The sequence below is a fragment of the Sus scrofa genome, chromosome 10 (assembly GCF_000003025.6).
Source record: "Sus scrofa isolate TJ Tabasco breed Duroc chromosome 10, Sscrofa11.1, whole genome shotgun sequence".
NCBI classification, from domain to species: Eukaryota; Metazoa; Chordata; class Mammalia; order Artiodactyla; family Suidae; genus Sus; species Sus scrofa.
This window is the reverse complement of record NC_010452.4, coordinates 65,160,480-65,271,816: the sequence shown is the minus strand read 5'-3', so window position 1 is coordinate 65,271,816 and position 111,337 is coordinate 65,160,480. Positions and strand designations below refer to the sequence as shown.

Sequence of the window (111,337 nt, the reverse complement as noted above, 5' to 3'; positions counted from 1 at the left end):
TTCATTTTCGCTGAGACAGGATGGAACTCTTGTACGCTTGTATGTAGGTATAGTCATGTTAACATTATGTGTATTGTGTTTATTTGTATTTTATATACTTACATTTACCTGTGTGTCACTTTTTTACTCTGCTTTCAAGTCACAGCCCTATCAAGGGGAAATGGAAAATGGATTTGGTCAGATTAACCACTGTTCTGATGAAAAGGCACATCCGGTCAGAGGATGCATTTCACAAGCATTATAAAAACGAGAGCTGGAGTTTCTGTCGTGGTGCAGTGGTTAACGAATCCGACTAGGAACCATGAGGTTGTGGGTTCGATCCCTGGCCTTGCTCAGTGGGTTAAGGATCTGGTGTTGCCGTGAGCTGTGGTGTAGGTTGCAGATGCGGCTCAGATCCCGCGTTGCTGTGGCTCTGGCGTAGGCTGGCAGCTACAGCTCCGATTCGACCCCTGGCCTGGGAACCTCCATATGCCACAGGAGCGGCCCAAGAAATGGCAAAAAGACAAAAAAAAAAAAAAAACCACAAGCGCTCAAGAACAAAAATTCCATCCTTGCAAACAATTTGAGAATCTGCCTCCTAGATATCAACTTGGGAAGAAAAAAAAAAAAGGTAGGGGCAGGAGGAGGGAAGATATTTTTTCTTGGAAGTTTCTATAGTTCTGAAGAAAAATAAAATCATTCTTTTTAGTACAAAAGGTAAAACAAGTACAATTAATAAGTCATTTTTAATTTCTTGGGATGACAGTTTAGTAGTTTCATAGTGTAACTGTTGTCGGATAGATTAAGTTCATCTTTTAAAATCAGTCCCCTGGAGTTCCCACTGTGCCTCGGCAGAAACAAATCTGACTAGTATCCATGAAGATGCAGGTTCAATCCCTGTCCTGGCTCAGTGGGTTAATGATCCAGTGTTGCCATGAGCTGTGGTGTAGGTTGCAGAGGCAGCCTGGATTCTGCGTTGCTCTGGCTGTGGAGTAGGCTGGCAACTGCAGCTCCGATTGGACCCCTAGCCTGGGAACCTCCATATGCCAGGGGAGCAGCCCTAAAAAATAAATAAATAAATAAATAAATAAATAAATAAATAAAGTTAGAATCTTTTATTAAAAACCCCTATCAAGTTGAGGAAGATCCCCTCTGTTGCTAGTTTGTTGAGTGGTTTTTTTTTTTTTTCCAATCAGGGTATTGGATTTTGTGAAATGCTTTTTATGTATCTATTGAAAGAATGATGTGACTTTTGGTTTTTGTTCTACTGATATGATTTATTATACTAATTGATTTTTAAATATTACTTCAACCTTGTATTTCTGGGATAAATCTCACTCATCCATGCTGTATAATTTTTTTTTTTTTTTTTTGGCTATGCCATCACTATGGCATTCAGAAGTTCCTTGGCCAGGGAACTTGACCTGAGCCACAGCAGTGACAACACCAGATCCTTAACTGCCAGGCCACCAGGGAACTAATTCTTTTTATGTATTGCTGCATCTAGTTTGGTAGTATTTTGTTGAGAATTTTTGCATACATGTTCTTAAGAGATATTGGTCTACAGTTTCCCTTTCTTGTGATAGTTTTCTCTCTTTTTTTGTAACAGTATAACATTGGCCTCATAAAATGAATAGCGAAGTGTTCCCCCACCCCCCCGCTTCTGTTTTTTAGATCTGGCATTGCCTCACCTGTGGCATAGGTCACAGATGTGGCTTGGATTCAATCCCTGGCCTGGGAACTTCCATATGCCTCAGTATGGCCAAAAAAAAAAAAAAAACTTAAAAAATCTGCATAAGATTTATACACTGAAAAATATAGATGTTGCTTAGAGAAAATCTGAAAGAACTAAATAGAGAGCTCACGTTCATGAATTCAAAACTGGAATATTAAGATATTAATACTCTCCAAACTGATCCATGTAATTAAACACAATCTCAAGCAAAATTCTAGCAGCGTGGGGGGGTTGTTCTTTAGATAGAAAAGAATCTGATTCTATTATTTATGCAGAAATACAAATAACTTAGAATAGCCAAAACTATTCAAATATTGGAAAAAGAACAAAGTTGGAGGCAAAGCAAATTCAAACCATAACACACCCTTCAGAGTAGCTAAAGTTACAAAATGTTGGCCAAGATGTAAAGCTATAATTCTCACACACTTCTTGTGGAAATGTAACTTTGTAAAAGCTATTTGCAAAAAGTTTGACTTTATCTATTAAAATTGAATATATGCCTTCTTTATTGCCACAGAAATGCTGTACCATAAACCACTCCAAACTCAGTGGCTTAGGACAACAGCATTAATTCTCATGCTCACCAGTCTTCAGTATGTCTAAGCTGCTGCTGATCTACCACGGGTTTGGCCTGAAGGTTGGATTCCCATCTACTCCATATATGTTTGTTCTGAGGGACCAGATTGATGGGGCAACAGCTACATGAGACCATGTTCTCCTCATGGGCATCTCTGCACTCAAGAGCCAAATCAAACTACACAAGCACACTTAAAACTCTGCATATATCATGTTTGCTAGTATTCTATCAGCCAAAAGAACTCATATGACCAAGAACAATATCCATGGGGTAGAAAAGTAAATTTGGCCAACAGCGGAAGACCAAAGGGAGTAAATATTTGCTGAAGCAAAAATCCAAATTATCATGTCTAGTATGTCACACACCCAACATACCTGACGCCCACGTAAACCAGGAGACATGAATAAGAACATTCAAGCAGTGTTATTCCCAGTAGGCAAGAACTGGAAACAACGCAAATGTCTATCAAGAGTAAAATGGATTTTTGAAAATGTGCTACATCCACAGCTACACACATAGCAATGAAAATGAAAGAATAATGCACACAAAAACATGAGTCTCACAATGTTACTCCAAAGAAACCAGGCGTAAAATTATTCCATTTATATAAAGTTCAAGCCACAAGCAAAAGGAAATGGCAAATTTGAGGATGTGTATTTAGGCAGCAAACCTGTTAGGAAAGGAAGAAATTATCCTGCAAGTTAGAATAGTGGTTAAACTTTCGGCCACACCCAAGATATGTGGAAGTTCCCAAACCAGGAATCCTACCTGCGCCACAGCAGCGGCAATGCGGGATCCTTAACCCACTGCACCACAAGGGAACTCCTGGTGAGTGGTTAAGGTTGATGGTAGGGAAGGGCAGTGGGTATCTACCCAGAGGCGGCACAAGAAGCAGCTTCTGGGGTTTTGGTAGTGTTCTCTTTCTTGCCATGGCAGTGATTTCATGAATATTTGCTTTGTGATAAACCAGGGAGTTGTGCTTACTGGTTTTGTGTACTTTGCAAAATATTTACGATACCTCAGTCTCTGCTTTAACAGCCAACCTTCCAGTTTGTGAACACAACTTTACTTCTAGGGGCTTTCCACTTGCTTTGTCTTCTGCTTGGAAAGCTCTTCCACCACAACTTTGAGAACTGGTTTGGTCCGTTTTTATCGTGGAGACTTGACCTCAAACGTCCCTTGTTCAGGGAGACCTTGTAGCTGCACCTCCTTTGCCCTGGCCTCCAGCCTCCAGCATTTCTGGCTTGTTTTCACAGCATTATTAAGTTAAATTCCGCTGTCGTTAAGTTGGTGGGGGTGGTTTACTTGTTACTGATTATCATCCACCTCTGGAATAATCCCCACGTGTGCAGGGTCCTTGTCTGGCTTACTCCTGACTTGCCTTCCTGCCGAATTCAGCATCCGGCCCCAGTGAAGAGTTAAAGGTGCTACTGAAGGAATAAACCATTCTGCTCATTATGCGGCCCAGTGCCTGGCTCGCAGTTAAGTCCGTGGCTCCTAAGAGCTCTCATTGCTAGAGTCACCACGGTTCGTGGTCCCTTAACTCTGCCCTGGAGGTCACACCTCTAGACGTGTTTTCCTAGGGAACCATCACGTAAACGACGTACGCGGATCAACGCTTTTGACACTGCAATAAGGGCGTGACTTTGTAAACATCGTCTTTGGGCAAGACTAAAGCGTTGCTGCATTACCTATCCCAGGAGAATCAATGAAGTAAAGACACGTGCAGCCAACGAGCCCCAAAGCAGGTGCAGGCCCATTATGGCGGCGCCGCCGCGTCTCCCCTTGCGCGCCTTCCGCATCCGGCGACGCGTCGGCACCAGAGACTCCCCGCCCCGCCCAGCTGCCGCGCCCGCCAGAGTCCGCCGTCCAATCCCAGGGAGCGCTGTGGCATCGCGCATGCGCAGCGGGGAGAGGCGAGCGCCGCGTGGACGCCGGCCCAGTCCGCGCCTGCGCGTCTCCTTCTCCTCAGCGATTGGCTCCTGCGTCTTCGGGGGACGCCACAGTTCAGTTTTCACTTTCTTTCCCCCCACCCATCTCCCCTTCCTGTGGGCTTGGGGTTTTGCTTCCGGGTTCCAGCGCCCGTCACCGATAAAGTCGACCTGTTCCCTCAGGCCGCGGGGCGTCTCGGCGTCCGCGCCTTCCTATGAGCGTCTGGGGCAGGGGCGACGCTGGGCTGACAAGCGCAGCGGGGCCTGCGGCCTTCGAGCCTGGACATCAGGCCCGTGTCCCTCCCGCCGGCGCTTCGGGGCAGCCCCGCGTCACCCTGGCGGCGCTCCCCGCACAAGGGCGGAGAGGAAGGACGGGCTGCGACGTGGAGGGTCCCGCGCGCGGCTGACGAGTCCGTGCGAACGCGGGCGAGGCGCCCCGTGGGAGCCGGGAGGAGGGGAGTCCCGGGAAGGGGCGGCTCGCTCGCAGGGTCCCGCGGGCGTGGGACCGAGGGCAGGACGCGCGTGCGGAGCGGCGGACGGCACCCCGGAGCATGGGGAGGACCCTGAGCGCCCCTCGCAGGTCCGCGAGGGCGGCGGCGGCGCGGACAGGTGAGCCTCCCCTCGGGGACGCCCCTCGGTCCCCCGGGGCGGAGCGCGCGGCGGGGCTGCTGGCGCGGCGGCGGCTGTCGGGGCGCTCGCTGGTGCGGGGCTTGGGCAGGCATTGACTTTGTCTGCTTGCGCTGCTCCGGGCCGGCGGTTTTCAGAGTCTTCGCCGCTGCCTTGCTGCGGTTCTCAGTCGCTACCCCACGGTCTTCCCCGGCTCGGAGTCGGGCAGCGCCTCCCAGGTGCGTGCGGGGCGGGGCCGCGGGGGTCCCCGGCTCCGCGTCTCCCTTGGTTGCCGGTCCGAGGACCGCTGCATCCTCGCGGCCGCTGCACCCACGGCCGGGCCGGAGCTTTGCCCCTGTGGTTTGCGCGGGCTGGGAAGGCATTTTCTCCGCGTTGGTGCCGTCCGCACCCCAGTTTTCTTTCCGTAGAGGCCCCACGGCCGCTGAGGACCGTTCGCTTTGAAAAGGAGGCGTGAAAAGAAGAGGTCTTTCCCGGGAGGGTGGGTGGTTCAGCAGAAACCGAGGCAGCGCGGGAGGACTGTCCTCCTGGGCTGGTCCGTGCCACCCGGGGCGTCTCCCGGCGGCACCTCGCAGCGTTTGTGGCAGAACGTGGCAGGTCCGTCTCAAACGCGGAGCGAGATTCTTGGGAAATCCGCACGTTTCCCTTAATCCCCGAAAACTTAGTTCCACCTCTGTCACCCTTCACTTCGCGGTGAGGCAGAGGTGGGATGGCGAGAGGCTTGAGGACGCGGGCTAGACCTAAGTGTCGGGCACGCACATGGTGTTACTGCGGAGGCATCGGCGACCCGGGGCCGCGGCTTTGCCCTGAAGAAGCGTGAGAAGGGCGGGGTGGTTATGGGGTTTCGTCCGGAGCCTCTGCGAGGGGAGGCCTGCGGCAAAGCAGTGTAAGAGTGCTTCCCTCTAGAACTGGGTGGTTCTGCACAGTGTGTTCCGTGTGCAGCAGTAAGTAACCCGGTCCAGAGAAGAAGTAAAAGTGACACAGTGTTTGTTCACCCTTATGTGAAGGAAGACAGCAGTGTCTGAAATGTTGTGTTTTCAGGACGTTTATCCAAAGGTAACAGTTCTTTTTTAGAAAAAGCTGTATCACAAGCATCTCCTGTAATCCAGACATCGTTGCTGAAATGAATTAAAATCCAAAAAGGGTCTAAAAACTTGCTTGAAACATAACGTTTGTTAAATGAATGCAGTAGGATGTGCTGTATCTGTTTAGGATAATTAAATAGGTATGGCACCTATTTATCAAATGAGTCTTTCATGCCTCTATTGATGTTGAAGTTATTTTTAAGTTTTCCCCTATAATTAAAATGCTGCAGTGATTATCTTTTTTGCCATTATAAACAGTGCTTCGTGTGTTCACCATAGTATTTCTGTGCATCATTGCTTCCTTATGAGAATGATGGATAATAATATTGTTAAATTACCTTCAAATGATTGTACCCTCTTATATTCACTCTCTCAAAAGGTGTGTTTGTGTTCCCCCATTAGCCAGCACTGGATGATAATTTTACTAATTTTCTGATATTTGAAAATAACATCTCATTGAAATGTTTGTCTTCCTTGGATAATCAGAAAGTTAAACATTTTTGGCCAGGTCATATCCTTTGCTGTTTTATTTTGGTTTTTTTAAATTGGGTTCTGAACTTTGACCCATTTCTATTACCACACTGTTTTCATTATTGTAGCTTTACAGTATATTTTGGCACTTTCTTTTGAAAAAAGCTTTGGGCTCTTCTTTTGCATTTTTTTGCAGATGAAATTTAGAACCATCTTTTCAAGTTCTATAGAAAATCTTGTTGGGATATTGTTTCTGATTGCATTGAACTTATAGATTAAATTGAGAAGAGACATTTTTTTGAGTTTTTCCCTCAAGGAAAATAGGTATGTTTCCTTGTTTCTTCTGTTCAGATTTTTGTTGTAAAATATACCATCTGTGTGTACTGTTTTAAAAATAAAGTTTATCTGTGTACCCTGCTTGATCACAAGGACCCTTAGCACTTAGAAGCCTTTGTTCTCCCCAGAAGCAAGAATTCCCTGCCCCATCCCACCACAGGCATCCTGAATTTTGTGTTAATTATTCCCTTGATTTTCTTTGTAGTTTTATCAACCATGTGTGTATCCTTAACCAACATATTGTTTACTTTGACCTGCTTTTGGACTTTAAGTAGAATTTGCTGAATATTCTGTGATTTATTTTTGTTAAACGTTATGTCTCTGAGATTGTTCTCTATTAAAGCATGTACCTGTAGTTCAGAAAGTCTGAAATTTCAGGACTCCTTCACAGTTCTAGAAACTATCCAGGACCCCAAAATTATCTTTTGCTTCTGTGGATTATATCATATTAGATGGGAAAACCAAGCCCGTTTTTAAATATGGATATTGGTATATTTATATATAAGCATATGGCATATTTATTGATAGTAAACCTGTTACATTTTAAACAACATTTTTGATGAAATATAGCTTCCAGAACCGAAAATAAGTTGGTGCAAGAATGGCATTCTTCTATATTTTCTCAAATATCTTTACTGATTAGACTCTCTTATTTGCTTCTGCATTCAATCTGTTGCAATATATTGTTTTGCTTGCAGTATGTGAAGAAAATCTGGCCTCACTGAGCTGTATATTTAGAAGAGGAAGGAGTGTTTTAATCATCTTTTAACTATTATGTTTTTCTTTAATACTCATCAAAATCTAATAGTTTCTTAAAGGTTAACTGCATTGTAGAATTTGTACAAATTTCATTTTATATGAATATGTTATATGTACAAATTTCATTTGAAGCCACTGAACTCAAAGGCATCAGTAGTAAAACCTGAGCTGTCTTTCTTTTAAAAGGGATCTTTCACCCACACATTGGTCATGTGAAAGATATTATTAGTTCACTGAATGATGTAGATTTCCCAAATGATGGCACATTTCAATTGATAATATCAAAAAAGTGACATATCTTATTATCATCACCATTTTGGGAACCACTCCTTGATTCACTCATTTTTGTTAATAAGCTACTATAAGAATATATTAAGTGTTTATCCGTTTTATTCTTTAAGAACGTATTGGTTATCTGGGCCATTAGTGGTGCCCATTAGTATTAGGTTGTCTCCACGTGCATATACACAGTACTTTCACTTGGGCATGTTGGTAGTGGAATTGCTGGATCTGTTGGGAGGATATGTGGATGTTCAATTTCATTAGATAATATCTAACTTCTCGAATAGTGATTCTGATTTATACTCCACCAGTTGTAAGTGGAACCTCCCTTTGATCTCCCTTCTCTCCATTCTATATGACATTGGCCGCCTTTTTAATTTTTGCTAAAAGTAAAATTATACAGTACTGTGGTTTTAAACTGCTTACTTAAAAGAAATTGAGGGTCTCTCTTCTCTGTAATATGTCTTGTTTTCCCCAGTTTTTCTACTGAGTGCTTGTTTTCTCTTATTAATACCTAAGAATTAAAATAAAATGTTACATATACAAGTTAATGAACTCTTGCTAAAAAAAAAAAAAAAGGTTACTGGAATAATGTATTTAAACAACTAAAAAATATAAAGGCATACATTTAAAAAAGTCTTTCTTCCTTGTACCTGACCATCTCATTCCCCAATTTTTTAAATAATATTCCTCCTTCTTACTCTGATTTCTGCTATGTTCCATTATTTCCTTCCACTTATCAGTATATCCTGGAAATCTTCAAAATCAGAATATAGGAAGCATATGCATTCTGCAGAGTAGGAAAAACAGTTTTCTGTCTTGTGGCTGTACCAGTTTATTTCACCTAGTTAATAAATAGGTATTTGATTTCTTTTTTTTCCTCAAATCTTTTGCTATTTAAAAAAAAAGACAGCAACTGGAGTTCCCGTCATGGCGCAGTGGTTAACGAATCCGACTAGGAACCATGAGGTTGCAGGTTCAGTCCCTGGCCTTGCTCAGCGGGTTAAGGATCCGGTGTTGCCATGAGCTGTGGTGTAGGTTGCAGACGCGGCTCAGATCCTGCGTTGCTGTGGCTGTGGTGTAGGCCGGTGGCTACGGCTCCGATTGGACCCCTAGCCTGGGAACCTCCATCTGACTCGGGAAGTGGCCCTAGAAAAGGCCAAAAAAAAAGAGAGAGAGAAATGTTCTTACCAGACAGGAGACCTGTTTAGAATTATTGTTGTGCTTTACAGTCAGTGCTTGTTTCCCACATTTTTACTGCTTTATTATTTGTCGACTCGTGTTTCCCGTAGACTATCCATCTAGGACTGTATTCCTTCTGTTCAAAGTGTATCTGTTGGTGTGAGTTTCACTGAAGGTCCGTTGATGATGAGCTCTCTCAGTTGGTTTGCCTGAAAAATGTCTGTCTCCCTGTCATTTGAGGATGGTGTTTTGCTAAGTGCAGCAGTTAGGTCGGCAGGTGGTTTCTTTCGCACTTTGAAGATCTCATTCCTGTCTTGTGATTTCCATCATTGCTATTGAAACAGCATCACCTGTCTCTCAATTCCTTTTTTCTGGCTGCTTTGATAATTTTCTCTTGGTTTTTAGCTTTGTACTGTTTCACTGTTTCTTTATTTGGAGTTATTTGGCTTCTTAAGTCTGCAAATTGGAGGTGTTTTTAAATGTGTTTATTGGCTGTTTATAATTCCTGAACAGTGACTTTCCATTTTTATATTCTGTTGATCTGTTTATCTTAATGTATAAATAAATCTTTTGTAACTTTATAGTAAATAATTTCTCTTGGTCTTTTGCTTCTTTCCCCCCTATGTTTCCCACAGTTTCTGCAACAGACTACATTGCCAAATTTGTGGATTTTTGATAATTTGATAAGTGAAAAATGAACTTTGACAATAAAATTCTGAAACTGGCCTTTTGGGAGAAGGAGTAGGACTGCAACCACTCTTGCGGGTTTTTCATCATAACCGGTTATTCAGATGTTTCTTCCATTAGACCAATGTTAGTAAATTATGTTTTTATAGTTTTCAAATGTGTTGGTGTAAGTTGTGTGTGATAATTTATAATTTTAGAAATGTTTTCCATATACTTGTAGTTATAGCCTCCTTTTGGTACTTAATTTTTTCTTTTTTATTGGTTATATTTGTTAAAGGTTATCCCAAAAAAACGGAATTTGTTTTTATTGATGAACTCAATTGGCCTTTTGTTTTTAAATTTGGCTTCTCTTTTTTAATTATGAATTTTATAAGAAATATCTGGGGCATACCTTGTTTCCTCTGAATAAGATTTTAGTAATACTTAATTGGATAACTAAGTCCCTTGGTAATACACTGTATTAAAGATTCACTGCCCTCCTTGGCATGGTGAAATAAACCCTGTTTAGAGCCATTGGGTGCACCTGCTCCCTCATTAAGAGAAAGACTATTCAAGACCCTGACCCCTGAGGCCTGTTTTGACTAGTTGAGGCACCTGCCTCACCCAGTTGTTATCCCCTACTTCCCAGTGAGCCACCTTTAGTGAACAGGCCCATTCTTTGCCCAGGGTATTTGTGATGGCGTGTATGTAGGGGTGGTGGTGATTAAAAAAATCATTGTTATGGCATGGATTAGGTGTCACTTTCTCTTTTGTTATATATAGTCATCAAAATAATCCAAAGCAGCCCTTAAAATGTAATTGAACCTGAGAGAAATTTGTTAGGATTTTCTTGTAAGGAGGACAGAACTACTTAACAGTATCCTTGTAGTATATTAATGAATTTAATGAAGCCATTTCATTGCAGGCTGACATTTTAATGCTAAAGCACGATTGATTGATATTTTTAAGGGCCATACCTGTGGCATATGGACGTTCCTAGGCTAGGGGTTGAATCCGAGCTACAGCTGCTGGTGCATGCCACTGCCACAGCAACGCTAACCCTGGATCAGGATCAGTGGGTCACATCCTTGACTTGCTGAACGGGGCCGGGGATGGAACCCACATCCTCATGGATACTAGTCGGTTTCATTACCATTGAGCCACAATAGGAACTCCCTAAAGCACGACTTAGTAAAACCTTGTTTGATGAAGACCTAGAGCAAAGGTCAGTTCCTTTATACAGATGTGTGAAAATGGCACCTTATAAACATTGAAGTGATTCTAATAAAAGGTGCATAATATTGAATATGGAAAGTATGGTCTCCCAAAAATTGTTGACTTTTTATACAGCAGAGTAAGAAAGAACAAAATTTGATAGATAAACGGTTATAAGCACATGTCTGATATACAGAAATCTTTATAGTAGGATTGGGTTTTGAGAATGTTAAAAGTCTTCAAAAATTGAATATTAACCTTAAAAGTAAGCCACAGTTGAATGAAAAAGTCATAGTACAGAGGTACATTTTTTGCTAGGTAATTTTAACTTTTTTTTTAAAGGCAGGCAGTTTCTCTCCCATTGCATATACTAAAACCCAAAGTGAATTTGCAATTTTAAATGGTCATTAATCTACATGATTCTTTATGAATTTAAGAAATTGGTGAGTTTTTTCCTGTATGTTTTCTATTTGTATGATTCCATGGAACAGCGATTTTTTTTTTTTTTTTTTTTTTTTTTTTTTGTCTTTTGTTGTTGTTGTTATTGTTGTTGCTATTTCTTGGGCCGCTCCCTCGGCATTATTGTTGTTGTTGTTGCTATTTCTTGGGCCGCTCCCGCCGCATATGGAGGTTCCCAGGCTAGGGGTCCAATCGGAGCTGTAGCCACCGGCCTACGCCAGAGCCACAGCAACGTGGGATCCGAGCCGCATCTGCAACCTACACCACAGCTCATGGCAACGCCGGATCGTTAACCCACTGAGCAAGGGCAGGGACCGAACCCGCAACCTCATGGTTCCTAGTCGGATTCGTTAACCACTGCGCCACGACGGGAACTCCGGAACAGCGATTGTTTTAAAGGAACTCCTGATTAGTTTCCTCTAGCAAATGCAGGTATGGTCCAGGAAATGTTTTGCTTGATTAAAACATGAGCCAAAAGTAAAGATGTTCTTGTATCAGGCCACACACTTCGCCACAGCCGCCTTCAGTCTCTATTTGGTGGGTGTGTTAGGGCTGCATGGCTTCGTGGGAAGAACAAGCACCCCCATCTGGACCCCAGGTGCTGGTATCAGCATCTCCTAGGAACACACAGTATTCAGAACTGTATTCAGGAGACCTTTTATTTTTGTAAAGTACACAGCAAAGCCCCATGAAGCCGTAATCGGTGCTTTTACATAGACAAGAAGGGAGAGCTTTATAGCGGCCTTGAGTTAGAATAACTTGGGGTCACTGTAGTGAAAAGACGTGGGTTTCGGGTTAAGTCTGCGGTTTGCAATCCCGAATGGCAAGACCGTCGAGGAAAGTTTGGAGCCGTCCGTCGTTGTGAAATAACAATAAACCTGCCCGCCTGGGAGTCCTGGGAGACAGAAGCAGGGCGGAGGGCACTCTGCCTGCTTGTCTAGCCCTCTGCCCGGGCCGCGGCTCCCCGACCGCTCCCCCCGGCCGCCGTGTGCGGGCCTCGCGGGCCGCTGCCCTCGTTGACTTTTAAAAGGCGCGCTCGCGCCGCCCGGGCCGCACTGGCTTGGCCGGCGGGCGGGCGGGGGCCGAGGGGCCGCCGGCCCGGGCACAGCCGCCACCTCCACCCCCACGCACCATGAGGTGAGGAGCGGGCCGGCGCCCACCCCCGCTGGGGCTCCCTGGCCGTGAGCTGCCGGCCCAGCGGAGCTGAGCGCGGGGTGCGGAGGAGACGCGAGAAGGGCCGGACTGGGTGTCCCGCCTGCAGGGCCTTTGCGGCGTCAAGCTTGGGGGGGGCCGCCCAGGTGGGTGGGGGGCGGGCGGTTCCCTGGTGCCTGAGGCTTTTCCAGCCTTTGCTCCCGGCTGCGCCTCGGACGCTGGGACTGGGGTCGCGGGAAAGCCGCCGGAGCGCTGGCTTCCCGTCTTCGAGCCCCTCGCCTGCCCTACAGACGAAGGATATTTTAGGTCGTGTTTTGAATTGTAAAGCAGTGACTCCAGATGGACTGCACTTCAGATAATAAGGGGTACCTTGGTTTTTATTCTTTCTGTCCATGATTCTCTTAGAAGAAATTTAAACTTTTGTACATGGCAGGCTTTTTAACATATTTTACAGTTTTTGTGGCAATCATACGTGTCTCTTCTATAGTCTTAGTTTTTTTTTAATAGAGAAGCTTGCTTTTATGGGTCTTTTATTGTTTCAGCTTATGGGAAATGGTGTTTCCATTTGTTTTCTCTACCCTGTCTTCATTTTAAAAAAACTAATTTGCTACTACTTAAGGCAATGGGAGATCATGTTGCTTTGAGTGCCTTAAAGACAATACCTCCTTTAGGTGGGGTGATCAGAGAAGGTTTATCTGGGAGAACACTTCTAGATTTCCCTCAAAGAAGAGAGGGAGCTAAGCCATGGGTAAAATGGGAGCGAGCACTCCAGTCAGAAGTACAGCAAGTGCAGAGGCTTGAGAGGAGCAAAGAGCCTGAATGGAAAGACCAAGGCAGCTGGAGCGAAGTAGCCAGGGGCGGGCGCATCACCGTGGGGGGTAGAAATGAGCTGTAGCCGGATTTCTCTTGGCCACAACCGGGAGTGTGCGGAGTGTTCTCAGGGCACCAAGAAGCCGCTGCAGAGTTTAAGGAAAGAAGGGATCTGGAATAAGTTGATTCATTCGTTATATAAATGTTTCTTGAAGCCTTACTGTGTACCAGGCACTGTGCTGGGTACTGGGGATACCAGGTGGAAAAGAAAGAAATTCCCTCCATTCATGAAGCACATAATCTAGTGGTGGGAGGACAGTCAAATAAGAAAAATATCAGGTATTGATAAGCATTGATAAACAGAAGATGAGCACTGTTTAAAACAGGGTGTATGGGGAGTTCCTGTCGTGGCTCAGTGGTTAATGAATCCGACTAGGAACCATGAGGTTGTGGGTTCGATCCCTGGCCTTGCTCAGTGGGTTGAGGATCCAGCATTGCCATGAGCTGTGGTGTATCTTTCAGACATGGCTTGGATCTGGCGTTGCTGTGGCTCTGTCGTAGGCTGGCAGCTGTAGCTCCTATTCGATCCCTAGCCTGGAAACCTCCATATGATGTGGGTGCATCCCTAAAAAAGCAAAAACTAAAAAAAGTAAATCAGGGTGTATGTTCTTAAGACTTTATAGATATATGTATACTGCTCTTTTGTAATCTGCTTTTCTTTCCCCCAAACAATTTATGGCAGGACATTTTTCCTGTGTTGCTAAATGAACAGCTTTTATTTGGCAGCATCAATTTGTTTTTTAGATTAAGCATGGCCAGAATACTACTACATAAATGAAAAAACACTGTACAGCAACAAAAACTTACATGTCATCTGTTGGGAAAGGATTATGAGGTAACTTCCTTTGGACAGTCTGACGTGTGGCTCTCCTACCTCATCCCACACTCAGCAGCTCCTCATGATAACTTTGACTTATTAATGTGGTTAGTCCATTTATGGACTAACCAGTTCTTAGAATGTATTCCTAGAATGTATCCTAATGATCTGTTATTATTTTAATGTCCTGATATCCCTCTTTGCCAGTACATATGTTTTAGGATTCAAGTGTCAATATTCGTAAGAGATCTGTAGTTTCCTTTCTTATGTATTTTCTTTTCTTTTTTTTTTTTTTTTTTTTTGGCTTTTAGGGCTGCACCTGCAGCTTGTGGAAGTTCCCAGGCTAGGAGTCAAATTGGAGCTGTAGCTGCCGGCCTACACCACACAGCCACAGCAATGCCGGATCCAAGCCACATCTGCAACCTACACCGCGGCTCATGGCAGTGCTGGATCCTTAACCAACTGAGCAAAGCCAGGGATTGAACCTGCATCCTCATGGATACTAGTTGGGTTTGTTACTGCTGAGCCACGATGGGAACCCCCTCTTGTGTATTTTCTTTGTCAAACTTTGTTTTTAACATTTGACTGCTTTATAAAAAAATTGGGAAGATTTGTTTTTCTGAGTTTTGGAACAGATTAAATTGCATAAGTATTCTTTCATTCAGTTATCAAATACATATGTGTGCCAGTCATTGGACTGATGCTGGGTAATCAGAGGTAAACAAAACAGACGTGCTTCCTGTCCTCATAGGGCTTGGTTTTTTAGGAAGTGGATATTACTGAGGTAATTATAAATATGTTATTATAAACCAAGGTCAATACTGCAAGAGAAAAGAACAGAGTGCTTTGAGAGACTATCATTGAAGATCTACTTTGACTGTACTTTTTATTATTTATTTGGGTAAATAATCAAATATTGATTTGGATGTGTAATTAGGTCTTTGGCAAGTACATACGTAAATAAAATGAAGTCTTCCTGATTACAGAAGCAAAAATGAAAAATAATGGTAATAGTTGCCACCATGTTAGATGGTACGTTCTGCATTTTTGATCGAAGAAATCAAGGCTTAAGTTAGGTAGACACTTGCAGTTGCGTTTGTGACATGCCCTTTCTACACCTTCTGGAAATGCCATCAAGATGTTAGTGAAAGAGCAGAGATACAAATCCACAAAGATCCAGAACGCGAGAGAGGCGAAACCCGCATTTGGGAAACTAGGAGAAGGTGGTCAGGAGCTAACGGCTTCTCCAGATCAGAGAGTGCGGAAGGCCGTGCGCCCCCAAGAGAAGCGAGCCGGCCCCACAGCACCTGGAAGAGGCTCAGGATTTGGCGGTGCCGAGTACTTCTCAAGGCAGGACCGCAGATGGAGTAGAACAGCGGGTCAGCTGATGGCTTGTATCACTTTGATAACCTGTATCCCTCTCACTCCGTGCACCTGTACCCTGGCAGAAGGCCCAAGGTCTACACTTCGGAGACGTGAGCTAGGCGGGCTCTTGCCAGCTGCGCTAGGGGTGAAGCGCTGAATGCCAGCCAGTACGGGCTCAGCGAACGCCGGCACACTCCACAGTGAAAGCAGAGCTGTCCTCCTCTGCGTGGCTCCCCAAACCAGTAGTCAAGCTTACGAGGCTCCCCCAAACAAGATATGAAAGGACTCTCTCCTGGGGAAACTTCCAACCCGTGACAAACTATTTAGCAGATAAGGACTTCTCAAGGGGAATTATTCGGAAAGCAGGAACAGGCTAGATAATAAAGCTGAAGAACTCTCCTAAAAAATAGAATAGCCATACAAAAAAAAGAATAGCCACAATAATTAGAAAATAAGAGTGAGAGGGTAAGAAACAAAGGACCAGTCAAGAAGGTTCTTCATCTAATCCTGTGGTAGGACGTTATCTGTGTCCCAGAACTGAAGGAGGAGAGTATCTGGGTCGAAAGTCTAGTTGGAGCCCTGAACATGAAAAGGGGAGCACAGAACAACCGGCAGCCGGAGTGTGCAGTTCCAACAGGAACAAGACTAGATTCGTTCTTAATCTTTCTACTTTTAAAAGGAAGAGCTGGGAGTTCCCGTCGTGGCTCAGTGGAAACAAATCTGACTGGTATCCATGAGGACTCAGGTTCGATCCCTGGCCTCAGTCAGTAGGTTAAGGATGCAGTATTGCTGTGAGCTGTGGTGGAAGTCACAGACATGGCTTGGATCCTGCATTGCTATGACTGTGGTGTAGACTGGCAGCTACAGTTTTGATTTGACCTCTATTCTGGGAACTTCTAGAAGCCACAGGTGCGGCCCTAAAAACCAAATAAAGAAGAATTGGGGGGAGAGTGAAGCTTTCAAACTACATTTTGGAAAATTTTAGGAGAAAAGACCCCTTATCTCCTGTAGGTGCTATTGGGAAGCCGTGATGGGAAGTTCCAGCAGTTATGAGAGAAAGGCAGAGCTGTGTGGAAGAGGCGCAGCTCAGAAATCTCCAGCAGCTGGTCTGTCCCCGAAACTGAGAGCCCCGCCGTAGGTGAGCTTGCAGTACAGGGCTGAGATGGAACTGCTTTGCAGTACCCATTAAGAAAAGCAGAACGGGGTTGGAAGGTGCCTGGGCAGGCCAGAGATCTAGCAAGTGCTCATAAAATACTCCTAGAAGTGAGTGTGTGGCCTTTGGAAAGGAAGGATTGTGTCTCCTTGGTGGCAGGATTCTACAGGAGGAAACCAGAGCTGAAAGTAAAGACCCTCCTGAACCTGATTACACTTGCAGGTTAGAAGAGGAGTGGCAGGAAGTCCCTGTTGTGGCTCAGCGGTTATGAGCCCAACTAGTATCCCCAAGGATGCAGGTTCGGTCCCCGGCCTCGCTCAGTGGGTTAAGGATCTGGCGTTTCTGTGAGCTGTGGTGTAGCCATTTTGAGTTTATTGTGGTGCGTGGTGTGAGGGTGTGTTCTAGTTTCATTGATTTGCTTGCAGCTGTCCAAGTTTCCCAGCAATACTTGCTGAAAAGACTTTTTCCCATTTTATGTTCTTCCCTTGTCAAAGATTAATTGACCATAGGTGTCTGGGTTTATTTCTGGGGTTCTCTATTCTGTTCCATTGGTCTGTCTGTTTGGTACCAGTACCACACTGTCTTGATGACTGTGGCTTTGTCATATTGTCTGAGGTCTGGGAGAGTGATGCCTCCTGCTTGGTTTTTGTTCCTCAGGATTGCTTTGGCAATTCTGGGTCTTTTGTGATTCCATATAAATTTTTGGATTGTTTGTTCTAGCTCTGTGAAAAATGTCATGGGTCATTTGATAGAGATTGCATTGAATCTGTAGATTGCTTTGGGTAGTATGGTCATTTTTACAATATTAATTTTTCCAACCCAGGAGCATGGAATATCTTTCCATTTCTTTACATCCTCTTTAATTTCCTTGATTAATGTTTTATAGTTCTCAGCATGTGAAGTCTTTCACCTCCTTGGTCAGGTGTATTCCCAGGTATTTGGTTTTTTGGGGGACCATCTTATTTTTAAAAGCCATCCTTGGATGCAGGAGCAGAGAAGGGAACCCTTAAGCCTGAAAACTGCTCTGTGGTATCCCTACACTGGGCTTAAACACATCTTTAGCCCCTAAGGCTCAATAAGATGAAGGCAGGTAAGCTTCTGGTGTGGCATGGCAAGATCAGTGGTGGAACAGTTTCAGGGTGCTGGGGCACAGGTTCGATGCCTAGCCTGGCACAAGCGTTGCCACAGCTGTGGCATAGGTCGAAACTGCAACTGAGATCTGACCCCTAGCCTGGGAAAGCCATATGCCGCTGGGCTGCCAAAAAAAAAAAAAAAGATGTGAAGACAAAAGAGTGCATCTTTTGTCCTTTTGTAAGAAAGCTGTCCCGGAGTCCTCTCTGTAGATATCCGCTCACGTCTCACCCCGAGCAGAACTGAGTCACATGTTTATTCCTAAACAGCCGTTAACTAAAGAGAGTGGAATTACTGTAATGAGCTTAGAGTAACTAATACTCACTCAGCCCCCACTCCCACCTTCCCAAGCCACTTCTAAAACATGAGATCAGCCCAACGCCTCAACAGAGTTATGGTTTGGGAAGAGGGGAAAGGGGGCATGATTATTGGGAAGGCAGTCAACAACCTCATCACTCTAAGGTCTTAGAGCAAGGTAGTGGGGGGTCTGCACTAGAATTCTGGTCTCCCAATTTAATTCTCCCCTCCTGACATAAATAATGAATACCCTCACTAGTCCTGCTTTTTCCTGAAGAATCTTAAATATAGCTACATAATTCTGCCTCAAGACCTTTTTTTTTTTTTTTCCCCCTTTTTTATTTTCTTTTTAGGGCCCCAGCCGCAGCATATGGAAGTTCCCAGGCTAGGGGTCAAATCAGAGCTGCAGCTGCTGGTCTATGCCACAGCAACACTAGATCTGAGCCGTATCTGCAACCTACACCACAGCTCAAAGCAATGCTAAATCCTTAACCCACTGAGCAAGGCCCGGGATCAAACCTACTCCTCTTGGATCTAATCAGGTTCTTAACCCACTGAGCCACAATAGAAACTCCCTGCCTCAAATCCTTTTTGAAAAAAGTTATAAAACTATATGCATGCTAATTTTTTGTCAAGCATATTTAATTCCTCAAAGAATGAACTGCATGCATTTCCTTATGTGTATCATGTTTCTCCTGCATTTGCTCCTGTTTCTATTGCTGTGAAAACACATACACTAGTGCTCTTCTTTGGCTTCCTTGTCATTTGAATATCTACTCAGATTTCACATGTTTCAGGGCCTCTCTGAAACATTTCTTGCCATGTCCCCTTCTCCGTGACATTGATTGATTGTGTCATTGTGCACCCACTGTGTCATGTTCAGATTCTCCCACACGTTTACAGTGCAGATGTCTTTGCAGGTTTTTCTTCCTTTTCTCATTTAAGAGCTGTCATGATGTAGAGACTTTTTCTTACTCGTCGTGATAAAATCGGGCAGAGCATAGAGCAGGATACGAAATAGTCCCCACTAATAGTTCTGTTTAAGGAACGGGTGAATCACACACTTACTTATTTAGGGGTGGGGAGAGATTTTATTTTACTTAATTGTGTTCTATTTGATTTGTTATTTCCAACCAGTAGAATATGGGTGTGGTTCTGTAATCTCTTCAGTTTGAAAGATTGTTTTCCGCGAGGCAAACATGATTCCTCTAAAGCATAATTCATTTCTATGAAGAAAATTTTTTTTTAGAAATGAAAGAATTAAGGAAAAGCATTTCAAGTTTATGGGCGTTAGAGCAATTTTAGCCCTTAGCTCTGGAGACTTGTCAAAGGTAAACACTGTAGAACTCTGCATAATGCGAACTAGATGCTTAGTGAACATTTATTTATATAGTAGGTATGCCAGAAAAAGAACTATTCACTGTGTGATTCAATTTTTTCTTTTTCGTTTTAGCATTTATGACATTAACAGAGAACAGGACTATGGCAAGCATTCTGGGGGTATACTTGGTGACAGTGAACTAAGACCGCCTTCCCACCTGCCTTCTCTCTTAGAGAAGACCGAGACAGGGCTCATACCAGCCAAGAGTGGGTATCAGACTAAATGCTGTAAGTTCTTACGCATCCAGAGGAGAGCAGTACAACTTTTAAAATTTTAATTTAGATCATGTAAAGTGAAAGGACTTTTTTAAAATACATAATTTCTAGTAGCTCCAAATTTGTTATAATTATTAGTCCAACAGTGATAGGTGATTACGTTTTCAAATTATTATCAGAAAAGTTATGTGTTCAGGGGAAATTATCACATTCCTTTATTTGTATTTCTTTGAAATTATGATTCCTTTTACTTGATTTTGAGTTGAGATTTTTTTGGAGATATTTTAAATGGTGGAAGTAAGACATGCTTACATAGAAAAAAATCTCAATTGTAATATAGAAAAGATAAAAGTGTAAGTTTCCTTTTTGTCCACTCCATAATTTCAATAACCATTTCCATAACACTGTTAGCAGTTGGATTTCCCATCTTGCTGAGTCTTTTTCTGTACACTTAACAACATTTTTTTTTTTTTTTGGTCTCTTAGGCCACACCCACGGCATATGGAGGTTCCCAGGCTAGGGGTCCAGTCGGAGCTGTAGCTGCTGGCCTACACTACAGCCACAGCAATGCCAGATCCACGCTGCGTCTGCGACCCATACCACAGCTCAGGGCAACACCAGATCCCCAACTCACTGAGCGAGGCCAGGGATCGAACCCGCAACCTCATGGTTCCTAGTCGGACTCATTAACCAATAAGCCACGACGAGAACTCCAAAAACACAATTTTTATGTACTTTTTTTTACCAAAATAATATTACATAATGCATATTATGTACTCAGTTGTATACAGTAGATCCCTTTGTATTTTAGTGTATATGAATTTACTTTGTTTTTATTTAGTAGCCACAAAGTGTTTCCCTGTTGATGGCAGTGAGATAACCTCCAGTTTTGGGGGTCAGACATGCTGGGGCGTGGAACACTCCTGTCCAGACAGCTTCTGTACTTGTGCCAGTGTTTCTGAGGAACAGATCCCCAGAAATGGAGTGTTTATTTGGTATATGCCCTTTACGTTTTTGTTATTTCCTGCCAAATTGTGCTCTCAAAAAGTTGTTTTTATCTTAAACTGACTCTCCTCTGATAACTTAAAGATAAGGAGTTCCTGCTGCGGTGAAGACACTTAAAGACTGAGGCACAGGTTCCATCCCTGCCTGGCGCAGGGTTAAGGATCTGGCGTTGCCGCAGCTGTGGCTTGGATTCAGTCCCTGTCCGGGGGAGCTTCCATATGCCTTGGGTATGGCCAAAAAGGAGGGGAGAAAAGCCAAGGTAGTGCCTTTTAGACTTGAGGGATGAAGGAATGGGCTCCGCCTTCAACAACTGTCAAATGGCCTGCTTAGAGCAGATAAAGTAGACGGGCATCGGGAGCGCTGACACACATGGGTTGCATTCTACCAGTAAGGGCCTTGAAAGACAGCTACTGTTGGCTTCTGAGTGTTTCTGCCTTTGGTGAATGCCATCGCCTAATTCAGCAGCAAAGGCAGTCATGGAAGGCGGGGGTCGGGGGGGGTGCAGGAGCAGCTAGCTTCTGATAGGTTTACTGTGACACCTGAGTTGTTGGCATTTGTTTATCTCATTTGTTTTCAGACCAGATGCTTATAGAATAGAAAATTGGTGTGCAATTTTCTAATTTCTCTTATTAAAAGTTAAAGAGGGGGAGTTCCCGTTGTGGTGTAGTGGTAGCGAATCTGACTATTATCCATGAGGATGCGGGTTCGATCCCTGACCTCGCTCCGTGGAATAAGGATCCGGCGTTGCCGTGAGCTGTGGTGTAGGTCACAGACGCAGCTGGGATCTCATGTTGCTATGGCCGTGGCTCTGATTTGATCCCTAGCCTAGGAACTTCCATATGCTGCAGGTGTGGCCCTAAAAAGCAAATAATTTTTTTAAAAAAGCTCAAAAGAGAAAGAAGTGTTTAAAACCAGACAGTCAGTATTCCTGTAATGGATTTTGAGATGGGGAGGTTGGTACATGGGGCATTTGAGCAGAATCCAGTTGTTGTGTCACCTTGACCTAACTTTTAAGACCGAGTCCATAAATAGCAGAGAACTGTGCCAAAGCCAGGTGCTTCTTGAAAGAGTACTGACTCAGTTTCCAGAGCCCTTTCAACTAAATTTAAATTTTCTCCTGTGCTCTCTCTCTATTGGTCACTTAAAAGCTTAAGGGACACTCTTTACAGACTTAATTTTCAAGTTACCTTCTTAAATGCTTTAGATTTCTTGGTGACATAGTCCCCTCTTCATTTTCTTAACATTCTGATCATCTTGAATGCTTAAATAAAGCATGCGTATTGCTTAGCAAGAAATGAAACTATCCATTTAGTGCTCATATTGTTTTGCAAACTTGTTAGCTTATGAAAGTGCGTTGTGTAGGAAGAGACAGTGTCAAATGATTTCTCAATGAAATTCTCATCTGTCTCCCTCATTATAGAGCAGGAAACCTGTGCTTTCTTGAGAGTATAGTTGGGGTCGTTTATTATGAAGTCATGAAAGATTCAGAATTTACTGTGGTTTCCAGCAGCTTCACTTTGGACATGCTTTTCTTTCTGCTAATTGTATTATTACTTTCATAATATATGGCTGTTTAGAGAGTGCTGACTTAATGAGGAATCATTTTTAACCATAAATAGTTTTAGAAATAAAAATATATTTAAGGACAAAGTAAATCATCTCTTACTTGTTCCTCCTTGTTTAAGTCGTTACCTTTCCTTGTAGCTTTATTGGGAACAGTGTTCCCCGCCCTGGTATAAAGTGTCCTCTGACTACATGTATTTGGGAAACCTGTTGTTAGGTTTTGGGCTTTTAAAAACTGCATTATTTCTCACAGTTTTCAGTTTATTATTGAGCACTGACACCCAAAATGGGGATAGATATATTTATAGTATTCAGTACTTCTGATCTATATACTTAATATATATACTTAGAATCTGTGCCTGCCTATCAACATCTTGCAGCATTTAGGGAGGTTGATAATCATAGATTGTTCATTTCCAGTGTTTATGACAACTTTTATTTCTTTCACTTGTAAGCAACATCTTTCTCCAATATTGAGCCTCACAGTACATTTCAGGTTTTTTTGTTTTTGTTTTTGCTTTTTAGGGCTGCACCTGCAGCATATGCAAGTTCCAGGCTAGGAGTCGAGTCCGAGCTGCAGCTACCAGCCTAGGTCACAGCCATCCCAATGCCGGATCTGAGCCGAATCTGTGGCTTGCATCACAGCTCCAGGCAACACAAGATCCTTAAGCCACTGCTCGAGGCCAGGGATTGAGCCCAAGTCCTCATGGATACTAGGTGGGTTCGTTACCATTGAGCCATAATGGGAACTCCTAGATCTTTTAATACTATACTGCCTTTTTAAATATTAAAAATTGTGTTTCCAAAATTGTAGTTTTTAAATGAATTTTGGTATGCATTTGAGCTAGCAGTACAGGTTTATTTGTAAAATAAATTCGCAAATGCATAGGCTCCCCAGTTTGTTTTGAGTAATTAGCTAAATCAGTGTTTTGTTATTTGAGTCTCTTTAGAATATATTTTTTACAGCCCCGATGTACTGATATTGAAAGAAAGAAGGTAAAACTAAGGAAAAGTAAAATAGACTCAATGTAGATCAGATGTATGAACCTCAGAATATTCTTAAATGTGCCATCCTCTTTTCTTTCATTCCTCGCTATTTATAAACTTTTATTTTTGATACTGGAAAGTTTTGTTTATTAAAAGCATTTTAAAATTATCTTGCTAATTGAAGTGTTAAGGCACTTTAGTCCAAAATAATTTTACCGAAATGTTTGCTTTCATTTCTGTAGCAGTCTAGGGTTTTTTATTCTGTTGTTCATAAATTAATTTTAATAAGCTTTTATTTTCTTTAGCTTTTGAACTTTAATGTAATTGGCAGTGCTCTGGTAAAAGTTGGAGGCCATTTCGATGTACTTACTTACACAGTAAGGCCCAAACCTCCAGTGCTGAGTAACTTACTCTACTGTTTATAAATAATGGGTTTGTCCCCTCCCCCAACCTTGTTAAAGAGAATGGAAGGAATGCAAATAGAAGGCAATAAACAATCAAACGCTTAAATGGGAGTTCCCGTGGTGGCGCTAGGAACCATGAGGTTGCGGGTTCAGTCCCTGGCCTTGCTCAGCGGGTTAAGGATCTGCTATTGCCGTGAGCTGTGGTGTAGGTTGCAGACACGGCTCAGATCCTGCTTTGCTGTGGCTGTGGTGTAGGCAGGCGGCTACAGCTCCAGTTCGACTCCCGAGCCTGGGAACCTCCATGTGCTGTGGGAGCGGCCCTAGAAAAGGCAAAAAGACAAAAAAAACCCCTTAAATGTTATGAGAATTCATTAGGCTCAGTTCCTGCTAAAGTGAGGACTCAAAAACTCAAAAGGCCCAAAGACTCAACAACGAGAATTAGCGGGTTGAGTTAGTAATTCTCACCTAGGAAGCATGCCTCTCCTGGGAGGAGGCACATGTCAGAATTTCTGGGATAGCTAGAGAGTATGGAGTATGGTGTGAAACAAGTACTTTCCAAAGAAGTAACCAAGTTGTATTTTTAATAAAACGGTGGTTTTATAATACAACCCATAAGAAGCGAAGTTCCGTAGACAAGTCCAGGCTGGAGAGGAAACCCCACGGCGACACGGCTCCTGGTGTGTCGGCCGAGTGTGCAGCAGTAGCCCCCCCGGGGAAGCAGGCAGGCTGGCGGGGGCTGGGCGAGCAGAGGGAAGGGGAGGTGCCTCACAGGGCAGAGAGGTTCTGAGAAAACCCGGACGAGAGACGGTGGTCTGGGCGGCTGCTGACCACCGGCTGGACACCACCGTCGCGTCCGCTTTTACCCGCTGTGGTTGCAGCTCCCAGCTTTGAACCAGAAGGCTCAGGTCTTGTCCATGTAGGTGGTTTTCTTCCCCTGCGAGGTCCTTTGAGCTAGTGTCGCTGTGGTAGCCCCAGCACATGGCGAATGTCTCATCTGTGTCGGAAGGCGGTAGAGGAAGTGTTCCCTGATACTAGGGCGCCGCTTTCCCGTCCTTTGCTCATCTTAAACTGTTGCATTGTTTTTGTTTGTGTTTTACAGTTTTTGAGACAGTGTCCTTGTGTTCAGACTCTCTCTTCCAGAGGGCAGTTTCAATTCTCCGTACTTCTTACTTGGATTCTGCATCTGAGCATGGTTTTCAGTACAGTCAAGTGACTTTGGTGAAAAATGACATTTTCTTAAATGAGGTGAGGTGCTTGGTACACACTGTGTGTGTTTCATGTTTTAAAGAAGTAGACCCATCATTTTTTTATATATAAGCCTGGTTCTTTTTAGTTACCTCATTTTAGCTGAGATAAAAGATCCTTAGAAATAGTCACTGGAAAGATAATTATATATTCTAGGGAATTGAAAAATAATAAATTTCATTAGTCTTTTAGCTTGGGGAATTCATACGATGCATTTTTAAAATTTAATTTAAAAGGCAGAATGACATGTTTATGGCATTTGATTATTTTCTCTTTATACAGTACAAAACTTTTTACCAAGAAAAAAAAGCAAGTGACTATACTCAGGAAGAACTTGAAGAAACTTGCGGGTTTCTGCTGTTTGAGACCGAAAATCAGGTAGGGGTTCAGCTGTAGAAAGTTAATCTGGGGATATTAATGTACCAAAATAATTATTTCATTAAACTTAAATATTGGTATTTTAATTCTGTAAAGTTCGTCAGATGAGTAGCTGATCAGTCTTTTGTTACTTAGTTCGGTGGCAATGTAAATGACAGTGAAAGCTCACAGTGAAAGAGGTTGATGTCTACAACTTTTTACAGATTTTCTCTTATCTTAAATTCATTTATAATCTTGTGAGATTGGGATTAGTACAGGTTTCTTAAGTATCAATAATGCCTTGTAGATGAATATAATCTGGTTCTTTGAAGCAAGAAAGTCCACGTAGATGAGTGTCATGTTGGCTAAGAGAAAGTCAACAGACATGCCAGTTGGTGGTCGCAGAGGAGAAGGAAGGAATGGATGGATCTTGGGGAAAAAAGAAAAAAGCCTTTTAATCGAGGGAATGGATATTTTTCCATTCTGGTTCATTGTTTACATACATATTTTCTTTTTTTTTTTTTTTTTTTTTTGTCTTTTTTTGCTATTTCTTGGGCCGCTCCCACGGCATATGGAGGTTCCCAGGCTAGGGGTCCAATCTGTGGCCTACGCCAGAGCCACAGCAACACGGGATCCGAGCCGCGTCTGCCACCTACACCACAGCTCACGGCAACGCCAGATCGTTAACCCACTGAGCAAGGGCAGGGACCGAACCCGCAACCTCATGGTTCCTAGTCGGATTCGTTAACCACTGCGCCACCACGGGAACTCCTACATACATATTTTCTACTTCTTGTGGGTTTTCAAGTTTCAGTTACATGGTCTGGAGGGTAGATGAACACCTTCAGCATTCGAGTTCCTTGGAATTACTTCTGCCTGTCTTTGAAAGCTGAACTTACACATCGTTGCTTGTACCTAAATTGTGGAAGAAGGAAACGACTGCAGACGTGTCTCCGAAGACGTGTGTGTCTTCTGGAAACAGTTTTTATTTTATTTTATTTTTTTAACGTTTGCTTTTTAGGGCTGCACCTGCAGCATATGGAGGGTCCCAGGCTAGGGTCCAATCTGAGCTGTAGCTGCCGGCCTACACCACAGCCACAGCCACGGGGAACCAGAGCCGCATCTGCAACCTACACCACAGCTCACGGCAACACTGGATTCTCAACCCACTGAGCAAGGCCAGGGATCAAACCCACATCCTCATGGATCCTAGCTGGTTTGTTGCTGCTGAGTCACGACAGGAACTCCTAGATACAGTTTTAACAGTGCTAGAGATCTATAATCCAACTTAAAGTAATTCAGTGATAATATTTTGGTTGGGTTCATGATTTTTAAAGTTGAACGAGGGTAGATTTGCTAAAGAATAATTAACATTAGCATATAAAATTAAGATTATATAGTAATATCAGAGAGTTTATTTATCAATCATTTACTTCCAAATAAAGTATGATGTGGATTCATAGTAAAAAAGGCATTTGGGGGCAACACATCTTCAGATTTAGTGACTGAGTCCCTAGCTGTAATTGAAATTGTCAGGAGAGGATTTGTCTGTGAGCTTGTTGAATTTGGTTTGGTGGTGACACTTTTGTTAACAGAAATGGTAAAATTTCATGAAGAAGTCTGAACTGTTAATAGTAACTAAGACACAGTTGCCTTGCCTAAACTTGCTCTGAATACATGCAGTGTACAGACTCTGTCTTAGAAAGCCTATAGACTATAGCATTATTTCATTGACTCTCCCAAGGACGATATGATAAGCAAAGTACGATCTTTTGTTTCAAGGCAAAGTTGGTATGTCAGCGTGGACTCTGTGTTGGCAGCAGTGCTCTCACCACTCTGGGTGACCCAGGGAAAGGTAGGTCTGTAAGAAAAAAGAACCTCTTTTACAAGGAGAAGTGGGATTTAGTTACAAAAGACACCTGTATTAAGAGCTAGTTTCATTAATGATAAATAATAACCTTTGGTGGAGTTCCCGTCGTGGCACAGTGGTTAGTTAACGAATCCGACTAGGAACCTTGAGGTTGCGGGTTCGATCCCTGCCCTTGCTCAGTGGGTTAACGATCCGGCGTTGCCGTGAGCTGTGGTGTAGGTCCCAGACGAGGCTCGGATCCCTAGTTGCTGTGGCTCTGGCGTAGGCCGGTGGCTACAGCTCCGATTCAACCCCTAGCCTGGGAACCTCCATATGCCGAGGGAGCGGCCCAAGAAATGGCAAAAAGACAAAAATAATAATAATGATAATAACCTTTGGAATCAGAGCTTTAATCCTGTAAATGAGCTTCGAGTCTAAGGCTTAAGGTTTTCTAATAGGAGTTACCTTTTTTAAAAGGAAGGTTGGACTAGAAAAGAGACTGAAGGTGTCTTTCAGTGCCAGGAGATGGGCGGGGTCCTCCAGGGCTAGGGAGCCTGTCTTCTGAACTCTCACAATGGCCGTGGGAATGGGGAGTGGGTTCCACGTGGCAACTGTGGAATGCGAGGAGTAAGAGAAAGGACACAGCCGCCGTAAGGCTTTCCCCTTAGACCACAAGGATGTTAGCGAAGGAGAAGGAGTAGGAAGCTGATGAGTTAGGAGAGAAGAGGTAATCTTACGGAGAGTGTGGATAAGCACGAATAATTTCTTTAAGCTTCACTTTTCTCATGTGTAAAATAGATGAAATTATCTTCTAGACTTGTTGTGAGGATTACGTGAGGCTATGTAATGTGCTCGGCTTGGCGCCTACACCTAGTAAGCGCTCAGTAGATGAACACGACGCTTTAGTGAGCTAAGTTGTAGAAGTACTGAGATTGTCCCGAGTGTTTCTGGGAGCTCTCCTGCTGGTGGTGAAAGTAGTTGGAAAAGGGATTAGGACAGGATTTGGGGGCTCAAGGGGGCAGCGGGTGGGTATTAGTTGAAGCCAAAGGTATCGTTACGTGGGGCAGCAAAGAACAGAACTTTTAGGTTGTTATGGGACCGAGGGATAGGGCCCTGGGGAGGGGACAGGAAGAGGGCGCCCCGTGGATGAAGAAGCAGGAAGTGGAGTTTCTTTTCTTTTTTTTTTTTTTTTGTCTTTTTGCTATTTCTTTTGACCACTTCCGCGGCATATGGAGGTTCCCAGGCTAGGGGTCCAATCGGAGCTGTAGCTGCTGGCCTACGCCAGAGCCACAGCAACGCGGGATCCGAGCCGCGTCTGTGACCTACACCACAGCTCACGGCAACGCCGGATCGTTAACCCACTGAGCAAGGGCAGAGACTGAACCTGCAACCTCATGGTTCCTAGTCGGATTCGTTAACCACTGCGCCACGACGGGAACTCCCAAGGAAGTGGAGTTTCACGGAAAGCAGAAGGATGCAAGGAGGTGTGGCAGTGTCCGAGGCTAAAGAAGTTGGAGCTCAGGACTGAGAAAGATTATCAGGCTTCATGGCTAGATTCCTGCTGACTATTTTTTCAAATAACGGCTTTAGTGAGATAAAATGCACACACCATTCCGTTCACCCATTTAAAGCATAGAATTCTGTGTTTGCAGTGTATTCACAGAGTTGTGCAGCTGTCAGCACAGTCAATCTCAGACCATTTTCATCTGTCACTTGCTCTCCCCCCAGCCTAGGCAGCCACTGTGTTTTTGCCCCTGTGGAGTGGCCTGTTCCTGATCTTCCACATGAATGGAATCACGTGTCATCTTTTGTGACGCCTTTTACGTAGCTTCGTGCTTTTGAGGTTCATCCATGTTGTCAGCATGTGCTTCTCTGGCTGAATCGTATTCTGTTGTACCACATTTTCTTTATCCATTCAGCAGTTGATGGATATTTGATTGTTTCTGCTTTTTGGCTATAGTGAAATTGCTACTCTGTACACTCCTGTACAAGTCTTTTTTTTTTTTTTTTTTTTTTTTTTTTTTTTGTCTTTTTGCCATTTCTTGGGCCGCTCCCGCAGCATATGGAGGTTCCCAGGCTAGGGGTCTAATCGGAGCTGTAGCTGCCAGCCTACGCCAGAGCCACAGCAACGCAGGATCCGAGCCGCGTCTGCAACCTACACCACAGCTCACGGCAACGCCGGATCGTTAACCCACTGAGCAAGGGCAGGGACCAAACCCGCAACCTCACGGTTCCTAGTCGGATTCGTTAACCACTGCGCCACGACGGGAACTCCTCCTGTACAAGTCTTTTTGTGGACATGTGTTTTCATTTCTCTAGGAGTGGAATTGCTGGCTCAGGTGCTAACTCTGTGTAAAAGAAACATTTTTTAAACTTATATTCACCACTTCAGAGGACATGAAAGGGGATAAATTCATAACCCTGATGACTGTTTACATAAAACCCTTTTTTCCTTCTCCCTGATTCTTTTTAATCCCCCTCTTTTCATTATGAAAAGTTCATAGAAAAAGTAGAGAGCATGGCATAATAGACCTATCACCTACATTTAACAGGTGATGTTTTGCATTAATCTTCATTTGTTTTTGTTTTTGTTTTTGTTTTTTTTTGTCTTTTTGCTATTTCTTTGGGCCGCTCCCGTGGCATATGGAGGTTCCCAGGCTAGGGGTCGAATCGGAGCTGTAGCCACTAGCCTACACCAGAGCCACAGCAACGCGGGATCCGAGCCGCGTCTGCAACCTACACCACAGCTCACGGCAACGCCGGATCGTTAACCCACTGAGCAAGGGCAGGGACGGAACCCGCGACCTCATGGTTCCTAGTCGGATTCATTAACCGCTGCGCCACGACGGGAACTCCTAATCTTCATTTGTTTAAAAAAACTTTTTTTTTTTTTTAAATATGAATGTGAACTACAAGCAAATGCCTCAGCTTCCATCTCCAAAACTTAAGGCCATTTTCCTGCTGCAGGCTCACGAGTTTATTATTGATGTTTGAGAGGCTGGCTTCGGGGTACAGTTGATGTTTGAAAGGTGGAGCAGAGGTTGGATTGTTCGTGACAAATACACATTCTTCGTAATCCCATGTAGTGGGGCTGATAATAAAGGCGCACCACGGCCTGTTGTATAGTTTTTGGCTCAAATAGAAATGGACAGTTCTGTGTCTAATAGGAGTCCTTTATATTAATCTAGTGTATCACGGTTTTAAAAGCTTATCAATCCTTTGAACTCTTCCTGAGAACCCTGTAGTTTATGTGTTTATGACCCATGCCCACCCTCTCCCTTAAGTGACATGCCCCTCAGGCACGTGGTTGTCACTGGTAGTAAGAGAAAAAGTTGGAACTGGAACCCAGTCTTGTGGCCACGAATTTATTGCTCCATCCACTGTGTCAGTGTTCTCACCGCTGTCTTTGTGTTTTCAAAAGAGAGGCCTCAGTTGAGGAGGACCTCTGAAGTCTGTCCTTGCCTCTTCCTGCCCGCTGCCGCCTTTGGGGATCCCCTCTCCCCTCCCGGAGACTCGCTTCTTTCTCTCTTCAGCAGCAGTGGCGTGTCATGTGGCTGCGGCGGTGAACGAAATGAGTAAAACCCCCTCCATGCAGCTTAGTCTGTCAGAATAAGCTGCTCAAACGCAGGGACCTTGTTTGTGTCCCTTTGTGTCACTGCACAGAGCTGCCGTGTAGTAAAGCTTAGCACGCATCCAGTCTGAGTGCTTAGGGAGACTTTTTGCAAACAGTAACTTGAGAATCAGATTAATTACCAGTAGGCCTTTGAGTGATTGCGTGGAGAAAAAATAAATGAAAATTTTCCAAAAGTGTGATGCTTTTATCCCTTTTTAGTTATTGTGCCCAACTAGAAAATTGGTTGTCAAACTGATATATCCTACCTTATCTTAGCTCTAATGTTTCCATACCTTTAGAATATCTCAAATACTTTCTAAAAGGTAAGCAGTTTCAGAGTAGTTTTTTAATATTAGCTTTTATTTTCTTTTGTGTTATCTTATTTAAAGGTAGCTGTACAGGTGAATTGTGTATGTGAAACAATCTTTTACAGTGTAAGTTAATCTACATTTTATACTTTTATAGGTGTATACATTTCCAAATACTCAGACTATCTTCAGGCAAGACCTTGGTATCATGGGAAGTCTGGTTATGTTGTAATTTTTAATCTAATTAAGGTAAAGCCTAAACGTGCTTCTATGTAATTTTTCTTTTAAAAGCAAAAGATTATCAGTCTGTGATACTGTTCTTTGTAGATCATTTGCTAAACATAGTCCTTTCCTTGAAAGACAAAGCTTTTGTTGTTGTTGTTCGTTTAATAGATGATCTATGAATATGTTTTAAGAAAAAAATTCAAAATAATACAACAGGTATTCAGTGAAAAGCTTTCCTCTTACCTTGTCCCACAATACCACTTTTTAAACATTAAATAACAGAAAACAAGGAGCTGCTTATCAACAAATGTGATTTCAGTTAGAAGAGGTGAATTTAGAAGGCAACATACTTTTTTAACCCTTAAACATCTGGACCTTGTTCAGAGCTGTCTGTGGCACCTGAAACTGATTGTCTCAGAAGGTTTTAAGTGCCCTGAGAGCGTCCAGCACAAGTGAATCATGAATAGAATTTTCACTCTTGATAGCAGGGAAGCTCTGATTTTAGAAGTTGGGGACCTTTTTGAGGACATACTCTCTTTTTGTTTTGCTTTTGTTTTAGTTTTCCTGCTGTCTTAAGTTCTTCGGCTATAAATGAATGTGAACTCTTCGTATTCCAGAATTCCAAATTTGTCCTCAAGAACTGGAGGGAAAGTAGCATTGCATTGACACACAGTCACTGCTTTAGTTTTGCTGCAGGCAACATGCCTGTCCACTCAGATAACAAACCTTTGGAGTTTTTTTTTTGTGGGGTGGGGAGTTGGTATTTATGTTTGCTTGTGCCTCACTGTTGGTTCCATGCCTCTGTGTCCCACCTGTCTGATGGAGACTGCTGTTTAGTTTTGCCTGTATTCTCTCCTTACATCGCTGCTCAGAAGCCAGCCCTGCCCAGCATCAAAAGGTGTTTGATGGCGAGAGGATACAGGTTGTGACTACTCTCTGAGAAGTACCATTATATTATTTGTCTTAGTATTGCCTTTGGCAGGCCTATCAATGAAGAACCAGGACTCTAATAGCAAATATGCAGACATATATATACACACACACACATATATTTTTAAGTAATGCATCCTGTAGAAATCAAAATAAAAGTTGCCTATCATTTTACACCTCTTTTTGGTATATACTTTGTGTAATTTTTGTCATGTATGTCTATATTATTCAACAGCTTTTAAAATCATTGTGTGATAGTTCCTTGCATGGTAAACTCAACAGTTCTCTTTTTCCTTTTTCTGGGACTTATGTAACCCTTGACGAAGAGAAATCCAATGGGCAACTCTTATCAACTCTTCAGTAATCAGAACCACTGGCCTGTTAAACGTTTCACTGTGTTTTTGTTCCTCGGTGATTTGCTTCGTCCTGGCCTAATAGAATTTATCTTGGCCTGTGATTTACATTTGATAACTTAATACTTCACTTTGGAAACTCATCTTTTTGAAATTTCAGGTTTCACTTGTCATTTTTTTATGATATAGTCACTGAATAGCTGGCTAATCTGATAGCCATGTAATTTCTCTTTTAAAGAAATGAGTCTCCTAAATTTGGGGGAGTAATTCATGTATTCTTTTGATACTGTGGTAAAGTTGTGGACATTTGCCTGAGAAAGATGTCCAAACATATCAGATTTTTTTTTAGCCATACCTGCAGCGTATGGAAGTTTCTGGGCCAGGAATTGAACCTGAGTCATAGCTGTGGCAACACCAAATCCTTAACCCACTGTGCCGGGCTGGAGATCAGACCTGCGCCTCAGTATCGACCCAAGCCGCTTTAGAGACAAGGCTGGATCCTTAATCCACTGTGCTACAGCCGGAACTCCTCAGATTCTTTTTTTTTTTTAATTTTAAGGGTTAAATACAAATTTAATGGGGTTCATGGATGTTAACATTATTGGTGGCCCGAAGATGATTTTCTAAGAACCGTAGTTCTTATTAACACATAACTGTTGAAACACATCCTTCATTAGGCTACTTTTAAATAAATCCTAGAGTAAGATTGTTGCTGTTTGAAGACATCTGATTAGTCTTAATGTCTTCATTCTAGGGCAGAGTCAGGTTTGTGTCTGAGAACTATACAAGTAACTACACTAGCCCGTCTTCTGGCTACGACTGCCACGTGGCTGTGAATACTCACAAGGTTTCTCACAGGACGAGTCATTTTCGCACCTTTGAACTGAGCCAGGTATAATCATCTCCAAGATACATTTCTGAATCTCAGCCCGTGCAGGGTTGAAGTAACTTGGTGTGTGTGGAATTCTGCAGTGCTAGCCTGATAATGTTGATGTTTCTCGTTGCAGTATTACCTCTATGAACTCTCAGGCAGCACCGTTGCTGAGCGACCCAGACAGATCTGTCCTTATGTGATTGTAGCTTTTCAGTACAGGGACCCTAAAACCATGGCAGCACCACCCCATATTCCTAAAAGCTTGTAAGTAATTATGTGCATACTTTGTTTTACTGGATTTGTTTTCTTTGCTCTCATAAAATTGTTTTTTTTTCCCCCCCAGACTTGAACTCAAAGAAAATGGTAAGAAATTATCTAATTGGTTCTTTTCGGGTTTTTTCATAGTAAATATTTTGTTCACAAATAAACAGTTTCTTGCCCTCGCTTTCTACAGTTTTCATCTCTCCATGGAAAGGGAAATTAATTATTCAAGGCTATCTGCTGTGTGATATAACTCTATGGTCCTCTTACGGTACAGGGGTTCCAACACAAATGTAAGTATTGAATTAGTGTCCTTTATTAATGCTTGTATAATTTTTAAACTCTCATTTTAAGGTCTTGCTTGTTGGCACTAGTATAAAATATAGCAACTGTACTTGGTTTTAGATTTCTCTTGGGGAGGAGACCTAAGTCCATCTCGAAATTCTGACCTTTGCTTTGAAATAAGTTAGTTTTATAATCTTCGATAAATTACTTTTTAAATTTTAGTATCTTAATCCATTCATGGGAAAACAACCTCTCTGGCTAAGTTAATTTTTTTGATGCTGGAAGTTTGACTTTCCCTGAGAAAGAAATTGAATTTGTCTAAATAAGAGATGCAGCAGATTATAGCCATTTAATTCTGTTAGTCTTTATTAAGATGTGCAGTATTTAATTTTCTAATTTTCACATGATTTTCCTAGGCTAGTATTAAAGTGGAAATTGTGTCATGTAGTTGCATTAAGACGAACTGTAATATTTGCTTCTGGAGATCTATAAGGTTCCTGTGATACCTTCTTGTTTATTCTTAGTTGGCACCCAAAACCATTAAAAGTGAGATATGCTTTAATTGAAAAACACTGTCAAAATTGGTGTGCCATCAAAATTCATTTTCTTCTATGGGCCTTTTTTAAGAGAGGGAATTTATAGGCAATGGAATAAATAAGAATTCTGCGAATAAATAAATGACAGAGAAGGCAGAGCTCCTCACTGTGGAGAACAGCTAGTAAGTACGGAGGCAGTGATGGAGTCAGGTCACATTTTGGCAACACCGTGATGATCCGTGAAAGCTTGATGCTGCTTATGTATCTCACAAAGGAAAAATAGACTTTACAAGGAAGAAGTTGCAGATACTGTCTTTTTTTTTTTGCTTTTTAGGGCTGCACCTGCAGCATGTCGAAGTTCCCAGGCGAGGGGTTGAATCGCAGCTGCGGCTGCTGGCCTACACCACAGTCACAGCCACACCAGATCCAAGCCGCATTTGCCACCTACACCACAGTTTGCTGCAGGATCCTTAACCCATTGAGCGAGGCCAGGGATCGGGATCCTCATCAGGTTCATAACCACGGAGTCGTAGCAGGACCTCCCTGCAGATGGCGTGTTAACGCAGTGGTTGCGTCAGCATCACCAGGGGAGGAGTAAATATCATGTGCTTCCTGACACGACGCACAGAGAGGGACACAGCTGTCGCCTCTGGTGTCTGGCCAGTCTCATCCAAAGGCGGCTGGAACACGTCCAGATTCAGGGGCGTTCTGCAAAGTGAGTGGTCTGTAGAATTCAAACTGTCAGGGTCCTTCACGCTAAAGGGAGACTAGAGAGACGGCGGTAGAAGTGGTGCTTCATCTGGTTTGCATCCTGGACCAGAGGAGGGAGGGCCTTTTGTTACCAGGACCTTAGCGAGGCAGTTGGCAGCACTTGAACAAGGCCCGTAGGTTAAAGAATGGTACGTATCATTGTTAAGTTCTTGATGTTGCTAATGGTGGTTATGTAAAGAAGTGTTTTTCTTAAGGATACACAGAAGTATCGAGGTGGAGAGGAGGCAGAGTTTTGAGAAGGGAGAGGTGGTCGGGGTGCAAGATGCGCGTCTGGTGTGCTTCCCTCGGTGGCGTTGCCTGGGAGAAGTTGCCAACACTCACATAGCATAATTTTTGGGAAATTCTTATTCCAGTATGCAGAATTCTGCCACACATATGGGTGTTTCAGTTATAACCAAAAGGCATGTATTCAGAAAATGTGAACGTGTTTACAGACCATGGTTTATGAAGTCGTATATTACAAAATCTGTAATATTTATAAACATGTACATTATTAGACCTGGAGCTTATAGATTAATTTGGTTCTAATATTTTTGTTGGCATTTATGTTAGAAAACCAAAAATCATGACACCATGGTTTCAGTGTTTATTATATGACATGATCCTATTTTGTTTTTTAGACCGCATGAACTGGATTTTAGATACGTAATGAAAGTGTCATCTTTGAAAAAAACACTACCAGAAGCTGCTTTTAGAAAACAGAATTACTTGGAGCACAAAGGTCTGTTCAAATGTAGCGGCACCCTGCATGTCCTGAGCCTTTTCCAGTTATTTTCCACTCGCTCTTTCATGCACACGCGCACGCACACACTCTCTCTTACTTTTGTCCTCCCTAACTTAAGTGATTTTCAGAGGGTCTTTGTGGAAATTGGGGGATTACTGTGGGATTCGCTTCCTGAGAGGCCAGCTAGAAATAATGGAAGGTAGTTTCACTTGACATGGCAAAGACGAGCTTTAATATAGAATTGAAGGAGTTAAGCAAACAGAGATATGCTTAGAAATATATTCCTTCCAGGGAGAGCAGCGGTTTGTTTTTACGTATTTACATATGTTGATCCTGGAACAACATAGGCTCGAACTGCCTGTGTCCATCTAAGGCGGGTTTTTTCAGCACTGCGTGTTACAGTGTCACACAGGGGAGCTCTGCCTAGTGGTTCACCGCGGGGCAACTGCGGTGTTGGAGCTGAAATTCTGACTGCACAGGGGTTGCGGGAGAGGTGTTCAGGGGTCAGATGTATGTGCTTTTAAATCAAGAAAACAATGCAGAAAACATGAGAAGGATATTTCTTGGTCATTTAGATTAATTCATGGGATGTTAGTGTTTTTATTATATAGTGTTTGTCTTGTTAATCTTATAGTAGTGTCAGTATAAATAAAAGCATTGTTTTTAAATGCTGTATGCAATAACTCTTTATTAAGGAGTTTTATAACCAAGAGGATTGAATGACAAATGTTCTTTGAATAGTATTCCTAGTTCTTCTCTTATCTTTTTAACATATAAAATGAATAAATCGGTTATTTTAAAAAATAGCATTTTAAAATAAGAAATGTTCCATTTTTCTGATTTTCTCCACAGTCTGTTGCCAAGATATGTGCTTCAGTATGTACGAGGTGGAACTATCAAACAAACAAGGGGGGGGAGTAGATAAACTCACAGAATACATTAAAAGGGAGCAATTGGTAAGAATCATCCATTTAAAATGCAATTATTATTTTTCCCTTAAATTGAAAAATCAATATCTAATTATTAGTTGGCTCTGCCTAGATTGTATTGTTTTGGGTTGTTAAAAAAAGTTTTGTGGTTTTTTTTGTCGTTGTTTCTTTAGGGCCACACCCTCGGCGTATGGAAGTTCCCAGGCTGGGGGTTGAATTGGAGCTGCAGCTGCCGACCTACACACAGCCATAGCAACACCAGATCCAAGCCACGTGTGTGACCTACACCATAGCTCGTGGCAGCGTGGGATCCTTAACCCACTGAGCGAGGCCAGGGATCGAACCCGCAACCTCATGGTTCCTAAGTTGGATTCATTAACCACTGAGACAGGATTTTTATCATTTGATATTTATTGACATATTTATGGGTTGACATTTTCATCCCCTTTTTTTTTGGTTTTGTTATGCTTTGTTTTGTTTTTTAGGGCCACCCTGTGGCATATGAAAGTTCCCAGGCTAGGGGTTGAATTGGAGCTGCAGCTGCTGGCCTACACCACAGCCATAGCAATGTGGGACCTGAGCCACATCTTCGACCTATGCTGCAGCTTGTGGCAGTGCTGGATCCTTAACCCACTGAGCGAGGTCAGGGATCAAACCCGAATCCTCATGGATACTAGTCAGATTCTTAACCCCCTGAGCCACAGTGGGAACTCCCCCCTTTGTATTTTAGTTTACTTCTTTGTCTCACTGGTCGGTTCATACTCCTGGCTTTAAGAATAGGAAGACAGGAGTTCCCGTCATGGCGCAGTGGTTAACGAATTGGACTGGGAACCATGAGGTTGTGGGTTCCACCCTGGCCTTGCTCAGTGGGTTGGGGATCCAGTGTTGCCGTGAGCTGTGGTGTAGGTTGCAGTCATGACTCGTATCCCACGTTGCTGTGGCTGTGGTGTAGGCCGGTGGCTACAGCTCTGATTAGACCCCTAGCCTGGGAACCTCCATATGCCGCGAGAGTGGCCCTAGAGGAAAAAAAAAAGGCAAAAAAAAAAAGAATAGGAAGACAGTTTTTCTCAGATTCTTTTTTGTTGTTCTATGACAGAAGAATTGAGTAGATGTGTAGTATTTCCATGCTAATCAAATGGCCATTCATGAGATACTTCTTTAAAAGTGGCCTTTGTCAGGAGTTCCCACTGTGGCAGAATGGGTTAAGGATCTGGCATTGTCTTTGCAGTGGTTCAGGTTGCAGTTGAGGCTCAGGTTCAATCCCCAGCCCAGTGCAGTAGGTTAAAGATACAGAATGGCCACAGCTGTGGCATAGCTCACAGCTGCGGCTCAGATTCAGTCTCTGGCCTGGGAACTTGGATATGTTGTGTGACCAAAAGAAAAAAAAAAGTGGCCTTTGTAAACATATAAGTTTATAAGGAAAGAAAAATCGCTGCTTCTCTTGTTTTCATAACGTGGAAAAGTAAGACTTTACTAAGAAATGGATAACAATTCAAAGACTTCTCCACGCTACGTTCTCCAGGGCCCTCCGAGTATGATAAGGAGTCGGTGCTGATCCTGTAGAGAGTCCCAAACATCCCAGAGAACACGGTAGAAGGGAGGGAAGTGACCAAAGTCTGCGCCCTTGAGTGGCAGGGCAGACTGTCCCCGTCGCAGGTGGCATGAAACCAGTGCATTGAATGGGCTAGGTCGGCGGCCTTGGGGGTGGCGTCAGGAAGAGGCTTTGAGTTGCATGTAGCAGAAACCCAGACTGTCTCACACGGTACAAAATTGGTATAGGCCTAGGTCCCCTTCTCTCTTAGGCCCGCCTCTCCTGTCTCCATGCAGCAGTTCTGTCCTAGGCTCATCAGGGCTGCATGCTTCCTTTCTGCTTCCAGAGAGAACCCCTCCTCCAAACCTTGGCGTGTGTCCTCAGGCCAGACCCCTCACCTGCACATCTCCCAGCCAGTAACTGTAAAGGGAAGGGCCCACCCTGGTTAGCTTAGGCCGCTCAGAGCCCACCTTCCAGAACTGGGCTGGAGTGTAAGCTCAGTGCCCCCATTCTGCAGTGAGAAGGTGCAGGGGGCCAGTCAAATGCTGAGCAGATAACCCTGAATGTCGATTCGGATTATAGGCCGTGTGTTTCTGAAGTAGTTCATTTTCTATTTGGAAATTTTAAAAGGAGAAAGTTCAAAGGTGTTTTCAAAAAATGTAGTGGTAAAGGGCTTTACTTGGGCGGGCATCTGGTCTTGAACTCAGGGGCCTCAGGGCCCAGGCTAATTCATAGCCTGTATTAATGATAATGACGTATGTAAACTCCCTATCCTATAAGGTTCTTCCCTCTCAGTACTCCTGCTTCTTTTCCTGCCTTGTTTTATTAGGAATGATCTTTTTTCCCCCCTTTTATAGCCTCACCTGCAGCTTATTGCAGTTCTGAGTCTAGGGGTTGAATCAGAGCTGTAGCCGAGACATATGCTACAGCCACAGCAACACTGGATCTGAGACCTGTGCCTCAGCTTGCAGCAATGCTAGATCCTTAACCCACTGAGCAAGGCCAGGGATTGAACTTGCATCCTCATGGAGACAAGTCAGGCCCTTAACCTGCTGAGCCACAATGGGAACTCCATGAATAATTTAGTCTCAGTCTCCCCACCTAGACATTGAGCTCCTTGAGGGCAGGTATCATGTCTAAGCATCTTTGGCATCTTGGTGCCTGGTGTGTGGTAGCCAAGCAGTAAATGCCTTTCATACCTAGAACACTGGCCTTCAAGAGCAGTACAGTGCAAGGTCTCCTTTTAAAAAGGTGTTAAGGATTTGCATGGCTGTGTTTTTCATGTGTAAATGAAAGAGGCCGGAAGTAGATTGAAATTCCAAAGATTCTATAATTTTCCCCACAGAGGTTAAAATAGGAAGTTTAGCCCTTTCCGCACATGATTTGAGAGACTAAATAACAGACTACATATTTGTTTTATTTGCACATTTTTGGGAATATAGAAGTGTGTAGTTTTTAGCAGAGACAGGGATTTTACTTTTATCTATATTACAAAACTAAAATGCAGAATAATGTGGCTAATTATTGTCACTTTTACCTTTTTCACCGATGAGAAAAATAAAACAAGTATTACACCTGTTTGCTGATAAATATCAGAGCTGTGGACGTACATAACTATTGGTATGTTTATTCAGTGATGGTTTCTTGAGTGCTTCCTATGTGCCAGGAGCAAAGATAAAAAATAGCCCCTGCCATCAAGGAGCTAAAAAGACTGTGGAGGAGACGGAGATATAAACCAACAAATGCATAAGGGGCTGCGATAGAAAATGTGGAGACACAGGAGTGATTGTTCCTGTGAGCAAGTGACAGGCTCGTAACTTAGTTCTGATAAATAATTGGACAGGAAGTCTTTTTCTCATACTTGAGTTGTTACTGAATAGTTTATTGATGTATCGTATTTTGGGCTTATGACCTATCAATTTTTGTAATATGTTTTATCAGTTTATTCTAAAAAGTGATATATTTTATTCAGTTTTTCTAACTGGAAAATTACTGCATGAACATTGAATTTTATCTTTGTTATGGGTATGTAGGCTTGTGAAATGGTGAATAATGGGAAAGAAGAACCGTTATCATTATGATTTCAAATGACAGCTTTTAGATGACTTCAAAACTCCGCTGAAGACTGGTGGGAGGAAAAGAGAATTTCTTTCCGTCTGCATTTCCTCTTACTAGGGGACATAATTAGATGTTATTTACTATTATTCTATGTCACTTAGGATGCTATAGAAAGGATGCCTTTAATAGATGATATCCTTCAGGTTTTCTAGTTCCAGGATTCTCTGACATTTTTTGTGTTAACATGAGCTTAGCATAAGTATGATTCACATTAAGCATAGGTATGATTGACCTTGAATTTGTAGTGGCTAAATGGAAACAGAGCAGCTACTTAGTGGTGTGAAACGTGTCAGTGAAAAAAATGAAAGTCGTTTCTGATTGATTAGTTACGTAGTTGACCATCTCCTAAAACTAACCCATGACAGTCCAGTTACTTGTTACTATCTGTGGCCCTGACAAGGCCAAGGTTGTTTGAGTGCCGAGGAGCTTGCTCTTTCTGATATCGGGGACATAATTGCCCTGATTCCCAAAATACTAGCATTTCAAGAATTTTTTTTTTTTTTTGGAGTTCCCATTGTGGCTCAATGGTAAGGACTCAACCTCTGGCCTGGGAACTTGCATATGCTGCAGGTGCAGCCATTTTTAACGAATTTTTTTTTTTAAACTTTTCCTGAGCTTAAAAATCATTGAAGAATGTGGTAGAGGGAGAAGAGCAATTGAAACGTCTCTCTTGCTTTTTTATGTTTAAGGCAATCATCAAATGCTTAGAAGATCGAGAGTTTTTCATTTTACTTACGTCATCAGCCTTAATAGCGGAAACAAGTAAGGACAACTTTTTTAAAAAGAGTATTTTTCACTGTGTTTACTTTTACTTTGTAAGATCAGCAACCTGACTTTTCTTCTGCTGGACATTCCCTCTAGATCTTGGAGAGGAGCAGGCGGGCCTGCGAGGGCTGCATCTCTGCCATTCATCCGCGCCAGCAGGTAAGGGCCCAGCGCTCGCCGTCCCGCGCCTCTGGCTGTCTCTCAGTCCGCGTCTTTCTTAGAACAGCTTTCTTCCTTCTCTCCGTTCTTTGTAGGTTCACCCCTTCCTGTCTTCCCCACACTCAGATAGCCGCCTGCCTACTGACAGTTCTTTCCACTTAGCTGTCTCAGATGTCCTCACATTCAGCGTGTCCACACTGGATGCATCTGCTGCTTGCTGAACAACAGCCAGGGGCTGCTTTTCTCCCAGGCTCCGTGTCAGTAGGACGCAAGGTCTCCACAGAGGCGCGTCCCTCTACGTGGGCTGCTGTCTGCTCCCCCCAGTCGGGAGACGATGGCCCCCCAGGACAGGCATCGCCTGTCAGGGACAAGGATACTGCTCCTGCAGTATGCAGATAGGTATCTCTGGTGCGAGAATTTCGGAGGGCAGTTAGGAAACGACCGCTACAGAGGCTCTGGTCGAGGGAGGTGATGAGTACAATCAGGGAAGCACTGATAGGGTCCCTTACCCGTGGCTGTCAGGTGTCGGCCTAAACATCACTTTGCTGGTTCCCTTCACCCTCTTCAGCGAGGGCCCCTAGGCTTATCACCAGTAGAACTGAAGTATTATTTTTGTGATGAGTTGAGTTTTGTTTTGTTTTGTTTTTGCTTTTTAGGGCCGCACCCGCAGCATATGGAGGTTCCCAGGCTAGGGGTTGAATAGGAGGTAGCTGCCAGCCTACACCACAGCCACAGCAACTCAGGATCTGAGCTGGGTCTTCGATCTATGCTGCATCTCAAGGCAACGCCAGATCCTTAACCCACTGAGCAAGGCCAGGGATCAAACCCACATCCTCATGGATACTCGTTGGGTTTGTAACCCGCCGAGCCACGATGGTAGCTCCTCGTAATTAGTTCATTTAAGGCCAGGCTTTCCTGTATTCTGCTGTATCCCTACTGCCTGGCACCTAAAAAATGATAAATGTTTGCTGAGCAAATAAATAAATGAAAGTATGAGGAAATTTCCCTCATTGCTTTATAATCACACTCTTGTATGTTTAAACATAATTTACATATTTTTTATAAAGCTACAACCAATGCAACTTTTTTTTCAAGTGAAAGCAATGTTTTTTTAGTATGTATTTTCTTATTAGTTATGCCACTCAAAAATTTTTTTCAATTGATATTTTTAAATTGCATTTAGCTACTCAAAACAGAGAACTGTACTTTCTCTGGTATCACTTCTTTGGAATAAGTATAACATCACTGATCATAATAACATGGCAACAGCTGCTTACGCTTTTCAAGCACTTGCTGTGTCAGTATTCTGCTAGATACCATTGATTCAGCAGCCCTTACGATAGGTGTTTTTATTAGGACGGCTTCAAAGATGAGGAGACTGAGACTCAGACTTGCGTGAGGGCAAGCACCTGCCCTCGCTCTGGCTCCTGGTTCTGTCCTTACACGCCTCGTCTTAGGTGGATAAGAAACCAGAGTTCCCGGGCCTTCGCTGTTGAGCGGCCTGGGATTTCTTTTTGAATAAACATCGGAGTGTTGTGTTTAATGTTCACAGCCTCCTCTGGCTGCTCTTAAGACACGTTCTATTTCTGGTCACTCAGACATGTTCAGTGCTGTGATTCTTTGTTTTAAATTGCGTGACTCTGGTCAGCAGGCGTAAAAAGTTCTTTTCTGAGATTTACCAGGAGCCTTTTACAAGTCATTCTGAGTTTTGTCTTCCCAAATTCTTGAAATAATGTAGTAGTCTAGAAAAACACTACTTGCTTGTGATGTGTTCATAGTACATAAGAACTTTTTAAATTTTATTTGTCCCTGTTACTTTTGTAAAAATTTATGTAATTTTTTTTTTTTTTTCGCCTTTTTAGGGCCTCACCTACGGCATACGGAGGTTCCCAGGCTAGGGGTTGAATTGGAGCTACAGCTGCCAGCCTACTCCACAGCCACAGCAATGTGAAATCTGAGCCACATCTGTGACCTACACCACAGCTCACGGCAACGCTGGATCCTTAGGCCACTGAGTGAAGCCAGGGATTGAATCTGCATCCTCACAGATACTAGTTGGATTAATTTCTGCTGAGCCATGACAGGAACTCCGTTGTTACTTTTTATTTTATTTGTTCTTCTTGGTTTTTTTAATTACTTACTTTTATTACATTTATGGTTGTACACCAGTCATCACAACCAAATTTTACAGCGTTTCCATCCCAAAGCCTCAGTGCATCCCCCCACCCCCTACCTGTCCATTTTGGAAACCATAAGTTTTTCACAGTCTGTGAGTCAGCATCTGATCTGCAAAGAAGGTCGTCGTGTGCTTTTTGCAGATTCCACATGTCAGTGAGAGCATCTGACGTCGGCGTCTGACCGTCTGGCTGGCCTCACTGGGCATGATCATTTCTAGGTCCATCCGTGTGGCTGTAGATGCCGGGATTTCGTTCCTTTTAATCGCCTGTTCCATAAGTGGTGCTGGGAAAACTGGACAGCCGCATGGAAAAGAATGAATTGAGAACACTTCCTAACACCATACACAAAAATAAACTCAAGTGGATTAAAGACCTAGATGCAAGACCAGATACCATAAAACTCTTAGAGGAAAACGTAGGCCAAACACTGTCCGACTTAAACGACAGCAGCATCTTCTCAGATCCACCTCCTAGAGTCATGACCGTAAAAACAAACAATGAACAGCTGGAACTTCAGTAAACGTGGAAGTTTCTGCACAGCAAAGGAAACCCTAAGCCAAAGGAAAAGATAAGCTACCGTTGTTACTTTTTAAATGAACTGCCGAGAAAGGAATTTTTATTTTAGTGCCCAGCCACATTTTCCTATTTTAATTGCCATTCTTGTCCCGATGTTTGCTTGAGTACATATGTATTCACATGGCTGCACCTGTGGCGTTTGGAGGTCCCCAGGCCGGGGGTCGAATTGGAGCTGCAGCTGAGGCCTCCGCCACAGCAACTCGGGATCTGAGCCGTGTCTGTGACCTGAGCCACTGCTTGCAGCAACACTGGATCCTTAACCTGCTGAGCACGGCCAGGGATTGAACCCTCTTGAGGACTATGTCAGGTTCTTAATCCACTGAGCCACAGTGGAACTCCTGTTTTTTGGTTGTGGGTTTTTTTTTTGTTTTGTTTTGTTTTGGGTTTTTTTTGGTGTTTCTTAATTTTGCACTAAACTTTTTCTTTAAAAAAAAGAATAGTGTACTTCGTACTTCAGTTTAGTAGGCACCAAAGGTCTTTATTATCTGTGGGGTTTTATTACTGACAGCTCCTGCGTTTTCTAGGATTTTATTACCTACTTCTCAGTAACCTGACTCTCTTTTTTCCCCTTACTGTTTTCCTTTAGGTTATTGACTTGCTGAAAAATTAGCATTTCAGTCAAATAGTGAACCAGGGAGAAAAAGTAAAACAGACTAATCAGCCTAGTTACTTAATATTAAAAATTTTTAAATTTCATCTGATAGAGAATGTAATGAAATGTACACCAGTATTTATCATGAGACTTGGGTGTTACTTAAGGGGTGTTTTTTGTTTTTGTTTTTGTTTTTTGTCTTTGCTAGGGCCATACCCATGGCATATGGAGGTTCCCAGGCTAGGGGTCGAATCAGAGCTGTTGCTGCAGGCCTGCACCAGAACCATAGCAACGCTGGATCCAAGCCCCATCTGGGACCTACACCACAGCTCACGGCAATGCAGCATCCCCAACCCACTGAGCAAGGCCAGGGATCAAACCCGCAACCTCATGGTTCCTAGTCTGATTCGTTAACCACTGCGCCACGACGGAAGCTCCTACTTAAGAGTTTTAATTCTTTTAATTTTTTATTTTTAGGGCCACACCTGCGCATATGGAGGTTCTCAGGCTAGAGGTCGAATTGGAGCCATAGCCACATCAGATCCAAGCCGCATCTGCAACCTACACCACCGCTCACAATAATGCCAGATCCTTAACCCCCTGAGCAAGGCCAGGGATTGAACCCAAAACCTCATGGTTCTGAGTCAGACTTGTTTCTGCTGTTTCACAACAGGAACTCCAGGGTTTTAATTTTTTTAGTTCAGTCGTTTGTCTTGTAACTCTTTTTTGTTTTTTAGAGCCACATCTGCGGCACATGGAGGTTCCCAGCCTAGGGGCTGAATTGGAGCTACAGCTGGTGGCCTTCGCCACAGCCACATCAGATCGGAGCTGAGTCTGTGACTTATGCCGCAGCTCACAGCAGTGCCAGATCCTTAACCCACTGACCGAGGCCAGGGATCAAACCTGCAACCTCCGTGGTTCCTAGTTGGATTTGTTTCTGCTGAGCCACAATGGGACTCCTCTTCTGGTTTTATTGAGATGCAGTTGACAAACAGCACTGTATAAATTTAAGGTTTATAGCATATGATTTGACTTACGTATATCATAAAACAATTACTACAGTAGGTCTAGTGAACATCCATTGTGTCATATAGATAAAAATCAGAGAAATGGAAAAAAGTTTGGTTCCTCATGATGAGAACTCCTAGGATTTTCTTTCTTAACAACTTTCATATATGATGTCAGCAGGGTGAATTATCTTTATCATGTTGTGTATTATATACCTAGTACTTATTTACCTTACAACTGGAAGTTTGTACCTTTTCGTTATCTTCTTAAAAGATTATATAAGGTACAGATAAGAGATTTTAAAAGCAGAAAATGAGAATGAAAAAGCAAATCTGCCAAGCTCTAAAGGCTGGTGTGTTGAGCTCACCCTGGGCTCCTGGTCAGATGAGACGGAGCTGAAGGCAGACCTGCCTTCTTCATTCTCACCGGGTAATTCCATCCAAATGATGGTTTTTGGGTCTCTGTGTGTTTCTGTACACAGGGAGATATAAGCGGACCCGTCACTCTTCTATTAACTGCCATGTAGATTACCATTTGAAACACTGTATCATATTTAACCATCCCATAAATTCGTAACCTAAAGCATTTTTTCCTGCATGTTTTTGAAAACCAAATTTCTGGTTTTTAATATATGTATATGTATTTTAGGGCTGAAAGACTTGAAGGTTGAAGATGACTTCTCATTGAAGGTGATACCTATTTTGCCTGCCCTTCATTGTGCCCTGCTAGAAGCAAAGAAATCATTTACTGAGAAAGACATCTGTCTAAACAAATTAGTCAAACATAATTTCCAAGAACTGTACAAGGTGGACAAAAGTCCTGCATTGACTGCTGCGTCTCAGGACGGAATTAAAGAGACTGCGTTCTTTGGCAAAGTGTCCAGTGATTTCGACTTGGTTCCTCCAGCTGAAAAGTGCCCTCTAGAGGCTTGGAGTCAGCTGAAGTCTTATTTTTCAGATCCTAGTGGGTACATCTTGGAAGTGTCTACTGCGTTGGATTTATTGGCAGAGCGTCCTCAGTCTCCTTGTATCTCAGATGGAATTTGCGATGCTGGATTTTCTTTAGCTATGACTCCAGATCCTGAATTTCACGACTCAGAGACAGAAGTAAAAAAAGAAACAGAAACGGAGAAGAATTCTGAAGAGGTGTTTAAAGCCAGGCAAGGAGCTGTGGTCCCACTGAGTCCAGCATCAAACCTGAGAGTGCAGCCTAAGAGAAAGGCCAGCACGCTGCCCACAGTGCAGAGTAAAAGGGTGAGCCTGTGCCGCCCCTTCCCCAAAAGGACTCCTGCGGGAGCCAGCAAGGGTCCAGGCTCTCCCACGACTCTCCAGTTAGTCAAAGGACAGTTTCCTCAGAAAAGAAAAAGAGGTAAGCCACAGTCTGTGTGGATTTTGAAGTGAGCAGTTAGTAATAACTGCTGTGTTCTAATAATTCTAATTTCCTGCCTGCTCCTCCTGGACTGTAGCTTGACAGTGACCACTAGGAGGGCTCTCCAGGTCATGTTTGAGAAGCACTGGTCTGGATAACAGGTGAAAATCAAGGAGTAGGACAAAAGCTTGTTTGTCACTGCTCAAACCATCGCTCAGTTATTTTCGTGCCCCCCTGAGAAATAAGGCCATCCACCTTCTGTGCTGTCCTGGGACGCGTTAGAGTGGAAGAAGAGGATCTCGGAACTCAGGCACGCTCAGAGCAGGTGGCCACGTGATACCTGTTAAGGGGGAGATGCCTGGACCCTCCCCAGCTGGAACATCCGGGGCAGAATTGCTCACCCTTTGTGTGTGTCAGTTTTCAGAGTGGTCCGCCTGGGTCCTGCTCCAGACCCCTGAAGCACTGCCCAGTGTCCTGAAGGCATGTGCATGGAAACAGTTCCGCAGGTGCTCTTTTGCCCCGAACACAGAGAATCGGCGCTCAGAGCCATTTAATGTTAGTCAGATGCAGACAACACAGGCAACAGCTTGGCTTAGAGTCATCTCAGATGACGTGTAGTGTGTTTTCTTTAAAACTAGGGAACACGTGCTCTTTGACCTTTTAGAGAAAGGGCAAGCAGACGGTGGCCAGAGTCTGGGCCCCTTAAGCATCTGCCGTCTGTCTCTGGCTCCTTTCCTGGGCGGCACAGGTGAGCGGTTGTGACCAAAAATACGGTCTGTCTGGCCGCTCACAGAAACGATCCGCCGGTCCACCTGTATTTTGAATTTAGAAATTCCGATGCCTAGAGAAGAAACACGGGAGGTGTGTGGAGCCCCAGGGTTCGAGGTGGTTAGGATTTTACCCTGTTGGTAACAGGGAGTTATTTCTAGCCCTGGGGTGGGGGTGGGCGTGTGTGGAGGGTGGGTGGAAGGAGTGGTGGTGCGAAGCAGTAACTGCCGCTGTTCGCTTCCTGCCAAGCCAGGCCAGCCGTCTTGGGTTTCTTCTCTAAATGAACCATTTTACGTGAAACTAGTAAATAAATTATCATTCAGCATATATGTTGTCGCTGTTTCTCAAAAAGATTTTTTGTTTTTTGGCTGCACCCACAACACGTGGAAATTGCCAGGCTGGGGATCAAACTTGCACCACAGCAATAGCCCGAGCCGTTGGAGTGACGATACCAGATCCTTAAACCACTGTGCCGCGGGAGAACTCTGGAAGGTTTTTAATTTCATCCACTACAGTTTTTGCTTTCTTTTTTGGCTGTCCCGCAGCACATGGGCCAGGGATCAGACCTACACTACAGCTGTGGCAATGCCACATTCTTAACCCCCTGTGTCGGGCCAGGAATCGAACCTGCATCCCAGCACTGCAGAGACGCTGCCAATCCCGACGGGCCACAGCAGGAACTCCCATCCACCACCATGTTTTATGTTATAGTCCAGGACCCACACATTTACACACACTGAAACAAAAATTTCAAAAAACACTTACCATACCCGATTCTCTTCAGTTCTGTTTCACTTAACAAAGAATTCCAGTTGCACCCATCACGCTTATTTCACAGTCCACCTGTGGATTCTTACAGGCAGTTTGAGAAACATGTTGGATGGGGCACGTAAGCAGAGCGGTCCCTGCAGGGTCACCTGTTGTTCCTGTGTCTCCTCCTCGTCCCCCCACCTGGGCTGTGGGAGACGTTCCACTCCTGCCCGTGCAGATGTTGCTCTTCCCCTGGTCCTGAGCATCTCGTCTTATTTTCTTTTTTCTCCTTTTTTTTTTTTTTTTTTGCTTTTTAGGGCCACACCTTGGCATATGGAACTTCCATGCCAGGGGGTCTAATCAGAGCTGTAGCCGCCGGCCTACACCATAGCCATAGCAACATGGGATCCGAGCTGCATCTGCGACCTACACCACAGCTCACGGCAATGCCGGATCCTTAACCCACTGAGTGAGGCCAGGGACTGAACCCACAACCTTATGGTTCCTAGTCAGATTCATTTCCGCTGCGCCACAATGGGAACTCCTTTTTCTCTCCTTATTTTTATTTTTCTGCTCAATTTATATTTTGCCCTTTTTTATGCTAAAAGTTTGGAAGTTGTAACTGGTACAGAATCAGAAGTCTAATTCTAAGAGTAAACAAAAATATGCTTCTCTGTTGCTTTTAATAGGGATGAAAATAATTACGCCAGGGAGGTATGCATTAGTTTTTTTTTTAGATCACTTGTTTTTCTAGCTCCCAAAAGAATGAAATGAAATTGGTCTCTTTTCTACATTTCACTAATAACCATCACGTTTTTAAACTCTTTAGTATCTTGTTTTCTGTTCTCAATTAGAATGGTGTTTTCAGGAATTCCCGTCATGGCACAGCAGGAAACAAATCCGACTAGGAGCCATGAGGTTGCGGGCTTGATCCCTGGCCTCACTCAGTGGGTTAAGGATCTGGTTTTGCCATGAGTTGTGGTATAGGTTGCAGACTCGGCTCGGATCTGGTGTTGCTATGGCTGTGGTGTAAGCTGGCGGCTACGGCTCCAATTAGACCCCTAGCCTGGGAACCTCCATATGCCATGGGTGTGGCCCTAAAAAAAAAGGGCAAAAGACCAAAACAAGTGTTTTCAGAGTTCCCATTATGGTTCAGTTAGTTAAGAACCTGCCATTGTCTCTCTGAGGATGCAGGTTCGATCCCTGGCCTTGTTCAGTGGATTACAGATCCAGGTGTTGGCTCGAGCTCCAGTGTAGATCACAGATGCGGCTTGGATCCAGTGCTGCTGTGGCTATGGTGTAGGCCAGCAGCTGCAGCTCCAGTTGGAACCCTGGCCTGGGAACTTCCATATGCCGAGGTGTGGCTGTAAAAAAAAAGAAAGTTTTTTCTGTATAATGGAATTTTAAAATATCTGCAGACATTCGTGTGTGATTATTTTATGTATCTTTGGGACTAAATTTTTTTATGGGAACAACTAAAATTATGAAACGTCAGTGGGAAAAAAGTTTTCAAAAGGCACATTTAGTACCTTTTTTTTAACTCTTAAAGGATTGAAACACTTTCTTTGTGTGATGTGAGCAGGTTGTTTTCAGTTGTTATCCTCATGTGCCTCCACCTGTGGCTGTTTCCTTCCTTCCCTGTGAGCAGGAAGAGCATTTTGCACAAGAAAGAAGCAATTATCATAGGTTTGTGGGACGTTAAATACATGAGGACTTTTTTTCAGTGTTTCTTCCTTGGTCTTCTCTTAAAAGATGATTTTTCAGGTGGTATTAGACTTCGATATTTAGGTAGTAAAATGCGCAAGGTGACTCTCCGCGAACCTCCCGTCTCCTCTCTGTAGTGCGATTATGAGAGCTGTGTTGCATTTGTGTAAATTGAATTTTCTGTCACCCGGTGCTGTGAACTAGCATATATTCAGCCTTACCTGCCACATCAGTCAGCAGAGATTATGGAGTTTTTTAAAAACCTTGTTTTTATAAGGTTATTGCCCTGATATTTTTCTTCCAAACCTGATAGAGATGTAACCCATCACGTATTGAGCAAGTTCAAGTTTTATATTTATGTGAGAACGTCTAACTCTGTTAAAAAAAAAAAATCTTTTCATGAAATACCCCCAATGTTATATTTTATTCCGCATTACTAAAGTTACCCCCCAAAACAAAAGAAATAAAAGGAGAAACTGTGCCAATAAATACCTGAGCCCCTACCCCTTAAAAAGTGGTGTCTTTTCTGCATAAGGTGCTGAGGTGCTGGCCGCGCAGTTTGTGCAGACAGCCAAATCGGATAGGAAAAACCAAGACGCTCCCATTTCTGAAGATGTTCCAGTGGCAGCGAATGCTAAAAGGGCAAGGAGACGAGAGAAATCGCCAGTCACAGCCGCTCCCAGGGCCGAGCCACCCGTGAGGAGATCGCCGCAAAAGCAGAGGGCCAGCCTGGTGCAAGGCGAGGAGCATCCCCGAATCAGTGGGCAGCCACCCGCCGGTAAGAGCCGCTCTTCCCGCACCTGTGAGCTCCGCCGGAGGGACCCGGCGAGGCCTACGCGAGGCCGGCGTGGTGTCCTCAGACGACGGGCAGCGGTCGAGACCTGGCACGCTGTCGCTGTCGCCGTCGCCCTGGGTTCAGACGCCGTCAGTTCGGGTGACCCGGCCCGGTTGTGAGCGGGCGAGGCGGGCAGAGCGATGCGGCCTCTCCCTTCCTCGTACCCTTGAATCTCTGCCAGTTTTCTGTCTGATCTCAGGAGGCACTCATCGATCTTTAGATTTGTTAAGAATCTCAAAGTTAGTGGAATTCAGGGGAAAGATAGAGTCGTTTTCTTGGGGTGACGTGTCATCGGTGAGCTTGGTTTTTCCTGTAACCTAGCTCGTCAGTCACCTCCCTCCGCGGCCCATCGGGCTGCAGCGCGGGCATCCGTACCAAACGCCTGCCCGTCTCTCCGGGCAGTTACAATGCGATCTTCACCGCGTGGCCACGTCTCCCTCCTGTCGTGTCCCAATGTGCCTTCCCGCGCAGCAGCACTCGGGGCCACCCTGCTGGCCCCACGCCTGCTTTCAGTCCTGTGCAGTCGCCTCCCCGGTGCAGGCTCTGCTCGGCTAAGTCTGCGTGGAGGCCTGGCCTCATGCTCTGATCTGCACTCGTCTCTCCTCTTTGATTTCCTTTTGGGGTAGTGAGAACATGATCAACTTAAATTCATACTCTTCCAATCTTTATTTTTTATGTATTTATTTATTTTTGCTTCGTAGGGTTGCACCTGTGGCATACGAAAGTTCCCAGGCTAGGGTCGGAGCTGCAGTTGCCGGCCACAGCCACAGCAACATGGGATCTGAGACGTGTCTGCGGCCTGTACCTCAGCTCATGGCAGTGCCGGATCCTTACTGAGCGAGGCCAGGGATCAAACCCACATCCTTATGGATACGAGTTGGGCCACAACGGGAGCTCCCTATTTCCCAGTCATTTGCTGTGTCTTGGTCCCATTTTTCCAGTCGTTTGTGAACAGGACGAGCAGAGACACACATACATAATGCATTGTATTCCTAGCCTTGTCGTTTGAATCCCTTGGCTGATTCAGCTTCCAGATATTTGTAGACTAATCGATTAGTGGGAGGAGTTAATGCAGAAAAAGGAGCCCAGAAAATGAAAGTCTGCAAAATGTGTATGAAGAAATGGGCTGATTTATATTGTAAATGTCTGTATATATTGTGCAGCCACATTTCAAGTTAATTTTAAGATTTCCGCCTTTTAAATAGTCTTAATTTTTCTTGTATTTTGTAATCACCACTCCTAATCTGCTTCATTTCTTATACTTAAAATATCAGTTTAAGAAGGCTGAACCCATTTTGTTACTGAAACTAATAGTTTTCTGTCCTTTTTAACATTTTTTAATATAGTTTTTATTTATTGAACTCTTTTCTTTAATATAATTCGTTTGGCATCATCTTACCGATATTTCTTAAAAGAGACTGGGATTGTATTTTTATTTTATTTATTTACTTTTTTAGGGCCACATCTGTGGCATATGGAAGTTTCCAGCCTAGGAGTCGAATCAGAGCTGTAGCTGCTGGCCTACACCACAGCCACGGGAATGAAGGATCCAAGCCTCGCCTGTGACCTACACCACAGCTCACGGCAGCACTGGATCCTTAACCCACAGAGCCAGGCCAGGGATCAAATCCGCAAACCTCGTGGATACTAGTCGGGTTTGTTACAGCTGACCCACGACAGGAACTCCGGGATTGCGTTTTTAATTGGTTGAAAACCTCTAACAAGTCTGTAATTAAATGATTTACCTGAGAGGGCGCATGTTTATTAAGATGAACTCTTCCTCTCCGTTGAATGCAGCGTTCTCCGTATGCGGCCTTTCTCGTGGTGATGCTCGGCGGAAAGGCCCCTGACATCAGAGGGTAGAGTGCACTTAGTGTCAGCACGCGCACCAGCTCCTCAGGCGATCCTTGTGTTTGCAGCACAGCCGAGGGGCTTGGCGTCACTTCTCTGGCCTCGAGCCCTGGGCTTCGCTCTCTTAAGTACAAACTGAGCACTGGTTGATTAGTTTTGCCCTCCACGCCACACGCACGCTCTTCTCAGGCTGTTTGATGGCCTTGTGAGCCAGTTGTCTTCTCTGCGGGTGTACTGTCATTGACCTGCGCAGACAGGCCAGTACTTTATCCCAGTCCTAGTACTGGTTACAAAGAGAAGCACCGTTGGCTTTTCTGTCCCTCGGTCCACCTGCTTCAAGGAACCACTGCCTGGTATTGTTGTGACCTTTGTCCTTCACAGTAATGGCATTTAAGAAGGTGGAATCCGTGTCCTGCCAGTGCAGGTAAATCACCTGAGAATGTCAGTTTTCTGACGGAAGGCAGGTGGGCAGGTGTACAACCTGCTGAAAGGAGCATTATCAGTAGGCGAGGAGATGTTTTCAAGGCAGAAACTGAAGTTTTAAAACTTGACTTTAATTGGTGATTCTGAATACTCTTACAGCTTTTCTCATTTTTTATTCATACCATTGTGTATTATGCTTAAACATTAGTGGTTTAAAATCATCTCAAACTTAGGTGATTTCTCTACTAGCTTGTTAAGGGACATGATCCGTAAGAAAGTATGTGAATATAGTATAACCGGCACTTCAGACTTAGAAATTCCCAGATTGTCGCCTCTCCAAGGGCAGACCCCTTGTTTCCCTGTTGTTTTTTCTCTTTGTGTGTTTCTTTCGCTGAGCAGCATGCATTGTGTGTAGTTCAGTACCTGCAGTTTTAAAGGGTGATTTCTTTTTAAATGAAGGCGCACTTTGGTAAGATTTGTTCCTCTGGTAAATATATTACATCAGAGAGTTGGACAGGACCTAAGTCTGATAGTAAATTTCATGCAACATGTCAAGAGGGTTTTTTTTTAATCTGTTGACTTAACTGTTGATTTGGGTGAGGCGTAGTAATATGACAGAGAATTAATTCTACGGAAATGAAATGTTATATGTCTTTCTTTCCTTTGTACTGAAGCCAAAGAAGAAACTGCTTCCCAGCTTCAATCAGAAATTTCAGAGGGTCAAAAAGATGTTATTAGCATAAATACAGCTCAACCAGAGACGCTCTCAGTGGCTCAGAAAGAGCCACCTGAAGACTGCATTGTCACCTGTGACTCCAGGGCGCTGAATATGTTGGCGGATCTCGCCTTGAGCGCCGCTACCTCTACCGCACCATCGTCGGAGCCCAGAAACTTCCCCTGCTCCTCAGAGCTGCCGCTCCGTGCTGCTTTGCTTTCTCAAGAGCCTGCTTTGCGCAGCACATCGGACCATGAGTATCATCGGGGAGTTAAAAGTCAGAAGGGCGGACCGTTCTCCACACCCTCCTCTGATAAGAGTGATGCAGCGGCAGACCCCCGGCTCGGCCCCGAGGAAGAGAGCGCGGTTGCTGGCAGTCAGGCCCCCGCAGAAGCCCCGGCGGCCCTTCCCGAGGAAGCACTAGAAGGTTCCGACTCGAGCCAGAGCTCGTTTGTTGCTGTGGAGCATTCCTACGCCCTCCTCCTGGCAGAGCATTCCCGGAGGCATCTGCAGCAGAGAGGGGCCCTGGGCCCTGCCTTTGCCAAGAGCGGCACAAAGGGCCCGGAGGCGGGCACCCCCGTGGGGAAAGTCATGCCCTTCCGGCACCAGCACAGCACCTCCCCTCTGCAGAAGCTCCCCCAGGACCCGGCGCTCCGGCGCAGGGCCAGGCTGCTGCCCTCCGGCCTGAAGGACTTTCCCTGCTCTCACACCGTGTTCAGCTGCGACGGCTCCTTCAAGGTCACGTTCAGGTGTGAAGCAGACTACGTGTTCAGCCTGGACAGCAAGTACACCAACAACCCGCTGGAGAAGACGGTCCTCAGAGCCCTGCACGGGTGAGTCGGGCGCCGCTGGACGGGGCGGAGCGTCTCCACGGGGCGGGCCCGGCAGAGGGTGCGCCCGGGGAGGGAGGGCGGGAGGGCGGGAGCAGCGTGCGCCGTCCAGGACCCCGGTGGAAACAGCAGGCGGGTGTTCGTGACAGGAGGTGCCCCTCCTCAAGTCTCTCTGGTCTCTGAGATTTAAGTGCTCTCTCTGTAAGATAGAGAGGTAAAGAGGTAACGCTTTACAGACTGAACTTCCGAAGAGACAGGATGATCGTAGCTTGGAGGGCTGGTGGGATCGCCGAGGGAGCCGTTGGACGGGGCGTTGTTCCGTGACTTCCTTAAGGGTCGGGGCCAGAAGAGCAGAGGGCCGGAAGCACGGGCTTGGGAGCGGGGCAGCGGGGCCCCGCCTGGGGGGTGAGTCTAGACGCGGGCCAGCGTCTGAGCTTTGGGACAGGGCTGCTCGCTGCTGTGGGCACCCCTCGGCTGGGGTCTCCCTGACCTGCAGCTGCTGACTCCGTCTGTTGGGGAGGGGGTCCGAGAGCCTACCGTTCCAGCCCATGTCCAGGACCACCCGGGAAGGGTGCCGGTCTGCAGGCCGCACTTCTGAGCATGGGTGGGTTTCGTAAGAGCCACACTGCAGGCGTTGGGTCCGTCAGGGTTGGCACAGCGCCAGGCGCCTGCTGACAAGTGGCAGCCATCGCTGTTAGCTGGAAGCACGAGCCCTGGGAGGTGGCTGTCCGCTCCTGGAGCGGGTGCTTTTCAGCAGGACCGAGTCCGTCAGCTTTGCTCCTTGCTCCTGCACTCTCGTCCCCATCTGCTCATAGGGGTCATCTCGAAAGCCTACCCTGTAGTGCCTCTGACTCCTTCCACGTGGCCCTGCCGTCCTTGTGTTGGCCGAGGTTCAGAAATGTCTGTCTCCGGAGTTCCCGTCGTGGCGCAGTGGTTAGCGAATCCGACTAGGAACCAGGAGGTTGCGGGTTCGGTCCCTGCCCTTGCTCAGTGGGTTAACGATCCGGCGTTGCCGTGAGCTGTGGTGTAGGTCGCAGACGCAGCTTGGATCCCTCGTTGCTGTGACTGTGGCGTAGGCCGGTGGCTACAGCTCCGATTAGACCCCTAGCCTGGGAACCTCCATATGCCGCGGGAGTGGCCCTAGAAATGGCAAAAAGACAACAATAAAATAAAACAAAAATGAACTAAAAAACTAAAGTTAATGAAGGCAGGTGCTTTTGATAAGATAATCCACCAAAGTGGTCATGGTCCATGATTTTTGTCTGTTCTTGGAAATTGCAGGCCCTGGAATACTGATTTGCCGGATAACGTGGAAGAAGTGAAGCTGCTGCTTCACATGTGGGTAGCTCTGTTTTACAGCAGTCAGAACCAAGTTATGCGGTCGTCCCGGAAAGTAGTGGAGCACAGCAACCCGGCCAAGTATGTGTCCATAAACAGCACGCTGGACCCGATCGCGTTCAGCGAGCTCCAGGAGGCCTCCGGCGCAGAAGGCTGCCTAGACCCCCTGTCGGAGACGGTGGACGCCCCCAGGGGCCTCCCTGCGCCCCCGTCCTTCCCCGACACCGACTCCCTGCTCCCGTTCGCGAAACCACCGCCCAGGAGAGGCCTGGAGCTCTGGGTGCAGAGTGAACAGAGAGACCTTTTTGCAGCAGAGGGTCATGCAGAGGCCCCAGAAGGCCAGAATCTCATCTACTCTTGTGACACCGAGGTACGTACCATGAATGCTGCTGACAGTATTTTTGAGGAAAGCTTTTTTTTCATTTACAGGTAAAATCACACTCAAAACAAGGCACCAGTTTCTTTCTTTCTTTGATTTTTTCTTTTGGTCTTTTTGTCTTTTTAGGGCCGCACACGTGGCATATGGAGATTGCCAGGCTAGGGTTCCAGTCGGAGCTGAAGCCGCCAGCCTACACCCACAGCAACATGGGTTCCAAACTGCGTGTGCCACCTACACCACAGTTCGTGGCAATGCCGGATCCTTAACCCACTGAGCAAGGCCAGGGACCGAACCTGAGTCCTCACAGATGCTCGTGGGGTTCGCTAACTGCTGAGCCACGATGGGAACTCCAAGGTATCAGTTTCTTTTAGGAACGTGGGCTCTCTAGCTCTGTAAAGGATTATAATGCTAAAAACTTAGTTTTCGAACACAGGATTGTCTACGGTAGAGCCTCATCTGCCACACTGATTGAAGAAAAAGAAGAAGGAAAAAATCATGCAGTCAGATGAGCTGGGAGCCAGCCAAAATTACGTCACTCTTTGGTTGCGTGACTTGGGGCAAACTCTTTGTTCTCTCTGGGTTTTATCATCTTTCAAAAGCGGTGAATAATGCTTATTACGTCTTACCTAGAATGGTGTGTATGGGTCTCATGTGGGTAATAATGAATGTAAAAATCTTCACTAAACCTTAAACCAAGCTTGACTACATCAGAGCTGCTTTAAAAAGGGAATCCTACAGTAGTAAATAAAATGCCAGCCCTCTCATAGGTCTGCCGCTGCTCCTGAATATGAAAATAGACTTTGTTGCATTCCACTGTTCTCAACTGATGGCCTGGCCAGATAATCAGATTTTAATTGGAGCAAATAAAAAAGCTGTATTGAAATTCTAAGTAAGTGGATTGATAGAATACCTGCCTTTTTAAGCTCTCCGCTGAGATTCATTGCAGACCACTCTTGCATGAGTTTGGGTACCTCCAGTGCTTTGTTGCCATCGAGTTTCCAGCTCTGGGCTTCCGAGGGCTGTGCAGGCCCAGGGCTGAGCCTTCGGTGGGTCTGTGAGTGTGTCCAGCTGTCCTGTGCATCGGAGGGGAGGCTGGAGGGCACTGTGGGCTAGAGCATGGGCTGAGCCCTTCCTGCACAGCCACGCGGTTAATGCTCACACAGCTGGGGGAGGTGCGGACGCAGGACAGCAGAGCCCAGAACGGCCTGGAGTCACACAGTGAGCAAATTGTCAGGCCAAGGTTAGGATCTGCACAGCCTCAGTGTTTCTCAGTGTCAGCGTGTGTGTATGTATCTGTGTGTGTGTGTGTTTGTGTGTGTGTACACATACGTACATGGTACAAGTGTATGTGGTGTTTTTCTCTGGACAGGGTCCTTCTTTTAAATTTTCCTTCTTTTTTGGCCACCCCATGGCACATGGAGTTCCCAGGCCAGGGATCAGCTCCGAGCCACAGTTGCAGCCCATGCCACAGTGGCGGCAATGCCAGATCCTTAATCCACTGTGCCGGGGGTGGAACCTGTGTCCTGGAGCTGCAGAGACGCTGCTGGTCCCACTGGGCCACAGCAGGAGCTCCATCTGAAGATGAGGTTCTTAAATTTCATCTTATTCTCAAAAAGATACTCAAAGTCTGGTAAAGAATCAGTACCTTAGACTAAGAACGTACTGATAGTTTAGTCAGGCAGATTTCACTTATTACACACACACACACACACACACACACATTAGTTTCTTATGTTTTTGTTGTGGTAATATGTATTAACTGTCACCAGTACTCATTTTACTTTAGAACAGGAGGAATGACTTTTTGCAAATGTGAAAGAACATTTAACTAGAAAGTAGAACATTAAAATTAATGATTCCTGGAGTTCCCATCATGGCTCAGTGGTTAACAAACCCAGCTAGCATCCATGAGGACACAGGTTGGACCCCTGGTCTCGCTCAGTAGGTTAAGGATCCGGCATTGCCGAGAGCTGTGGTGTAGGTCGCAGATGCAGCTCAGATCCTGTGTTGCTGTGGCTGTGGTGAGGCCGGCGGCTACAACTCCAATTCGACTCCTAGCCTGGGAACCTCCATATGCTGTGGGTGCAGCCCTAAGAAGACAAAAGACAAAAAAAAAATTGATTCCTAACACTCGTGTAGCTCATTCTTAGGAACTTTTTTCCATCATGTACTGTACCTGTGCTTTAAAGGTGCACACGCATGTCCTCTGTCACTCCCTTATCCCAGGACAAACTAGGAGTATCGCAGTGCTCAGAGCACGGGCACAGTGAGATTCAGGACTGTGGCCCAGCATTGGCAGCCACGGCGTGATGGGGGGGTCAGAGGGATGCTCTCCAGGGGCACTTACCATCAAGATTTTTCTATGCTTTGTGCCTGGCCAGTCATGTCCTCTTAAAACCGAGTCTCAGAGTTCCCACTGTGGCACAGTGGAAACGAATCCGACAAGGAACTATGAGGTTGCGGGTTCGATCCCTGGCCTTGTTCAGTGGGTTAAGGAACCAACGTTGCTTGTGAGCTCTGGTGTAGGTTGCAGGTGCAGCTCGGATCCTGCGTTGCTGTGGCTGTGCTGTAGGCTGGCAGCTGTAGCTCCAGTTTGACCCCTAGTCTGGGAACCTCCATATGCCATGGGTGTGGCCCTGAAAAGCAAAAACAAAAACAAAAAAACCCAAAAAACTGAGTCTCAGCTCCACCTGCCAGCTGCTCAGGTCAGTGTCTTTCTTTGATTAAGACAGAAATGTGAACAAGGGATTTGAACTAGGTCCTGACTTCCAACATGAGTGCTGCAAATAGTGGTGGGAAATCTGTGACTATAGTTTTCCAAAATGACAGGCATACAGTCAGCTTTCTAATCAAAATCCATTTTACCGTATTCTGGACAAGACCATTCTTCATCCTTTAAACAAATAAACAACCTTCTTTTGAGATTATCAAAACTGTCCAGAGGTATTTTGGACATTCTGGTAATGTTTAACCTAAAACCCTCCCGCTGCTGTTTAAATCGGTCCCTTTGGTTTAATTTATTTTATTTATTTATTTATTTTTGCCTTTTTTTGCTATTTCTTTGGGCCGCTCCCACGGCACATGGAGGTTCCCAGGCTAGGGGTCGAATCAGAGCTGTAGCCACCGGCCCACGCCAGAGCCACAGCAACGCGGGATCCGAGCCGCGTCTGCAACCTACACCACAGCTCACGGCAACGCCGGATCCTTAACCCACCGAGCAAGGGCAGGGACCGAACCCGCAACCTCATGGTTCCTAGTCGGATTCGTTAACCACTGCGCCACGACGGGAACTCCTGGTTTAATTTATTGATGCAAACTGTACTGTCTCCTATTGCTCTGCTGAAGGGGGAGGTGTTACAGTAAGAGGGGGATTATCTCCACTTGTAAGCAAAAAAGATAGCTAAGGGGCAAGGGCCTTATTTCACAGAGCAGAGATTAGTACCTTGGGAAAGTGGCATCAGTGCATCCTGAGTACAAGAGATAATAATTTACTGTTTCCTCAGGGAAAGTTCCAGATGACAGCTTATTTATAGTCTAATTGAAAGGTGATATTTAAATAAGTTACTCTTTGCTTTAAAAAATATCTTCTAGAAGTTCCCTTTGTGACTCAGCTGTTAACATACCCCAACTAGGATCCATGAGGTTGCGGGTTCGATCCCTGGCCTCGCTCAGTGGGTTAGGGATCCGGTGTTGCCGTGAATTGTGGTGTAGGTTGCAGACGCGGCTTGGATCTGGTGTGGCTGTGGCTGTGGTTTAGGCCAGCAACTACAGCTCCAATTAGACCCCTAGACTGGGAACCTCTATATGCTGCAGGTGTGGCCCTAAAATAGCAAAATATATATATATATATATCTCTTTTAATCTTCCCAAAAAGCAAATTGAGTAATTTCTCCTCTCCTGCTGCATTTCTGAATTAAGTGATGCTGTTTAGGAAACAGGCTGCATTTTCAGCCTTTAAATTGCCAATGGCGTAGACACTTTTATTCCCACAAGTCCATTTAAAAAAAAAAAAAAGTTGTGCAGTTAAAGTTTTGGAGCTCTTGTCTGCGTGTGTGTGTGTGTGTGTGTGTGTGTGTGTGTGTGTGTGTGTGTGTTTTAGTTCCTACTCGAGGAGAGGTATTAAGCCTGTCTAAAAAGAACAGGATTGCTGCTCTCCTGTGAAGAAACAAAACAGAATAAACTAAAATTGATCTTTGTCCAGTCTGTTCTTCATTTATGTAAATCCTTTAAAAAAAAAAAAAAAGCAATTTGATTCCTGATTTTTTTTAATTCGTTTCTTTCTTTTCTCATTTCAGATTACTGGGGAGAAAGCCGAACCAGAGTCATCAGATAAGCTGGAAAAGTCTAATCTCGTGCTTTCTAGGATCGGCAGCACTCAGACTAACGGGCCGTCTATTCCTGGTGAAGATAAAAGCTTTGAGCCCCTTGATGGCGCACGAGTGGCTTACAGTGATGCTCTCACACAAACCACACTCCCCAGGACATATGATGGGATCAGCAGTCCGTCTATGATTTGTCAGAAGTCCGTGTACAGCGCCCTGGAAAGCAGAGTTGATCTTTTTCATGCAAAAAGGCAAACAAAAACAGGTGCTTTGCAGGGCCTTATCCAGCATAGCCACCCCCTAAACAAAGAGTGCCAGCCCTCGTTGGAAAGGAAGGATGATGTCGGGTATGTGATGATTAATCTGGAACCAGTGAGTCTCACTTTTGAAAAAAATACCTATGTACCGATAGAGACAGAAGCTGTCAATAGAGCCGATACGCCTGCAGCCTTGAGCAAACAAGTATCACCTGCTCCAGATCTCAGCCATGCTGTGCCCACATTTGCAGAGGCACAGGGTCTTGGGGACATTCCCTCTCCAGCAGTCACAGGACAGAAAGGTGCTACGTACCTTCATGCCTCCCCAGCAAGTAGAGAGACCCTCGTTAAAGAAATGCGCTCACTACAGAAAGACAGGCCCGTGGCGGGCTCACCATCGCCACCTGATCGCCCAGTGGTAACAGAGGCCTTGTCATCACTTAGGAGTTCTCATTCGTCACCCAGAGAAGAGATGAAGCTCTCTCGAGACTTTGTCCTGCAGACTCAGAGTCCCTTTAGCATCTCTTCGGAAGCGGTTGTTGAGCTGGCCCAGGCTGCAGAAACTGGGCCATCCTCAGCCTCTGCTCCCCGGGACACGGGGGACTCGCTTAGCCGAGTTCCGTCCAGACGGGCTCCGGGCGGCTCTGCAGAACTGAAGAGCAGCAGGACTGGTCTGAAGAGTGAGAAGGTGAGCTGCGGCTCCTTCAACTCCGAATTTAGCAAACAAAGCGGCCTGTCCTTGAACAGAGAGGCCAGCCTCGAGTTCTCAGAGGAGGGTTCTGACCTTGACCTAACTCTCACCATATCGCCACCTGCAAGTCCCAGAGACGAGGAGCCCGAGGCGGAGACGGAGCAGCGGCTGGAGGCCCTGGGGCCCCACTTAGAGCTTCGGGAGAAGGCATTCAGCCCGCAGGGGGGGCCTCGAGTAGCGGACAGAGACGTGAACCCTGCTGGCACTGTGTCAGTGAGAGCGCCAGCTAATGAGGACAGGAGCAGTGACACTTCACAGACAGCGACCTTCGTCCTTTCTAAAGAAACGTGTGCCCTTGAGGTGGCAGAGGAGATGCATGTGGCCTTAGACTTCCCCTTCGGTTCTTTGATTGAGGAAGTGTCACCAGCTTCCAGTCCTGACCCACAGGCACCAGGCACAGACGCACAGACGGCTAGGGCTGTGTCCTCCTGCGGCGCGGAGCTCTCTGAGGCGCGGCGTGAGAGCGGTGACCCGCCGTCCCAGATGGAGTCGGTCGATATGGCCGTAACAGAAAAAGACAATTCTTTGGCGGGTCCAGCCCCTCCAGTGGGACAAGATAACTTACCTCGGGCACCGCCAGTGCCGTTTCCTGCTGAAACGCCTCTGGTATTTAGGCGTCCCCCCGAGAGGAGAGGGACGTGCTCAGCCCTTCCCGGTGCAGTCCCTGAGCAAGCTGTCCCGGGGGAGCGTGACCAGGGTCCCCCCCTCTCCGCAAGGGCACCGAGCTGGGACGCAGAGCCGAAGCAGCCTGCCTCGGCTGCCAGGTACAGAGATGCCCCGGGAAACCAGGCGACCTCAGGGAGTCCCCTGCAGCCAGCGGCGGTGGAGGACAGAAGCCCCCACGTGAGTCACCTCATCTGGGACTCCAGGGACCCTCCCCTCAGTCCCAGGCACATTCTGGAAACTCAGCCTTTGGCTGCGGCCTTTGTCTCCGCGGCTGCGCCCGCTGACGCCAGTCTGTCCCTGGGGGAGCAGGCCGGCCCCGAGAGGCCCCCGGAGCATCTCCTTGGCGGGGACCTGAAGACAGACGGCCGCTGCTACATCCTCGTCAGGTCCCTTCGCTCGGGCTCGGTGGACAGCGCCGCCGGCCCCGGGGGCCTGGTCCACGCGGAGCGGCCGGCAGCCGGCCTCTGCTCGGGCCCCGGAGCCGCGGGGCCAGGGCCGCAGACGCAGGAGATCTCGGCCGTGAGGATGGCCAGGCTGCTGCAGAATAACGGCCCCGAGGCCGGGACCCTCGGCGACTCCGTGGACCTGGGAGGCGCTGGTCCGCAGTGGAGACCCCCGTCTCCTCCCGCCTTCCACCGGCTGCGGGCCGGGTCCGCGGGCCCAAGCCGGGACCTGGTGGGCCATGGGCCCTTGCCCCCCTGCTCACGGGCCGATGCGCCCCCCGACACGGCGGCCGCCGGCCTGGGCGGCGGGCAAGCGCCTTCTGCCTCCTTTGTCCCCGGATCTCGGGCCCCTCTTGGTGGTGGCGTCTCTGGCGCTGAGAGCGCTGGTGAGGGGCCGAGGGCCCCGAGGGACCCTGCGCCCCCGGGTCTCCGTGCGAATCCTGACATCCATTATGAGCCACTTTCCGGAGACTCGGATCAAGACTCTCTTGGCGAGTGTGCGAAACCCAGGGAAGACGCCCGGGATTCCTGCGCTCCGCGGTGTAGGCGTGCCGAGGACAAAGGCGCCTCCGACGAGAGTGACGACCCTTTCCTGGGCCTGAGCCACAGCGACGACGACGAGGACTGGGGCCGCTCGCGCCGGCTGCCCGGGCTGGAGCCCGCCAGGCGCGTGCCCGCTTTCGTCCGCGTCCGCGACCTCCGCGGCGTGGCCCGCGCCTACGCCAACTTCCCGGTGACACGGGCGCGGAGCCGGGCCCCCGGCGGCGTGGCCCAGGGCGCCTCGCTCCGCCTGCGGACGGACACGGGGCCGGGGGCGGCCGACCTCACCCGCAGCACTTTGGATCTGGAATATCTGCGTTTTGCGCATAAACTAAAGCAGATGGTGAAGCGCGGAGACGCCCGGCGGTCGGGCCCCTCGGCCCCCGCCTTTCCCAAGGCGGCCCCGGCGCCCGCGCCCGCCTCCCGGAGCCGAAGTCCCCTGGTGGTGACCGTCGTGCACTCGGACCCCAGACCCCCGGGTCGTCGGGCAAGAGGCCACACGCCCCACCGCATGGCCCAGGCCTCTTCGTCCTGGAAGGAGCGGGGCGCCCACGGCAGGAGCCCGCTTCCCAACTCGGGCGGAAGCCAGGCGGCCGCGCTCCACCTCCACAAGCTCAAGTACAACAGCCCCTGGAAGGACTCGCGCGGCGACATCTCGCTCATCCTCAGCGAGTTCGCCGAGTTCAACAAGGTGCTGCTCGGCAGCGGCAGCCAGGCCGCCCCCCGAGACCCAGAGCCCAGCGAGGCCGCGGCCCCGGCGCCGGGCCCGCCCTGCCCGCGGCCCGCCTCCTACGAGGACCTGGTGGCCGACCTGTGCGCCAGTCTGCGCGTCAAGCTCGAGCGGGTGGTGAAGGAGGCCTGCGCCAGAACCTTCCTCTTCCACCTGGTGGAGACAGCCGACGAGTCGTTCTTCCTAAGGACGAAGGTAAAGGGCCGGGCTGCTCCTGCTGCTGCTGTCCGTTTGGCGTCTGAGTCTTTTCGTAAGGAACCGAGCAGCCTCAGCTTCAGAAAGAAGCCAGCACCAGGGGGTGCTTGAGCTCCACAGCTCCGTGCGCGCCGGGCTGGAGGAGAGGCTGGAGGGTCTGCCGTGTGCACTGTTGGAAGATTTATGTGATTTCTCAAAACTGATGCGGTGCCTTGTTTTCACAAAACAGCACTTGGGGAGATGTATTCAGGGTGGACACAAATAGAATCCAGAGGCAGGTTCAGGTTTTAATCACTAATCCTGGAGCTCCCACCATGGCTCAGCGGAAGCAAGCCTGACACGTGTCCGTGAGGGTGTGGGTGTGAACCCTGGCCTCGCGTACTGACCTGAGGATCTCGTGTGGCTGTGGCTGTGGTGTAGGCCGGCAGCTGTAGCTCCGATTCGACCCCTAGCCTGGGAGCCTCCATAGGCCGCGGGTGCAGCTCTAAAAAGCCCAAAAAAAATTCCTCCCTGTGCTCACCCATTAGTGTAGTTGAGGGGACCTGAGCGTCCTTCCCAAGTGGACGTGTGAGGACCCCTTTCTGTGCTTGTCTCGGGTCTCGGGATAAGAGGGACACGAGAAAAGGGACATTAGAGATGAGCGCCCAGCTCTGGCAGGTGCCGAGGCAGGTACAGGGCAGCACCGAGAGGGACGCCGGCCTCGCGTCTGCAGTGGTGATGGCCAGACGAGGAAGCGTTTGTGCAAGCCCCGGCTCAAGTCCAGGGTGGCTGTCGGGTGACAAACGTGGCCCACGATCAAACTGTCAACGCCGAGCTGCTGAGTAACATCAGACACCTGAAGCTGCTCATGGCATCTGCGCCATCGCGGGCGTGACAGTCCCCACCACGGTGCATTCGGAGGGCCTGGAGCCAGGACCGCACTGCGGCCCCTGGTGGCTCCTGCTCCAGAGTCACTGGGACACGTCACTCCGTGAGTGCTTCCAGTCAGTCTCAGTGCCACCGGAGAAAAGCATGAGGGCCTGAGGAGGCTTCCAGAAGGGTGGGCAAGGCTCGGGGGCACAGGGCACAAGCAAGGGCCCCGCAGACGCACTCGGAGGCTGGCCGTCCTGGGGTCACGGGGCGCTGGGAGGTGTCTCAGATGAAGGGCGCTTGCTGGCGCTTAGAGGGGCCTCTTCCGCCGGGCGGAGGATGGGGTGGAAAGGGGGCAGCAGGCCTTGCCTTGAAGCCTCGCTGTGCTGCCACAGTCAAACGTGTGCGTCTGCAGGGTGGCTGAGGCTCCTGTTTTGTACGATTTGAATGAGATTTTTATCCAAATTTATGGAATTTGCTTTTGTTGTTTAAGTGGGTGTTCTTCCTGTCAAGGGTCCTTCTTTTGTCCAGGGTTCTTCACAAATGCCTGCCAGAGCTGGTGCCCCACCCACCGTCTTCCTTCCAGGTTTCGTGCCGTTTTGGTAAACAGTTCTCTGGAAAAAACAAAGCATTAAGTAGCCTTCAGTCTCTTGGAAGGTGCTTCACCTCCAAAAGTAACCTGGAAATGAGTTTTATCCTGAATTAACGTCGAACATCTTTGGCAAATTACACACACCATCCCTGATGGTCGCGAACACAGGTCAGGGATCGAGCGACGTGGCCCCGCGGCCAGGCCCCTTTGCAGCGCCCGTGGCACAGCGCTTGTGTTTGCTCCCGTCTTCTCGGAAGCAGCGGCGCCCTGAGCCCTGGCTCCTGTGAGCACAGGTGCTGCTGGTGGCGGTGTGCCTGCAGTAGGAGCCCTCGTAGCGAGCATGCTTGTTCCAGCAGTGGAGAGAGGGTTTCCTGGTAGCTTTATCCCGTGGCCACTATTTACAACTGAAAGGAACAAGGTCAAAACGACCCTTCGGGTCAGATGGCGAGCACAGTACAAGATGCACTTGAGAGCTGCATGTGGTCCGCAGCGAAATGTGTGCGTGGGGGGCGCCAGGTATCAGGTGACTCTGCTGTGACAGGACAGCCCAGAAGCCCACAGGGCCGATGGGAATGTTAAGCCTGTCGGAAAATGTGTTCGTTCAAACAGTCTGCTGGTAAAGTGAGCCGCCTCTGTGAGGAATGAGATTGAGCGATTTTGGCGGCTCTTTGGGGAAAGAAATCTGGTCTGTAGGCATCTCTCTGAAAATACATCACCATACTTTTGAGCAAGGATTAGTCAGAATTTGAGTTGTTTTGAGATCCGGGGAGACTTAACACCTTATTTTTATGAAGAGGATAAGCGGTGGTCAGACAGTGTATCTGGTAAACCTCCAGGATCCTTCGAACAGAAACAGTGTCCAGATCACAGAGGCTGACAGGGTGAAGGGGTTTCTCTGATGTCATGTCCTTCTCCTCCCCATCAGGCTTCTGGCAGAGCGGTTCTGTGCAACAGCAAACGGCATCACAGGCAGCGTGTGTGACACGTGGCTCCCCTGGGCTCAGGGCCTGGGTCCAGGCCACTGCTGGCTTCTCCAGAATCGGTCCTTGTTAATGATACTCAGAGTACGCACAGGTGCTGTGTGTAGGGTCAGAAGCCCTAGAAACATGGGGACCAGAGCTGGCATTTTTATCTTGTTTGTTTCTCTTTCCTCTTTAGGGTTGCACCCGCGGCAGGTGGAAGTTCCCAGGCTAGGGATTGAATGGGAGCTGCAGCTGCCGGCCTACACCACAGCCACGCCAGATCCAAGCCTCATCTGCGACCTACACCACAGCTCACGGCAACGCCGGATCCTCAGCCCACTGAGCCACAGCGGGAACTCCAGGAGGTGGCATGTTTAAAGGGAGCATCCGCGTCCCCAAGGTAACTTCCTTGAAGAGAGTGAGAGTCAGCAACACATTTTCGTCTGATGTTTCAAAAGGATCAGCCTTTGATAGTTTATGGATGTAAAAGATTCATTGTAAAATGCTTTGTGGCGTTCCCACTGTGGTGCAACCGGATTGGCGACAGCTTCGGGCACTGGGGTGCAGGTTCGGTCCCCATCCGACACAGTGGGTTAAGGATCTGGTGTTGCTGCAGCAAACATGGCTCGGATCTGATCCCTGGCCCAGGAGCTCCATATGCCGTGCTGCGGCCAAAAAAGAACGAATAAAGTGCTTTGCCTTTGAGATAAACTTCTAAATCTAATTGTCAGTGATACCCGGGAGTCACTTGTTTTATACATGAAAGCTCATCTAATTAAGAGACACACTGCTGTTGAGGTTGCCGTGTCAGGACATAGTTCAGCAAAGAGCTGGTGCTCTCTGCTATTTCGAGTAGACTATAAACGCGGTCCCGGGAGTTCCCTTGTGGCGCAGTGGGTTAAGGACCTGGCGTTGTCACTGCAGGGGCCCAGGTCATTGCTGTGGTGCAGCCAGAGAGAGAGAAAGTAGCTCTGCGCAAGCGTCCCTTTCAGGTCACGGCTGTTGGCAAATCTTTCAGAATCTTCTGCGGAAGGGAGGCCACGCCGAGATGGAGCCTCAGCGTTTCTGTCAAGCTTTTCCCAGAGAGAACGACACGCTCCTCGTCATCATCAGAAACGAAGACATCGCGTCCCACTTGCACCAGGTGGGTGTGCCGGGCACGCCAGGCCTCGCGTGCCATCCTGCGGGTACCAGGCTCCTGGCCGCGGCCTCCGAGCGGGACGAGCGCGCGCTCCTGCCCCGGAGCCTGTGGCCTCCCACGGCGGCCGCGGCCTCCATCAGCGAAGGGCGTCCTCCCAGGGGGCGGCCGGGGGGCTTGGGCTCCGGAGACGCGGGCTGCTGCGTGCGGGACGATGGGCGGCGAGGGCCTGCCCCGGCGCACGGGGCCCTGTCCCGTCTCCTGTGAGACCAGGCGGGGGGAGGACAGTGCGTGAGTGTGAGTGTGTGCGTGTGTGAGAGAGAGACGGGGTCGCCTTGCTGTGCAGCAGAAATGGGCGCAGCACCGTAAATCAACCACACTTGGATGGCTTTTTAAAAAGAGCATCCCGCGGTACCCGAGGGAGAAGGCGGCGAGGGTCTGTCCGGACGTCGTCTCGCCTCTCGGTGGCTGACTCGCAGCCGTAAATCTTGCCTCGAGAGGCCCTGTGGGGATGCTGGCTCGATGTTGCCGTGTCTACGTGTCAGCTGCAGAAAAGTAACCGCTTGTCTCAACAAGACCTGGCGGCTCGGCGGGGCTCAGGCCGTGGTGGCTGAAGCCCCAGCTCACCCCACCTCCCGCCTTCGGAGCTGCGGAGGCCACCTTGTCATTCGCTGATCTGAGGCGGTGGGCAGCGCTGCTGCGAACGCAGTTAGAGGTCCTTCGTAACTGGCAGCGTGACCAGTGCGTCCTCAAGGTCCCTAAATCTGCAGCTGCTGGGGTCCAAGTGGGGACAGTGCCTCGGGGAGCCTGTCCTCACCGGGGGCCTTGCCTCTTCCAGATCCCGGCCCTGCTGCGGCTGAAGCGCTTGCCCGGCGTGCTCTTCGCCGGCGTGGACAGCCCGGAGGACGTCCTCCACCACACCTACCAGGAGCTCTTCCGGGCCGGCGGCTTCGTGGTGTCGGACGGCAGGATCCTGGACAGCGTCTCCTTGGGTTGGTCTTTCCGCTTCGCCGTCCTCTCTGGTCGCAGCAGGTTCTCCTTCCAGGGGCCCAGATACTTCATCCGAACAGCACCAGCCACCGCTCTTGCAGCCTTGACGGCTGCCCCGTGCCGTGCTCAGCACTGTCGCTAGTTCGGCGGCTCTCCGTCCCGGGGTGCGCCCCTCACCTCTTGTTTGAACCCAGGCCCTTCGCCACCAAACCTCTCAGCACTGTGGCTGAGCTCCTGTGCGGGCACACGGGCGGTTGTGAGATGAGCAGTTTCCTCCTTCGCCCAATCACGTCCACTCCATGTCTGTTTGGAATCGGCCCTCGTTCCTCCATTTCTGTTGCCGTCGCCCCGACGGTCGTGTCCGTATCATGGGGTTAAGAACCTGGCACGGTGTCCGCGAGGATGCGGGTTCCATCCCTGGCCTCGCTCAGTGGGTTAAGAACCTGGTGTTGCTGCAAACACAAGGCGTCCTCACTGAGCTTTGACCAGACAAGCCGCAAATTCTAACATAGATCTTCTCTCGTCAAACTTCCTCTCTTCTGTAGTTCAGCTGAAGGAGATTGTCAGAATCCTCGAGAAACTGAATGCCAGCGGCAGGTGGAAGTGGCTGCTTCACTACCGGGAGATTAAAAAGCTAAAAGAAGATGTGAGGTGAGCACTTTGGGGAAGGTGAGGCCGGGGGTGGGTGGCCAGCCCCGGTCCCCCGGACACGCTCTGGGCCGGCGGGTCGCCGAAGGCGGCGCCTGGGCCCGTGGCTGCTCCTCGGAGTGTTTGGCCAGCGGGGCTCTCGGCGAGGGAAGGGCTGAGGGAAGGGCCGTGTTGCTGCCGAGGCAGGAGCCCTCCCTAGACAGCAGCGCAGAGCCTCCCGACACGGCCCCCGGCGGGGTCCCCGTGGTTGGGCTCAGGCTCTGCTCCCTGCAGTGAGCAGACTGAACTGCGGGCTGCTTCTGGACATGTTTCTTTTTCTTCTTTTTTTTAATGTTTATTTATTTATTTATTTTTGTCTTTTTGCTATTTCTTGGGCCGCTCCCGCGGCATATGGAGGTTCCCAGGCTAGGGGTCTAATCGGAGCTGTAGCCACCGGCTTACGCCAGAGCCACAGCAACGCGGGTTCCGAGCCGCGTCTGCAACCTACACCACAGCTCACGGCAACGCCGGATCCTTAACCCACTGAGCAAGGGCAGGGACGGAACCGCAACCTCATGGTTCCTAGTCGGATTCGTTAACCACTGCGCCACGACGGGAACTCCTGGACATGTTTCTTGATCTCTTACGTTGCCACACTTACAAGGACAGGCAGGTTGAGACCAGGCTGTAGCCTTCATTTTATCTCAGGCCCGTCTCCTTAAAAGAAGAGATCCGGGGCCCGTGGGTGGCCCTTGGGTGTCAGGGACGTGCCTGCAGCTTGTAAGAAAGAGTCTGGCATCCAGGGGCTCCGTCGACGTGACAGGCGTCTGTCACGTGACTGTTGCAAGTCCCCGCGGGGGAGGAAGACACAGACCCACTTTAACGCCATGGGATGGAGGCAGAGAGGCCGGCAGAGCTGACCCCTGACCGGCAGGTCGGGAGGCTTCGTCTCTGGCTGACACGTTCCTTCTGCTTCCCCCACGGCGCCGCCGCCCCCTGGAAGCCAGGCCTGGGCCTGTGGAGAGCTGGGCTCTGACGGTGGGAGCTGCGAGAGGGAAGGTGGCAGGGGGGGCGGGAGACAGCGAGGCTCCTACCGCGGAGACCAGGGCGAGGGGAGAGGGCTGGGGCGCTGGACGGGTGGGCGTCAGAGTGGGCACCTTAAAACCAGGTACAGGGCAGGGCGTTCTTCTGGCTCAGCTGTAACAAACCCACTAGGATCCATGAGGTTCGATCCCTGGCCCCTCTCAGCGGGTGAAGGATCCGGCGCTGCCGTGAGCTGGGGTGTGGGTCACAGATGCGGCTCGGATCTGGCATTGCTGTGGCTGTGGTGTAGGCCGGCAGCTGCCGCTCCATTTTGACCCCTCGCCTGGGAACCTCCACAAGCCGTGAGTGCAGCCCGAAAAAGCAAAAAGACAAAAACAGAACACAACCAGGTACAGTGTGGTGTCAGTGATGGAAGTTTACACCTGCTGAGGATGAAGCCTGCAAGCAGGTTCCTTGACAGGTCGTCATTAGAGCTGCGGGAGCAGGTGGCCGGGGGCCTCCCCGCGAGCGAGCAGGACCGTGTGCGAGCGAGGGAGGGGGCTGGAGAGATGGACCCGTTTCCTCCAGAAGCACAGAAGGTAGAAACACGATTTAAAGTGAAGTGAGGCGTTCCTGTCGTGGCGCAGTAGCTAACGAATCCGACTAGGAACCAGGAGGTTGTGGGTTCAATCCCTGGCCCCGCTCAGTGGGTGAAGGATCTGGCGTTGCCGTGAGCTGTGGTGTAGGTGGCAGACGCGGCTCGGAGCCCGCGTTGCTGTGGCTCTGGCGGAGGCTGGCAGCTACAGCTCCGATTCGACCCCTGGCCTGGGAACCTCCCTATGCTGCGGGAGTGGCCCAAGAAATGGCAAAAAGACCAAAAAAAATTAAGTGAGAAAAATTAAGGAAATTCCAGCTGTTGCCTGATGTTGGTGAAGTTGGCGACCCGCTGACTGGAGAGAATTAGGTTTGGAGGGACCTGAGTGCTTTGGGAGCAACCGCTGCAGGTCTGAGGGATGCAGGCAGAGGGCCTCGGGGATCAGCGGAGGCCCACCAGGCCACCCGCGTGTCCCTCCTGGTGGAACGAGGCCCCCACGTTTTAAACACCTGCGTCTGCAAGAGGCGGGAGGACACGGGGGCTGTTTGGGGGGACCCTGACAGCGATGCCTGGGGAGCCAGGTGTGTCAGGAGAACAGAGGGGGGAAGGAGTTGGATGAAGATGGTGAAGGCAAGAGCGAGCCTAGGATGCAGGTTCACAATCAAGACACAAGCTCACATGGACTCGAAACTTAACATTTATTTTTTTATTTTTTTATTTTTTTGTCTTTTGTCTTTTTGTTGTTGTTGTTGCTATTTCTTTGGGCCGCTCCCGCGGCATATGGAGGTTCCCAGGCTAGGGGTCGAATCGGAGCTGTAGCCACCGGCCTTCGCCAGAGCCACAGCAACGCGGGATCCGAGCCGCGTCTGCAACCTACACCACAGCTCTCGGCAACGCCGGATCGTTAACCCACTGAGCAAGGGCAGGGACCGAACCCGCGACCTCATGGTTCCTAGTCGGATTCGTTAACCACTGCGCCACGACGGGAACTCCGAAACTTAACATTTTGATGTGTTTTTCAGAGTGGATTCGACTGCCTGTAAAAAGAACCTCATACTGAAATCGTACCAGAGTGCAAACATCCTCGAGCTGCTTCACTATCACGAGTGTGACTCGCGACCCTCGACAAAAGCTGAGCACCTGCAGTGCCTGCTAACCCTGCAGATCCAGCGCGTCCACGCCAGGTTCGCCGTCTTCCTCACAGGTACGTCACCGCCCGGGTTCGCATCACCCAGCTAGGCCCGCACAGGCCCACCCCAGCAATGTCCTTCCAAGTGGAGCTGCTGGCCGCCCCAAGACACGCGTGGGTCTGGCCGCCAGGAATACATGCACGCAGGCCCGAGGCGGGGCCGCTGGCCCCCAGTACAGGTGTTTGCCATTCAGGGTCATCGGCTGGGCGCTTGGCAGTGACTGAAGGAGCCCCAGTGCCTTGCAGCCCCCCCAACCCCCCCAGGAGGCAGCTGCTCCCAAAGCCTCCCACCTTGTTCAGCTAATCCAGGCTCCGTTCTCCCCCTCACCTGTATGAGGGGTGTTTTTAATAAAAGGGATTTTATTTCTACTTTAAATATATGTGTATTCATGAATTTTTCACCAAAAAGTTATTTTTCTTTTTACAGAAAAGCCCGCACTCTCCAGAGAAGTCTTTGAAGATAGTGGCATCCTTGTTACAGATGTAAATGACTTTATTGAAAATATGCAAAAAGTAGCCGCTCCCTTCAGGAGCAGCTATTGGTAAGAGCAGGGTGGCCTCTCGCACGTGAGCTGGAACTGGCGTCTGTGTCCTGAGAAACCAGTTGTTCGAAATTGTCCTGTACCTTGCACATCATGCTGTAAACGCCTCCGTTCACTTGGGGGTGGAATTGCTGCTGGTTTGGCGTAAACGGGCCCTTCTCAAGTACCACTAGCGAACTAACTAAGCTGCCTTCTGAACGACGTGCCTCTGCACCTGCATCCCTGACGCCAGGACCGGTGATGGAACCCGGGCGCGGAGGCCTTTTCCCAGCCATCAGCATCCCGCTCATGCACTAGTGCTCGTTGCTTGGTCTTACAGGTGGGCTTGTCAGCAGTTCTGCTTCCAGGTGATGCGCCTGCCGCTTTCCTGGACAGTGATGACGCCCCCAACAAGCCACTCTCGTCCCTCTCCTTGGAGACTTTCAGATGCACAGAACAGCCCTCTCACATTTGAGCAACCCTATCCTTCTTGTGTCACACGTCACTAGAACATCTGGCTTTGGTCACAGCAGCACTGCAGCTGTCCGTTTGGGGTTGCAGTGTTAGTGTTTTTAAGTTATTTTCATTTTAAACAGAATGCCTTCAAAACTATTGATTGAACTTGAGTTTCATAAGTGTACTCAAGTGTAGCAAACCTACGTCTCTTACCCAGTAGCAGTGTTTTTGCATGTTCCGGTCAGACGGTCAGAAAAGCGTATGTACTACACGTGACAGCTTTAAAGGTTTTCCCGCCTGTGTGAACACAATGATCCTATGTGGTTTTATTTGCTGTTATTCACACTACATCAACTTTTTTCCTAAACGGTACAAATTTATAAACTGTCATTTTTCACTTCGTTTTTGTACATAGTCACTACAAAAATCAACCCTGAGAAAGAAATGACCATTTATTTATATTAGAATGATTTCTACAGTAATCTTAACCTCAAAACCAAGCAAAAAAAAAAAACATTTGTAAGATACATAGTATCTATTTGGTACAAACGTTTTTGTAACTGATCTCATTTTTTTAATAAAGACAACGAAGTATCATTCAACTGCGCCTGCAACGACTTCATAGCAGAAATTAACTTTGTTTTACAGCCGTTTAAATGTTTCAGGCCATGTGGCACAGTAGCTCCCAGGGGGACGCTACCACTGCCCTCACCTTGGCCTCCGTCGTCTAGTCCCCCCGCCACCTCCAAGCAGCAGGCTGTGTGCAGCCCAGGACCCCGCTCCCCGGCGAGCCTCCCCCCGGGGCCACGCTCGGCCTCTGCAGAAACGTCCCGCGAGGCCATTTATCTGCCTTGCACCCTCCCTGCACCCGACTTTCACTCACTCGCTCCGTGTCCTCAGAGGAAGGGAGGAAGGGAGACCAGCTCTTGGCCAGAAACCCAGTCGTTTAATCGTTTAATTTTTACCCCGGGAGTGAGAATCTCCTGAGAGGACCGTGACTGTACCTGGTACACCTGAATGCGAACCTGCTAAGGGAACAGCAAAGTCGTGTTTGGGGGGCACCCCCCCCCCCGAGGCGGAGCCACCACAGGGGAACAGGTCCACCAGCGTTGCTCCTGCAGAGGCCTGGCCCTCGTCACCCTTGCACCAAGTGGGCCCAGCACAGAAACGAACAGACGAACTTCAACAAACACGCCCGGCGTCCTGCCCTTTGTGTTTGTGCATCACCAGCTCACAGCGCAAAGAGCAGGGAAGGCCCGCTGGCACCTTAGGAGGCGGCTCGTGTAAGCAGAGCTTTTGCGCCGCGCGCACGTTCGGGTGGCAGGCAGTGTCCCCGCGCAGGGCAGCCCCCACGCTGCCATCTCTGGCCAGCGCTGGCACGTGGGAGACAGAGCAGAGGTCCCCACTCGCCGCATCTCAGCCCCCCAGGGCCTCTGAGAGCACCCACCTCTGCCTCTGCCCCGCAGACTCAACGACAAGAATCAACACAGCCCGAGTCCGCACCCCTCGGACATAAACGACGGCCTGGGACTGTCACGGGGAGACGTCCCGCCATCTACGTAGTAGAGCATCTGTCTGTCTGGCCCGACAGCGCCACTCGGGCGCATCCGAGTCCAGAAGCGCTTCAGGGTCTGCTCCCAGGGACGCCGCGGGGCAGGGAGGCAAACGAGCGGCCCGGTCACCTCCTGGCTCCAAGTGGCCGGGACACAAAAGACCAACAAGGGGGAGCTGGTTTCCAGAGTTTGGCTTTATTTTGCAGGACAGAAATCATCGGGAGCCTTTCTGAGACCGACACCACGGACGCAGGGCTCTGTCACCTCCACGCCACCCTGCGGCTTGGTCCGCGGAGGAAGCCACACCTGGGGCACAAACGCAGCTTCTGTATTTACCTGCTTCAGGAGAGGTTTCCTCCCTCTGCTCGCATCCATTTCATTAGGTTAAAACACCGCACTCGGCTTCCGCCAAAACGACTCTCCAAGTCTGGAGCTGGGTTAGAAGTGGAGGCCCACGTGAACCAAACGCGTAGCTGTGCTGCCCGGGCAGGGTCGTCACGCCTGCCGTAAAGGTACAGGGTGAGCAGGGGTCGGGGATGCTGTCCCGGCTGAGGGAATGTCGGATTCCGAGTCTCCTGAATGTCTAGAGGACAGGCGCACGCCAACTGTCGCAAACTGCACACAGCCCCAGCGCCCAGCTCGCGAGCAGCAGCAGCAGCTCGCAAGGGCAAAGGCCAGGCTGATTAAAAGATACGAGTGCTGTATCGAGTTCTGTGTCGGTATCACAATGTGTTAAAACTGATCCTTCACTAGAAAAAACAAGCCAGTATTGGTTACATGGATGGGATGTGGGAACCCGCCAATTCTGAAGAGCCACGCGGTGGAACAAGTTAATACATGATATTAGGAGGGGAGGGTCTTGACGGGCACAGGGCCCTGCCGCCGCCCGGCCTGGTTACGAGAGCAGCCTCGCGAGAGTGACGTCCTCCGCTGCGCGTCCCCGCCAGGCCGGAAGGCGTCCTAACTGAGCGCCGGGCACGGCCCTTAGTCCTCCCCGTAGATGTCGTTTTTCTTGCGCTTCATTTCCTCGAAGTCAAACTCGGACCCCGTCATCCTCTTATAGATGTCCTTGATGTCGTCACAGGTGGTCTCGAAGTGAGTGGTGGCGTCGTACGTGCGGGATATGAAGATCTGGAAGTGAAACCACAAGGACTTGGGGCCATGTCGCCACGTCGCCCAACAAAGCCCGGTCGTTACCTTTCCTGACGGCCACGCACCTGGCTGTCTGTTCCCAGATCTTTCGGGACAAGGAGGTCGCTGATGCTGACGAATCTGGAGGGAAAGAACCAGGTCAGCAGGGGCACACACCGCTCACCCCGCCGAGAGCCGCAAACCCAGGGAGGCGGGGGCCGCAGACGGCGGCTACGCAGCCAGGCCTGCGGGTGAGCTGCTGCCGGTGAAGACGTGACTCACTTCTGCTCAATCGGCTCCAGGAGCTCCAGGGCCGGTCTGATCTCCTTCTCGGGTTCCTTGGTCTCCACGGTGGTGCTGGCGATGGCGATGTACTTGCCCTGCGCAGCCACGTTGTGCGCCGAGGAGATCATGCAGACGTAGATGTCTGCAAACAAGCAAAGCGACTCGGTGCCGGGCCTGCACCCTCGGGCCTGGGCTCTCAGCCCAGCTTCTCCAAGCTCGGCTTCTCCAACGGAGGCAAACTCGGCCCCTTACAAATGCAAATGTATCCCCCAGCAGCTGTGGGCCTGCTGGCGAGGGAGGTGGCGTGGCCATGCGGAGCTGGGCGCACGGGTGAGGGTCTCTGCCCAGCTCTGCCACCGCGCCCCGGAAACCTGTCTTCTGTCTTCCTCTCCCAACCCTGAGCTTAGAAAGGGTCTGCACAGCGAAGAAAGGATTTACCTAACTGGCCGTTTCTCACTTAAGCAATATCAAGTCATAAACAGCACAAGCTGCTGGCATAATCTAAGAATTCTACAAATTCTACTCGTCTGTGTACCACCAAGTAGATAGATAATTTCCAATATAGAAAATAATTACTGGAGTTCCTGTTGTGCCACAACAGAAATGAATCCGACTAGGAACCATGAGGTTGCGGGTTCGATCCCTGGCCTCACTCAGTGGGTTAAGGATCCAGCGTTGCCATGAGCTGTGGTGTAGGTCATAGACGTGGCTCGGATCCCGCGTTGCTATGGCTGTGGTGTAGGCCTGCAGCTATAGTCTCCGATGAGACCCCTAGCCTGGGAACCTCCATATGCCGCAGCCCTAAAGAGACAAAAAGATAAAAATTAATAATAAAAAAATAGTTCCTTTACTCCTTTTAGACTTTCCCGGACGCTGTGATCTACGTGGAAATCCCTGAAAGACTGCTTTAGTCCAAGTCATCCCTTTGTTCTAGCAAGTGATCTTCTGTGATTTGGTTTCGTAAATGGAAAAAAAAAATTAAACCAACAGCTGGCCATTTAAAAGCTAACAACCCCTTTTAAGTTGAACTTTGGATAAGTAAGATTTAGGGCATCTCTCTGAAAGGAAGATGGGAAAAGCTACTAGACGAAAAGAACTGGTTAAAGGACAGATTGGGAATTACGGTTTCAGAGCTGCATCCTGATGTTAGGCAAAGCTGTCAAAGTCGTTTCCTAGCACACTGCTAAAATCAAGCACAAGTCCACGTTGGCCAATCATGTTATAAAAGCAATGCGGGCATCAGCTCAAAAAAAAGCAATGGTGACATCAGGTCACCTCCTGGGCGTAAACCTGCCCAGGCACACGACGTCCCAAGCAGGGGCGACTGCCCGCTCGTCCAGTCCAGGCTCTCAGGGGCTACAGAGGCGGGGACCGAGGCCCATGGGGGCGACCGGCCGGAGGCAGGGCTCCTAGACGGATGACACACACCGGAGCGCTGTGAGCTAAAAGGGACGCATCACATTTTATTTCCACACGTAAACTAATAGGAGCAGGTGAAACGGGGAACTCGGGATGAAACGCAAAGCAAATTCTAACGAAACCGTGCAAACATGTGCTCATCTTCAGAACTTACCGGACTTGCGGTTGACTTGGTTCTGGGGAATGATGATCTGGCAGGAGTTGGCGTCACTGGTGTTCTTGATGGGGTGGCTCAGGATGCAGATGACACGGATCACCTGGCCCACCTTCTCCACGCGGTCTTTCACGTAGCTGGGGTCGCAGATGAGCTGCTTGCAGCGCGCGATCTGCAACCCAACACGGACAGCTGTCTGACCCTCAGCGTCCACGTGACGCCGCTAGAGGTGCTGGTGCCGCTGGCCTGGGAGGCCGCCTGGCCTCTCTGTCAAGGTACCGCAGCTACCAAGTGAACCACAGAGAACTAGCACTAGCTTTGCCGACAAATCCATGAATTCTAAATTTTACGCAAATAGGAGGAACAACGTGTTGAGTGATGTTCAGATGCCCAAGTTTGAGAACTGGGCAGAACAGGGTTCAAATCCTGGCGCTCACCTAACCTCAGAGGGTTGCTGGGATTAAATCCAAGTGTCTTCAGGACGGTCACTACCTGTGAATGGACCCGGGGCAAAGCACACGCTTTCTAAATGGTACCAGGCCTAGAAACAGACCGCCCTCACTCTCGCTTCAAGACTGTACTTTCTAAGTAAAACTTAAGCTGCAAGATAAATTAGGCACTATTATAGTTTAGTCCTTTTCTTTCTATCAAAGCCCTGAAATGTCCCAAGAGGAAGCAGGTGCCTGGAGCAAAGAACGGAATGAAAACCCACGGGACACCCTCAGGAACCCGCAAGTATTATGTCTGAACACAGTTTCTGAGGAGGTTCTTTTCTGAACAGTTCTATCTGTAAGAGCTGACAGTTCATAAAGGAGGAACCATCAGCACCACTTGAGAACTTGCAAGGAACTGCAGATCCTGGAGTTGCCCCCGTCGTGGTGCAGCGGAAACAAATCCGACTAGGAACCATGAGATTGTGGGATCGATCCCTGGCCTCGCTCCGTAGATTAAAGATCCTGCGTTGCCGTGAGCCGTGGTGTAGGTCGCAGACGCAGCTCAGATCTGGTGTGGCTGTGGCTGTGGCGTAGGCCGGCAGCCGCTGCTCCGATCGCACCCTTCACCTGGGAACCTCCATATGTCGTGGGTGCGGCCCTAAAAAACAAAAGGCAAAAAGAAAACGCAGATGCAGCACAGACCTACTGAGCAAGAAATGGGCACTTTAACGAAAGTAACAATTTACACTCAAGTCTGAGAAACACTGCTCAAAACGTTATCTGGCCAGCTCCACAGCTAAATTCCAAATAAAATAATGTTAACAGTAATGAATATTGACGTGAAATTATAAATGGACAAACAGCTAAATTTATATGAAAATCTGGGAGACAGGAACCAATCCACACAGATTTATATAATACCATTTGGAACTCGTTCATAATTTCTATTTCAGTCTTAAGAGAAGCAACAATCAACACAACAAAAAATATTAAGGTCTGTTTGTCTGGGGTTTTGTGCTTTTTGCTTTGTAGGGCACACCCACGGCAAATGGAAGTTCCCGTGCTCGGGGTGGAATCAGAGCTGCATCGTCACAGATACTCACTGGGTTCATTACTGCTGAGCCACAACGGGAACTCCTGTTTATTTTTTAAACAAAGCCCGTCATCTGTAATTGGTCCTCAGGCATTAGGAAGGCCAAGTTACTCTAACGAAAACACGTCAAGTCCAGGATCACTGTTCATACCAACCTAAGTACTTACGAGGCAATAAAAGCTGTGTCACAAGAAGGCAGTCTTTTCCGCATTGTAAAAGCTGCTTACCTCTCCTTCAGATTTTACACCAATCACTTTTCCATTCTGCACAATGATTTCTTCGATGGGTTTATTCAGCATGTAGGTACCTCCGTAAATAGCACTTAGCCTAGAAAAGTATTTAAACTACAATTAGTAATTCCCAGTTGTTTCCACAGTAAAGTCTGCTTTCTTAGATCTAGTAAGTTACAGGCTCTCCTTAGAGTTTAACGACTTATAGGCAACATGCATTTGTTCCATTTCCTCCCAGGAGGCATCCGTCTAAGTCATTAAAGCCTCAACTACAAAACAATCTTCACATTCAGTCATGAACATCAAATCGGGCAAGAAACAAACCCACTGACCAGTGATGGGGGAACAGCTTCTACGACCCTACTCCTCCTGCATCCAAATAAAACTCCACCACCCAGAGCTGTCAGGAGGTCCCGCACAGCGACTCAAAGCAGGAGAAACCAAGCAGGAGACGCGAAGCAACGAAGCAACCGGATGACATCCTTCCGTGGTTTGTACGGCGCACCCACCGCCACCCCGCCCCAGGAGAACGCCTCCCCATGCTTGCAATGTGGGGCAGCTACCAAAGAAGCAAAACACTTGCAGTCTTGCGATTTTATAAAAAACCGTAAAATCTCTCAAATCCTTAATTCACTTCAGAAATGCTTAGACAAATGAGAGAGACTCCAAGGAATCCAGCCAAAAGCAACAGCTGAAAGACAGCAAGACCTGAGCAGAGGCCACAGCTACAGGCCACGGGGCCGAGGAAGTCTCAAGCTTGACACAGCCGTATTCGAGGAACCTGGTCCACACCTACGGCCTTCCAACAGAACCCCGGGAGCACCAGACCTAACTGTGCTACAGACTGAGGATTCAGCCCAAGACGAAAGACCCATTCACGGCAAGGCAGAAAACCGAGCCTCCTAAAGGTGCATATGGCCAATCACTTAACACTGGCCACGCACACACCACACAACGGCCAACGCAAACAAAAGTCAAGACTTCTCACAGACATCTCTACAATGTACCAAAATCCAATATGCAATCAAAAATTACTAGACACATGGAGTTCCCGCTGTGGCGCAGTGGTTAACGAATCTGACTAGGAACCATAAGGTTTCGGGTTCAATCCCTGGCCTTGCTCAGTGGGTTAAGGGTCCAGCGTTGCTGTGGCTGTGGTGTAGGCCAGCGGTTACAGCTCCGATTGGACCCCTAGCCTAGGAACCTCCATATGCTGTGGGTGTGACCCTAGAAAAGGCAAAAGGACCAAAAAAAAAATTTTTTTTAATCAAAAATTAGAAATTAAAAAATTTTTAAAAGTTTACTAGACACATTGAAAAAAGAAAAAAAAATCAAAACAAACAGATGCCCAGTTTACAAATGTTAAGATATGCAAGGGGTTAAATATAGCTACTATAAATATTCAAAAACCTATTTGAAATGGTAAAATTCCTTGAAAAATACAACTGAAAATAAAAAATAGTACACCTGAGGTCAAGAGTTCCCATCATGGCACAGTGGTTAACGAATCTGACTAGGAATCATGAGGTTGCAGGTTCAATCCCTGGCCTCGTTCAGTGGGTTAAGGATCCGGCATTGCCGTGAGCTGTGGTGGAGGCCACAGACAAGGCTCAGACCCTACGTTGCTATGGCTGTGGTGTAGGCCGGCGGCTACAGTTCCGTAATAGATCCCTAGCCTGGGAACCTCCATATGCCCCTGGGAGCAGCCCTAGAAAAGGCAAAAAAAAAAAAAAAACAAAAACAAAAACCACACAAAGAAAGAAAAGCAATGGTACATCTGAGGTCAATACTACCAAAGTAACCTACAGACGCATGCGATCCTATGAAATTACTCATGACATTTTTCACAGAACTAGAACAAATAATCCAAAAATTTATAAAGAATAAAAGACCAAAGAATTACCAAAGCAATCCTGAGGGAAAAGGGGAAAAAAAAAAAGCAGGAAGCATAACTCTCCCGGATTTCATAGGATACTGAAATGGAGTTTTAACTAAAGAACAACCCCGCCTTGGCTAAGAAGGCAGCTGCAAGCCTTGTCACTGTACCACCCTTCTTGTAATAATGTAACAACTGTTGTGCTCTCTGTCCAACCCAGCATTGCTGATCAGTTCCGCTTCTGTAACCTTGCTGGCTCAGTTTCTTAGGGAGGAACACTGCTTGGGGATGGGGCAGGTCCGGGATGCTTACATGGGAAAGTCAAGACCTTGTAGTGTATAAAAGTTTCTGAGAACAAAGACCTGGGGCTCAGACTCTGGAGGTGACTCCTCTGAGCCCGCACCGGTGCTGAATAAACCTTGCTTTTCCATAGCTCCGAGTGCTGTTTGTCTCCTTCCGTTGCCACGGTTTTTGCGGTTTCCGCAACAATACCACAAAGCTATAGTAATCAACAAGTGTGACACTGGTACCAAAAAAACATATGAATCAATGGAACAGAACAGAGAGCCCAGAAATAAACCCAGACACCTACGGTCAATTAATCTCCGACAGAGGAGGCAAGAACATTAACCAGGAAAAAGACAGTATCTTCAGCAAGCGGTTCTAGGAAAGCTGGACAGCTGCATGTAAAAATCAGTGAAACCAGAACACACACTCACACCATGCACAAAAATAAACTCAACCTAAAGACTTGACTAAGACATGACTTTTATATAAACTCCAAAAACCAGGCAAAATGCTCTACAGAGATTCCAGATGTAGCTGTTAAAGGTCCGGGGGGTGGGGGATGATGAGAGGACACAGGGACCCTCCTGGAGCGAGGACAGTGCTCCCTGGAGTTCTGCTCGCACAGGCCCAAGTCCAAGTCCAACGCAATCGCCTTTAACCATGGATCTGTGGTGTCACTGTGTGTAAATTTTACTTCAATAAAAATAAAAGCATGCGAGTTCCCACTGTGGCTCAGCAGAAATGAATCTGACTAGCATCCATGAGGACGCAGGTTCGATCCCTGGCCTTGCTCAGTGGGTTAAGGATCTGGCATTGCCACAAACTGTGGCAAAGGTCGCAGACGAGGCTGTGGCTGTGTCGTAGGCCAGCAGCTCCGATTCAACCCCTAGCCTGGGAACTTCCATATGCTGCGGGTGAGCCATAAGAAGAAGAAAAAAATAAATTTTTTTAAAAAAGCACCTTGCTACTCAGACACACCCTGCTCCTTATTCACAACCCTACTTCATGCACTTCCGCTACAGCCGAGGGGGTGGATCAGCGGGCTCTTAGCGCACAGGTTACAAACGGGTTCTCACCTTGCAAATCCTTGAGGCAGTTCTCCAAGGCCGTAGAGCGGATAAAGGTATGGGCTTTTGCCATATCTTGCCAAAGACTCACTGTAAAGCTTAATCCTATTAATGGTTTCACAACATGGTTGATCTAAATAGCTGGACAAAAGGAAACGGATGTTAGAAAAGGGCTCTGGTTTGCACTCTTCCCTTCAGTTTAAACTCATTTTCTGGGCGTTCCTGTTGAGGCTCAGCTGGTCAAGGACTCAAACGCTGTCTCCATGAGGACGCAGGTTCGATGCCTGGCCTCCCTCAGTGGGTTAAGGTTCCAGCACTGCTGCGAGCTGCAGCACAGGTCACAGATGAGGCTCGGATCCAGTGGTGCTGCAGCTGTGGTGCAGGTCAGCAGCTGCAGCTCCAACTTGACCCCTGGCCTGGGAACCTCCACATGCTGCGGCCAGGAGAGGAATGGTGGAGAGATCTTTTCCCGAAGGGACTGCGAGTCAGTACCTCCAGGTTTTACTTAAAAGATGCTAACACCAATCTGCAGCTAGAATCTCTTTTGTACAATATAGCTGTATGCTTGTTTTGTTAGAATTTTCACTTTGCAGAATTGGGAAATTCAGGGAGAGTGCCAAGAAAAATATAAATCTAAAAGCAAAAAAAACTTACTCATCAGTTCTGTAAAGGGCCAGGGCATGCCCAGTAAAATCAATAACATCTTGGCCCAAGTCAAATTTCTTATACACCTCTCGCATCGCCGTCTTCTTAGGGTCAACCCCCTCAAACGTCCTGGGATCGTTCTCATCAAAGTTGGCAACATACACCAGGAATTTTCTGAAGCGACGTTTTTCAAACAGCCCCATTAAGCCTAAAAAAGAATTTTTCAAAAAGCACATGCTCATAATAGGACACTGAAGAAAACAAAGTGTGAAAGTTTAATTACTCCACATTGCTACCCGAGGCTCTTCTAGTGCAACGTGCAATTAAAAATAGGGGAATTTTGACAATGCTTGAAAATACACTGAGGGTAAAGGAGATAAAAGGAATCCAAGTTGGGAAGGAAGAAGTAAAACTCTTCAGTATTTGCAGATGACATGATACTATACCTAGAGAATCCTAAAGACGCCACCAGAAAACTGTTAGAGCTCACCCATGAATTTGGCAAAGTCGCAGGATACAAAATTAATACACAGAAATCGACAGCATTTCTATACTAACAATGAAAGATCAGAAAGAGAAATTAGGGAAGCAATCCCATTTACCTTCACATCCAAAACAATAAAATACCTAGGAGTAAATCTACCTAAAGAGACAAAAGACCTGTACTCTGAAAACCATAAGACACTGATGAAAGAAATCAAAGACGACACAAATAGATGGAAAGACATACCATGCTCTTGGATGGAAGAGTCAATATTATCAAAATGACTATATACTACCCAAGGCAATCTACAGATTCAATGCAATCCCTATCAAATTACCAAGGACATTTTCCACAGAACTTGATCAAAATATTTTAAAGTTTGTTTGGAAGCACAAAAGACCCAGAATAGCCAAAGACATCCTAAAAAAGAAAAATGGAGCTGGAGGAATCAGGTGCCCGGACTTCAGACTATACTAGAAAGTAACAATCATCAAAACTGTATGGTACTGGCACAAAGACAGAAATATAGATCAGTGGAACAGGATAGAAAGCCCAGAATTAAACCTATGCACCTACAGTCAACTATTCTATGACAAAAGAGGCAAGAATATACAATGGAGAAAAGACAGCCTGTTCAATAAGTGGTGCTGGGAAAACTGGACAGCCACATGGAAAAGAATGAAATTAGAACACTCCCTAACACCATACACAAAAATCAACTCCAAATGGGTCAAAGACCTAGATATAAGACCAGACACTATAAAACTCTTAGAGGAAAACGTAGGCCAAACACTCTCCAACACAAACCACAGCATCTTCACAGATTCACCTCCTAGAGTAATGACCGTAAAAACAAACAATTGGAACTTAAGTAAACTTAAAAGTTTCTGCACAGCAAAGGAAACCCTAAACAAAACAAAAAGACAACCCACAGAATGGGAGAACATCTCTGCAAATGAAATCAACTGACAAGGGATTCATCTCCAAAATTTATAAACACCTCCTACCACTCAATACCAAAAACACAAACCACCCCATCAAAAAATGGGCAGAAGATCTAAACAGACAATTCTCCAAAGAAGACATACGGATGGCCAAAAAACACATGAAAAGATGTTCAACATCACTCATTATTAGAGAAATGCAAATCAAAACCACGATGAGGTACCACCTGACACCAGCCAGAATGGCCATCATCAAAAAGTCTACAAACAATCAGTGCTAGAGAGGGTGTGGAGAAAAAGGAACCCTAGTATACACTGTTGGTGGGAATGTAAATGTGTGCAACCACTGTGGAAAACAGTGTAGAGATTCCTCAGAAAACTAAACATAGAACTCCCATTTGATCCAGCAATCCCACTCCTGGGCATCTATCCAGAGAAAACCATGACTCGCAAAGACACATGTACTCCAATGTTCATTGCAGCACTCTTTGCAATAGCCAAGACATGGAAACAACCTAAATGTCCATTGACAGAGGAGTGGATCAAGAAGATGTGATACATATACACAGTGGAGTATTACACAGCCATTAAAAAGAATGAAATACAGGCATTTTTAGCAACAAGGATGGACCTAGAAATTATCATGCCGAGTGATGTCAACCAGACAATGAGACACCAACATCAAGTGCTATCACTGAGGTGTAGAATCTGAAGAAAGGACGCAATGAACTTCTTAGCAGAACAGATACTGACTCACAGACTTTGAAAAACTTATGGTTTCCAAAGGAGACAGTTCGGGGGGGTGGGGGGATACGCTGGGGTTGTGGGATGGAAATCCTATATAATTGGATGTGATGATCACTGTACAACTATAAATGTAATAAATTGAGTAATTAAAAAAAAGAAACACACTGACAGCGTATTTTAAAGTTTCCTAACACTTTAAAACAAATCATAACTATAACATAAGCTATTAAGTCTTCGATTTTACAATACAAGTAATTATAACCAGTAATTAATTAAATGTAATATGTCCAATTATATCTATTTGGTACAAGATAAATAGGACTTTCAAAAATTATTACTCGTGAAGGCATCTATCTGACCGTTCCTTTGAAAGCTCTGATCTGTACTCTGCCAATGGCCTAAAATTCTAATTGCTCTTCATTTCTCTCTTCTTCTGTCTGCGAAGATACACTCTGGCACTTAATGGAAAAGCAGCTTAGATACCAAGAGCAAACTGACCTCAAAGAAATTCAGATGCTGGTTATGCTGCCAGTCACTTTAATGAAGTCCTAGATAATCAGTTCACTGCTTTTTGCACTCAAAAGCAGAGGAGAAGGCGACAGACCATCACACAAGAAACCCTCAGCCTTCCTGCTACTGCATGTAGCTGGCCCAAGGACAAGGTCAAAGGAAAAGAAAATGTTCTGGTTCCGTCCCCTTCCCCCCCGCCCCCCCCGTCTTATTAAACTATACGGCTACTTTAAAAACACCTATAACTTTAAAAATAAACTCCTAAAACCATTTCTAACTGTCGACAGTTTAATATTTTGATACTTTTAAAAAAATTTTGATACTTTAAGTGTTATTTTCGCCAAGACTAGTTGAGATCCACAAAACTGAAAATTAAAATGATCAGGAGGCTATTCCTAACAGCTGACTACATTTAATGTAATATTTATAACATAGCTTTTAAAAAAATGGACAGGATCCCTCAGGAAAAGCCTAAGGCTAAAAAGAGATCCCCATTACCACACAGCACCCTAATTAAGACACGAGCGCGGCTGTCAGAGTGCGACAGCCAAAGGCAGCCGAGCCACCTGCAATGAACTTCTGGCTGGTACCTAAAGCTACGACCAACAGTTTGCTGTGGAATTTTCGCATAACTCTTGGGATAAAAACAAAAATCTACTGTGTCTTCTTAAATTCCCCACTCCTTCCTCGTCTCTCACCTCTGTCCCTCCTCTGAGCCTCCACCCGACAGGGACACTGCCAGCACAGCGGACACCGTATCACGCACAGAGTGTGATACCGAGCTGCCCTCCAGCCTCGTGCATCAGAACCAGGTACCAGGAGTTCCCGTCGTGGCGCAATGGTTAACGAATCCGACTAGGAACCATGAGGTTGCGGGTTCGGTCCCTGCCCTTGCTCAGTGGGTTAACGATCCGGCGTTGCCGTGAGCTGTGGTGTAGGTTGCAGACGTGGCTCGGATCCCGCGTTGCTGTGGCTCTGGCGTAGGCCAGTGGCTACAGCTCCAATTCGACCCCTAGCCTGGGAACCTCCATATGCCGTGGGAGTGGCCCAAAAAAATAGCAAAAAGACAAAAAAAAAAAAAAAAAAAAAAAAGAACCAGGTACCAGCACCACTGCAAACCCTGAGACCTGGTCCCCATTTAAGGGTTCAAATATTCCTACCATGTAATTTTTACGGCAGCTCCTTCCGTATGGGGACGCCTCCCTAATGGCCCTGGTGTTAAAAACTACGCCCTGCACCCCGCCCTTCACCTCCCCAGCCCCGTGCCACCGTCTTCCGGGCTCTCCCCTATGCACCTACTGCCTTTCTCCTGCTAACGAAGGCTCCAACAGGGAACGCATTTTGGTCCTCACGTTTTTCCTTCTGCCGAACCCTCTCTATCTCCAAAGCTAGAAGTAGGTAAGTTCTCAAAAAATATTCAATCCACATCTGATGACAGTGAATATAAAAGCAGCTGACTTACTCATATAAAGAAAATATTGGAGTTCCCGTCGTGGCTCAGTGGTTAACGAATCCGACTAGGAACCATGAGGTTGCAGGTTCGATCCCTGGCCTCGCTCAGTGGGTTAAGGATCCAGTGCTGCTGTGAGCCGTGGTGTAGGTTGCAGACGCAGCTTGGATCCCCTGCTGTGTCTCTGGTGTAGGCCGGCGGCTACAGCTCTGATTAGTCCCCTAGCCTGGGAACCTCCATATGCGCAGGAGTGGCCCTAGCAATGGCAAAAAAACAAAAAAAAAAAAAAAAAAGAAAGAAAAAGAAAATATTGAAATTATATGACAGAAGGACTAGAAAAAATATTTTCCACAATTAGTGTGTTAAGTGATATCTTCACTTCATTTCAAATGGTTTTACTTTCCTTCATTCACTTGCACACTGAGGTTCATTTACCAAAAAAGATACGTTATATCAAGACGTTTAAAACATAAAAAAGCTACATGGGAGTTCCATGGCGGCCTAGCGGCTTTAAGGATTTGGCGTTCTCACTGCTGTGGCTGGGGTTCAATCCCTGGCCCAGGACCATTTGCATGGCACAGGTAAGACCAAAAATCAGAAAAAAAAAAAACAAAAAACTGACAAAATCCAGAGCAGTTTCAATAAAAGAATAGGAAAAAAGCATTCTAATGAACAGGTATAATTTGACAACAGAATTTTTGAAATTTAAAAAAAAAAAAAAATCAGGGTAGAAGTAATATCATAAGAAAAGCAGTAAGGGCGTCCTGTCGTGGCACAGCAGTTAGCGAATCCGACTGGGAACCATGAGGTTGCGGGTTCGGTCCCTGCCCTTGCTCAGTGGGTTAAGGACCCGGCGTTGCCATGGGCTGTGGTGTAGGTGGCAGATGCAGCTCGGATCCCGAGTTGCTGTGGCTCTGGCGTAGGTCAGTGGCTACAGCTCCAATTCGACCCTAGCCTGGGAACCTCCATATGCCGTGGGAGCGGCCCTAGAAAAGGCAAAAAGACAAAAAAAAAAAAAAGAAAAAAGAAAAAGAAAAGCAGTAAGACAGAGGGCACAGAGTCCCCGTTGTGGCGCAGTGGAAACAAATCTGACTAGGAACCATGGGGTTACGGGTTCTATCCCTGGCCTTGCTCACTGGGTTAAGGATCCAACGTTGCCGTGAGCTGTGGTGTAGTCGCAGACACGGCTCGGATCTGGCATGGCTGTGGCGCAGGGCAGCAGCTACAGCTCCCATTCAACCCCTAGCCTGGGAACCTTCATATGACATGGGTGCGGCCCCCCAAAAAAGAAAGAAAAGCAGTAAGGCACAGAGCATGACACGTAATTCTGACGGTGGACCTAACCAGCCTCCGCCCAGTTCGCAGCCGGGCACCAGAGCGTGCACAAGGGCTCCTGGCCTCCACGAGGCTCTGCGATGGCAAAGGCCTCCTGCCAAACAGAGCTTCCTGGCAGTAAGAGTGAGAACACACAACACACAAGCTCAAGTTTCAGCCGAGGATACAAGACATTGCTGGGCACATTTCAAAGCTCTTCATGAAAATGTCTCAAACATTTCTAAACATAACATGTGTGTTCAACATCACTCTGAGGTCAAATATATTTCTCACTCATTTTACCAAAATAACATTTGACCAATGAATGAATAGTTATTGGAAATTTGAGGTTTTAGCTGGCATCACGAGCTACCAGAAAAAAAAATCAACAGTATAGAGTTCTCACTGTGGCTCAGCAGGTTAAGAACCCAACATAGTGTCTGTGAGGATGAAGATTCAATCCCGAGCCTTGTTCAGTGGGTTAAGGATCCGGTGTTGCCACAAGCATAGGTCACAGATGCAGCTTGGGTCTAGCATTGCTGTGGCTGAGCGTTGGCCCTCCGCTGCAGCTCTGATTCCACCCCTAGCCTGAGAACTTCCATATACCACAGGTGCAGTCCTAAAAAGAAAGGAAAAAAAAAAAAAAAAACCACACACAGCACCTTAAATAAGCAAATGCAAACTTAGGTTACGTTAACAGAAATACCTTGTCCTAGGAAAGCAGAAGTGCCAGTGACAACGAGTGGGCCCACAGCACCTGGAGCACTGCGTCTGGTACAGCTCTACTACACATGGGATGCACTGGGCAAGTCCCAAGAAAAGTGGCCAAGAGACCTAGACAGCATATTACCGAGAAACCACCACAGGAACTGGAAACGCGCAGCAGAAAGAACGAGAGAACGATAGTTGTTAAAATATCTGAGGAGTTACATTTTCTTCTTCTTTTTAGGGCTGCACCTGCTGCATTTGCAAGTTCCCAGGCTAAGGGCTGAATCAGAGCTGCAGCTGTGGCCTACGCCACAGCTCAGGGCAACACCAGATCCTTACCCACTGAGCGAGGCCAGGGACTGAACCACACCTTCACAGACATTCTGCTGGGCCCTTAACCCACTGAGCCACAAAGGAACTCCCGGAAAGCTGCATTTACACACTAGATAGTTCGGCAGTTAAAAGTGCAGAGTTCAGGAGTCCGACAAATTTGGCTTCCAACTAGTCGTGAGCTATGTTACTGTGGGCTCTTCTTTCACACTTGCATACCTCGGTTTTCCCACCTGTAGATACAGACAACAGCACCCATTCTCGGAAGGCTAGAGACGCTACACACACAGCTCGTGGGACATACATGCCTGCACATAATGTTCAAAAATGTCAGCTATCATTAAAACTGTAAAGCAAGTTGTTTTACTTACTTTCTCTTAAACTTGCACCTCCTCACTTTTCCTAGCCATTCACTCCTTCTGCCTAGAACTGTCCTGCCTGCCATTCTCACATCAAAATCCCATCCATTAACATAAAAAGCAGGTGCCATTAAGGCAGTGATGTGGTAAAACGTTGTAACACTGTAAAACAGGTAAATCCTACTGTATATAAATTAAACCCCAATGAATTTAACCTTAAAAATACATACAGTAACATATCTGCTTATTTTTGCAAAAGGAAACATGAGGATAAACCGGAAGTAAGTAAAAATGATCGCATGTTAAAGTGAAGAGAATGGAGAGGAAAAGAGTAAGAGCAACTCTCTCGACACATCTTTTGTTGTAACTGACGGTCAAGTAAATGTTTGAAAACATTGAGTCAAAACAGGCCTTCCCGTCATGGCTCAGCAGTTAACGAACCTGACTCATATCCATGAGGTTGTAGGTTCCATCCCTGTCCCTGCTCAGTGGGTTAAGGATCCGGTGTTGCTGTGAGCTGTGCTGTGGGTCGCAGATGTGGCTCGGATCCCGCGTGGCTGTGGCTGTGGTGTAGGCCGGCAGATGCAGCTCTGATTGGACCCCTAGCCTGGGAACCTCCATATGCCATGGGTGCGGCCCTAAAAAGACAAAAAAATGGGGGAAAAATAAAAAGTTAAGTCCTTCAATTTGTATTAACTGAAGGAGGTGGCTGAAGCTGTTATAAGTAAGAGCTCAGAGAATAAAAAGTTTTTAAAAAATACCAACTTTGCTTAAAAAAATTCTATTCAAACTCTTGAACTCTTATCTCTATGAAAACACATTATGTAAATTATCTGCACTGTCACTGGAATGACTTAAGTGGTGTCTAGCCACTGACTCCCATCCCGTCAGGAGGCAGACCGTCCCTCACAGGTCACTCCCCACCTGGCCACGATTCTGAGCGGCGTCTTTCCAGCTTTAGTGTCTCCAACATTTTACACCTCATGTTTTCTCCCCTAATAGCAAGAAGTAAATACGTGGAGTTCAAGGAAATGCCAAAATAACTCCAACTAGGAATTTAGGCCACAGACTTTCTGGAGGATTTACTGGCGCTTTGCTTACGCTCCCAAGGCCCAGCTTTCTCCCTCTCAACTCCGACGGCCCTTCTCAAACTCGGCTCCCGTTCGGCTGTACACACTCGCCCCTCCTCAAGCGGCTCTGCAACACACAGACCTCAAAGGACGAAAGGTCTTTTCTCAGGGCACCTGCTATTTCAAAGAACTCAGCATAGAAAATGTTAACCAGGCACCCCTGATGAGCCAGTGAAGGACACAATTTGAGGCCAAGAATAAAACCACTCCACACTCGCTAGGAATGCCCAGAAAGAGAAGCTGGAGAACAAACACCACCAGTCAGAGGGTGAGTTTCCCCAGAACCCCAGGCGGACGGGGCAGCGTCGGGGGGCAGCGTCGGAGGTCAGCGAACTGAGGGGCGAGGAGCCTGGGCTCTGGAGCCAGCACACCAGGGCTCGACGCCCTTCTGCCACTCACCACCTAGGTGACGGCAGGCCTGATGTCCTCACCTGCACAACAGAAACCCTACCGCACCAAGCAAGGGCTTCCCCAGCCAAGCAGGAGAGCACACGTGCAGTGTCTCCCCGAGCCGAGCTCACAGGAAACACTACAAGCAGCAGCGTCTCTTGGGAGCTGTTATGAAAAGAGAACCACGAGACCCAGCTATGCTCGGCTTCCCCAGCAACAGGCTCCAGAGGGGCACGGCCGAGCGTCCTGTCTGCTGACGCGCTCTCTCACCAGGCCTCGCCGGCGCCCGGCCCGGTGCAGACATGCGCCACGTCTCGGCTGGGACGGTCGCCGCCTGAGTGGGTGGATGGCTGACACAGGGGACTCTGAATTTTCTAAGACCCCTTCCCATTATAAAATGTGAGACTACTCTGAGAAACCCAAAGTGCTTACTCGACGCCAGGGCCTCTGCCTCAGTGGAAGGAACCTTGTAGATCTTCCCTCCCTTGTAGACGAAGCTCCCTTCGGTCACCTTGAAATCCAGGTAGCGAGTGACCTCGGTAAAAAGCAGCATCTTAACCAGCTGACCTGTAAGAGTCACATAATTCAAACGGTTACTTAAACCTACCACTTTCAAAAATGAGCACAAATAAAAGTCCATTTATAAGACGGACAGCTTTCCAGTTTCCCCTTAACCCTGTCCAGTAACTCCTCCCGAAGTCTCCAAAACCGTATTTTAAAGAGGACAATCAGAACGCATACCTACAGCCTAACACATTTAGACTTCTTTTAAAAAATGTTACGGGAGTTCCCTTCATGGCTCGGTGGTTAACGAACCCGGCTGGGATCCATGAAGATGCGGGTTCAATGCCTGGCCTTGCTCATCAGGTTAAGGATCCGGCGCTGCTCTCAACTGTGGTGAAGGTCGCAGACACAGCTCGGATCCCAAGTTGCTGTGGCTGTGGTATGGGCCAGCAGCTGTAGCTTCTATTTGACCCCTAGCCTGGGAACTTCCCTATGCTACAGGTGCAGCCCTAAAAAGAAAAAGAAAATTTTTTAAAGGAATGAACATTAATTCTCGATCAAGAAAAAGCTAGGATAAACAAAAGAAATTTTGATATACTAAAAATAGCAAACTTAACTTCTTTGAGAAACCAAATAAAATTATTTTAAAGCTCATTTGAAAAGATAAACGTATTGGGATACTCAAAAGTAAATTTTTTGAGAACAAGAAAGAGTAATGAGGAGTGTTATGCAGCCAGATGTTTCAGTATGCTGTATACAATTAATCCAGAAATCAGTGGAAACCAGAGACTCATGTCTAAGAATATACGATCAAAGTTCTCTAAGCAGAGGGGAAAAGAAACGGCACTGAGGGGTAACTGATGAACCGTTTTGAAAAAACACATTTCTGTCACTACTTCTCAAACAGGGTAAAAAATTTGTTCATATGGTAACATAGATGAACTTATTTATACACTGTGAAAAAAAATGAAACCATATTATTATTTACAGCAGCTATGAATACTTTTATAATGCTGAGGTGGAGAGAAAAGCATATCTTTCCAGATTAAACCAATAAAAGAAAGACAGATCAACCAATAACTAGATGAAAATGAAAAGCTTTTGTACAGGAGAAAATTACAAGTTATGTATATCGATAAGGCCAATCACAAATTGGGAAAGGTATTTTCACCATTAATAGTGTATTTCACAGCCTTGACAATGAGTTCTTTTACATCCATAAGGAATAACACAAAAACACAGAAAAACGTGCAAAGCACAAGGAAAGCCAATAAACTCTGGAAGGCATTTCAGCCTCTGGTAAGTAGATACATTTCAAAAATCCATCATTTTGCCCTTTAGTATGACAAAGTCACAAAAACGAAAACAAGCAGTATGAGGGCTTAGTAAAGGCTCTGGCGAAGAAGCGGGCTTGGTCTCCTGGTGAGTGCACAATCTGGCACTACAAAGGAAAAGCCTTAAAACATTGCCTTTACCCAAGCCACACTTTCAGGGGTGTACACTGAGGTCCCCCCATGCCCCCGCAATGTTCCCAAGGTAATACCACCTGACACCCTGTGAACAGGGAAGGGAAACCTCGCAGGTTACATAACAAATATTAACCATGATTCTAGATATTAAAATTTGGGCTATGAGAATTTTATTTCCTTCCTGCTTCTCTGTTTTTTAATTTTGATAAAATAGTTTTATTATTTATGTAATAAAATTTTGTTTACAATTTACCTCAAGAGAATTCAGTTACTTAATGTTAAATTTCAGAGAAAATTCAAAATTCACTGAAACAAATTATAGAACATAAAGTCAAAAAGAGGAGAGGTAGCACATACTTTATTTCATGGGACATAAATAGACTCATGCTTACAATTTAGTTTTTCAATGTTAGCGCAAAAAAAGATGCTAGAATCACAGCAATTTTAAAGATATTTAGTGGGAGTTCCTGTCATGGCGCAGCAGTTAACAAACCCGGCTAGGAACCATGAGGTTTCGGGTTTGATCCCTGGCCTTGCTCGGTGGGTTAAGGATCCAGCGCTGCTGTGGCTCTAGCGTAGGCCGGCGGCTACAGCTCCAATTAGGCCCCTAGCCTGGGAACCTCCATATGCCATGGGAAGCGGCCCTCGAAAAGGCAAAAAAAAAAATTTTTTAGGAGTTCCCGCCGTGGCGCAGTGGTTAACGAATCCGACTAGGAACCATGAGGTTGCGGGTTCGGTCCCTGCCCTTGCTCAGTGGGTTAACGATCCGGCGTTGCCGTGAGCTGTGGTGTAGGTTGCAGACGCGGCTTGGATCCTGCGCTGCTGTGGCTCTGGCGTAGGCCGGTGGCTACAGCTCCGATTCGACCCCTAGCCTGGGAACCTCCATATGCCGCGGGAGCGGCCCAAGAAATAGCAACAACAACAAGACAAAAAAAAAAAAAAAAAAAAAAAATTTTAAATAAAGATATTTAGCTCCTCGAATTAAAGATGAGAAGAAATTAATATGAAAAAGTAACTGGGAAAGCCTACAAACTCTAAAAGCATCCACATGGCTGTGTCTGAAGGCCCCATCATCCAACCCTGTTAACCAAGGTACCCAGAGGAAAGTCCGCGATGACCACTTGCAGTGGCCCTGCCGCCCCGGCTCCGCTCCTCGCTCGCCGACTCCAGCGGCCCGGCACTCACCACACCGTGCTACGCAATAAAGCCCACTGCCACAAACCCAGAATGCTCTGCCAACAGTTAGTTTCCGCTTTGGCCCTGGATCGCCGCCCGGCGTGAACCGACGTCGGAACTCTTTACCATTAGCCATGAGGAACTTGGGGATGAGGTCAACGTTCCAGTCTCTTCCTCTCCCCATTGAGGCTGGTGGGGCTCCAGGTATATTAAATCTTTTGTACAACTAAAACCAAAACAAAACACACGCAGAGTGACAAAACTTAATTTCATTACATAACTACTTCAGGACAACGTGATTCTGGTATAACTAAATACCACCACCAATACAAGTGCATGTCATTTTCAATCAGAGTATGCAGCAGTATTCCAATACATGTGTAAATTAAATACATTGCTAAACTTATGAATGTGAGGAGTTCCTGTCGTGGCTCAGTGGTTAACGAACCTTACTGTATCCATGAGGATGCAGGTTTGATCCCCGGCCTCGCTCAGTGGGTTAAGGATCCGGCGTGGCCATGAGCCGTGGTGTAGGTCTCAGATGTGGCTCAGATCCCGAGTTGCTATGGCTGTGGTGTAGGCCCGCAGCTGCAGCTCCGATTCAACACCTAGCCTGGGAACCTCCATATGTCACGAGTTCAGCCCTAAAAAAACAAAAAAAAAACAAAACTAAACTTATGAATGCTAAAATAAATATTGCAGAGGTGGTGTGCATTTGCTTTTAATTAACAAAAATACAAATCAAACTTTTTCTTTCTTTTCTTGGCCACACATGCAGCATACGGAAGTCCCTGGGCTAGGGGTAGAAGCTGGAGCTACCAGCCTATGCCACAGCCACAGCAACGCCAGATCTGAGCCACATCAGATCCTTAACACACTGAGCAAAGCCTGGGGTCAAACCAGCATCTTCAACCATGTCGGGACCTTAACCCACTGAGCCACAACAGGAACTCCCAAAACAGCTTTTTGGTGACGAAGTAGTTCTGCAGATACGTCCTCCCTCTACTATTTGAAAAAAATGACTTGCTCGCATTCACTCTTTTTAAAAAATAATTTTCATTGCTCTATGTTTTCACATGAGTTTGTATGTGCTTCCATGGAGTTTGCTCTTTTTCTTTCCTCTTTTTTTTTTTTTTGGCTGCTCCTGAGGCACATGGAAGTTCCCAGGCCAGGAATCGAACCCATACCACAGCAGCAACCTGAGCCACCGCAGTGACTATGCTGGGTCTTTGACCCACTGTGCCATAAGGGAACTCCTCTATTACTTTCAGTGGTTCAAAACCAACAACACGAACAGACGTGAAGTAAAAAAAATTCCACTGGTATTACTATTCCGACTTTCCTATATGATTGAATATAAGGAAAAAAAGCTTTTTGATATAAACACCTGGGTTCGCAGCCCACCTCTGTGACCTTAATCACATGAAAAATGGGGATAAAATCTCCCTGAGCGACTGAGAAGACAAGTAAGCCATGTGGGAAGCAGTGGCACTGTGCCTGGCATACGCTAGGTCTGCATCAAAGGGCACCCTCCAGGAGCTCCCACTGTGGCACGGTAGGCGGTTCCATCCCCAGCCTGGCCTGGTGCGGTAGGTCAAGGATCCAGCGTTGCTGCAGCTATGCCATAGGTCACAGGATGCGATCCCTGGCCCAGGAACTTCCAAAGGCCGAGGATACAAGCAAAAAAGAAAAAGAGCAAAAAAGGCACCTCCATGTACCTTGCACTCTGTTAACTTCACAAGAGAACAGGTGAGCGCTCCAGATGCAACAAAGGCCACAATTTAAACTTCTACACGCTCCTAACTAGGAGCTCCTTGACATTATGACACTGTAGACCAACTAGTTAATCAAACACAATTAACACTCACAAGTCAAAAGTGAAAACACAAGAGGCACAGGAATGTACGCTAATACTCACGTCTTCCAGGGGTGTAATCGAGGCACTTTCTCCTCCGTAATAGGGGTTTCTATCCATGTGAAGAACCTTCTTCCCATTCACTGACATAATACCCGACAGAATGCATTCCTACAGGGAAGAAAGCACAAGTCACTTCAAAGGAAGCAAACTGCTACCGCGTGTTTCTGACAGACACTTAATTTTTAAAAAAGCCTGTCATTAAACATCCTTTTAGTAATTAGTGCTCATGTATACGCAACATATGACATAATGTTAAGGAAAAAGCTCTAAAGCAACCAGGGTTCAAAGTGTGGTCTGTGGACCTCTCTGGGTCCCAAGGTTAAACTATTTTCATGATGACAGTAAGATACTATTTACTTTTTATAGTTCCCGTCGTGGCTCAGTGGTTAACGAATCCGACTAGGAACCATGAGGTTGCAGGTTCGATCCCTGGCCTTGCTCAGCGGGTTAACGATCCGGCGTTGCCATGAGCTGTGGTGTAGGATGCAGACTCGGCTCGGATCCCACATTGCTGTGGCTCTGGCATAGGCCGGTGGCTACAGCTCCAAAGACCCCTAGCCTGGGAACCTCCATAATACGCCGTGGGTGCCACCCAAGAAATGGCAAAAAGACAAAAAAAGATATTATTTACTTTTTTCCCCATGTTACATCTGCACTGATGGTGCAAGATCAATGGTGGATAAAACCAAATTTAAGGCAGTGGCTCTAACTGCACTAGTCCTTATATTCTTCACAAGGCACTCACAGTTTTAAAAGCAAGGTCAGTTCACTTAAGACTGTCCATGATGAAGCATTAAAAATCACCTTTGTTAAACATACCCCCTTAAAACCATCTTTTACATATCCTGTGCAGCAAAATGGCAAGTACACGTCAAGCAGCTCTGGCTCAAGGAAAGCCTTTGCGTGACGGATTTGTAAGTTAAACCAGCTACTTTTTTCATGGATCATTTTTACTTGAAAAACCAACTGACCAATAAACTATGATTACACAGACTTAGCTATTTGGCAGACATAGTCTCAGAAATGAACTTATAGAAAAATAACTGACACTATTTGTGCCAAAAACAAAAAAAGTGAAAATTTTGAATGAAAATCTGAATTTTGGGAAACTTGTAACCACCAAGGGCATGTCGGAGCCCCAACAGTTAAAGCACTTTTCAGATAACATCAGATATTAACAAACACGAGTTTCTGCTATCAGGTAATGACATGTGTCAACAATTTAGACCACCTTCGTTACTCAGTAATCCAGCACTTGCCAAGCGACCACTGAATGATGTTACAAAGTCATGCAGAAGGTTACAAGAGGAATTCAAAGTGCAAGCCGGATTAGTGGATTTTAACATAACAGAATATGAAATGTTCACTGATATAGTTTCAGATTTCTTCCTTTTTTTTTTTTTGCTTTTTAGGGCCGCACCCATGGCATATGGAGGTTCCCAGACTTGGGGTCGAATCAGAGCTTAGCTGCCAGCCTCTACCACAACCACAGAGGATCCGAGCTGCAGCTCACAGCAACGCCAGATCCTTAACCCATTGAGCAAGGCCAGGGAACGAACCTGCATCCTCATGGATGCTAGTCAGCTTCGTTAACCGCTGATCCACATGGGAACTCCTCCTTTTTCAATTAATTAAAAAAAAAAAACCCTGCCACTTGTGTTCAAGGGATATCCACAACAATGTGAGAGGCCATTAAAATATTCCTTTTTCTAACTACACATCTGTATAAAGCCTGATTTTCTTCATATATTTCACCCAAGAAAAAAAATCACAAAAGACTGAACACCAAAGCAGGTAAGAATCCAACTATATTTTAAACCAGATATTAAAGAGATGTGCAGAAAACTTAAAACAATGATACTCTTCTCAAATTCTTTTGTTTTGGAAAACATAGCTATATCTCAAAAAATTATCATTCATGTTAACATGTAATAGGTTTATCTTTGTTATCAAGTGAATTAATAAAAAATATTTTTAAAAATTTCTCAGCGTTGATTTCTAACAGAATGAATATTGACAGATACCCTTATCAACAAAAGCTCCTCAGGGTCCTCGATTTTTTTCTGTGTATCTTTTCAGGGCTGCACCCATAGCATATGGAGTTTCCCCAGGTGAGGAGTCGAGTCAGAGCTGCAGCTGCCAGCCTAGACCCGATCCAAGCCACAGCAAGACCCGATCCAAGCCGTGTCTGCGACCTACACCTTAGCTCACGGCAACGCTGGATCCTTAACCCACTGAGCCAGGCCAGGGATCAAACCCGCATCCTCAGGGATACTAGTTGGATTTGTTACTGCTGAGCCACAAAGGGAACTCCCAGGGTCCTTGATTTTTAAAAGTATAAACAGATCCCAAGACCAAGGGTCTGAGAACTAGAGCCTTAAAGCATCCAGTATAACCGTTGCTAAACTGACAATCAACAGAGAAGGATAAACGACCACTCTCAGGAAAAAAGTAACTAAGCATGGATATACCAAGACATATAAATTATGACTGGGGGTGGGGGAGACAAGAAAGAATCCAATCAATGGATTAATGGGAAGAAATACAGAGCTAGGAGTTCCCGGTGTGGCTCAGTGGTTAACGAATTTGACTATGATTAAGGGTTAAGGATCAATGGGTTAAGGATCCCGACGTTGCTGTGAGCTGTGGTGTAGGTTGCAGACGTGGCTCAGATCCCGTGTTGCTGTGGCTCTGGCGTAGGCCGGCGGCTACAGCTCTGATTAGACTCCTAGCCTGGGAACCCCCATATGCCACGGAAGCTGCCCAAGAAATGGCAAAGAGACCAAAAAAAAAAAAAAAAAAAGAAACGAAACACAGAGCTGGGATATACAGTCACTGAAAACTGTTACACCAGGTGTTCCCACTGTGGTACAATGGGATGGGCAGTGTCTCTGGAGCACTCAGACACAGGTTCAATCCCCAGCCTGGCACAGTGGGCTAAGGATCCAGGATTGTCCCAGCAAATGTGGCCTGGACTGGATCCCCGGCCTGGGAACTCCATAGCCAAGGGGGTGGGCAAAAAAAAGAAAAGCAGGAGTTCGAGTCATGGTTCAGCAGGCATCCGTGAGGACGCAGATTCGATCCCCAGCCTCATTCAGTGGGTTAAGGATCCGGCATTGCCGTGAGCTGTGGTGTAGGTGGCAGATGTGGCTCGGATTTGGTGTGGCTGTAGTGTAGGCCAGCAGCTATTGCTCCAATTTGACCCCTAGTCTGGGAGCCTCCACATGCCATGGGTGCAGCCTTAAAAAGACAAAAAAATAAAAATAAAATAAAACCCCGATTACACCAGAATTCAGGTAGTAAGAGCTTGATTTTTTAAGGCAAAGGAAGTTCCTCAAATCTTTATAAATCCAACTATCCAACTGCTTCTCAAATTTATCCAGAAAACAGAGGATCTCATCCCCTTAGAAGCCTGACTCTAAAACCTTTATTTTCAAAAATTCACACATACTACTTTACTTATTTCCTCCATAATCTATTCATTTTCATATTTTTTAGATGTTTTAGTTACTACGAGGATGTTTTAGTTCCTATGGCCTAGCAGTTAAAGATTCAGCATTGGGAGTTCCCACTGTGGCTCAGCATGTTAAGAACCCAACTAGTATCCACAAGGATGCGGGGTCCACCCCTGGTCTCACGCAGTGGGTTTAGGATCTGGCACTGCCGTGAGCTGTGGTGTAGGTTGAAGATGCAGCTCAGAATCTGGCGTTGCTGCAGCTGTGGTGTAGGCCAGCAGCTGGACCTCCCATTTGACCTCTAGCCTGGGAACTTCCATATGCTGTGGATGTGGCCTTAAAAAGCAAAAATAAAATAAAGACTCAGGGTTGTCACTGCTGTAGCACGGGTTTGATCCCTGACCTGGGAAGTTGTGCATGCTCGACCAGAAAAATAAGTTATTATCAGGTTCAGATTTTATTCTAGGAGGATGTATCATTTCCTATCAAGAAACAAAACAGAGTTCCCATTGTGGTGCAGTAGAAACGAATACGACTAATATCCATGAGGATGCGAGTTCGATCCCTGACCTCCCTCCGTGGGTTAAGGATCCGGTGTTGCCGTGAGCTGTGGTGTAGGTTGCACATGCAGCTCGGATCCTCAGTTGCTGTGGTGTAGTCCGGCAGCTACAGCTCCACTTTGACCCCTAGCCTGGGAATTTCCATATACTGCAGGTGCAGCCCCCAAAAGCAAACAAACAAACAAACAAAAAAAAAACCTATGAACACTCCAGAAGGCCTCCTACAGCCATAACACTCCCTAGCCCCAGCCATGCTCATGACTTTTAAGAGCAAAGATGTGTTCTGTTTTGAAATCTGAATAAATGGAACCTTACAGCCTATTTTTCTGTATACACCTTTTAGTCAACATTTCTGTTTACAGACACATCTGTGTTTTGTTTGTAGTTGAAATTTACTCATTGCTTTAGAGCAGGAGTTCCTCCAAGTACAGGAGTCGAATCTAGCCTGCAGGCCACATTTGCAAATAAAGTTTTACTGGTAAACATCCATGCTCTTTCATTTACACATTGGCTGTTTTCAAAGAACCACAGCAGAACTAGAGCTGTGACAAATACCCTATGGCCAAAAACCCTACAAATTGGCCATCTAGATTCTAACAGGTTTACCTAACCTACCAGCACTGGATCTCAGAGTGCTTCCTGATTTCATATCACCTATGAACTTCTTAGTAATATAAATTCCAGATCCCGAAACTTCCCTTTATATCCCCATCACCTGGACGGCTTGTTCAGCCAGCAGGGCCTCATCACCAGAGCTTCTGAGGCAGCAGGTGTGTGGTGGAGCCTGAGAATTTGCATTTCTCACCACTTCCCAGGTGATGCGAATGCTACTGATCCAGGACCACTTTCAAGAACCACTAGCAAAGCAGAGCTGCTCAAACTTTATTAAATACCTGGGATTCATGTTAAACTGTAGATTGTGATTCAGTGCATCTGGGGTGAGGCCTAACTCTCTGTAGGTTCTCAGGTGTTGCAGAGGAGCTGACCCATGGACCACATCTAGGGCAACAAAGCCACAGAGGGGCCTGCTGAAGGAACACGCCACCAGCTTACACCACAACTTACTTATCCATTCCACTACGGACACCATGGGACAGTCTCCAGGTTTTGGCTATTACAAACAAGGCTCTATAAATGTTCTCAGCGAGTCTTTTATGTAGGCACTTGCTGGATATCTATCAAGGAGAGTACAAGCATGTTCAACCTCAGCAGATACTATCAAACAGCTTAAAAAAAAAACTGTTGTACTAATTTATACTTTTGTCAGCAATTCCCTATTGTTTCAAATCCTTGCCCAATACTTGTGTTCCTGAACTTTTTAGTCATTCTAGTTAGGATGTGTTTTAATTCGAATTTCCTGACAACTAATGAGGCTGACCACTTTAGTTTACTGATAATTACAGTATCTTCTTTTGATAAGTGCTTTCCTATTATTTGCCCCCCTTCCCTTTTGGCTGTGCCTATGGCAAGGAAAAATTCCCAAGCCAGGGAGCAAACCCACACCACAGCAGTGACAATGCCAGATCCTTAACCCAGTAGGCCACCAGGGGCCACCTATTTGCCCATTTTAGAAGTGGGCTATCTTTTTCTGACTGCTATATAAAAATTCCATATATATATACATATATATATATATACACACTGAATACATAAAAGTCCTTTATTGCTTATATGTGTTGCAAACATCTTCCATTCCATGCCTTGCCTTTTTTTCTTTTTTTTCTGTCTTTTTGCCTTTTCTAGGGCCGCTCCCGCAGCATATGGAGGGTCCCAGGATAGGGATCCAATCAGATCTGTAGCCACCGGCCTACGACAGAGCCACAGCAAGGCGGGATCCAAGCCGCATCTGCAACCTACACCACAGCTCACGGCAACACCGGATCCCCAACCCACTGAGCAAGGCCAGGGACTGAACCCGAAACCTCATGGTTCCTAGTTGGATTCGCTAACCACTGGGCCACGACGGGAACTCCATGCCTTGGCTTTTAAATAAGGAGGTCTTCATAAATAGAACTGAGGTATTTTTAACTATAAAAATCAACTCTATTATCAAAAGCATATCATTTGTTTAAAAAAAAACTCAAGAAGCACTAACATATATAGTTCAATATATTATATGAAAGAAGAAGAATATTTACAATCTCAAAACTAGATGATGACATAAACAGAGGAAGACCAAACAGTCACATTTCCAGCCAACAAGAGCAGACTTCAGGGTTCAACTTTCGGAAGCAAAATCACAGCACCTCTGAGCATTGCACAGCTTCTATTTATAACGTTCACTGTGAGTATGACCCGCTCACTGGACCACAGCTCTAAAGCAAGCACTGAAGGCTGAGGCTATTACAATAAAGGACCCAATTATACAGGGATTCAGCAGAGTCCAAAGAGCTGATTCTAACCACCTTTAAAGGCATTACTCTGAGCAAATATGACAAAAGCTAATTAAAAATCTGCAGGTTGGGTTCACTGATTCTTCTAAATCCATGTATAAAAGATTGCTTTTACATTACCAAGAGAATAAAGTTCATAGCAGCACAAATCAAATAGTTTAAACTGCACTTCATGAGTTTTCAAGGTGGCCCAGGGGTTAAAGGATCCAGTGTTGTCACTATTGCAGCATGGGTTAGATCCCTGGCCCAGGAACTTTCTCACGCCACTAATGCAGCCAAAAAAATTTTTTTTTACTTCACAACATGAGATAAGTTCCATCAGTGAACTAATGACTTTATCAACTACACCTGCGTACAGGATGTACATTAATGACTCTAAAACTTTAATATTTTCCCTAATTAACAACTCAAAACTGAAATCTACTACTACGGTCTGATGAATACAGAATAACAAGCCAAGCACATCCAAGTCAGAGAAAATACTCTAAACGAATTCCCTTTTTTCACATGAAAGAGCCTGGGCCATCCATCATATGCCAAGAACACTGGGAGTTCCCATTTTGGTGCAGTGGAAACGAATCCGACTAGCATCCATGAAGACGTGGTTTCAATCCCTGGCCTCGAGCAGTGGGTTAAGGATCCAATGCTGCCGTAAGCTGGCATGTAGGTCACAGATGTGGCTTGGATCCCAAGTTGCTGTGGCTGTTTCGTAGGCTGGCAGCTACAGCTCCAATTCAATCCCTAGTCTGGGAACTTCCACATGCCAAGGGTATAGCCCTAAAAAGAAAAAGCAAAAGAAAAAAAAAAAATTAATAACTTTGGAGTTCCCATTGTGACTCAGAGGGTTACAAACCCGACTAGTAACCATAAGGATGAAGGTTTGATCCCTGGCCTCACTCAGTGGATTAAGGATCTGGCATTGCCATGATCTGTGGTGTAGGCTGGCAGCTGCAGCTCCAATTTGACCCCTAGCCTGGGAACTCCCATATGCCACCAGGTGTGGCCCTAAAAAGCAAAAAAATAATAAAAACTAATGACTTTTACCGGAAACTTTTGTATGAATGAATCCTTACCAACATATTGGTTTTAAATCTAACAGATAAGCATGCTCTTCGCATTTAGTTTCACCCACAACTGACCTGAGCAGGATAAGAACGTAGACTGACATCCAAAATAACTAAAACTAGGAGTTCCCGTCGTGGCACAGAGGAAAGGAATCCAACTAGGAACCAGTGCCGGTTTGATCCCTGGCCTCGCTCAGTGGGTTGGGGGGATCTGGTGCTGCCGTGAGCTATGGTGTAGGTCGCAGACTCGGCTCGGATCTGGCGTTGCTGTGGCTGTGGTGCAGGCCGGCAGCCACAGCTCTAATTAGATCCCTAACCTGGGAACCTGCATATGCCACAGGTGCAGCCCTAAAAAGACAAAAAGGACAAAAAAAAACACACTAAAACTAGAGAATTCCCATTGTGGCTCAGCAGTAATAAACCCAACTAGTATCCACAAGGGATGCAGGTTCAATCCCTGGCCTTGCTCAGTGGGTTAAGGATCCAGCATTGTCAGGAGCTGTGGCATAGGTTGCAGACACAGCCTGGATCCGGCGTTGCTGTGGCTGTGGTGTAGGCCAGCAACTGCAGCTCCGATTTGATCCCTAGCCTGGGAAGCTCCATATGCCGCAGATGCGGCCCTAAAAAGACAAAAGACAAAAAAAAAAGAAAAAAAAGAATAAGTGTTTTTTTAAATGTCTCTGCTCCTCTAATCCATCTCATTAAAAGCTGTCAAAAGATAACTTTTCCTGGAGTTCCCGTCATGGCGCAGTGGAAACAAAGCCAACTAGGAACCACAAGGTTTCAGGTTCAACCCCTGGCCTCACTCAGTGGGTTAAGAATCCGGCGTTGTTGTGAGGTGTGGTGTAAGTCGCAGACACGGCTAGGATCTGGTGTGGCTGTGGTGTAGGCCGGCAGCAGCTTCAATATGACCCCTAGCCTGGGAACCTCCACATGCCTCAGGTGCATGCCTTAAAAAGCAAAAAAAAAGATAACTTTTCTTGAAATTACACTAACTATATCTTTCCTGCTCAAAATGCCCTCTCATTGCCTAGAAGATAAAATTCAAATTTCTAACAGTATCTTTTTTTGTTTTTTGCTTTTTTAGGGCCACTCCCCCGGCATATGGAAGTTCTCAGGCTAGGGGTAGAATTGGAGCTGCAGCCACCGGCCTACACCACAGGTCATGGCAACGCCGGATCCTTAACCCATTGAGCAAGGCCAGGGATCGAACCTGCATCCTCATGGATAGTGATCGGGTTCGTTTCCGCTGAGCCACAACAGGAACTCCCTTAGCTTAGTATCTTACACATTCTAGGTGACCCTCTTTCCACTACACCAAACCTTCTGTTTCAGGCAATATAAACTCCCTCTTCATACATCTGGGCAGACAGAGAGATGAACAGACAGACTCTGACATACTGCTCTCTCTGCCTAGAACATCATTCCTCCTCATGTTCGGTATTTACCGATATTTTTTAAAAGTCTGTTTCCAGTTGTGAGACATAACGGACAGACGCACTGTGAAGACTCAGGGTGTAGGGCATAACCGTCTGACCTACGTTCATCACAGCATGGACCTCGGGAGGTCCGGTGACCACCCATCCTCTCATATGGGTACAAAAACTCAAGAAGCAGAGGAGGTCCCTGGTGGTGCCACATGTTAGGGACCCAGGGTTGTCACTGCTGTGGCTAGGGTTCGCTCTCTGGCCCAGGAACTTCAGCCGCATGCCCCAGGTGTGGCAAAGAAGAAAAGGAAAGGAGTTCCCGTCGAGGCGCAGCGGAAACAAATCCGACCAGGAACCATGAGGTTGCGGGTTCGATCCCCTGCCTCGCTCAGTGGGTTAAGGATCCAGCGTTGCCATGAGCTGTGGTGTAGGTCGTAGACATGGCTCAGATCCCGAGCTGCTGTGGCTGTGGTGTAGGGAACCTCCACATGCCACCGGTGCGGCCCTAAAAAGACAAAAGACAAAAAAAACCCTCTTCCACTCGTGACGTAGAGCCGTGTTAGTTATCTCTATCATGTATGTCGTCTCCCTAGCACTTACCTGTCTTGGAAGGGCAAGTCTGTACCTTGTCATTACCTTCCTCTAACTCCCCTCCCCTTGCCCTTATTTTCAGTATTTTTAAAAGGCAGCTTAAGTACCTCCTTCTTCATGAAGGTTTTCCCGATTCCGCTGAGTTCCCACACGTGCATCTCTCTTCCTGCCCTCACAGTTCTTTCTCAGATGAACTGGTGTTCTAGTTACCCCCCCACCCCACCCCCGACGAAGCCACTCACAGGCAGGTGCGTTCGCCTTTTTAATTGCCCATAATCGCGCACAACCCTCACAGGTAACTGGAACCGAGCCATTCCTCCAGTTAAGTCTTTAATCAGGTACCAGGAGGGGAGAGATAAAGGTAATTACAGACGATCTTTTACGTGAGCCAAACATTTACCTCGTGGCCTTTCAAACCAAATGTCTCACACTACCCCTAAATGCTGAAATATGTCTAATTCGACTTCTATTCTACTGGACCAGTAGGCTTAAGGCCGACGTAAAACACAAACCGCCTACGTGGTAGTTATACCTCGCAAAAAATAAGACGTGTGCACATACAGGTCCTATCATTGTTACTGCAGAGGACACAAAGTCCTTTGCCCACAGAACCCTAACGCAATGGCAAGGATTTTCAAGGAGCAAATATAAAAGGCAATTTATGATTTTTCCTTTTTTCTTTTTCTTTTTTTTCTCTTTTTTTGGGTCGCACCTGGGCAGCACATGGACGTTCTCGGGCTACGGGTCAAACTGGAGCTGCAGCTGCCAGGCTACACCACAGCAACGCCAGACACGAGCTGCATCTGTGACTTAACACGCAGCTTTCGGCAATGCTGGACCCTTACTTAACCCACTGATCGAGGCTAGGATCTAACCCAAATCCTCATGGATACTAGTCAGATTCTTAACCGGCTGAGCCACCATAGGAACACCTGAGATTTTCAAATCAGTACAAAAACTCCTCTTTGAAATCACAAAATCTCAACAGAGGAAGGAGGAAAAGTCTGCCTGGGATATCAAACAATGTTTTAACCTCATAACGCTGAGACTAATCCAGCTAGTATCACTCAAGTGTCCTTTTCTATTCGTGACTCCTTACGAGGGTTCCATGTAGACCAAAACCAAACCACGACACCCCCGGAAGCACAAACAGCTGTGGACCTAGCCACCCTTATTTTACACACTGTTTTTAAGAAGACTCAAGACTTTCTTGCCAAGCCCAAAGTCAATCAGAAATAGCAAATTAAGTGGTCAAGAGCTGTCAACAGTTCCCTGCAAAGTAAGCAAAGAGGAAGAAAACGACCAGACTGCAGACTCCCAAAGCAGAGCAGTCGAGGACTTAGAGCAAGGAGGCCAAAGTTCTTAGGAGCAAGCGCACTAGGTTCCAATGGCTCCATTATGTTAAAGCATAACTCAGTAATTAACCACCCTGAGGTGAAATTTCAGTAACCAAGTGCATTAATTATGTTCTGCAGTTTGTTAAATAAGCTGTGATATTATTCAGTAAGGCCTTTATCTAAAAGTTAGGGTTCTTTAGAGGGATAACCCTCAACTCCTTAGAAAACTCAATTATACGGAATAGTCCACCTCTCCCAGGCAGAATGAAGATTTTTATTCTAGTTTATACCAAATCTCTTTGCGTCTTCTTTACTAGCGTTTCTATCAATACGTGTGGACTAATCTGACCCTATTTTAGACCTAACGGTTGATACAAAACAATGGCAAATACTCAACACAGAGAAATTCCAACACCTCCTTACACTTTATTTTAAAAGGGTCACATTAATTGCTCTGAAAGTACTTGGCACATGGGATCATGGACTATTTAGTACCCGTAACTGATATCACATGCACTATTTAGAAACCAAAAATTAAGCAAAATAGGAAGTTCCTGTGTGGTGCAGTGAGTTAAGGATCCAGGGGTGCCACAGGTGTGGCACAGGTTGTAACTGTGGTGCTGGTTTGATCCCTGGCCGGGGACCTTCCCCATGCATGGAGTACAGCCAAAGAAAAAAAAGAAAAAGAAAAAAAATTAAGTTAAATGGTACGTTTACTCTAAACACTCCAAAATAATTCTAACTTGAGGCTTTTTTACTCTGGTGGTCTCTTCATGTAAGTAACCAAAGTCCCTGTTATCACTAAAAGTAAGGGTATAAGACATCATCAAAATCATCCCACCGCCACTACTCTTATCAATGATGATAGTGTGACTGCTCTGAATCGACATAATTCTCAAAAGACACCTCAAAAATACAATCTAGGAAGGCTCACAGGGATTAAATTTATCACCACTATAAAACGACAGCAGAAATTGGTCTGATTTCCAGTTAAGTACACATCTACAATTCTTCAAAAAGGTCATAATTAATCCAAGTGAAAATTTAAAGTGCAGTATCTTTTTTTGGTAAAGTGCATTATTTGAATTTGGTTATTATGCAATAAGACATGCCATCTTTGATACAAAGTGATGCTTCTGAACTAGGCATGTAGAAACCTGCAGGATGATGGATTTGCACTCATTTGTGCATGCTTAACTGACCTAATGGAGAGCAAATCTGAAAGACCAGCATTAACTGTAGAAAAACAGTGGAACTGGCTCTTACAATTCGCTTGCAGCAACAGTGCCCATTTCAATGGGCAAAATCCACCACAAAATACTAAGCTCAGCTCAGAATCCCGATTAAGCACTTCTGGCGGAGGGGACGGGACACCTTTCTTTCATTTAGGCATCCAACAGTCTTTTAACTCATTACCAAAATAGAAATTCAGCCCAATACCTTGCATTCAGAATCACTAAACAGCTTTCTAGGTAAGCCAGCTCACCTTCTTGGTACTGATTCCTAACCAATCGCTTGTCTTTTTCTGGACTAGTCAAACATAATCAAGTATGCATTACGAGCATGCTCATCATGAGCATTATCCAACCATCGCCATAAATCACCATAAATAGAAAAAGGACAGGTCACAAAAGTGCCATTCTGGTTTCTAACAATCTTTTCCTTAAAATCTAGCCAAATGCAAGTTCGAAGGTTTTCTCTTATCCAAAGAAATCTAAAGTTACTTTGGAGTGTTACCTGAAAAAAATATTAATTTGATCTTGAGCGATTACAACTCATTTCCACAAATTTGGTCATGGTATATGTGAAATGACTCAGGACTTTGAGATCAGATTACACAGGATACACAAGCTCAAAATCAGTGCCTGTCTTAAAACGAAGCAGCTCAGAGTCAAAACTTCAAATTTCAAAAAAACGTTTGATAACGGAAATGGCCTGCTCTTTAAATGGAACTCTTCTGCAGGACGGTCTTCATTTTCTGTAAAAGAAGAACACCTGCCTGCATTCTCTGCAGGGTGTTACCTCAAGTTCTCTACGCAGACAGATGGCTGGGAAAAGGAATTTACCCTGGTAGGAGGCGCACCGTGGAGTAGTGGAGAACTTGGCCTCCAGAAACCCAACCCCAATCCCTTCTCAGGGGAAAGGGTCCAGAAGAGACCGCGGAGGCAGAGACAGACCAAACAAAAGGAAAGGTGGCCAACGTCAGGGGCGACAGCATTAGACACCTGTGGGGAAAACCCCCTTCCTATGCTACAGATGCTCAAGGGCGCGGGGACGGTGGTCGAAGGGAAGGGAGTGGGGAGGAGCATGAGAAGACGATTTTCTCCAAAGTCTAAGTTCACCGAACGTAACTACCTGCCAACAGTGATTACTTAATGACCTGTCCCCAAGGCTGACTCGTAGCAGGGGCTGAAGCCAAGTAGGAAACGCCGCTGTGATTGGCCCCCACCCTCCCCCACCCCGCGGCGGCTTTTCCGCTCCCGAGTCGGAGGCCACCCCCCAGCCGGGAGGCGCAGCAACTCCCCGGCCCGGCCTGGTCTCTCCCGTGGCGCCGCCGACTCGCACTCCCCACCTCCTCTCCCTCGGCCGCCACGACCCAGCCAGGCACCTGCCGGACCCGCTTCCACCTCCGGGCGTCTCCTCCCCGCCGGACGCGCCGCTCGCCCGTGCGGCCGCAGGCCGGGCCCCCGGGAGACTCTGGGAGAGGCCCCTGCAAGGCCGGCGCGGCCCGCGGGGGCGGCGCAGGGCGAGCGGCCGCCCCTCCCGCCTGGCCCCGGCCCGGCCCCCCGCCCGCCCGCCGGGCCTCACCGTCAGGCCGGTGCCCAGCACGATCACGTCGTACTCCTCATTCATGGCGGGGCCGGGGCGGACGGAAGCCCAGAGAAAGCCGAAGGCGCAGCCCGCTAGGGTCGGGGGCTAGGCGGCCACCCTGAGGAGGCAGGGGAGCACGCAGGCCGGCCCGGGCCCGAGGGGAAAGGGAAGCGGGAGCACAGGGAACACGGAGCTGGCGAGGACGGAGCCGGCCGCCACCTCAGACGGGAAGAGAAGAGCGGGGCGGGGGAGGGAGGGAGGACGGGGAGGGGAAGGAGAGGCAGGCGGCAACCGCGGCCTCCGCAGCCGGGGCGGGGCTTAGAGGAGGCCGTCGATCACGCCTTTCCCGCTGGCTCATTGGCTACGTTCCCATCGCCCGACCAACCCCCTGCCTGTCCCACGTCTCGCGAGAAGAGGGCGGGCGGTCCCCCTCGTGGCTTCCGGTTCTTTCCCCCCC

At 46.9% G+C, this 111,337-nt stretch overlaps 2 protein-coding genes across 13 annotated transcripts; one reads left to right on the top strand and one right to left on the bottom strand.

Annotated features, from left to right (window-relative positions):
- On the top strand, positions 3,344 to 74,236 carry FAM208B (family with sequence similarity 208 member B). Of its 12 annotated transcripts, XM_021065045.1 has the most exons (25): positions 4,738 to 4,831; positions 6,599 to 6,726; positions 9,597 to 9,774; positions 24,741 to 24,886; positions 25,169 to 25,264; positions 27,026 to 27,098; positions 31,171 to 31,262; positions 33,276 to 33,413; positions 33,529 to 33,659; positions 33,739 to 33,758; positions 33,850 to 33,949; positions 35,869 to 35,969; positions 36,825 to 36,928; positions 41,240 to 41,312; positions 41,412 to 41,474; positions 46,476 to 47,195; positions 50,953 to 51,195; positions 54,201 to 55,074; positions 56,353 to 56,779; positions 61,084 to 64,692; positions 68,114 to 68,239; positions 69,072 to 69,225; positions 69,769 to 69,874; positions 72,491 to 72,672; positions 73,085 to 74,236. In XM_021065045.1, the coding sequence occupies exons 3-25, from the start codon at positions 9,753 to 9,755 to the stop codon at positions 73,201 to 73,203; spliced, it is 7,719 nt and encodes a 2,572-aa protein (XP_020920704.1). In that variant the 5' UTR covers positions 4,738 to 4,831; positions 6,599 to 6,726; positions 9,597 to 9,752; the 3' UTR covers positions 73,204 to 74,236. The 12 variants fall into 12 exon arrangements, with proteins under 12 accessions (XP_020920701.1, XP_020920700.1, XP_020920702.1 ...); XM_021065042.1 differs by lacking the exons at positions 6,599 to 6,726; positions 9,597 to 9,774 and adding an exon at positions 19,540 to 19,673 and having other exon boundaries at positions 3,344 to 4,831; XM_021065041.1 differs by lacking the exons at positions 6,599 to 6,726; positions 9,597 to 9,774 and adding an exon at positions 19,540 to 19,694 and having other exon boundaries at positions 3,344 to 4,831.
- On the bottom strand, positions 75,370 to 111,117 carry GDI2 (GDP dissociation inhibitor 2). The gene is given in 11 exon segments (NM_001001643.1): positions 75,370 to 76,318; positions 76,405 to 76,459; positions 76,601 to 76,745; positions 78,177 to 78,348; positions 79,931 to 80,030; positions 83,174 to 83,305; positions 83,819 to 84,017; positions 92,608 to 92,742; positions 95,451 to 95,550; positions 97,243 to 97,350; positions 110,878 to 111,117. Coding segments are annotated over 11 exon segments (1,338 nt in total). The 5' UTR covers positions 110,923 to 111,117; the 3' UTR covers positions 75,370 to 76,171.

Bases quoted from the DNA above. Each gene is read 5' to 3' on its own strand.
- FAM208B (XM_021065041.1), top strand. From the start codon at position 4,053: ATGGCGGCGCCGCCGCGTCTCCCCTTGCGCGCCTTCCGCATCCGGCGA. The intron at 41,475-46,475 runs GTAAGGGCCCAG...TATGTATTTTAG, and splicing joins CCATTCATCCGCGCCAGCAG to GGCTGAAAGACTTGAAGGTT. The intron at 68,240-69,071 runs GTGGGTGTGCCG...TGCCTCTTCCAG, and splicing joins TCGCGTCCCACTTGCACCAG to ATCCCGGCCCTGCTGCGGCT.